Here is a 144179-nt window from a genome sequence, read left to right on the forward strand (position 1 = left end):
TCCGGTCAAATCCCACACTTTCTCTGTCACTGTTCCCTGTAATTCAACAGGTAAGTCAATCAATGTATGCATTGGGAACAAAGTAATCAAATGGTAGTCTTCATTTGTTCCTGCTTCTTCTTCTACAAATTGATTCTCATCTCCCTCGTCGTCACTGTTTGTCTGTACCTCAATTCCATCATTGGAACAGGTAATCGAACATTTTGTCTTACACAGTAAGTCCCTTCCCAGTAGGGATACTGGACTTGAATTGCATACAACAAATCTATGCAGCCCTTGGAAGTTGCCAATTTCAACTTGCACTGGATCAGTAATCGGGTTAGTCAGGTACTGATTTGCTACTCCAACCACTCGTATTGTTCGGCCTGAGAGAGGTAATCTTGAGACTTCTACACTTCGAACTGTAGAGCGTGTAGCTCCTGTGTCAACCAAAAATGAAACCTTATAGCCCATTACTTTTCCCTCTACATATGGGCCTCTCTGATCCACCTCTAGGGATGCTGCAAGCCTGCACTCTTCACTGTCTGAGCTATCATCTGACCAATCCTCATTCATGCCACTTTCACCTCATAATGGGAACTGTTGTACAGTGTAATTTTGATTTGTTACCTGACCTGTGACCTGCTGAGGAAGCATCACCTGTTGCTGTCCCATCGGAGCCATTGGTAATTGCATTTGCTGTCTAGGCACCATGTGAATCTGCTGTTGCACTGGTTGCATTTGTTTTGACTGAAAACGCGGCATTTGCATTTGCTGCATGGGCTGTACCCCTTGCATTTGTACCAAATTATTCTGAAAATTCTGGTTTTGATGTCTCATCTTTGGACCTCGTAAATTTTGTAATGTACCAACATTAGTGCTCTGCTGAAATGCACCATCCTGCACCACATTCGGGCACTCCTGTTTCCAGTGCCCCAAGCCCCCGCACGCGTGACATGGTGACAGCTTTTTCACTACTTGAACGTCATTTTGAATAACAACATTATTCATGTCCGAACCGCGGTTCACAAACCCTCGACCTCTGCCTCTTGGTTGTGTCTGAAACACACCATTCAATTGCGATTGTTGTTGTATCATCTGCTGAACTCCATTTCCCTGTATTCCGGCCTGTGCAGCCCTTATCTGCATCACCATCACCTTTTCCTTCAACTTTTTCTGCTTCAATTCGATCTCATCACTACAGTACTTTGCATACCGCAGTACCTCAACAATCGGTTTAGCTTGCCAACAAATCAAATGATTCTTAATCATTTGACTAACTTCCGGTCTCAATCCTTCGACAAATCTAAACACTAGGTGATTCATGTCCTTCGGTTCAATTGTCTCAGTACCACTGTAATGCTTGAATGCTTTCAACAATCTCTCATAATAAGCATGTATTGACTCTTTAACCTCTTGAGAGGTCCGGTCTATTTTCTGCCAATCAGTCACCTTCGGCAACACTTTTTGCTTAAAAAACTCAATCACTTTATGATAATATTTCATCACCTCTTCTGAAGGTGCTCCGGTCACCTTATCTCTCGCCGGCTCCTTTGTCAGCCAATCTACCCCTCTCTTGCACTCAAGCCACAAATCCGGCGGAACAATGATCTCAAAGTATTCAAGTCTTCCCAGAGACACTTTGCAAGCTTCACAAACCTGTCTGTTTGTTGATACCACTCGATCGGCTTCCGTCTCAATCTGGGATAATCATTCGTAAAGGATAAAGGGGGTGATTCTAACTTCAGCGGGCGGCGGAGGCCGCCCGCCGAAGTTCCCCCACCAAAATACCGCTCTGCGGTCGAAAGACCACTGAGGGTATTTTGGGATTTGCCCTGGGCTGGCGGGCGGCCACCAAAAGGCCGCCCGCCAGCCCAGGGCAAATCAGCCTTCCCACGAGGACGCCGGCTCAGAATTGAGCCGCCGTAGTGGGAAGGTGCGACGGGTGCAGTGGCACCCGTCGCGTATTTCAGTGTCTGCATAGCAGACACTGAAATACTTTGTGGGGCCCTCTTACGGGGGCCCCTGCAGTGCCCATGCCATTGGCATGGGCACTGCAGGGGCCCCCAGGGGCCCCGCGGCACCCCCTACCGCCATCCTGTTCCTGGCGGGAGTCACGCCAGGAACAGGATGGCGGTAGGGGGTGTCAGAATCCCCATGGCGGCGGAGCGCGCTCCGCCGCCATGGAGGATTTTGCAGGGCAGCGGGAAACCGGCGGGAGACCGCCGGTTTCCCGCATCTGACCACGGCCGAACCGCCGCGGTCAGAATGCCCTGCGGGGCACCGCCGGTCTGTCGGCGGTGCTCCCGCCGACCCTGGCCCCGGCGGTCTCAGACCACCGGGGTCAGAATGACCCCCAAAATGTCTCCCCTTGTCCATGGCACATGCACTAAAACACCACCAACTGTCTCTCTCATAGGCAGTATTTTTACTGAATCCAAATCAGGTGATGTCCTAACTTTATTAGACCCTGGGCTATCACTCTTTCCCTTATCTCTTTTCTTTGCCCATCGGCCTTCCCATTTCTCCAATGCACCCCAAATTTGTGCACTTTGCAGCAGTTCTCTCAAATGTGCTTTCATGCCTGCAGATCTCATGTGTTCAAAATCTTTTGAATCAAAATCTAATCTGTAACTCCTTTTCAAATGTTTAGTGTTTCCGATATCGATATTGTATTTGTCTGCTAAGTTCGCCAATCTCTGATGTACTTTGCCTACCTCCTTAGTAATTTTGGGACACAAGTATCTCAATTCTGCCTCTGTGTATGACTCCAATCTATTTAATCCCATTGTCCCTTCTACTAACTCGGCAGCTTCTGCCCCTAGTTGTACAAGGTTCAGGTATTCATCTTGTTTCTCTTTCTCACGTTCGACTGTGGCCACTGCAGTCTTTTGCGAAGTATATGTTTTCTCTAACCATTCGTTTAACTGTTGTACCGTAAATCCCTGCAGTGAAATGTTCCCTGCAAGTATCATTGGAGAATGCGAAGTATTCGTACTCATGGTTTGGGGAGTTAAAACTCCTAATCCTGCTTGACGCATTGCTTCGAGAGGTGCCCCCACTGGACTAAGGTCCATTAAGTGTCTCGGTGTCTCATTTACTTGCTCTCCAGGGGCCATTATCTGTGGAGTTCCCATAGGCGCTCCTCTTATCGCTTCCTGAGTCATCACTCCCTGATCACACACCCCTGTTTTACCTTATGCATACAACGGCACTGGGGGACCAACAGTAATAGGTAGCTATATAGCAGCAGGTGTCTGACCTGGACCCAGACCTCTTGGAGCTTCAACACCATAGGTCTGTTCCAACGTTCCCGGAACAGGTACTAATGGCGGTCCCGCTACAGGATTATACCCTGGTATCAACTGTGGGGATTGGGATATTAACTTCGGAGTTGATTCAATCTGTATTAACTTTGGCTTTGTGTATATCAGGTCTGGCGGCACTATCAAATTCATGGTAGTTTCAAGCACCGGGACATCAGGATAGATTCTCTTTATCTGTGGTGGCGGTTGCAACTGTATCGACATGTCGGGTGCAGTGGGTACACTGACACCATTCTGTGTCGAAGCTGTATCTCTAGTCTGTACCGTATCAGTAACTCCCTTTTCCTGCGTCTGGTTCCCAGGATCCAAGCTAGTGCTCGGAGCGCTGTCGCTCACCGCATACGGTGGCGGACGATCATGTAACAACCTTTCCATAAATTCCTCATCGTCTGAATCATCGTCCTCTTCCCAGGATCTTTTATTTTCTTTAGATTTGCCTGAGTCTTTGTCAGTTTTACAGGAGGCTTTCTTTCCCTGTGTTTCTTCTCCCTGAGTTATTGCTGGAAATAACTTCAGCCCATCTACAATTCCCCATCTCCACATTTTGCTCTCACTATCCCATCTAGCTTCTGCATAAGATTTTTCTGCCCTACTCAGTCTTCTCTGAAACCTTTCTTGTCTATGTTTAAGAGCCATTAAGTCCCAAATCGCTAAAGCCTCATATTGTGCCGGTCTTGGAGGTGGCTTTTGTGTACTTAACATCCACCTCAAATTTTCTAGTACCTTTGGATTGAACGTTCCATGTTCTGGGAACGCTAGGCACCCTTCTTTCTCTGTTAATTTGCGCCACTGTTTCATCCATAAACAAGGCGCAACACCTTTCTCTTCCATAACCGTATAAGCTGGCGTACCCTCAGGTGGTGTAGGTTCCCCATCAGTTGCTACAATATATACCTCTCCCTTTAGAGCGTTCTTAAATGCTTTGACAAAATTCATTTTTGCGATCTTTAGATTTATTTTTAATCAGAAATGGCTTAGTTCCCAGGACACTCTTCTCCCGCCCTTTCTCAACCTATTGCCTCTCACGGACGGCAGCCAATCCATGCGTGACTCCTCTCGACATCTGATCTATCTCAGCACGGCACCACTGACGTCACATTCACACACACTGCAGCTGACAAAGTCTTGCGGCTTGCCCGCTCCTCACTGACTCTTACAATTCACACAAACTAATGCAAATTATTGCGAGCACCTTAAAAACAACACAAATCTGTTGGTTTACTACAGGAAGGGTAACACATTCGCTTCAGAACTTTACAGAGATTTCACTTGAAGCCTCAGCCGCTACTCTCTCCTTATCAGTTCCCGCGTACGCAAGCAGAATTCGACCCGCAAATTCTACTCTCGACTTGTCAATGACTCCTTCTAGTGCACTTTAGAATTTGTCAAATCTCCATCGAAGGTTTCATACATGCATTATAACTCAAACTCAACTTGTCAACCACGCCCGATTGACCTATTAAACCGCACAGATTACAACATAAACCACATTTATTTTCATACTCCGGAGTCTTAGACCTCAACAGGTCCGTACACAACAACCAACTACGTGGATAATTTTGAGCAACAAGCGCTACATTCACATGAAGTACGCCGACTTCCCTACTCACATACTATGGAGTACACCTACTCCCGCTAAACAACACTTAATTTGGCCTAATTCACACAGATTTTCACAAACACCTGCAGATTGCATAAGCTTTAGGCAAGCGCAAAAGACCCTAACCACATATATTATGGTGCCGAGAACATTCCCAACTCATTTAGGCAGGCTCCAAGATCCCAGGAAAGCCATGGCGAGCTTAGAAACCCATCATACCTCCAAATTGCATTATCACAGAAAAACAAATTAAACAATGAATCTCTGTCTTAGGGCCCCCAAGGGCCAAACCGTCGCTCTGCTACCAGAACTGGTAACGCGTCCTTCTATGTCAATTTATACACATTAGGACTCGTTTTAGGCCGATGAATCTTTTGACCCAGTGGTGAGACACCGTAAGACGAGGTAACTGATCAATATGTCAAGCAATATATCAATAATATTATCAACATATATCACCACAATATAGTTCAGGGTAGACATTGGTTAAAACTGTCGACGCAACCATGACCTTTCAGTCATAATTAACCACACCTTTATTGAAGTTTTGTGAATTTTATTCCCTATTGATTACAATCTAAAAGCAAATGTATTAATCTCAAGACCAAAAGGCAAAAGAGCATAGTCACGATATGGCAATTGTGATAAGATTTTGACAATGCGAAGATGACAAACATTAAGCCACTAATATATGATATATACACAAATCAACTATGTAGAACAGCATATATGTTTCAGTTCAGCATAGCACAATGTCAGTCACGTTCCTTGCGTCAGTCAAGGTGAACCCTAGCCTAACCACTAATTAGCATCAGCATGTTGGACTTCATGCAAAACAATTTAGAACATCGATTTGGAAAACATCTAACTAAAGTCTCTAATCAAAAAATACAGCAGTTGGTACCTAGAAAGGAAAAGCAAATAGACGAATTACAAGAGCAACTGTCATAATTACCCTCCTCGGAATGAGTCAGCATACAGGTTCAGACTTCGTCTTCAGGACATCAGTTGAATCGCCGTCAGTCTATCTAGTCTAAGGGCAGGGGCACTTCCCTCATAAGGAAGAAAAGTGTAATGGGGCTGTCTATGGATGAGGATGGTTTATTAAGTCTCAAGTCACCAGACAGAGTGACAGAGTTTCTGGATGCAATCAATATCATTCCCTACCTAGCTCTCTCGAGTCTCCTGTGTCATGGGTTTTTATCCCCTTTTGACAATACCTTCCCCCAAAATTCTATTGGATAGTCATTTCACCCCACTATCTGTAACCTATCAAATTATACATTAAGTAATGCACTTGTCATTTCACGATAATTCATAACATTTTGATTGGTTTTCATAATTGACGTTTTTCGTAGGTGGCACATCCGGGGGTTACTTCATTCTCTGGCACATTCTTCGGGTCAAAAGTTCTCTTTTCCGTGGTTGAATGTCCTTGGATGTTTCAATAGTTGTTGCAAAATGTATAAGGCTTATACTAAAGCAGCTAGCATGCGGATGGGAGAAAACCTAAATTCGATACAAAGACAATGGAAGAATACATGCTGGGTCATGGCATTTTGCAAGTCAGCACACTGGAGAAACAGAAAAATATGCTTTAATATGGGAGCTACACAGCTAATTCTTCGGCTCACGCTAACTTAAGGCTTATGGATTCTAATAAAATGCAATCTTCGTAAATGTTAATGTATTCGATGAATTCCTAATATAAGCAATCATTTCTTATAGATGACATTAGTATATGCGTACAATAATTCTCCACGTGTAAAATACGTTTCAATGAATAATATTATTAATGCAGCATTAGTATAAGCATTTCACATCTAAAATAGGTAATGTTTAGATTACGCCCTCTCAGTAGTATTATTGAAGGAAAGCCATGGAATGTTAAAAGCATATTCCAGAGCTAGACAGTCCTGTATAATCACCCTTGTAAATTTAAGGGTGTCTGTTTTTTATTTATATCAGGCAGTGAACTACTACCACTCCCACACTACCTTGGCTCCTTCTCCCTAACTCCTCTCATTGTTGAGCACTTTGCACGTGAAGGGATTTTTTGGCCTATTTTAAAACACACACCTACATTAGAAAGAACGAATAGCTACAATGTTTTTAAACATGAACGTGAGAAAGCACTGCTAAATGCATAATGACCTAACATAGCCGCTTCCACTCGGTACTGTCATCACCTCACGTTGGCTCTCGTGTATAGTGGGACCTTCGTCGGTCAATGTGCACTAGGGGACTAGAGCAGGGATCAGTTGTCTACTCAGGTAGGCTTTTGACCCTACACACCTTTTCTCCAGAACTTCTCACCCTCCTTAACAGTGGGTGCATTTGACTGCTTAAGCGATCAAGTACCTGATCGAGCCACGCCCCTCCTGGGATGCACGAGCTTCTTCGCGTCTCCCATGTCTTTCCCCCTTTTGCGTGTGGGTCTCATCCCTCCCATTGTGGCTACTTGTTTCGTCCTCTTCATTGCGTCGTTTCTTGTCTTCGTCATCTGGTCTCTCTCGCCTCCTCTTCGGTCCTGCCTCTTCCTTCGTCTCCTCATCCATCCTTCCTTTTTCCTCCCTGACCTCAGCCCGATCACTGACACATGCCACTGTTGTTCCTTCACCCTTTCCTCTGGAGAACTGGAGAGTTGGATCGGGGCTCCTCCGCCCGTTTACCACCTGTACTCGAGGCAGCTCATTGTCACAGTGACTGACCTAGATTTAATGGGCATGAGGTGGGCGACTGTTTAATGAACTAAACATTGTGTTGCAGCGCACTGTCATTTAAATGTCCACCAGATTTGCACAGACATGAGCTGTATTGCGTCAGATTGGCTAAATACGGATCCCCCAACTTATTATCAATGGTTGGCCCGGATACTTGCAATGTATTTTTTGGAAAGTAGCTTGGATGCGAGCAATTACTTAATTACTTAAAACAAGCATTGGCATAGCCAATAGGTCTCGCTTTTGGGACATTATAAGTGTTTAGCCATGCAGCACATTATCCTGGGTGCTGTTTTGCCAGGGATTGAAGAGATGAACAAATTTCATGTTGCAAGGTAGAATATAAATAGCACACCATTTTTTTTTGTCCTCATAAAAGCCCGTTCTTCCAAATGAGGGTCATCAACCTGTGCCCCCTCACAAAGGAGGAGGCACACATATCCTCACCTCTCCCGGTCTTATCTACACCTTTACGCTTATAAATCAACGTATAATGTTATCCAAGCCAGCCAAATACATCACTTGACATACGAGGTTGGCCTGCTAGAAGGAGGGCAAATAATCATTGGACCAGAGAAAGAAAAAATTCACACTGTTTCAACATTTTCCCAAATTTCCCAACAATCCTCCCTTTTTCAGGGGGGCCAAGGGCATCCAAACGACAATATTAATTGACTGAAGTCAACCAATCGGATACAGAAGGAGGGGAAGAGGAGATCCATTGAAAACAAATTTGTCTCCTACCTAGTAAAATCAACAGAAACATCAGATCCCTCTGGGATTTAAGTAATTTAAGCCCCTCCAGAGCTACCTCAAAGATCACGAATGTGGGAGTTATCTCTTTATCAGGATTTATCATATACTTAAGGATAGCGCCTATATTAGACCAAAAACCTCCAGGTCTGCTACATTTCTAAAACATATGAATGTCATTCGCTTTAGGCTCCCCACAACGTAGACAGCTTTTAACTAACTTCCCCAGCCCTGATAGCCTCAGAGGAGACCAATAAGCTCTGTATAAGGTAAACAAATGATTTTTCTTTAGAGGGCTGGTCTAACAACCGACCAAAGCGTGGAACAAGATGTTTCCCATATCTTAGCCAAATCCAAGGAAGGGAAGACCTCACCCCATCTCCTCTCCACTAAAAGAAGACTTAAGTCAGAGGCTTCCCTCAATGCCTGATACCAAACCGCAATTTCCTTAGGAACCGAGACCTTAATTAATTTCTCTTCCCAGGCATTCCCCATAACTCCCTTATCCTTAAGATTTGCTGCCCAACTAGCTAGCTGCAGATACTTAAATTTCAAAGACCTATGTTCGGTTATTCCCTCAAACCTCTCGCAGACCACCAGGTTTGAATCCTCCATAAACTGTCCCTAGCAACCCACCCCCCTTAAGGGAAGTGATAATTTATCCAACAAACATTCTGGGGTGCCAGGGGAATCCCACACCGGAGACAAGGAACTATAGTACTTAATGCCTAATGCATTTCTAACCCGCCACCACACCCTGGCAGCATCCCTGGAGATCTTCAACCAGATCTTTTTAAAATATTTAGGGTGGCCAAACTTGTATAAAAAGTACCTGCCTGCCAGTCATTCCAGACCAAAAGACCGTATATTCCGATCTGTCACGTAGCAAAATCCGGACATTCTTCAGATGGAAGGCTAAATAATACTTATAAAAGTCTGAGGCTGCAATACCACCTTTCCCCTTTGTCCTGCATAGTTTCTGCCAGGCAATCCTAACCCCCTTGGAAGCCCACACAAATGAAATTAAATCTCCCTGCAGTTTTTTAAACCAACTTTTCATAAATTCCAAAGGAATTGCATTAAACACATAGGTAAACTTTGGGAGGATAATCATTTTAAGAATATTTACCCTCCCAAGAAAAGATAATGGGAGGCCCGCACATATTCTAAGCGATCTGCGAGTCTCCATATACACCAAATAAAAATTTGTCTTGCCGATTTCACAGAGTTTGGCAGTAACTTGTATCCCTAAATATCTGATTTGTTGTTTAACTAAGGGACTATTGAACATGGTATTCCAACACATAATTTGTGTTTTATCTGAGTTTACCAAATAGCCTGACACATAGCCAAAATCCTTAAAACATTGTATGATTCTAGGAAAAACCCTGGTCAGTTCACCTGTATAAATCATTAAATCGTCTGCATATAACGCAACCTTTTTCATCCAACCTTGACATTGAAACGGGGGGATCTGACTGTCAGTCCTAATTTTTGCAGCTAATGGTTCAATGTACAAATCAAAGAGAAGAGGGGACAGTGAGCAGCCCTGGCATGTTCCTCTTCCGATTTTAAATTTTTGGGACATTCTACCATTAAACAGAATTCTGGCAACCAGGGCTCTGTAGATAGCCTGAACTGCACTGATAAATCTTGAACCTGGTTTACCTTTTTCCATAACATTCAATAAAAAAAAACAATTTCTGCTATCAAATGCTTTAGCAGCATCAAAGGTTAGAACCGTCAGAGGAACTCTGCTTAAACCAGCCAAATCTATTGCGCCTAACAAGTCATGAGTCAACTCGTGCAGTTGTCGTCCCTTGATAAAGCCTTTTTGATCTTCATGGATCAACTTCCTAATTAACCCTTGGAGTCTCTTAGATAGAACATATGTATACAGTTTATAATCTGAGTTCAACAAGGAATTTAGTCTATATGAACTACACAATGCCTGATCTTTCTCGGGCTTTAAAAGAAGACTTATCACTGCATCATTCCAGGAGGTAGGCATGTCTACCCCTTTCTGCAAAAGAAGGTTAAACAACTCTACCAAGATAGGGGCGACCTCATCATGAAGTGCACAGTATAGCTCATTAGGGAGCCCACCAGGACCCGAGGCCTTCCCTTTTTTCAAGACTTGAATTGCTGCCCTGACCTCTCCAATATCTATACTCCTAGACAACTGTAGCCGTTCAACATCCGTTAACTGAGGGAGATACACCCCCTCTAGGTAACCCTTAACCAGTGCTTCGGAACAGGGCAGGTCTTCAGTGTAGAGGTCCTGAAAGAAAGCCACGAAAGCCTCTTCTATCCCAACAGCATCTGTACATAATGTACCAGTTACCTCTGATTTAATAGACATAATATAGTTTTTAGAGTGATCCGCATTGGTTTTCCAGGCTAAATGTTTACCACAGCCTTCCCCATATTTATAATGAGCAAACCGGCTGCTATCCCAACTCTTTCTGCTTTTCCCCCCCAGAAACAAAGCTAAATCTATTTTAGCCGAGTCTAATTGGGCGTCCAATTAATCTGACTGATTTCTCTCGCCTGTAAAATTAAAGAGAACTTCCTGCAAGGATGCCACCCGAGATTCAAGTTCCTCTAGCTGATTATTTTCTTCTCTATATTTGAAAGTAGCTAGACCCACCAACCTCCCTCTAATAAATTCTTTATATGCATCCCACAAAATCTGCAAGGTAGTGGAACCATATTTAAATTCAAAACATTCTTTTGTATCTTTCCTCAATCCCTCACCAATCGTATGGTCCAAAAAAAGGGTACAATTAAATGTCCATCTGTAGGGTAAGGGTTGAATTTGGAAAGAAATATGCATTCTTATTGCTGCATGGTCCGACAAATGAAACGAGGCATGCTCAACAAACCTCACTGAGTCCCTCAGGTTGTTCTGCACAAGGAAAAAATCTGTCCTAGATCGGTGGCCGTACTTTTTGCTGTTAAACGTAAATCTAGGGCCCTCTCTACCTTTCTGGTGCCAAGTGTCAATCAAGCTCAGATCCAACATCGCTTGTTTTATCCACATACGAGTTTTAGGGAGGTTGACCGTCAACCTTGATGTTGACTTATTCAACTGGGGATCTAATGAGATATTGAAATCCCCACCCATAATGATCGGATATTTTGCCTACAGCAAATTCTTATACAGTTCTTGAAAAGGGATAGGATCATCCACATTAGGCCCATAATAACCCACTACCGTGAACCACATACCTTTCAACTCTACCTCCAGAACCAGTCACCTACCCTTAGAATCTCTTCTAGTCTTTGCTGCTCTTGCCTTTAAAGATTTCTTTATAACAATTGCCACACCTTTCACTGTATAAGATTGATTTGTGCTTGCACTCAAGCCAGCCCAGCCCAAATGTTTAATACTTTCCTTCCACTCACTTTGGTTAGGTGTCTCTCTTGTAAAATAATCACTTCAGCATCCGCCCCTTCAAGTATTCGAAAACATTTCTCCTCCTCCCTTTAACCCTTAGACCATTAACATTCCATGAAACAAACTTCAAACAAACACCCTCCTATTAACCATTGTCCAAAAGAAAAAAACAAGACCAGGATACAAATAAACCCAAACCCATAACTGCCCCTTCCATAATATTCTTGAGGACCTTTACACATTTAATATTTACCCACTCCACCCCCACCCTCTTACCCCCCAAATAATGAAAAAAAGAACCCACCAACCAACCACAAACACGCCCTCCACAGACCCTCCCATGGGAACCCTCCCTACACCTTTAACGGGATAAATATTACAACCCATACGAGCTCAGTATGATACCGGTCAGCTAATATCCAAAAACAAAGTTACACAGTTATGGTAGCTTTTTCATCTTCTCAATCAAAGACTGAACCTCAGTGGGATCCCTAATATTTTACATTGTGTTATTCCACATAATTTTTAGAAATGCTGGAAATCTCATCTGTACTGTGGCACCCAGGGATCTGAGTCCTTGTATAAATTTTCCCAGTTCCCACTGCCTGTCAAGAGTCACTTTGGAGACATCTGTCCATATCCGAAAGGAACATTCTCCCATGGTAAAGCTACCTACCTTGAGAGACTCAGACAGAATCTTCTCCTTAATGTAATATGTACCAAAATTGATAAGGATCTTCCTAGGGACCTTTCTATAAGGCTTCCTTCTGAAAGGGTCTCGATGAACTCTCTGTATATCCTCCTCCAAGTTTATATGCGCCATTGATGGAAGAAACCTCCTAAGCAAACTTAACACATAGCCCCTGATATCCTCGCCCACCACACCTTCAGGAACATTCAGTACTCTGATGTTATTCCTCCGCAGATTATTCTCTAATGATGCCAACTTTTCCTGAAACACTTTTTCCTTACGAACCAATTGCGCAATACCCTGAGATTTGGCAGACACCCGTGTCTCCTGCTCCGCGACCACAGTCTCAATCCTTCTAATTCTCTCGGATAACATGTTCAATTTAATTTCCAGGGCTGCGCAGGACTCCCTGATTTTCTCTTGGTTATGCTCAGAAACCTCAAACGTTCCCCTAATCTCGTTTGTTAATGATACCAAGAGGTTTTGAAGCACTGCATCCTGTGATTGCGGTGCTGGCTCTGTCTCTAATACTACAGCTGACTGAGGGGTAGGTGTGTCTGCAGATTTAACTGAAACGGCCACTACATTACTGCCGTTTCTGTTTCTCCCCACCTCCGGTGGGGGGGGCCAGGGTAAGGGTTTGGGTTTGGGAGGGCAGCATGTCTGCCCCTCCCAGAAGGTTCCTCAAAAAAGGTGCTAAGGGGGAGGTTGTCCTACCACCCTCTAACAACGTGGCTTGAGCCCGAGTAGCCTTACGTAGAATGGGGTTAAAGCCTGATTTAATATTCTGCTTTTTCCGGAGTTTAATCTCTGGCTGCCTTTTTACGAAGTTGGCCCCTTTTTTTTCCATTCGCCATATGCTTTCCGTGACGTTTCCTACTGCTTCCCCTGACCCCCCCGTGGGGGGACCCGTGAACGATCCTAAAAAAGCCTCCTCGCTCCCCCTTATTATGTTGCTGCTGAAGTAATGCCAATGGAGGGCTTCTAAGAGTTGCCCAAGCCCTTCGCTTAACCGGCGTCATGCACCCACAGCTCTTACCATGGATAAGATGAAGTAGCCGGAATATAGCAGAATGAAGTCAGAATAGAGCCATCAAGAAAGCCATCGAGGAGAAAAAAAACATATATATGTCCTCTTGATCTCTGAACACCTCACAGGTTACTCTGAAAGTTTTGCTATCCGTTTTATCCTTTTTTTTCCTTCCTTCTCCTCTTCTCCCTCTTTTTTCCTTCAAAACAAAGCTGAGGGAACGAAATGCCCTCCGAAGACCAAAAAACGCACGTTGAGCTGCCAAAACAAGGTGGCAGCATCTCTTTCAGCCTTTGGTTGCTTCCGTATTGCCGGGTAATCGGAGCAGCACCCCGCGGTCCTAAGCTCCGGCCGCTTCGTTTACTCTCCCGCTTCTGTTTCACCTTGCCTAGCCGCGAGAGGAAAGGGGGAGAGAAGGAATGGGCGCAGCCCGGCAAATCCGCGATGCCGCCACCATTGTGCGCCGACCAGAATTCAGGTGAGCTCTCGGCCGCGGATTCACGCGGCCACCATGTTCCGACCAAGCCAATAGCACACCATTGAACAACTTTTTATTTACTGATTCGAGAGATCGGTTAAAAGAGAAACGTGTAGTAAGGCCTGTAGTTATCATTCTGCTTGACGCAGCCTTTCATTCATACAAGGCAGAATAAGGGAGTACCTAGAACCAATTATTCTTACAATTCTTTTATGCGATGCTCCCTTCCAGTAAGACCTGGGCATAAGTTTCGATATGTTGTGCTATCTGCACAAGCTGCAGGGCTAGAGCTTGTTACTAGAGCACCGTATGTCCGGGCACCAGCGCTGGGAGATCAAAAGTGCAGTACCACAGATAGTTGGAAGTTCCTTTAGAGCCAGCGTCAACGCAGAGTGAGCTATGGTGCACTACCACAGGCCATCACTAGAGGGTCCCGGATAGTAATATGCAGTGCTGGGCGAACTATGGCGCACTACCACAGGCCATCACTAGAGGTTCCTGAATAGGAATATACAGTGCTGGGCGAACTATGTGCACTACCACAGGCCGTCACTAGAGGTTCCTGGATAGGAATATACAGTGCTGGGTGAACTATGAAGGACTACCACAGGCCGTCACTAGAGGTTCCCACATAGGAATATACAGTGCTGGGCGAACTATGGTGCACTACAACAAGCTGTTACTAGATGTCCCAGGAGAGCCGGACTTCAGGTCTCAGAGTCAGTGGCTGAAAAACCATAGCTTGTTGCTAAAAAAAGAAGTCTGTATGCAGAGATTACTGCAGCAGGTCCTCAGCTCACATACGTATGTTAGCACTGCATTTTAGGTTATTTTAAACAGCTAACATTGTATTCATTTTTTGGGGAAAAACTTACAGGTTTTGCTAATGGACACCATTGCGCCACAGTCCTACTTTTTAAGTCTTTTCCCTAAGTATTACAGTCAATTAAAGAATTGATTAACTTTAACAAATAACTTTTTTTTGGCTACAAGAGCCACAAAAGCACAGCAAAAATAAATAATTACACAGAATTAAATAAAATATATACAGTACATGTGATTAGATAAAATAGTAAAATTAAATACAATTAAATACACTCCGGGAGTAAGTTTATACATTCTTGCTAAAACCATTATACAGATAGGTGTTTCCCTCTGACAATCCAACTTGCCCCAAGGAATTTGGCAACAGCAATCACTAACATAGGGCGAGTGTGTGATCTAAGAATTCGGAGAGCTAAGTTGGACCTGCAAACTTCCATCAGTCTACAAGCTGGGGCCAGCCATTTCCTGCATGAGGCAGTGTATGCAGGGCAGACAAATAGGACGTGAGGGAGGTTTTCAATGGGTGCTTTACAAGCTGGCCAGATCATTGTTTCGTCATGTGACCAGCGACTAGTAAATAGCCTTAATGGCAGGGTGCCAATACGGAACTGGAAGTACAACTTCCTTTCTCTTGGCACCATGATTATGTCCCAGAAAGCCTCATATTTGCTTGTCTCTTTTAGGTTGGTGAAGTCACATGACAGTGTAGAGTGTAGAGCAACCCTCATGTCTTCAGAGTCTACCATATGCCAGTACAATTTGTTAAGATCACTTTTTGAAGAGAAGGAAGTAGTGGTTGGGGAATCCCAAAGTTCTCAAATCCCAAGAGAGTAAAGCAGCCCCTTGATGTGTCTTAACCAGGGGATACTATGAGAGTGGTCAGCTTCTAAGGTGACCTGCTGGGCTATAGTAAAGCAGGCAAGATCCAGGGTGGTCCAAAGACGCCGCCAATACGAAGGGGATGTGGGTGGGCTTTGTGGTTAATGCGTTTCATGCTAGGTCTTGAGAAAGGGGAAACAGTGGAGTACTTGGCGGGAGGGCCACTACATTTTTAAAGAAATTATTTTCAGAAACCTTTCTTTCTTGGGCTTTGGCATAGCCCCAAAGTTCAGCCCCGTAGAGGGCTGAACTTACTGCCTTGGTTTCATATATCCGGATTGCGGGTGTATTGGTTTAGTATGTGAGAGGTTAACGTCCTTTATTAAGACCCCCGTTGTTTGCTTTAACTTCAGTGCTTGCTTTGCAATATGTGATTTCCAAGAAATTCTTTCAGTTAACATTATGCCCAGGTAACTAAAAGTGCCAACCTTTTCAAGTGGTGTTTCCTCAAGAGTGAACTTTCCTCTAAATGATCTGTGTGAATTAAGTGTCATCAATTTTGTTTTAGAGGCATTGATTTCAAGTCCCCGTGTGGAGCAAAATTCCTTAAAACACACGAGGAGTTTACGTAACCCACTTGGGGTCTTGGATATCAGGAGTGTATCGTCTGCAAAGAGCAGGACCAGAATTTTCTGTGTGCCTGGCGATGGTGCGTCAGCCTCCAGTCTGAGTAAAGAGGGGATAATATAATTTATGTACAGGGAGAACAGGGTGGAGGCAAGGACACACCCTTGCCGCACACTCCTTGACACCTGAATTCTGTCAGTTAGATGCCCCCATCGTCCCACCTGACACGTGCATAGTTACCCTCATGGAGCGGAGTTAGTAATACAAGATGTGCTCAGGGATTCCCATTCGGGAAAGAACTTCCCACAGCTTGTCACGGGATACTAAATCGAATGCGGATTTCAAGTCCACAAAAGCAACATACAGGTTCCCTTTACCAATAAAAATGTTTTTTTAGTATAAGAGCAGAAACCTAAGGGCTTGCTCAATTGTAGATATTTTTTTGCAAAAACTTGCCTGGAGGGGAATAAGGATGTTGCGTTTTGTCATCCAGTCTTGAATCTTGCCGAGAAGGCAATGACAAAACACTTTCTGCAAACAATCTATTAAGCTAATTGGCCTATAATTACTGGGGAGGCTTCTGTCGCCCTTTTTGAAAATTGGGACAACAATGGCTCCTTTCCAAGACTCAGGGATTGGTGCCCCAGATGCTATTGCATTCGCTACGATGGTGATATATCTTGACCAGATTGCTATATCGGTTAAAAATAGGTCTGCTGGAACACCATCCGCACCAGGTGCCCTACCACGCTTCAGAGAGACTAAAGAGTATGCTATGTCCCCTTTTGAAAATAGTTGCAACACTGGAGGGGTGGGTGTTAGGGTAATATTTGGGCAAGTGTCCTTATCTAGAGAGGTAGAACTACCATGGTTATAAGAATAAAACCCACTAAAGTGGTCTACCCAGTCCTTTGGTGCAATATTAGTTGTAATGTTCAATTCGCTGTTTTCAGGGCCGCACGCTGCCAGGGACCAAAATGTGTTGCAATTCCTCTCTTGTGCAGCGTCACTAAGTGCAGCCCACCACTTGATGTCTTGTTCACGTTTAGCTTTATCGATACCTGATTTGTAAGACTTTCTGGCTGAGCTAATTGCATTTACATCCTTAGATTTGATAGCTTGGATTAAATGCTTGCTTGAGGATCAGCGCTCATTGTTAAACCTGCAATGCCTACCCTTGATCCTCTTACTATCAGAGACTATGTCAGCCGAGAAGAGGGCGGCAATACCGATGAAACATGAGGTGTGAGTTAAGCTTATTTCTTCATTGGGGATTGTGGAGCCCACCTCTAAGCCTGTCAATGTGGTCTTCAAGGTGTTGTTAGCAGTGTCAATGAGTGTAGGTCGAGCCAGAACCTGGTTCCACTTTAGTTGGCATTTGTCATTAACCAGACTGATTCCCTTTGATGCTTTAACTGAGGTGATAAACATGGACAGGTGGTTGCTCAAAGCTGACAAGTTGACTGAGAGAGGATTATGGTCACTTTCAGATCTCTCAATAACCATCATGTCAATGCCTAAAGGATGTGGCATAAGCTCTCATTATTCAAATGAAACTACTGGATTTCGAGCAGCAAGATCGTCCACAGTGTGGGAGACTGAGTCCGACCCACGGTGGATGAAACTTGTCACTCCAAATCCAGGGTTTGCTCTGGCTAACTAGCAGTGCCTCATCTCTCCCAAATGGGAGAGACGATTGGGCAGTCGAGCGCATGACATATGTCTTCTTCTCAGGGAAGTCTTGGTCACACAGGTCACAACTGGTTCTCTCATGCACAGTGTGGTCTCATATATAAATGACAATAGAAGCAGTATAAGTTTTAAAGATTGGTTTAATAAAACAACTGCATTTTGGATAGCTAAGCGTGAGCTGCAATAACCAGAACTACACAACACAGCAATATTAAAATAGTGACGATCAGAGTGAAGCATAGGAATAATGCTGTCATAGTGCCACAAGGTTCAATGGATATTCCCTATCTAAATCATATTGTGAGCACAGTATGTTAAGCTCTAATCCTGCCTTTCATGTGCGCCGGGAGGAAATCAACCCTCATACCTGAGCAAAGGCCTGTAATCTGCGTCAGCATCTGCAACGGAGCATTCAGCATGCAGTTGTGGTTCCCTGGCTGGAATCTCCCTCCTGACATGTACTAGGATTAGAAAGTGTTTTTATAACTAACACAACAGATATTCCAAGAAAATGTCCTTACGTAAGGATATGTATTTTCTACGAATGTTGGAGACTAAACTTCTACCACATTTACCGGCAATGTACCAGACTGTAGCCTTGACTGAATCACAGGGCCTTTAAGAATGCATTGTTTGTGAACACAGTGCTGAACTAAGCTAAACCATTTGATAGAAGAAATTAAAAAAAGACTGTAAAACTGGTTATTGTAAAAATAACAGTGCGAAGCTGAATAAAATATATCTAGGTCAAGGTGCACAGCGGCCTAGTGTATTAAACTAACGTGCATGAAGCTATTCTTAAAATGGCTACACAACAAGGCCATAATCTTATGTTGACTAGACAATAATTAATTCTACTGGTGTGGTTAACTTGTAATACGTGTGACAACCCGTTACGTCTGATTTGGTCCTGCCATTGAGTGCCCTAAGTCCAAATTCCATAGTCAATGATTTTACTTGAACAGCAACTTGTGACCACCTTTTAATGGGTGGGATATCCAGGCCAGGGATAGACCATACCTGATCCTCCTCATGGGTGGACCCAAGATCGTCCCAGTCAAAAGGTTCAAATGTGACGTTAAAGTCACCTGCCACAATAATTTTGTAATTCCGGGGACAGTTTTCAAAAATGCCTCCAGAACGCAGAGGGTTTTGGAAACCTGACCCCCCCCAACCCCTCCGTTATAGATGTTAAAAATAATCACAACTGCATCAGCCCCAAATGATAGGCGAAGACCTAGCAGGTCGAGGGAATCAATGGATAGCTGTGATATACAGCAGTTTAGTGATGTTCTAGTCCAAATGGCTTGAACCCCAGAGGGCCTGCCTGGGCAGAGCAGGAATATAAATGTTGGAATAGCCAGTTCGAAAGAGTGGGTCGATCCACCATGTCTCTTGAAGAAGACATATGTCATGTTCCTCAATAAAGGAGGTCAAGGGCGTGAGGGGGAGGATAGATCTCAGACCTGCCACATTCCACTAGACAAGTCGTCCCCCAGTGGTTGAATGGACAGCCCTATCCACTGACATATTTGAGAGTTTGGTTACCAGAGGGTGGTTTAACAGGTGAGGTTGCTTGGGAGTGGAGGGGTCGTCATCACTATTGTCCAGCGAATCCTATGTCGAGTAATGATAGCCATCTAGGAGACCTGACCTGGTTCTAGGTGCGGTATTCTCATGCTTTGCAATCTGTAATAAGTGAGATTCACAGGGGAAAAAATGTAGCACGTTATCACGGCTATGCAATAGATCATAGGTGGTCTGGTGGGAAATGTAAGGAGAAGAAACGTAAGTGCTTGCTGAGGCAATATTGGGGGCTACAGCCACACCAGAGAAATCTGTTTCATGTAAGTCAGGGGGAAGTTAAACATGTATTTCAGATGATGCTTTAAGTCAATCATTCTCGCTAAGAGCAGATGGATTACCTGTTGGGCAGTGGATGGGAGAAGCCCTACAGTATACAGGTGGACTAGGATATTTGAACTGGATACAGGATTGCCCTGGAGTACTTGCGTCCAGGGCCACCAGGTTGTCCACCATACTCCTATCGCTAAATGTCAACTGTAGAATGTCAAAGTGTGTGCCTACGTCGGACCTTCTTACTGATCAATTATATCCTCACATATTACAGAGTAACAGCCTCTTACGTGGCGAATCCAATGAATTGCCTTATTTCTAATGGAATAACCCCCTTCTCTTTGTACCAGTGGGTGTAGCTTAGGAACATTGACCATTAGAACAGTCCTTGTAGATTGGAGTCGGTCAGTGATGGATTGTGCAGTGTATTTGGGACAGTATTGCTTGTGGATTTTATAGTTTGATAGCAGGCATCAAATGCCTTCCCTGTGCCTAAGCTATTGGGCGGGGGGGCTGATTGGATTTCTTGATCTTAGCATCAGCTAGAGATTGGTCAGCACAACTATTTGCTAGCGTTGTGGGCAATTTCGTCATGGTACCTGAATGGTTTGGCATTGGATTGCGGTAATGATTTATGGAAGTCGTTGTGTCTGGAGAAATTAGCTGCTTGACTGTTGCAATTAAGGAATCAACCATAGACTTAAGTTCTGAAACCTCCCTCTTTAAATCCTGTATGCATAACATATGCTGTGCATTTGACTAGGCTGAGTGCTGCTCATTTGCATCTACATCTACTGGCCAACCCACCCTGATGCATGGGTCAGGGTCGTCCTGTGAGTCTGAGATATTTATTAAAGATGTAAAGCGGTTGATGCACTGAATAGGGTCACTGGGATCAGTTGGAGGCTTATCCGCTGATAATGGGGGAGCGTGGGTGATGGCATCCCTACCCTCCCCCTGCCCTGTGGAGGCTATAGCCTGTTCGCCACGTTTTACAAATATATCAGCGATTTTCTTGTTACCAGCACCCTTCCTGACAGGGGAGCACTCTCCCCCAGTTCCGTTAGGGCCGCTGTCCGGGGAGGAAGTTAAGATTCCTTCACATTTGTCAAGAAGGTTGTCGACTCTGTCCATGACACAGTTATTGGCTACACGCTTATGTCTCTTCCCCTTAGTTTTAACACCGCCCCTGCCCCACCCTCTATTGCTTTCCTTTTGCCCATTTAACTATAATTGATGGATAAGTGTTCAATAAAAAATTAGTTCAATGATACACATACAAGAAGGTACAATAGTGGCTGCTTGCAAAAAATGTTAGGGGGGTAGCCCAGCCCAGCCTCCTCTGGGCTACGACGGGCGTGGACGGGCCCGCACTTGGCCTGGGCTTTGCCCGGATGTGTCCTGCACGCGAAGTGCCCCCACGTGCTATATAGCGCTCGTTGGTCTGGTCAAGTGGATGCAGGTGCTGGTAAGATGGCCGCCTCCTGGGGCCACAAAGCAGTCTGGGATATGTAGTCCCTTTCAAAGTTCCAGGCACGTCCTGCACCCCATAGTGCCCCCACGCGCTATAGGCGCTCGTTGGTCTGGTCAAGTGGATGCAGGTGCTGGTAAGACGGCCGTCTCCTGGGACCACAAAGCAGTCTGGAATATGTAGTCCCTTTCAAAGTTCCAGGTGCATCAAGAATGTTATCAAAAGACGGCGGCTTTGCTTTCATTTACAACAAGTAACAGAGCAGGAGATGCTGGAAGAATGGAAGCAACAATGTGAGAAGGAGGGGGCGGGAACGAAGGTGCAATAAAATTCAAGCAGAGACAGGCGTCAAAGCTGAACATCGCTTTGAAAATAAATGAATAAATAACAAAACTCGCCACTCCAAGCCAAACACAATGAAAGAATGTCTGAGATAATGTCCATGCCCAGCAACATTTGGAGAGAGGATGTGGTGTAAGATCAACATCTGCTGACTTTGAAACTGGGGAACTGGGTTTGAGTCTCGGCTCCAGATCTCTTGTGCCTAGAGCAAAAAAAAAAACCTGAGACATGCCAATATCAAAAATGTAAATACCACGTGTGCTGTAAAATGAAAATGACATTAGCTGAGCACGTATGTTTAAAAACAAAACATTCGGAAAAGACAAGCCAACACTAATGAAACAAGTTAGAGCTATTAGCGTTGTAAAGAAAAAAAACACAGCGTAATTGTGCTGCGTGGAAAATAATCAGATAAAGTAGTCAGGACACCAGGCTGAAAACATCGAGCCTCACATGTTTTTAGTAGTTTACCAGTGCTGTGCAGGTGGGCTAAACACCAGAAAAGGCATGATGTATGCATGCCTTTCACAAATGAAAGCAAGCGGATTTTAAAAGGCAAGCCCACAAACCAATGTAAGTGACTGACATGACTTGGGCGTGGTTTGAAGCCCAAAGAGAGATTACAGAATGGGACGGAGCGCTTTGCGCTCACCCATAAAAACCGTTAGTGTTACTGGTCAATGACTAGATCTTCCATATTGCATCATTATGGATCATTTTTATGCATGTTATGTTACACTTTCAACATACTACATGATGGACTGATAACAGATCTAGTCAACTGTGATAGTCATCTAAAAATCTATGTACCAACTTTACAATGTCTTCATGCTAATGCTGTGTTACTTTTGCCTGTTGTCTCTCACTTTCCATTGTAAATATTACTATGTGCTCTACCGAGCCTATTGAAGTCATGTTTGATGTTGTGCAGAAAGTAAATCAATATGATTTACTGTCCTATGACAAAATTGTAATGAAAGAGGTGGATTTCTAAGAATCTTTAACACTGCACTAAAACACAGCACTACCACTTTTTTTGTAAAAACTTACAAGTGTGATGTCATATCAACATTTTGAATTTAACTTGATGGTATGAATGTCATGTTGGCAGTTATGTACCTCATCTCAGTCACACTACACTACAGAAGTGTGTATGTAATGGATAAATGGTTATGTTGGTAACACCGCCCTATGAACACAGAAAGAGGCATTTTATTAACACTTACATTAAGAGATCATGCCTTGGAAGAAGCATTTAAAGGCAAAACACAGATATAGAAATATAATATAATATAGAATATAATATAACACATATGTGTTACTAATGATTATTGTTTTTTATATTGTAGGACCATCGACCAGAGCTGAAGTTTGAAAACCTTCAGAAAAATACCTCAATTTTAACCACCATTGGAGACACAACTCCAACTGGTCTGGATCCTGATAAGGAGCAGCCTTGCTCATCAAGTATTTCTCTTCAGCTACTAAGGTGAGCCTCACTCAGTCTAATAGTCTCACAATTTGTAATTGATATTTACCACTACCTCAGCAGTGTGCACCCCAATCCAATCCCACACCCATAACAACTACTGCTTAGACAGAATTTACTGTTATGGTGAACACTGTTCAAAGGCCACATGGTAGTGGTGGTAGGGATAGGGAAGCTTTAGGACAGCTGAGTGAAACCAATAATGCCCATAGTTTTTGTGAACCTAAATGCCACAACTTCAATGGGGCAGCCTGCAGACTGGAATACCAGACAAGTCATGTCATAGGACAACTCCTTAGGGACCAAACCCAGTTGCAGGGGGATCACAATGACCTTATGGACAGGCAGATATTTATCTTGTGCTCCCCATCTTGGGTGGTGAAGGATGGGTTTAAGGACACGTGTAAGGCAATTAGAGAGCCTCCTTCCCCTTTTTGTGGACCTTCCACATAAGTCAACACTCAGACTCTTCCACAGAAAGGGACACCCTACAAGACCTGGAGTCACCTGCCATCACCTCAGACTCTGCAACTGCTGATACATCAGTCCCCCTCTGGAGGGGTCATTCAGCTGGGCTAGTGGAAGAGCATTCCACCAAAACCACCACCAGGAAGTACAAACCTAATTTTCTTCTGTGAGGCGCTACCATTCACTATTGTGATAATTTCTTCTACACATTTACCTTGGGATGGAAATATATATTGGTGACACAGACTCCAAATAAATGTGCCGTTGCTCTCATAATTCATGTCCATCATACTCAATGGTTTGTATTCATTCAATTTGTAACTTTATTACCTTTTGTTCTTCTGTAGACTTATTTCATTATAACATGTTACGTGTATTATTTTTGAAAAAGAAAATCTATTGGTCAATTTATTCTTGTGTTATTTGTGAAGTTGTTAGTAGCAGATTGAACAAAGAAATTAATTGTGATAAATGTTAATAAGTAATCTACACATTACCAATACTGTAAGACAACACAGATATTGTGTTCTACAACTATGTAACCTACAATGCCTTATAATCGTCTGCCACTCGTAACATTTCAAAAAGACAATGAGTATGGCATTTTACATCCATAATATTTCAAACATCCTTTTGTAAACATAATGATGATACCATTGCATATATCTTTTCACAGAATAATTGTATTTCCTTCTATATTGATGGGTTCACCGCATAATAAACACCAAAAAAGTATTGATGTTATACAGTTGAAATACAGATTTAATAAATATACCAAACACATAATCTTGTGTTTATTATGGTTGACAACACATAATTGATACAAATACATGTAGGTACATACCATACTCACAATATTACACATGTACATTATTACTAGCCATTAATGAAAACCAATATTACGATGCTTTCACCAGTTAGTAAAAGTTTTATGGAAATAGAATAGAAAGTACTACAACAGGACACAAGTAGATTAGTTTCTACATCTGTAGATCACAAGTTATGTAACTTACCCAATCCAAGATTAATCAACAATTAATTTGTGCTTGAGAAGAAGACAGTGTGATGTGAACTATAACATACTCACATATAAAATCTTCAAACCACAGGACATCACTTTTCAAATATGAAAAGGGTCCTTTCCCATGTAATTTTAGTGAAAGATACATCTTGCATATAAAGGTTGGCCACTCTTCTATATGACAAACATACACAAATACACAAAAACATCAACACGTATAACAACCTTCATTGTACAGGATAGAAAACTGGCACCTTAATGATTACCTACCAATATTTTTCACTTGTAAAGAAATAGTATCTAAAATGTATTTTTGTACATTGACTATTTCTTACCCTCACAAGAAGAAATTGTCTATTGCATCTTGTTTCAAGTCACCTCCTTCTTCCTGACCACTGTCATCTTCATTTTGCAATTTATCAACATCATTCTGAGCCTCGTCATTGTAATTATCATCTGGGATGAAAGGGATGTTCTGCTGCAGGGCAATGTTGTGCAGCATGGAACATAACATTTGCATTTCTACACCCTATCCGGTGAGTAGAGGAGGGCTCCACCAGACCTATAGAGACAACACAATCTTGCTTTTCCTAGTCCAAAAGCCAGCTCCACTTGCCTCCTAGTACTACCATGTGCCTAATTAAAAAGGACTTCCCCTTGCATTGCTGGATTCTCAGAGGTAATAGCAACCACAGTACTTTTGGATAAGCAGAGTCTCCTTAATAACAAACAAATAACATTTACAATTTACATTATAATCTTTTGGCAAGATATTTTTTTAATTGTTTTTATACATATTAACATAGCACTAACCAACAATCCAGGCCCTCACATTTCCAAGTTGTGCCATTTGTTGTTGTGTGCAGCTATTACGTAGCACAAATGAATCATGGGTGGGTGGGTCAACGTTCACATTTATTGAACGGAAATTGTTCCTGTTGCTGTAAACATGTTCTCTTCTGTGTAATGGGACCAAAGCAATGTGTGTTCCATCACTGGAACCAATCAGATGTGATATGCCACCCAATGTATACAACTCTGCACACCACTAAAAGTTGTTTCTAACATCCTATTACAATCATCTCCAAATGTATAGTGAAAAGATGCAGTGGCTGCCAAAAAGAAGTACTGCCATAGTTTTGACAAGTGATATAATAGTCGCTGGATTTTGATTAAGAGGCAGAAGTTGTGGCTCCAGCTGATAACATAAATACAATATTGTTTGGTTGTTCAGTCTATATATTTTTAATGGTGTCTCTTTCTTGCATACAAGGTTTGAAAAGTGAAGGAATACTCTTGGCTGGTGTCTTCTCACTCCACCAGGATCCATCTATAACAGTTGGAGTATGTGCCTTAAAAAAATTATAAATGTAAATGTTTCATTTATGTACAGACATTTCTGCACAAATATCACAATATATACATTATATAAAATATACAACTAAATGTTATATCACCTCACATCTGTTAAAATATAAAGATGACTAGTTTCCCTGCTCCATCTATGATGCCCTTTTCATCTTCAGCCCTGCATCTGGCCCCCCTCATTCAGCCAACCCCATGCCACATGCAGCCTTTAGCCATGTGCAGTGGGGGTTTGGCCACAAGGCCTGAGCTGCAGCCAGGCTCTGTGGCCAAGCCCTGTGAAGGCTGTCAACCCCACACTGCACAGGGCCTTCGGTCGTGCACAGGGCCATGGCTATAGGACCTGGCCCTGGAGACACCATCACCCAGTGCTTTCTTTATTAAAAAAGAGGGGCCATGTATCCCCCCTCTCCCTAAGCCTCTTCAGTCTCTGGGATCTCATCCCCCATGTCTGTGCATATTTGTCAAAAAGAGATGGGGCCGCAAAAAATCCTCCTTCCCAAATCTTGTAAGGTCCTGGGGAGCACTTCCTCCAGGGCCATTTGTTTTTTTATTAAAGGGAAGGGGGGCCACCGGGACCTCCTCCGCAAGCCTTGTTAGGCCCTTGGGACCCCATCACTCAGGGACATTTCTCAAAATAAAGGGGAAGGGGCCCGCAGCCTCCCTTCCAGAGCCTTTATTTGCCCCAGGGACACATTCCCCCAGGGCCATTTATTTAAATTGAGGGGCAAAGGGGGTGCATGGTCCCCCTTCTCAAGTCTGTCTGGTTAGGCCCGAGGAGCCCATGCCTCAGGGCCATTATTTTAAATAAAGGAGAGGGGGGTGCATATGGCCTCACTCCCCAGAATGATTTTGGCCCTGGGGACCCCATCCACCGAAGCCCAGTGTGATTTTCATCAGGGGCACAAATTCCCTCTCCCCAGGCTGATTTCAGTCCTGGGGACCCCATCCCCATGTTCCAACTTGATTTTAAGGGGGAGGGGGCACAAAGCACTCCTCCTTGGGCTGATTTTGCCCCAGGGACCACATACCCAGGTGCCCTGCATTGTTAAAGGTGAGTGCCCTGATGCCCACTTAGGGCACCCACCATGCTCTCATTGGGGGACGAGGGGGAGCCCCATGGCCTTAGCTGGCTCCCCACATGGAGGGAAAGTCAGCATTGCTCCCACCAGCAGAGAGCAGACCCTAATGTTGCTCCCTTCAGGCAGGAGCAAACTTTTAATCTATTTCACTACCCACTGGGAGCGAACTTGTGTGGGAAATTCAAAAATGCCTCCGTCTAGCGAGAGCCAACATGTTTCCCTGCCCACACCGGTGCAAGCAGGGAAACCGCTATGTCTAGGATTTTGACACCCTGGAACATGGCTTGTGAGCTGGCCATGGAGGGTGGGGTCACCAAGGCCATTAGTGGCTCAGGAAGTAGAAACCGCTATGTCCAGGAGTTGGGCATCCCGCAACATGGCTTGTGAGCTGACCCCGGGGGATGGGGTCCACATGGCCCACTCCTCATTTTGCAAAGTTAATAAATACAGCACCAAATGTAAGGGAGAAAATTATGTGAATGTTCTCTAAACCTCATTCCCAGATAATTGAGTTAGCATCCAACTAACCATTAAAGTGGATATTAAATTACCAATCTGTTGGATATAGACATGATTTCCGTACCTGTTCCTTACCCTAACCTATTTTTTTTTGCATTTCTTATAGGTAACACAATGTTAGACAATGAGGGACATATGCGGTACAGTGTAAAAACAAATTTAGGAGTTTGTCTGAACATGGATATTTTAAATTTAAAAATACATGCCCAACTTTGTAATCAGCAATGATCAGTTTCTCAATGCCATGCAGTCTGGATTCAGACCCAACCACAGTACAGAAACAGCACTTATTGAAGCCATGGATGACATCCACTTGATCCTTGACAGATGAGCTACGGCAGCCCTCATCCTCCTGGACCTCTATGCAGCTTTTAACATGGTTTCACACCCTATTCTCATCAGGCGCCTGCACAAGATCTGCCTCCAAGGACCCGCTCTGCTGGTCTGGCTCCTTAACGGAGAGAACACAAGCTGTCAGCCTGGCACCTTACTCTTCGGAAGCCCACAGACTCATCTGCAGTGTCCCATAAGGTCACTCAGCCCCACCATCATCCAATCACACATGCTCCCTCTGGCAAATGCAATCTGTGCGCACAACATCAACATCCTCTCCTATGCAGATGACACAAAACTCACTCTGTCTCTCTCGGACAAGACCCCCTACACAAGAATCAAGTTCACTGCCTGCATGACCGAAGTCACTAACTGGATGAAATCCAAATGTCTCAAGCTCAAAACCGACAAGACAGATGTAGTGATCTTCAGTAAGAACACATTACCTCACCATAGGACTCCAAGTGGAGGCCGGCTGAACTCATATTCACACCCAAATCCCATACCGGGAACCTCATAATAATCATCTACAGCAAGCTGGACATGACTGCACATGTCACAGCCATCACTTCATACTGCTTCCATACCCTGAAGATGCTGAAGAAGATCTTCAAATGGCTCCTAAGCAACACAAGAAAAACTGTCTCTCACGCCCTGGTCACCAGCAAGTTGAGCTATGGGAATACCCTCTACGCCGGGATCACCAAGCAACTCACTAGAAGACTCCAGAACATCCAGAAATCAGCAGGCAGGCTCATCCTCAATGTTAAAAATTGGGTTTCTGATTGGTAGAAGAATGCATTATGTCCAAGCAGGACCCACAATTCTAGTCAGGGTAAGTAAGGTAGACACCTTAAATAAACCTGTGCTTACCCCTTGGTAGTTTTTGTGCAAGAGTAAAGCAGTGAAAACACCACACAAAAATAATCCACACCAATTTAGAAAAATAGATCTTAATTTAATGAACAAAACAAGACCAAAACAACAAAAATCCACTAAGTAGAAGTTGCAGTGAGACTCCACGGTGAGGTCAACTTTAATCAGTACAGGTTTCAGTGGAAACTTTGTAAGTATAGAACACCCTGAACCTTTCATTTTGCTAAGTTAAGACGTTAATTAGCCACTCTAGAATGTCCCAGTGGGAAACCCATGATGGGGCCAGCAGAAAGGAGACCGCACTGAGAATATCCTGACCTGCAGGAGTTCGGCAGGCGGCCTTTTCCGCCCACCAAACTCCTAATGAAGGCCTGAGTATGTTGACATATGTCAGGGAAAATGGATTAGAACTCAACCAGACAGTATTAGTGTACTCAAAACATTGCTGTCATATAACCCCTACCATTCTTGTGTTAATTTATTATCTTTTCTGTATTCATTGTTAGAATTCAAATTTGCTCTAAATAGAGCTGTCTTAATTTACAAGACCTGCAATCATGATTGGTTCTTTTTGATTACTAATTTAGGTTGCTGACATTGAATTGCATTCAGATGCTAGAAATTGGCATCATTAATTAACTTTAACTCATTGAATATTTTAATAACTAAATCTCTTGTTGGCATTCTTACCTATTTATATTGCAGTACCCAAGCCCACAAGAGTATATTGTGTTGCATTTTTTTATTTAACTTTCTAAAAGTGTCATTTTCAGACTTGCAACTTAAAATCCAACTTCACAATAAGTTGTGACAATACATTGTGAGTCCAGAGACACCATACTTGAAAAGTCTATCTGATCCCAATTGGTAAACTACACTTCTAAAATGTAATAAGCCAATCCTAATGTTAACTTATTGGGGAGATAGGCCTTGCAGTAATGAAAAAATAATTTAAGAGTTGTTCATTACCTGGACAGTTAAAACACATGTCCAACGTTTTAAATGCACTGCACTCTGCCCTAGGGGCTATCCAGGGCCTTCCTTAAGGGTGACAAGTGTATTAAAAAGGAAGGTTTGGACCTTGCACGTGGGTTAACTTGCCAAGTTGACATGGCAGTTTAAAACTGCACACACAAGCTCTGCAATTGCAGGCCTGAGAAACTGAAGTGGGTGCACAATCAAAGTTGCAGGCCCACTAGTAGCATTCAATTTACAGGCCCTTGCCACAGGTTGTGCACTTTTCTAGAGACTTAAAAGAAAATTGAATATGCCAATTTTGGATAAGCCATGTTTTAGGGAAAGAGCACATGCACTTTAGCACCGGTCAGCAGTAGTAAAGTGCTAAGAATCCAAAAGCCAGTAAAAATGAAGTCAGAAAAACAATAGGCCAGAAGTAAAAAAGCCAAGGGAAGCCACGTTAAGAATGTCAGGTCTAACACTCAAACGCTCACACAGAACTCACATTATACTACACCTCAGGAAACTTCTCTGGCTTCCAATACACAAACGTGCTCAATTCAAACTCCTCACATTCAAGGCATTCCTCAACTCAGGCCCCACCTACCTAAACAGCCACATTTCTTTCCACCAACCATCCAGGCACCTCCGCTTGCATGCTTCCTATTAGCCAACATCCCAAGAATACACATAACAAGATCAGGAGGATTTGCATTTGTTTACATTGTTCCTCTCCACCTCAGAGCCCCCTCTTCTTGAATTCCACAAGAAGATGAAGACCTGGCTTTTTCATTAACCAATCTACCATCAGTAGGGCACATACTATGGCATAACAAAGGGCCCTGCAGCCCTGCGGTGCGAGGGGGAGGCCCGAGCTCCAGGAATCCCCTCAGCACATTAAACTGTGCACGGGGGCAGACCTCTGACTGGATCCGGGGGGGGGCCCTCAAGGTACTTTGCAGAGAGGCCCCCTCAAGTTTGTTATGCCACTGCAAACATACTTACTCAGCACCAGGATACCCTCGCAGGTGATAGTGTGCTTTACAAATACATATAAAATAACACAACACAACATAACACAACAATGTATAGTAACTTAACACAACATAGCATACGTATACTGCAATCTGGCCTATGGGCTGTATATGTCCTGCCTAGGGGGTGACATGTGTATTAGAAAGGAAGGTTTAAATGTGGACAGAGGCACAAGAGTGTGACGCTCTCGGTGTATAGTGAATATTCAGGAGTCGGTTATTCGGGAGATATATGGGTTTTATTCTCAGATAGCTTTTTGGGTTACAGTCTCTCTCTTTCTCTGTTCTCTTTTCCTGAGCTTTGGTTCTGTTCCTGTCTTCTTCCTTCTGGTCTTTACTGGGTTGTTGATGGGTTTATCCTTCTCAGTCTTCTCTTTGGTTTACGTCGTCTCACAGGTTCCCCGGGAAAACGCATGCGGAGAGACAGAAAGATACCATGGTAAGTACTGTGTGGTATGTCCCTTTCGTCTAGCCCTTTCCCTGTCTTCCCTTGTCGTCCTGTCTTTTCTGTTTTCTGCCCTCTTTTTTCCACCTTCTCTTCTTCTGACCTGACTCCCCTTCTCTTTTCTTCCTTTGTCTGGGATTCGGTTGGCTCTGTTTTATCTGTCTCTGTCTCAAGTTCCTTTCGTTCCTTACTGCCTAGGAGGCCTCTTCTTCCTACTATCCTCCTTTGTCTCTGTTTCAGTACCCACAATTCTCCTGTCTTGTCCTATGTAGTTGTTCCTTAACAGTCTAAGTGTTCACTGTTTGGTCTCCTGTGTACTATCTCATTTATACGTTTTTGTGTAAAGGTTTTAAGGCGCAAAGGTGCAACGGTGCAAACCAAAAAATGCAAAAGGTGCCCAGTACCTTCCCCCCTCCCTCCTTTTCCCTTTCTCCCCTTCCCGCTTCCTCTACTCCACCGGTCCCATGCACCTGGTAGAGCCATGCTTCTCCAGAAGCGTGGCGGGAATGAGCGGTTCGCCTCCCCGGGGTTCGTTGTTGAGGCTTCCAGGTTTGTTGATGGGGCCCCGTCTGGATGTACACTTCCACGAGTCGGGCCACCGGCCTCTCTCTCTCTCTCTAGGTCAGCCTGCTTGTCTTCTTCTCGTCCTTGATTGTATTCGGACCTCTTCTGCTCGTCTTCTTCTCTTCCTCATTGTGAGTCGGCATCCTCCAGGTCTCCTCCTCCACCTCCCACGATCGCACCCTCAAGTGCTGGCGCTGCCGTATTTGTCCTCCCGTCGGCCCGCGATGGGAAGAAATTCAGCCAATCATGGGAAAGGAGGTCAGGAAGGTCAGGGATAGCAGGGGCAGAGACAGCACAAGTCCCGTTCCTGTGCGGGCGAGACGCACTCAGCCCGTCACAAAGGTAAGTGAATTTGTCATGAAAGTACACCACCCACGCTGGAATTGTAGGCCTGAGGTATGCTTTGAAATGCTACTTAAGTGGGTGGCCTTGCAAGTCCTCAAGGACCATAGAAGTATATAATTTACAGCATCTAGGTACATGTAGTTAGACTTTATTAGGGCCCCACTATAAAAATAAACATACCAATTTGGTGAAAGGTATTTTTGAGGTTTCAAGGAGCGTGCACATACACTTTAGCAATGATTAGTGGATGTAAAGCACACATACGTATTAAACCTACCCTAAATGAGTTATGTGAACTCAAGAGGTGAAGGCAACATGACTAGAATGATCTTTCATAGAGGGCAAAATCAAGCACTTGTGTAATGGAACATGCCTGATGGATGGCCTGGTGTATAGCTGTTTGGTGTGGCAGACATTCATAGACTTGGAAAGAAGAAGTGGCCAATGTGCAAGATTAAAGACACCCATAATGATACCATAACATGCTACTATCAAGAAGTAACCCATATCTAAAATGGCCTTCTACATACACACTTTAAATGTAATCAGTACATTACTATTCAAGTGCAAAACTATTGATCCTGAAACCCTGATTTGTACTGCTGTACATCATGTATGTTATGTCGAACATGTTTATTACATTTGAGTCACAATTGCTCAATATCCAAAATCAATATACATTTAAAATAATTCATGGTGTTGAAGACATTCCTACATCATTTTGATGCATGAAGTATATGCCTGATACTGTATGATAAGTGTAGTGATGCACATGCAAGATATGTGTACTTAATTGTGATATAACTATAGGAAGATGTCAACATAAATGGCAATGTGATAAATGCATAACAACATGCTAAGTGCCCTCCTGTGTTTCTGTGCTTACCATATGTGTTGCAGACACAAAAACACAGACATAAAGGCACAATATATGATGTTGGAATAGGTAGAAAAGTGCTTCCCATCCATCATTTTGTTGAAATATTGCTATAAACATGAAACCCTTCCATGGTGAGGACATAATAGTTACGTCCTCTGCACACGACAATCACATCCGAATTAGCTTTTTCTAAAAATAAAAAAGCCTAGGAAACTGGGAAAGAGCTTTCCCAGCTCCTGAGGCTATTTTTAGTTTTCACTGAAATGAAGAGCAGTGCACATGGCGCACTGATGTCATTTCAGTGAAAACAAAAGTGAAATGAGCAGATCTCCTCATTTCACTTTCTCTGCATGGTGCTCTGGGGGTTATCTCAGCCCCCAGCACTGAGGCAGATGGGAGAGTTATCATTAGAAAGGGGAGAATCTGGCCTTTCTAATGGTAGTCTTACCTACTGAATCCCGGCTTGGGGATTGCAGCAGAATGGTGATTACCAAGCAGGGATACACCCACTAGACACCAGGGAACCAGGGGCAGACCCTTGGGCAAAGGCTTTTGCTTCCCCCATTCATTTTGTGGGCATAATCTGTCTTTTTGCCCTCCTGGGAGGCAGATGGGGATAGCCGCTCATCTGCCCCATCGGGGGCATAAAGCCCACTAGGCACTGGGAGTTATTTTTCCTTTGTTTAGTAAAGGGTGGTGGTGTCCAGAATGGGCATAGCAATTCCCCCACCCCTCCCAGAAAATAGGCACAGGGTGAAGCAGAGAGCCACTAGACAGCAGGATTTATTTTTTTTGTTAAATAAAAGAGCGTTGGGGCTGCCCACCATGCCATGGCCATGGCCCCACCCCTTATAAATTGGGACCAAAGTCTTTTTGCCCCCCCCCTTGTGGCAGATAGAGTAATTACCCCTTATCTTATGCCCCGGGGGGGGGGGGGAGAAAGCCCACTAGAAACCAGGGATTATTATTATTTATTTTCTTAGAAACTTTTAGGGGTGGGGGCTGCCCAGAATGGCCATGACAATGTCCATACTAACCCAAAATATGCAGTCTTTCTGCACCCCCAGGTGGGAAATGGGTGTTATTATCCCTAATTTGCCCCCTGGGGGCAGAAAGTCCACTAGACACCAGGGTTTTTTTTAGAAAGGAGGGGCGGGGCTGCCCACCATGGGCTTGGCCATGCCCTTACCCCATATAAATGGGGACCAAAATATGGTAATTATGCCCCTCGGGGGGCAGAAAGCCCACCAGACACGAAGGATTAATATTTTTTCGTGAAAATTCAGTGGGTGGGTGCTGCCCAGAATGGGCATGGCAATGTCACGACTCCACCCAAAATAGGCACAGTTGGGTATTATTTCACCCAAACTGCCCCTGGGGGGGTGCAGGAAGCCCACTAGACACAAGTTTTATTTTTTTTAGAAACGATGGGTGGGATTGCCCACCTTGAGCATGGTCATAACCCCACCCCACGTAAATGGGGACCAAAGCCTTTCTGCTCCCCTTGGGGGCAGATAGGATAAATACCCCAACTCTGTCCCTCCAGAGGGCAGAAAACCACCTAGAGGTCAGGGAATATATTTATTTTTAAAGAGAGGGCGGGGGCTGCCCATCATGGGTATATCCATGCCCTTACCCCACAAAATAGGGACACAGGTGGTCATTACAACCCTGGCGGACGGTGTTAAAGCGGCGTTTAGACCGGCAACAGTCCGGCGGTAAAATAATTCGAATTACGACTGTGGTGGAAACCGCCAACAAAGACAGCCACTTTAACACTCCGACCGCCACGGCGGTACAGACAAACAGCTTGGCGGTCACCGCCAACAGACAGGCGGAAGACAAAGTACCGCCCACAGTATCACAACCTACCAATCCGCCACCTTTTCCGGGGCGGATTCACCGCTGACAAAAACACGGCGGAAACAGGACTTCGAAGGGAAAACGCTCACCTCTACACACCCCACGAGGAATCCGGACGCCATGGAACCCGAGCTGCACATCCTGCCAGCCCTCGTCTTCTTGCTCCTCTACCAGGAGCACGAACGCTGGCGGCGAAGACAACGGTGAGTACTGCACCTACGACACAGGGGAGGGGGAAGGGAAAAAACAGGGAAACACACACGCAACACCCCCACCCCCACCCTCACCCACTACAACACACACACTAATACATATTTATACATTATAGTTACACCCCCAACCCCCCCGGAAGAATGCAAAGACAAAAGGAAATGAGTGTAACCATTGTAATATATTGAAATCAAGTACACAAAAATATATATATACACCATAAACAAAATATACACCAAGCTTAGTAGTCCAGGTAGTGCTCCATTGAAGTCCGTGGAACACTGGGCCCACAAGGCATGGGTGAGCCCCACACTCAATCCCGAACATGACGGAGAGAACACCGCAGGGGCATCAGAGAGCAAGAAAACAGACACCTCAGGGGGAGGGAAAGGGGGGGCACCTCAGCCGGTTGAGTACACGACGCCAAATCCACGAGGGGGCCACATGCCCACTGTTCAGTCCTGGGAAGTGCAAAGCCACAGTCTCTCAAGTCTATACAGTGGGTGGGTTGCCCACTGTTCCATCCTGAGGAGTGCAAAGCCACAGTCTCTCAAGTCTATACAGTGGGTGGGTAGCCCACTGTTCCATCCTGGGGAGTGCAAAGCCACAGTCTCTCAAGTCTCTACAGTGGGTGGGTTGCCCACTGTTCCATCCTGGGAAGTGCAAAGCCACAGTCTCTCAAGTCTCTCCAGTGGGTGGGTTGCCCACTGCATTATCCTGAGGAGTGCAAAGCCACAGTCTCAAGTCTCTACAGTGGGTGGTTTGCCCACTGCTTTATCCTGGGGAGTGCAAAGCCACAGTCTCTCAAGTCTATACAGTGGGTGGTTTGCCCACTGCTTTATCCTGGGGAGTGCAAAGCCACAGTCTCTCAAGTCTCTACAGTGGGTGGTTTGCCCACTGTTCAATCCTGGGGAGTGCAAAGCCACAGTCTCTCAAGTCTATACAGTGGGTGGTTTGCCCACTGCTCAATCCTGGGAGTGCAAAGCCACAGTCACTAAAGTCTCTCCAGTGGGTGGGTTGCCCACTGTGCCATCCTGGGGAGTGCAAAGCCACAGTCTCTCAAGTGGACGCCTTTCTCCACTGGTTCTGGAGGGGGCCTTGTGTCCAGAGTGCTTCATCCTGCCAAGGACAGAGGTAGTGGATGTATCTCTCCACTGGCTCTGGAGGGGGCCTGGTGCCCAGAGTGCTTCATCGTGCTAAGGACAGAGGTAGTGGATGTATCAATCCACTGGTTCTGGAGGGGGCATGGTGCCCAGAGTGCTTCATCCTGCTAAGGACAGAGGTAGTGGATGTATCTCTCCACTGGTTCTGGAGGGGGCATGGTGCCCAGAGTGGTGCCCAGAGTGCGTCATCCTGCTAAGGACAGAGGTAGTGGATGTATCTCTCCACTGGTTCTGGAGGCGGCTCTGTGCCCGGAGTGCTTCATCCTGCTCATGACGGACTCAGTAGCATCAGTGCCCTTGGCGCTCATGGGCCAGCGGTGCTTGTGGCGGCGGTGCCATGTTCAGCGGTGCTTGGAGCGGTGGTGCCCTGTTCAGCGGTGCTTGAGGCGGCGGTGCCCTGTTCAGCAGTGCTTGTAGCATTCAGCGGTGCTTGTAACGGCGGTGCCCTGTTCAGCTGTGCTTGGAGCGGCGGTGCTCTGTTCAGCGGTGCTTGAGGCGGCGGTGCCCTATTCAGCGGTGCTTGAGGTGGTGGTGCCCTGTTCAGCTGCTGGCGATCCTCTCTGTCCCAGCAGGGCTTGTGCTGGCGGTCCTCTCTGTCCCAGCGGGGTTGTGCTTGCAGTCCTCTCTGTCCCAGCGGGGCTTGTGCTGGCGGTCCTCTCTGTTCCAGCCGGGCTTGTGCTGGCGGTCCTCTCTAGCACAGCAGGGCTTGTGCTGGCAGTGACCTCCTGGGCAGCAGGGCAGGTGCTGGCGGTGGCCTCCTGGGCAGCGGGGAGGATGGCAGTGGCCTCCTGGGCAGCGGGGATGATGACTGTGGCCTCCTGGGCAGTGGGGATGATGGCGGTGGCCTCCCTGGCAGCGGGGATGATGTCTGTCTCCTCCGCCGTGCTGCTCTTCCCAGACTTTCCGGGTTTCTTGTGGCCCTTCCCCACCTTGGAAGGTGTTGCAGCTGACTCCACACTCCCACCGGGACCCCTGGGAGCGGCTTTGGTGGCTGAAGTCTTCCCCTTCTCCCGCCGGGCACTGGCCAACTTTTGATGCTTGACAGGTGGGGGACTGTCCGTGCTGTGGCTCCGTGCCACACTGGCTGCCCTGGTGGCCGTGCACTCCAGATTCCGGTGACTACAGGCACCACTGGTCCCGGAGATGTTGTGGCTGAGGTGCTAGGTTGGGACCTGGAGAGTCGGGCCCTAGGAGATGGACGGGGAGGGGGAGGGGTGGGAAAGAGGTCAAGGTTGGACAGAAAAAGTTTCTGGAGACACTGGGACGGGTAGCTGGAGGGGGTTTGGGAGTGGAGGAAGAGGTTGTGGTTGTGGGAGGTGTTTGGTGACTTTGGGTGAAGGTGCATGTGCTGGAGGCTGTCGTGAGGTGGATGGCTGTTGGGTGGGTGTGTGCCTGCGTTTGTGTATGTTGGGAGGTGGCGTCACAGACACACTGGGAGAGGACACAGGGGACGTGTGAATGGTAGTGGGGTGGTGACTGCACGTGAGCGGGGTGTGGTGGTGGGTGTGCTGGTGATGGCAGTAGTGGCTGTAGATGTAGTGCATGCAGGTGTGAGTGTTGACGAGACTGGGAGGGTGGAGGGAGATGAGGAGGAGGGGGACACAGTGGAGGCAGTGGATGTTGGTGTGTCTGCATGTGTGTGATGCTTGCGTGAGTGCCTGTGGGATGTGTGGTGCTTATGTTTGCCTGAGCTTCCCTTGTCTGCTGACATATGTGCATGCTGGTCTGAAGGTGTACTTGGGATAGGCTGGGGTACAGGGGATTGGGTCTGGGTGGAGGAAGTTGGAGGAGGGAGGCTGGAGACAGGGACAATGGCTGCCATCAGTGCTGAGGCCAGAGTCTGAAAAGCTCGCTGAAGGGCCGCCTAACCAGAATGAATGCCCTCCAGGAATGCATTTGTTTGTTGCAACTGCCTTTCGACACCCTGGATGGCATTCAAAATGGTAGACTGCCCAACAGTGAGGGACCTGAGGAAGTCAATGGCCTCCTTACTGAGGGCAGCAGGGGTGACTGGGGCAGGGGCTGAGGTGCCTGAGGCGAAGGTGATGCCCACCCTCCTGGGCAAGCGGGCATGGGGCAAAGGCTGAGGGGCTGCTGGGAGGGCGGTGCTGGTAGGGGGGGTGGCAGCTGTACCTGTAGATGCGGGGGCACAGATGTTGCCGCCACCACAAGGGAGCTCCCATCAGAGGACGACTCTGTGTCGCTGGTGTCAGCTCCTGTCCCAGCCTTGGAGCTCCCCTCGCCCTCTGTCCCACTGGTGAACTCCGAGTCCATAGTGTCGCCCTCCAGGGCCATGTGGGATGCAGCTTCCTCATTCTCCGGTGCCACTGCTCCTCCACCTGATGATGCTAATGCACACAAGAAGGGGTGGGGGGGAACGACAGAAGAAATAAATATTCAGTGCATGCATTACCGCTACCGTTGGCGGACACGACAGACACAGAAGCCCCCTGCACTACGCCGCGCTCTTGAGCTCCACTGTTCAATCCCTGGGAAATGGCCTACTAGGCTATGGACGACATCTGCACACATAGATGACACAGGGGCATGACTAGGTGTACTTGGCACTCCACAGATGTGGGGTGGGGTGCCACATAGCCTGCTTTATGGAGGGACCTTGCCTACTAAACTCGCCCTGGCCTAGGAAAACCCACAGCCCACCTCCCTCACCCAGACACCTCCACTGCGCGCAAAATCAGCAGGATGAGAGTGTACTCACCCCCTTGTGGCTGCTGTGATGCCCTCAAGCGGCCATCCAACTCCGGGTAACCCACCGCCAGGATCCTGAACATCAGGGGGGTCATGGTGCGACGGGCACCTCTCCCACGTTGGGAGGCCATCCCCAGCTGAGCCTCCGCCGTCTTCTTGCACCAGCGGCGAATGACCTCCCATCTTTTCCGGCAGTAGGTGCTCCTTCTGTGGTAGACACCCAGGGTCCGGACGTCCTTGGCGATGGCACGCCAAATATCTTTTTTCTGGTGGGCGCTGACCTACATGAATTGTACAGGGGAAAGAGAAAGTTATTACCAACTGCACCGTGACAGTCATTGGCCCCCATCCCTACCCTTGCCATGTGAAACATGCACTCACCGTCGTTTCATGCACGCCGCAATCTCCCCCCCTTCTTACATCCACCCCACTCCACACAGGCATAGCCCATACCGCATGCTCCCAGTGTACTTACCTGTTTGTCTGGAGGACAGTAGAGTAGCTTGTACTGGGGAGGACCCCGTCCACGAGTTTCTCCAACTCCTCCGATGTGAAGGCAGGGGCCCTTTCCCCAGACACTCGAGCCATTGTCTCTTCCAGACCGAGGTCACAGCAGCACTTGCAGTGTAGGTCCTCTCCTGTTGAAGATCAGGTATCGAGTGATTGAACAGATAGAAAATGGCGGTCACGTCCGCGGCGGTGCGTACCGTCACCGCCGGCGTACATCGTCATTGGCTCCTGGGACCCATAGGGTCCAATGTTAACCAATGCAGCATTGCGCCGCAGTCTTCGACCGCCTACTGCGACGGTGTACAACACCAGCGCAGTTACCTCACATCCCATTGTCCCACTTTACAGGTCAGGCATCCGCCATTTCAGGGGCCCACATGGCTTCATTTTTAACTGCGTCATACATACCTAGGCCTAGACTCAACACACATACAGGCCACTTTTCGGATTATGATTTGTGTTCTGTGTAAGCTGTGGGTACGTACCTCTGAGTTGTTTGACTCTGTGCTCGCTGTTGTGCTTCATAGGCACCGTCTGCTGGGACATGTGAGGAGATGGCGGCATCCTCCAGTGTACAGACCGCTGGTGGACCTGTCGACAATGGAGGAAAGACATGTGATCATCACATACAGGTTTGACCGTGCCACAATCCAGGAACTGTGTACCCAGCTGGAGCCAGACCTGATGTCAGCTATCCGCCATCCCACAGGAATCCCCCCTCAAGTGCGGGTGCTGTCAGTGCTCCATTAACTTGCAAGTGGGTCATTTCAAACAACAGTGGCCACAGCATTAGGGATGTCCCAGCCTATGTTTTCAAACGTGTTGTCCAGAGTGTTGTCTGCCCTGCTGAAACACATGCAGAGCTACATTGTTTTCCCTCAGGTTGAGGATTTGCCTACAGTGAAAGGTGATTTCTATACCCTGGAACACATCCCCAACATCATAGGTGCCATTGATGGGACACATGTGGCTTTGGTTCCCCCCCGCAGGAGTGAACAGGTGTACAGAAACCGGAAGATTTATAATTCGATGAATGTGCAGATGGTATGTTTGGCAGACCAGTACATCTCCCATGTGAATGCCAAGTTCCCTGGCTCAGTGCATGACGCCTACATCCTGCGGAATAGCAGCATCCCTTATGTGATGGGTCAACTCCAGAGGCACCGTGTGTGGCTATTAGGTGAGCACCTGGAAGCAAGACAGTGGGAATGGTTGTCTGGGTCTGGGGTTATCCCTACAGGTTAGTGTGTGTCTAACAGTTGTCCCTCGCCAATTGCAGGTGACTCTGGTTACCCCAACCTGTCATGGCTACTGAGCCCAATGAGGAATCCCAGGACAAGGGCAGAGGAACGCTACAATGAGGCCCACTACAATGAGGCCCATGGGCGAACACAGCAGATAATCGAGCGGACCTTCGGCCTCCTGAAGGCCAGGTTCAGGTGCCTCCATATGACAGGTGGATCCCAATTCTACTCACCAAAGAAGGTGTGCCAGATCATCGTGGCCTGCTGTATGCTTCACAACTTACCTTTGCGACAACAGGTGCCTTTTCTGCAGGAGGATGGTCCAGATGGCGGTGTTGTTGCAGCTGTGGAGCCTTTGGACAGTGAAGATGAGGAAGCAGAAGAAGGGGATATGGACAACATTGACTCGGGGATCCTGCAATATTTCCAGTGAGACACAGGTAGGAATACAAACCTGCCTACTACATGTACTTTAACACTACTACCTCTCTACTGTCTGTCGTTTTCACCCAGTGTATGGTCACTGAGTTGTCACTTTCCCTTATGATTTCACAGATGTGGGTCCCAATGTGTGACATCTGCTTTGATTCCTCATGGACCAGAGCTGTGTGACATAGGTATGTTGACATTACAACTGAAAGAGCTTTTTGCCACAGTAATTGCTAATACACTATTCCCGAAATCACAGACTGACTCCAGATTGTTTTGTGCTTCCAGGGTGTTTATTTAAGTGCAAAATATTGGAGGGGGTTGCAAAATGGTTAGGGGTGATGGTGGAGGAATGTCCATGGCAGAGTCCAGTCTATTAGTCTCACAGGTGCATTGCCCAAATGGGCATAGGAAGTGGAGCTGGGGCAGTTTAAGGATGGACAGGGTGACAAAGTGGGACAGAAGGATGACATTCAGGGTGGTCTCATTTCTTGGTGGGGGTCTTGGCATCGTTCTCTGTCTTTGTCCTGGATCTCAGGGACCGTTTGCGGGGTGGTTCTCCCTCTGCAGGGAGTGGGGTGCTGGTGTGGTGGTCCTGTGGCAGTGCCTCCTGTCCACTAGCGCTGGCGGAGGTGGTGGGCAGTTCATCATCCATGCTAGTGTCATGGGCCCCTTGTTGTGCCACAGTGTCCCTCCTTGTTTTGAGCACTTCCTTCAGCACCCCTACGATGGTGCCCAGGGTGGAATTTATGGCTCTGAGTTCCTCCCTGAAGCCCAAATACTGTTCCTCCTGCAGGTGCTGGGTCTCCTGAAACTTGGCCAGTACCGTTGCCATCGTCTCCTGGGAGTGGTGGTAGGCTCCCATGATGGAGGAGAGGGCCTCGTGGAGAGTGGGTTCCCTTGGCCTGTCCTCCCCCTGTTGCACAGCAGCCCTCCCAGTTCCCCTGTGTTCCTGGGCCTCCGTCCCCTGGACCTTGTGCCCACTGCCACTGCCCCCAGGTCCCAGTTGTTGTTGGGGTGGTGGGTTAGCCTGGGTTCCCTGTAGTGGTGGACACACAGCTGATTGACGTGTCCTTAGGACAGAGGTATGGGCCCGCTGGGTAGGTGCTGTGCTGGTGTTTCCAGAGGGGGGAAGCTCTGTAGTGGCCTGTGACTGTGTGATGGGAACCGACTGTCCCGAGGTCCCCGATGGGCCGGGCTGGTCATCTAGATCCAGTTGAACAGAGCTGCTGTCATCAGTGTGGGCCTCTTCTGTTGGTGGTGTGGACATGTGTGGACACTCCTGTCCGGTGACGTTGGGTAGGGGTCCCGCAGGGGTATAAAAGGATGTTTATAACATCTGTGTGTGCCATGGTGTGCAATGGGTGGGTGACCGTGTACCTCAGTGCTTGCATTCCTGTGTGGGACCTTGTGTGATGATGGTTTAGGGGGGTGTATGGGTTTGTGCAGTGGGCATGCTTTGGTGATGGGTGTCCATGCTTTGGTGTTGCATGCAGGGCTTGGTGTTGGGATGTGTGGTTTGTGATGTTGGGACATTTGTGAGGAGTTGGAGTGATGGGGGTGAGGGCGAGGGTGGGGGTATGTGATGGCATGCAGGTAGGATGGGGGATGTAATAGTTAAGATTTGACTTACCAGAGTCCATTCCACCATCTACTCCTGCGAGGCCCTCAGGATGCAGAATCGCCAAGACCTGCTCCTCCCATGTTGTTAGTTGTGGGGGAGGAGGTGGGCGTCCGCCGCCAGTCCGCTGAACCAAAAGGTGGTGTCTTGAGACCACGGAACGCACCTTCCCCCATAGGTCGTTCCACCTCTTCCTAATGTCATCCCGATTTCTTGGGTGCTGTCCCACTGCGTTGACCCTGTCCACTATTCTTCGCCATAGCTCCATCTTCCTTGCAATGGAGGTGTGCTGCACCTGTGATCCGAATAGCTGTGGCTCTACCCGGACGATTTCCTCCACCATGACCCTGAGCTCCTCCTCCTAGAACCTGGGGTGTCTTTGCCGTGCCATGGGGTGGTGTGGGTGATGTGTGGGGTGGTGTGTGTGGTGATAAGTGTGCTGATATGTAGTGGGGTGTTGTGTGAGGTGCGTGGAAGTTATGTGGGTGATGGTCGGGTGTGCCTGTGGATGCTAGTATTGTTGATGGTGGTGTCTCTCTCTGTGCTTCTTTCTCAATTGTGGTCGTAGGGGTTTGTGGGTGATGTGGGTGTGTGTTTTATATTGTATTGGGTGTGTGGGAGTGGTGTGTGTATGTGTATCAGATGTGTGTATTTTAAATTGTCCAATGTGGCTGTGTTTTGTATGGGTGTGTATATTTTGAGCGCGGCGGTGTGTACCGCCAATGGAATACCGCGGTTGAAAGTCTACCGTGTGGATTCGTGTGTCGTGAGACTGTGGGCGTATTTCTGTTGGCGTGACGGTGGAGGTTTTGTTTTCGCCAGTTTAGCACTGACCTTTGGTGTGGCGGACTTGTGTGGGTGTCTGAATTTTGGCGGATTCCGTGCTGTGGGTCATAATAGCTGTGGCGGATTTCCGCGGCTGCGGAGGTGTGTTGGCTGTCTTCTGCGCGGTGGTAAGCGGCTTTTACCACCAATGTTGTAATGAGGGCCACAGTCTTTCTGGGGGGCAAATAGAGGTACTACCCTTGATTAGCACCCGAGAGGGCAGACAGCCAACTAAATGCCAGGGATTTTAAAAGAAAACTTGGAGGGGTGGTGGCTGCTCACCACCCACCTCAACTCAAGGGGGCATCAATCTTTCTGCCCCTTCCCCCGCAGACTAAAGCATCTCATCCCAATGGAAAGCAAGAGGACATTTGACTCTTTTGTTTTTTGATTTCACATGTGGGCCAAGAGAGCTTGGCTAGCTCCCAATATCATTCCACTTGCAATGGAAAGTGGCTGCTCTTGGTATACTCCCGCCTGGAAAAAGCACCCAGATCCAGACACTTCTGAAAACTGAACATCTGGGAGAGGCCAAGGTGGTATGCTTCACATGTACCCTACATCATTTTCAAACTCCCACAATGTTTGCAAACCTCAAAAACTTGCCTGAAATCACAAATGTTTCGCACAGTTTGGTGTTGGAAAGTTCCAGAATCCGGAGGAGTCCTTAAAATTCCTAACACACAGCATTGTCCTATCTGTACTCATGAAAACTCTGCCTCACTTATGTGGGTGCTCAAAGCAGAGTCAGCCTAAAAACATATGAATAAAATTGCCCTTTTGGACTCACTTTGGTTCCCCCTCAATTTCTACACATTTTAAGACCTTCCCTGTCACAGGAACTTGGCCCACCTGAACAAGTGAGGTATCATTTTTATAGGAAGATCAAGGAGAAAACTGGGTCGTAGAAAATGTGTGCCCGTGGAGTGATCCCATACAGAAATGAGAGGAAATTTTGATTTTTTTACCAAAGTTTGTAGTTTTCATGGGATTCTGTGTAAATGGTGGGAGATCCATGAAAGCTACTCCTCTCTAGTCTACCTAAAGTGTCTAGTTTTCAGAAATATCTGGGTTTGGTAGGTTTGCCTAGATGGCTGCCGAGCCCGGACCAAAAACGCAGTTTCCCCCCTTGCAAAAACAGATAATTGTGTTTGATGTGTCCACAATATGTTTGAGTCCTTCCCTGTTGCGAGCGCTTGGCCCACAGAAACGTGAGGAAAATGTGTTTTTTTAACACAATGTTTGAGGTTTCCAAGGGATACTGGGCAACAGAACCCAGTGAGAGCCACACAAGTCACCCCATCCTGGATTTCCCAGGGACTCTAGTTTTTAAAAATTTACAGGTTTACTAGATTTCCCTAGGTGCCGGCTAAGCTGGGGCCCAAAATCCACAGCTAGGCACAGGGAGAAAAAAGGGTCAGTTTTGAATAGAACAAAGTAATGTGTCCATGTTGCATTTTGGGCTATTTCCTGTTGCAGGAACTAGTCCTACCCACACAAGTGAGGTACAATTGTTATTTGGAGACTTGGGGAAATGCTAGGGTGAAGAAAGTTTGCGGCTCCCCTCAGATTCCAGAACTTTCCATCATAGAAATGAGAGTTAAATGTGTTTTTAGAGACACATTATGAGGTTTGTAAGGGATTCTGGGTAACACCACCTGGTGAAAGCTGCACAAGTCACCCCAGCCTGGATTTCCCTGGATGTCTATTTTTAAACAATTTGCAGATTTACTAGATTTCCCTAGGTGCCGGCTGAGCTAGAGCCCAAAATCTACAGTTAGGCACATTACAAAAAAATGGTCAGTTTTCAGTGGATACATTTAACGTGTCCACGGTGCATTTTGACCCGTTTCCTGTTGCGGGCACTAAGACTACCCACACAAGTGAGGTATCTTTTTCATTGGGAGCCTTAGAAAAACACAGAACAGTAGAACAAGTGTTATTGCCAATTGTCTTTCTCTGCATCTGCATCTTCCGAATTTAAGACAGTGTGTAATAAAGAAGTCATTTTGAGAAATGCCCTCTAATTCACATGCTAGTGTGGGTACTCACACTTTCAGAGATGTGCAAATAACCACTGCTTCTAAACTCCATATCATGTGCCCATTTTGCAAATACACAGGTTTCCTTGATACCTATTTTTCACTCTTTATATTTTACCAAATTAATTTTTGTCTACCCAGTACGCAATAAAAAGCCATTGCAAGATGGAGCTCAGTTATTGGCTCTGGATACCTAGGGTTCTTGGTTAACCTATAACTCCTAGATATCCTCACAACCAGAAGGGTTTAGCTGATGTAACAGTATATTGCTTTTGGAAATCTACCATAGTTAAAAGAAGTTACAGATGACAATGTAGGCACAAATGGCTGTTTCGTTCAACTAAATTTCAATATTTTGTTTATTTAAACTGTTACTCTCTATAAGAAAACTGTGAAGGATCTACACAAATTACCCCTTGCTGAATTTAGAATGTTGTCTACTTTCCAGAAATGTATAGCTTTTCAAAATCAGCCATTTGTTTTATACCCATTTCTACCTATAACTTGATGAAAGTTGCAAGCACAAAAACATAGAAAAACTGGGTTATCTCTCAGTAAAATGCCAAAACTGTGTTGAAAATATTGGTTTTGTGATTCAAGTCTGCATGTTCCCGAAAGCTGGGAAAATTTTGATTTTTGCACCTCAACCCTTTGTTGATGTTATTTGCAAGGAAAAAACAGGCGTTTTTTTCTGCAGAACCTTTTTCCCACATTTCACAAATTTAGCTGTATTTTGGCTAATTTCTAAGTTCCCTCAAGGGGAATCCACTGGGTACCTTTAGAGTCCCCAGAAAGTTGCAAAACATGTACACAAATTTGGTGGGAACACCTTATAAGGACAAAATGTTATAGGGGCCTAAGCACAAACTACCCCAAATAGCCAAAAAAGGGCTCAGCACTTGGGGGAAAAGGCCTAGCAGCAAAAGGGTTAATGTAAGTCCAGATGTTGATGCAGGCAGATGCCTTAGCCCATCAAAATAGTTATAGATATAATGTCAATGTCAATAAAAGTGGTTTATACCATATGGTAGTTGTTACATGGCAGACACCTTATCAGACACATATGTGACCGTATCAACCATCCACAACATAAACAAACAGCCATTATAATTTAACTCAAAATTCAGAATATAGAGTGATGATGACATTTTTTTTATTCATAAAGCTACATTATTTACTTTTAGGAATTGTGCTTATGAATTCTTTACATTCTCAAAATAATGCACTTATAAGTTCATACATTTCTCTTCTCTTTCTCCTATAGGCATGCTCCAGGGCTAACACGAGCAAAATCAATACCCTCCCCCATGCTCCCCCCAATGCTGGCCAACACGGAGCCACTCAAAAGACTAGGGGTTTCCTTAGCCTCAAGCACCTCATATCCTTCCCCTGTCCACCAGTAATGTCTAATGAAACTCTAGAATTGTTGAGAAACCTCTCTGTAGGTCTGACGTACTGTTTTGTGCAATGCAGGGGTTAGGTCACTAACTGACCCATTTATTGGCAAGCATACACAGTTCAATTTGTTTTATAGAGAAATGCATGGCCTACATCAGATCCCCCTCAGGCATCACTTCTTCCCACCCACAACACCTGTCACTACCTCTCTGGACCCTCCCTCTTCCCAAACCCATCCTCTACCACCATGCCCCACCAACCACCTCTGTCCTAACAACCCCAACACCAGAGCCCAGCTACACACCCACACACAAAATAACAAACACAAACAGAGAAACTCCAACTAAAAAAACATAAACTCACACACAAACATAAACATATACACTCAGACTAGCGCCAGATCCTCCACACCAGAGATATCTGACACACACAGAAACTCACATACACCCATGAATCCACCACTAATCATTAAAATCAGTCTGAAGCCCACAATCACAACCTCAACCAGTACCACACCCTCAAACACTTTCACACCTTCAAACACAACCACACCCTCACTTAACCACAACCACACCCTCCCCCAAACACACATTTTTAGCAAAACACACACCTTCATCTAAACCAACAATTCTGCACGCATCTTCACACTCAGCAAAACACACACCGTCATCCAGGCCACCAACTCCAAACAAACCAACAACTAAATCCACAAAATCAAACAAACACCATCACCCAAAACCAAACCCTCATCCACAGCACAACACACATCCAAAACAACAACCACACATGTTCCAACCACATCAAACACACACTCAACAGCATTCACACCTGCCAAGAACTTTACTATGTACCATAGACCTAAAAGGAAAGATATGTAGCTGTGATGCTACCTCTCACAACTGTGGTTTGAATTGTTTGTATTTTTTGTTTTGTTAGAAAAAATAATTAAAACTTTATGTTGAGAGAGGTCTCTCAGTTGCTAATAAAAAACGTTTTTGCACCATGTTATGTTTTGTGGTCTAACACATGTATAAGGTACAAATACATTCGTTTTTATTACAGTAATAGTTTGAACATACTGATTTTTTTGTACTTAACATGAATTGTTAGATATACCCTTTCACGTACATTGAAATCTAATAGCAATGTGATTTTTGATAAGACATCTAAAATGTACAGTAAATAAGGGTTACAAATCTTTGTTATAAATTGGGCTGTAGATTGGGGGGTTTCAACAACACTCAATAAACAACCACAATCCTTGTCATGGTAAACCACAAAAATAACTAAATGCTTTAGGTGTGGTATAATTCTCATTTTACCAAATGGAATTTGTAGTTTAAAACTGCACAGAGGCTGAAATGACAGGCCTGAGCCATGATTTAAAGGCCTACTTCAGCAATTGGCACAACAAGTGCTGCAGGTCCACTGGTAGTATTCAATGTGGATGCCCTGGGTGCAGGTAGTACCACTCTACTAGGGACTTATAAAAGCATAAAATGATACAGTTGGGTTTAACGCAATGTGAGCAAAGAAGTGAACAAAATCACTTTAGCACTGGTTAACTTCCGAAAAGGTCACAGAGTCCTAAAAACAAATATATTACTGTGTTGCTGGAGGAGTCTGCACTTAACAGAGGTGGAAGAGGTTTGGCAGATTTCGTCCATCATATCACCAACATATAAATCAGGTGGTGGAACAGTTCCAATGGCAGATGGATCAAACATCAATTTTCAATGGTCTGGATGCATCTGCCAACATATAAATTGGGCCCATAGTTAATTATCTATTTAATTACTATTTGTGGTCATTGTAAAATTATGGTTTTGAGGTTCTATTTAACCTTATGTCCCACTTGCTTGACACAGAGACCATTGATTTTTGGGTCCTGAGGAAGGTTTTTTGTTAGACCATTGTTGGTGCTAATGAAGATGTACCTCAGAAGAAATGCAGGTCCATAGGTGGTTTTCTTTGTTTATATTGCTTTATACATCCCCTGCCCCTCTGACCTTATAAAATATCAGAGCCCGCACCTTTATAGGCTTATATGTTCTCTCCTTTATCTTCCACAGACCCACCATCATTAGCAAATGAATCAGGGAATTTTTATTTTTTTGTTTTATAATGCAGTTTACTATGTTGTCCCTTGAGTAGACTGGGTTGGAAATGGAGGTAACCACAACAAACTAGTTTCTACAAAGCTGGTGGCAGTGTCTGCTTTTGGGTTCTAACATAACTCTGCCATTCAACTGCAATACCTCACCACGGTGTCGGTTTTACCAAGAAAGACTCTTACTGGGCAGGACTTGATGTTACACTTACCAGGGATAGAAGCCACTGCATTTTGTTCAATATCTAAGATCTTAAAGACAAGGTGTCCTCAGAATAAGCAGAGCTGCCGTGTGACCAGGGTTAGTACCTGTATCAATTCAATCCAAATACCTTATTTCCAAGGAATACTTTCTTACAGAAATATTGCATGTTACCCAGTTCATTAAGATAAACCATCACAAATATCATAAAATCAGTAGCGCATAGCACACTTTTACATCAGTGCAACCAACACAAGTCTTTGGTTTCTAAAAATATAACAGTATAACAATATGAACATATAACATTTCTCCGCATCAAGGCTCAGCAACCCAAAATCTAGCTCATGTTAAAACATTTTAGAAAAGGAAAGACTGACAATTAACCAACAGGATACAGCTCGTTTTGCTCAAGTAAAACATTTTAAAGTGCAATGTGCACAACTTATCGCAATCACATGGGACTCTCTTAATTAACTTTGCTCACAGGACTGAAGTTCCCATCACCTAACCTAACCTCATCATTACAAGTTAGCCAACAAAATACAACTCGTCTTGCCCAAGTAAATCATTTTAAGGCTCTGTGTGTCTAAAACTTATCACTGTCTCTGGGAACTCTCCTGTTCAGCCTTACTAACACAGTAAAATCTCCTGTCTCCAAAACCACCCTTGTCAGGGTATCCTCTTCATAAGCTCAATAGGTGCTTAGCAGTTAAAACCCCACACTCCCAACCTGAGGAGATAGCCAACCTGGACCTTAGAATCACTAAGAGAAGAAGAGCCTAACACATGATATTGTGATTTAATGCAAGTATTAACCAATAGCAAGGGCCTCATCCTGAAATCCAAGACCACAGATCAGTTTAGACCAATTTCTCTCTAACATATCCTGTACGTCTTAAAAATAGGCTGAATAATCCTTTTCCTTTCCTCAAGGAGGAATACATAATCCATCAATAGGTGGCTCGCTGAATAGTTCCTACCCTGCTTGAGGGGCAGTGACCATGTTTCTTGGCTATTTCGGTTTTTAACCCCTTTATTCCCCAACCACGGTCTATTAACTCCTTCAGCCGTAGAATTTAATTCTGTAGAAACTTATCTGGGATTTTATATAAATACAGGAAAAGGTCTACACTCTCCTGGCAAACTAGAACTGTGATACTGAAGGGCCTCCCTCCAGCTGGTTTCTGTGGCACATTGCCTAGTGGAACACTTTATTTTCCTAGCTTGGGCAGCTTCACCTTCTTAAAAATGCATCTCAGGGACTCCCAGGTGTTTTAACATTACTGTTATCGGGTTTCTCTTACTGGGAAAAGTTGACAATCTCTCAGGTAAAATTAAACCCAATATTTTATCACCAGGGACCCCATTTTTGATAGAAAAATAAAAACGTAAGGCTCTGGCATCAGCCAACACACTCCAGGCTGCAATTCTCAAATGCCACCTTACTGGCTGAACCATCAAGTTGTTAGGTAAATCATGGAGCAGTTTCAAGGAATTTCCTTCTAAACCTTCCTATTAGACCTATTTATCCATTGCCAACACCTCCGCTCCATAGGCGGTCTGGGGAATTATTTTGCCCTGTAGTAGTAACTTTTATTGCATAATTACTTAAAATCATTGCATAAAATACAGTACAAATACATTCCCATAAAATGCTTCTAGGCATATGCAATCTTCTCAGCCTCACTGCATACAATTGCAAGTGTCAGTGTGAAGGGAATCAGAAGCCTGTCCTTGTAATCCATTCTAGTGACATTAAGCAGATAAACGTTCTACCTATAATGTATGTCCATGTGGATGCTCTAGAAAAGGTGGTTATAACGTCTAATAAAATTAACAGTCGTGCTAAATCTAAAACTTAAAAAAGTGCCAGTGATAAAGTGCAATCTAAATATTAAGATATCCCCAGGTAAGACCAAGTAAAATAATGCACAATAATAAGAGCTGCAAGAAGAAACAGAGATTCCCTGTCTAGCCAATCTCTTTAAAGTATAGCTCGGAATCTCAAACGATCAAGGAGCTTTCCATGTGTGAAAAAGCTCAAGAAGCACAAAAATAATACACAATAATCTACTCTGAAGTTCAAACACGGATGCCCAGTCAGTCCTGTCAGTTCAATGTCTAGCTCAAAGACTAATGCTATTGTGTGCCTTTCCTGGGTGAGTAAGCCATTTTGTTAATGCTGTTTCTTTAGTGGCTGCCTCTCCCCTTTTCGTTTCTGCATGTGGGAGACTCCGGGCATTCTGTAGGGCCCGTCTCATAGTAGCAAAAAACTTCCCATAGCGAACAAGTTCCTTTGGGATGTCGCCTCTGAATATTAGCTTTATGGCATCAGTGCATGACCTCACTCCCTATTTCAGGAAAAGTGGTTTTAGCAGGAGGCGTCTCTCCAAGGCCAATTGCGGGCAGCAACATACTAGGTCCCATATTTATACTCTGTTTGCGACAGATTTGTGTCATTTTCTTTACGCAAATCCAGTGCAAACTTAACTCCATGCTTATATTTTGATGCTAGACCCGTCTAGCATCAAAAATATGGAGTTAAGATCATTTTAAGGATGCGTGAAACCACCTTGCATCCATGAGATGCAAGGTAGGCATTTCCGTTCAAAAAATGACTCAAACACCCTAGCACCATATTTATCCACCTGGGGAAAAATGACGCTAAACCCGATTTGCATCAAAATTTAACACCTGGGTGAGGGCAGGCGTTAAAATGAGGCAAACACACCACTACTTAAGGAAAACACACACAAGCAACATTACAGACCAAAAGGACAACATGGAGTTGCTACTGATGCAGCTTGCAAGACCACGGCGAGCACAGGACCAACGTCAGCAGCCACAACTACCCAATACAGCCACAAAGGCAACGCGAAAGGCAGGAGAGACTTTTTAGAAATAGGACAACCCTCCATGGCCTCAGGGAACAGGATATCATCCGGAGGTATTGACTCAACTGGCAAGCCATACAGCAGCTGCTGCGCCATCTTGAGCCACAACTAACAGCTAACCTGCAGACACCACACAACATACCACCAGTGACCAAGCTGCTAGCTGTCCTACAAATGTTGGCAAGTGGCTCCTTCCAGACAACGGGTGCCCTGGTCGCTGGGGCAGCTCTCATTCTTGGCTTTCCTGCCCAAGGTGTTAGATGCCATAATCTCCCTCACATCCTGCCACATCAGCTACCCGAGCACACAGCAGAAGCAGCAGGAGATAAAACAGGGCTTCTATCAAATCCATGGCTTCCTGCATGTGCTTGGTGCAATTGACTGCACCCATGTCTGTATCAACCCACCTGCAGCAACAGTGCACCTATTCAGGAACAGAAAGCACACCCATTCTATCAATGTGCAGGCCATAGTTGACCACCAGGGATTGTTCACAAACATCTTGGCCAAGGATCATGGGAGTGTCTGTGAGTCATTCATATTCCGCCACAGCAGGGTCAATGAGCACTTCCAGGACAGACAATATGGCAATGGCCTTCTTGTCGGTAAGTCAATAAACCTAGCAATATGCACACAGCACAACAACCCTGTAGGACACACAAAACATACACCACTACATTGACACGTGGGGAGGCTGACACTGAGGTGTGAAACTGGTAGCTATGTTGTACACCCTGACACAATGGGATACACACCTCTGGACAAATGAAGGCTGCCACAAACATTTGCTGCCACTCTAGAGCAACAAGGAACCAATGTCAAAGCCCACAGTGACAATGACATGGCCTGCACTGGAAGTACAACTTGGAAGATAAACGATTTACAATTATATTAGGCCACATAGTCAATCGGACACCCTCCCAAATAGTATGTAGCATGGACGGGGTATACAATGTGTGTTGCAGCAGGTCTAACACGATGAGACACTTGGCATGATGATGCTCTCTCAGATGTAGGTGACATGGAAATACTGAGGCAATCCCAACATCATACATCACTCCTGAGTTGCAGTTTCCTGGTTGCAATAAGGAAGTGGACTGTGCTATGAACACATATTGATGTGGCACTAATGCAAACTGCACACTGCTGCACACAATGAAAGAGCCAATTGTCCATCCAAATAGCACATGTACAGGGAGATGGCCCTTCCAGCACAGATACATCCAAATCCACAAGGCAGTTAGCCAGGTTCCCTGGAGCAAGTTAGGTAGTGTAGGTGCACGGCTGCACATGAGCTACTGGCAGAGGGAACAACAAAGGCTTGCATAGAAACAAGTCACACATGGGACAAATGTGCATTGTCAATACTGAACAGCTCAGTGCTGCCAACGTATGGAGATATGTTGTGCACTGTCACCTACCCAATTCAAAGGGCCTCAGTGTCGCACTTCATCTGCAATGACATATGTCTAAATGGATGGGATGTCCAGGCCATGTAGTGCAACCATGTTACCACCACATCTGAATCCATTGTGAGTGTGGATGTATCATGTCCCCTCCAGTGAAAGCACACTAAAACATGTTGGACAGTACATAATGCATGTTACATACATCCTGGCCATCAGTTTTGAAAAACAAAATCATACATCCAAGGTCAATAAGCCAAACACAAATTGTCATGTCAAAAAACCCAGTGCAGATAAAACCTCACAGAAGCCCAAGATCTCACACAATACCACAAACACATATGAGTTACAGACTACACAAGCTATCAACTGCCATGCTACATGACATTCCTGTTGCAGGCACTAACAAAATACTCACTCCTATTTTGTTTTGCAGCGGATCAGGGTTACGGGGTCAAGCCATGGATCAAGGCCCCATTCCCCAAACCCAAGCAGAGCAGCAGAGCATGCCTATAATGAGGCACATCAGAGGACATGCACCATTGTGGAAAGGACCTTTGGCATCCTGAAGTCCAGATTCAGGTGCCTGGACATCGCAGGAGGCAGCCTCCTATATACCCCACACATTGTGTATAAAATTATACTGAGCTGTGTTATCCTGCACAACAATTGTGTGAAGAGGAACGTCCCTTTATATGAGCCAGACCAAGAACTGCCTGAGGAGGAGGAGGATGGTGGCAGGGAAGATGAGGGGGAACAGGAGCACACAGCTGCAGGAATGTGCCACAGACAGCAAATTGTACACAATTTTTTCACTTAATAGTCACTCTACACACTTTGTTAAGATATGTAAATATACACCTTACTTGATCACACAATCCAGCTCTGGTTTCTTCATTCTCCATCACATGTTCCTTAGGAATCTGAGTATTATCTCAGGGAGCATGTTACAAAGACAAATCTGACTACTTCTGATGCAACATCACATGTGATGCGTATGATTGTACAGCAAACATTACACACATATAAATAATACTCATTTCTTGAATGTCACATATGAAGGACAAAATCAATAGACCACAGCACATGACTCACATCCACGTTGCCAACATGGTCTACTGTAGCACATGACAGACAACTATGACATCTCCAGTCATAAGGTAAATAAGCACCCCATACATGAGGTAGTAGATGTGAAATATCAGTGGAAACAGGAATGTATAAACAGACCCCTGACATTAGTAAGTGTGACACTTGTAATCTCTGCAAGGAGACAAGGTGTGACAAGGGGGCCATCATTTGTGAAAATGTATAGCATGAGTGTCCCTGGTATGACAAGCATTGTTCACAACACATGCCCTGCGCAGTCCCTCCCTGGAAATCAGTCCTGTCACTACCATGTGTTACATCTCTGCACTCCCATCTCTGGGGGGCGCTGTAAATGGACTATCTGTACACTGGGAATTATCATTAACACTCACCCAGAGTCCCTTTCTGACTCTTGTTTCCTTCCCTTTTCCATATGGCATGCTATAGAAGAACTACATTAGCTTCCATGGACTTCAGGTCCCATAATGCAGTGCCTGGTAGTCGGTAAGACCTGTAATCTTCTGTCCATTGCTTCCTATGGGAAAAGTCTGGTTGTCTTTTTTTTCTGGATTCTCTCATCCAGGACTTGTGATAGACTGAAGCTGCACACACCTGTGACTTCTCTTGTGCAGCCCAGCCATGTGACTCTGTCCTGACCTTGCTGCTGCCTGGAACTGCTTATAAGCTGCATTCCCAGAAGCTCCTCATCATGCATTGGAGTACAATTCCTTTGTGTTCCAAACCTCTTTTTACTTGTGTTGCAGTCCTGATTCAGCCTGAGCCTGTTCCCTGTTCCTGGCTTTGCTTCCTAGTTTGTTACTTCTGTTTCTATTTCCTCTTGGGTTATCAAGACTGGTAAGTGTATTATCAGTCCTCACCTGTGTAGAAGTGTTTTCCTTTGTACTTGGGTTGGCACCTGGGTTCCATGAGGTAAATCCAGACCCCATACTTTGTCTAGTGTTGCATGTAGTCTTTAGTGACTAACAGTGACAGTGTGCTATGGCTGTTTTCCAGGAATTGCCACAGTGGCTCCAGCTGGACCCTCAAGGGCTAGTCTCGTGTATGTAACTACAATCCTTGTTTGTGCCCTAAGGGTCCAGAGACAGAATTACTTCTGCTACCTCCTTTCTATGAGGCTTGCATGGTGACTATCATTAAGAATAATCTGCACAGAGGCATTGATGTTCCGTATTGCTGTGGGAAGTTCAGAGCCCAACTCTGTGCACAACCTTAGTGATAACCCCAGAGTTTTTGTCCATTACTGATCCATTCCATATTTGTTCATACTAAGGTTGCTCTGCCTTAACTTTCCTGTTTTCTCTGCCGTACCACAGCAGTCGTTTCCCAATGTATGCCATTAGCTGCTCTTCTGCTTTGGTACACTACCTCTTTGCAAGATACTCTGTGAACTCTAGTGGTGCCCCTAACAGAGTCCTGACTAGACCCGCCTGAAACTGTGAAACCATGGAGCCCAATCTTGACACAGGGTACACATGCCCACGCATGTGAACTGGACACTTCTGTGGAATGCACATCTGAAAATATGTGAACACATGCAGCCAGGGCATCAGGTCCACCACAGTAACACAAGTAACATAGGTAATTGTAAAGAGTCAAACTGACGTATACCAAACATTTTATGGGTGGAATTAAGGCAGAATGTCTCAAATACAGTACATACCAAACATGTACACATGTCAGACATTTGTCTAGTCCACACATAAGTCACTGTGAAGTCATAACCAAAAATTAATGACATATTTGTGAGTCGCAGTCTGATGTATGATTGTTTTGTGACCGCGAATGCAGTCACAACATTTTTTTAGTGACCACCAGTTTCAAGCTGGTGCTAACCCATTCGCGAAAGAGAGGAGATCCCCATGGGACCTCTTCCCCTTTGTGAATGCATGTAAAAACATTGTTTCAGAGAAGGCTGTGGTCCCACGGGCCACTATCTGCTTTAATGAAATAAAAATAAAGATTATAATATTTGTTTTTTACATGCTTTTGGTTTATCCTTAATGAAGTAAAAAAAGAAAATACAGCTTAATTTGAAAGCAGTCACAGACATGGTGATCTGCTGAGCCCAGCAGGCCACCATCCCTGTGAGTGCCACTATTCCCAAGGGGTTTGCAAAATAAGACCTACCTCATGAATGTTCATGAGGTAGGTCATTTGCAACCCCATTTGTGAATTGCAAACAGTGTTATTGACAGTGTTGTAGATCAGAATATCCTACTCGCAAATTGCGATTTTTTAAGTCTCGCAATGTGCAACTCACAAAACCGGATCTTCATACATGTGGGCCTTAGTCACACATTTAAGGTGAAATGGCAACACCTGTGCCCCTTCAATTTTGTTAATGATGATCATGTACGACACTTTCAGCATACCCCCATTTCACTGGATCCGGACAGCAAAGTGGGCAATCCATGTTTAGAGCTACATTGTCAGCACTACACACACACACATGATCCCTGCCATTATGTTGGCAAAGGGGGCATACCTGGCTTAGGGGACACCTCCAATGGGGCATTTGTTACCTACATACAACTGTGCCACATCTGTCATGGACCACTGAACGCATGATAATTGCAGACAGAAAATTGAGCCACATGTCCATCACATAGTAACTCAGTGTCCCTTGATGTAAGCCACAATACCTGAGTCACTTGTATTGCAGTTCCATTTAAATTTTCTTCCAAATACAAATCATGCCATTGAGTACCATCTGAAATGGTTTAGCCACATATGGTTGTAGTAGGGTTTAGCACCATATGATTGTTAGGTCTAGTGCATGTGTGCAGATGTGTGGTTGTCACTCACTGGAGTATCAGTGTCAATGTGAGTTTGCAGTGGTACATCTGTTGTACTGTCTACATGCAGGATCACCAGCTCACTCATGTAAAATGTTACACACTGTGATATGCTGTCCACACGTATGTACAGTGGACTCACATTGAGCATATATTTCCTTTCCATGTCTGACAGGTGGTCCTGCCCCCTATACCATCGGGGAAGTGGCAAGATTTCAGGACCCAGACATATCCAGTAAGTGTGATAATGTCTGTCCCATGTAGTGATTGCGGCTGTTGTGTGAGTGACTCTTATGTGTTGCACTCATTGCAAGATATGATGAGCTGGCACGTGATCTGATGTCTTACTAGGCTGGATGGTGACATAGTGTTCCATGGAAGGGTCACCAATTCACAAGCAGAGAGTCATATCTTGGGAGTCTTGTGCTGCGCAATAGGCAGCAGCATGTGAACAAGGTGATTAGTAGCCACATGTAGGCCCACATGTGACTTGGAAGTGCACCAGTGTCAGGTTATTGGCACTGGGTCATACCCTCATTCTCACAACACAGTGATGCATCAGTTTTCCACACAAAATTGTGCATCCCTGTATTGTAATGTACATGTAGGACTGTATGGGTAACTGTCCCAGAGCATCTAGCCCCATAAGTTGTACTCCATTTACGTGACACTTATGCGACACTTATGTGGTATGTGATAGGCGTGCATGCAGGTCAAGGCCAAACGTGTGCTGGAATCAATGTAGGTGTTTTGGGAATTGTGTTGGCAGATCAGGTGTTGATGGTTGTCCACAATTGGACACATGAATGTTTATGTGATTGCCCTATGGATACCTAATTCCTAGGTGGCAGACCTCCTCACATGTGTTCCACTCACTAAATTCATGTGTAAGTGGATATGCCTTCGTGGTTGTCCTCAACAGTTGTGATTATGTATTGCATGCCCATCACCCCTGAGGCACAGGGGTAGGGGAACAACATATATTTAGGTAGATGTGACGGTCACAATGTAGATGACAGTCATCTCATTCAAGCATGCATGTGTTCCAAACAACACTGACTCCTTATGATTAGCAACTGCATACCACTGTGCCAATTACATCTACCAGTCACTGGTTATGTGTGCTTTGAAGATGATGAAGATTAGTGGGCCTGGCCCATGTAAAATAGTTTCTGCCCTTACATTGTGACACTTGCACTAAATCAACGCACAGATTTGTTTTTTGAATCCACCTCTTGTTTTGCCTCACTTCAGTGTCAATGACATGATGGGTAGGCAGCGTTGCTCTTACATTCATCAGGGACATTGTATTATCTGGACTGCGATTAGGACTGCATGTGCAAATTGAGGCAGAGTGTTAGATTATCATCTGTACATGCATCACACAATGATAACACTGTCTCATTTTTACAGCTGCCAACATGGATTTTGCAGAAATCAGGGCTGTGCGATATCGCCACATCTTGGATGTAGAGTCTGGGTACCGGAAGATGGCACAACGCATTAAAAGAGAGCGAGCCACAGAGGAATGGCGGTCTTTCAGCCAAGGGGGACCCACATTGGCCACAAAGAATGTTGCCAGCACAACACCTTCACAGGGGACCACAGCTGCCACCGTCATATCTGCCCCACCTGCTGCACCATCAACTTCATCACCATAGCCCACCATGCCTGCTGCAATGGACATGTCGGCAATAGGGGAGCTCCAGAGGGATATGAAAAAGGTTCTCAAATAGCAGGACAGCATACAAAAAGATGTTGACATGAACACAAAGAGACTGAAGACCATCAAAAAGACACGGACGAGAGCCAGCCTCTGAACTGTTGCCTCCCCTCACCCGTAGTTCAATCCCCTCCCTCCTCATTCCTCATCCTGTTTGTAGTGGGTTTAAGGGGTTTAGTGGTAGGTTAGAGTAGAGTAGCTGTTTAGATAGGATAAGTAGGGTTGGGGGTGTTTTTTAAATATTGTTACATGTTAGTTTGTAGGTGGGTGGGGGTTAATGTTGGGGCTTTTGTGTATATTAAAAAAAAAAAAATTCTAAAAAATAATTCGATTTGTTTGTAAAAAAAATATATTTGTTTAGTATTAGGTAGTATATGTTTAGGTTCGTATATATTGTCCTGCATGTGTCTCGTCATATAAGGGGGGTAAGGGGCAAATGTTTAGAGTGTGTTGTTAAATGTGGTAAGTAAGATTAGCATAGGGTAGTTAGGGTCAGTTGTGGGTAATATATAGTTAGGATAGATTAGGTTAGTATAGGTGTGTTATATAGTTTTATGTTGAGTTCCATACATAGGTAATACAAATGTAGGTACTCCCTTACTGCTTGTGTCAAATGCTTGGGGATCAGGGTCTTTGCATGATTGTACAGTGCCAATTGTTTGTTGGCCTGTGGATTCCGTCCTGCATCCACATCCCTCTCTTGACATGTTAATTCCCACTTCCAACTGAGCTGTCACATTGGCAGCTACAGCAAATCTAAATCTCAATGCATCTGCCATCCATTGTACCCACCACTCAATGTGACTATGTATTGGACAGGTAGGTGTGCTTTTTAAGCTGTAATTGTTTGGATCCTGTGTCCTGATGTTGGGCACTGTGGAACGTCTGCCTGCAACCTGAAGTTCATGTCAACACTGCTAAACTGAGTAGTGCATATCAGATGAGGTCAAGTCTAAAAATTTCACACCAATGTGTTTTACTTGTACTCCCAGCTGATGTTATTGGCTGAGCACTATTACACTGCCATTCCTTCTGTATGTAATGGGTGAGGCACCTATGTTTTAAATCAAATGTCACATACACAGTTACTTGCTTGCCAGGGATGTGGCCAGCATTGATGTTCATCATGTGGATACCTTGTGCATAGATATCTGCCCACATTTCTGCACTCTTGTATTGACACTCTGTGATCCTAGACATGTTACACACATCACAAATCTCCAGCAAAGTAGATGTGTCACATTACACAGAGACAACGTGGTTGTGTAGGTGCTGTTTATTTGGAAGTGCTGTAGTACAATATTTACATAGTCCAGGTCTGTGACCCCATTAGTGCAAACCATTTTATTGTGACACAACACAAGTGCAAGGTTGAGGGACATGTCTTTGGACATGCTGAGGTGAAATGACATTCATTGCAGGGGAACATGAATTGCCAATGGAGTAGTGGAAGACAACTGCAGTCAATAGTGGAAAGGTTAACAGTGTGTCAGTGAAGAGTGCATGTCACCAACTGTAGCAACACTGGCATGTTGTCAAGCACAGGACAAGGGAAAATCACTGCCCATGTGGCATGAGCAGGTTCTACCGGGTACTCCTATGGGAGAATATGATCTGTTCCACATCTTCATCCTCTGATGTCTGTGTCGTCTCCTCTGCCCTTGATGGTGGTGGGATTGAGAGGGCCACACACACTTCAGTGGTTGGAGAATTGGACACCAAATTCCCGGCAGCTGCCATCTGTGGAACAACATATGGCATCACTTCAGCAAGGAGGAGCTGCTGATTATTGAGTATGGCAGCAACATCCCTGCAGTAGGCAGCCATGTCTGCCCTGAGGGAGGTCAGTTCCCTGTGCATGGAGTTGTGCTTGTTGTTATGCATGCAGCAGCAAAATTGGGAGGGCATGTGTTGTGGCAACTCCCTCACGGCAGAGGTTAGGTCCCTCACACTCTGTTGGACTCCATGCAGTAGGGATTGTGTGACTTGTTTGGATGCTGTCTATTCAGCGGACGTTATCATGCACATGTACATCCCCTCAAGGCTGGCTGCCATAGTTTGCATCCCCATTCGCACCTCCTTGGCCAGCTTCCGCTGTACTCTCACTACTGTCCTCTCAAAGGTGTGTCATCGGAGTCCTCAGCTGTGTTTGAGCTGGCAGGTCGTACTTTTGGGGTGGTGGGTGGGTCCTCTGGGATGTCTTCTACATGTGTGCTCCTCCTTGTGACTCCTTGCGACTGGAGGTGGTGTCTGGAGGGTTCCCAGGACATCTTGGAGGGTTTCCTGGCTGATGGTTGTCAGCAGTACATCCATGTCATCAGGGTAGTCCAGGACAGGCAGATCTACAGGAGAGCCATCTTCCTCTGCAATGAGATATTGTACAATTAGTGTGTCTGTGTTGTGACAGTTGTAATGTACTGTCACTGACTTCCTGTTGGTCGCACATTGTTGTCTTGGTTCCCATGCATTGTTCCTATCATTAATGTTTGCAGTCTCTTAGCCCTATGCCCCACCTGCATGTCACATGTAGTGAACGGCAATTTGAGCGATTGTCTGCGCCACATCTTCTAGGTGTGGGTTCTGTTCAAATTGTGGATTGCCACCTTCTTGTCCTCATAAACCCTCCCTCTGCTTCCATTTGCATGGTGAGGCCTTGCAATGATTGTTGTTGTGCTGATGCCACAGCACAACACATGACAATATGTCCCTGTCCTAGTCTTTCATTTTTCACATACACCTATGCAGTGGTGAGACCTTCGACTACACCATGCATGGCATTTCCATGAGACAATGCATGTGTTACCATTGGTAGTTTCTCATGTTGATGTTTGCGTATGTGTGCTACACGGCATTGCACTGGTGGACTTGGTATAGTTCTGTTTCTTCTTTGACTGTGTGGGTGTGTCTGCCTCCCTACACACATATGTCCTCTCCCTCAATGCAGTTGTCTTTGCACTATGATACCTCAGATGTTGCATGGTGGCATTGCAGCTATTGTGACACAGGGGTAAACCCAGGGATGGGCAGCATGGATATGAGATTATTGCTGTGTATATCATCATGTATGTGACAGTGCCTGATGGTTATTGAGTCTATGGATATCACCAGTTGACAGGAGTTGCACTTGGATGGGGATTGATGGGTATTACATAGTGAACCCTCATTTTGAGTTTGTTTGTTCCATGGGTACCTAATTGCCATTTCTTATTTGATCAGCGCACACAGCACAGGTAGTTGTGAGAAATGTTGTCAATGGGGAATGCCGCTTGAGTCAATGGCCTGAGACTGGGCATTGTCCTTTAGTTTACACTTTGACATTACCAGCTGTCCTGTGACACCACACCAGTTTTATGTTCTACCCTACCCTCCTGGTCTGCTTCAGCATTTCCACCAGCCTTGGCATGACGGTGCATCCCCACGCAAAGGTTGTTGGTGTTGCCCTGTGCTGTGCCCCTGGATGCCCCTGCACAGCCCATGCACCTGGCATGGGCAGTGCAGGGAATCCTATGTCCTGCTTCTTCGCCCCTTCCACTGCCTGATTTGCAGGGCTGACATGCATTATGTAGTAGGTATGTGCCTCCCCCTTCTTGCACTTGGCATTTTGATCCCCCATGCAACTTACCTTGCATATGTGTTGTTTCCTGGTAGTCTGCGCTGTCCTGTCCTGCAATACCTTTGACGATTTCCTCAGGGTAATGGTTGCAACCATCTGCTCCATCTCGTCCAGGTCCTCTTGTGGTGCTGGAGTCCCACCTCCGGTCTGCAGTGCTGCCTTCCTGTTCCTTGCCATTTTTTCCTTTGTCCTCCGCTTGCAGTCATTCCATTGTTTCTTACACTCAATGACAGTTCTCCTGAACTCTGCCACACTGTTAATCTTGTCCACAATCTGTTGCCAAATTGCCTCTCTCCTTCCAACTGGCAATTTAGAGGTGATGAAGAGTTGATGCTGGTGCTCCATCACCTCTCTCAGTATTTCATGCTCCTCTGTGCTGAAGCGACACCTCCTCTTCTTCTTGTCTCTCCTCTGGGTCTTGTCAGTGTCCTACTGGCTGGTTCCTGGTTGCCTGGGGTCTCCCTGGGGTCTTTCCTGGCTTTGTGGATCCATCTTGCCTCTCCTTTGCACAGTTTGCTCCGTTTGCGTCGCTTTTTGATGCTATCGCAAAGAAAAATGGGGCATTTCTGTTTTCTGACGTGTTTACATGTCATAACCCGGATTGGAGTCATTTTTCCTGTGTTAACGTCATTTTGCCTCACGACAAAGCATAATGGTTAGTGTCAGGAAAAATGACTCTAACCTCTTCTTAGCACCATCCAGCATCAAAGTATAAATATGATGCACGGGGAGCGTTATGAAATGGCGCTAGATAGCGCTAAACCTTTTGATGCAAAACTGCGTTAGCGCAGGTGTCCGCAGGTGTCTTATAGATTCATTATGGTATTTGCACATTTTCTAAAAATGCAATTATCCTGCAAGGGAATGCCAAATGTACGTGGGTGATAGCCAGGAGTAGTTTTGCTTTAATGACCCTCCCGATTGACTGGGGTGTTGGTAACCGTAGCTGAAGGCGGAGTTTTGTTAAGGCGTAGGAAGCTCTTTCTGCCTTAGTTCTTATTGCTGCTGGTGTGATGTTTTCCCTGCATTTGACAACCAGACTCCGAGGCAGTGATATTTGTCTTCCCTATCTATTGTTAGTGGACCAAGCTTCCACTCTCTTTGGTGTCTTTTGGCCTGATGCCCAAAGACCAACACCTTGGTTTTTGCCGCATTCGCCCTTAAATCATTCTTTTCATTATATCTGTGCAGTATCTCCAAACCCCTTTTCAAACCTATTCTGGTCTATGCAAGAAGCACACTGTTGTTCGCACATTGTATTATGGAAAGTGCTATATTCCCCATTTTAGGGGGGAGTGTATTTCCTTTTAACAATTCCCCTCCCAAGTCTGCCGTATACAAGTTGAAAAGGGTGGGTGCAATGACACAACCCTGTTTTAAACCTTTATTGGTGTAAATTCTTCTGGTCACCTGTGAGTTTATGATCTTGATTCTCACCCAGGTGTCGGAGTTTAATATGATTATGGAGGTGAGAAGTTTTCCTGGTATCCCCCATGCCGCTAACTTCTTCCAGAGAATATGGCGCACTATTCCATCAAAGGCTCCATTATAGTCTATCAAACAAGCCTACAGCGGCTGGGCCGATGATTTCAGTCCTTTCTGGCCTAAATAAGATGGCGAGCACGTTGTCTAAGGTGAAAGAGCTCGGTCTGAAGCCAGTTTGGTATATTGGTATAATCTTATTCTCTGATATCCATTTTTCCAGTTATTGTAAAAGCACCCTTGCATAGGTTTTGCCGTCCACATCCAGAAGGGATATTAGCCTACAGTTTTCTGGAAGATTCAAGTCTCCTTTTTTATAGATTGGGTGCAATATTGACCATTTCCAGGCCTCTGGGACCACCAAATGGGGTAAACAGTAGTTAAAGAGGGTTTTCAAAGGTTTAACCAATAATCTTGGTCATCTTTAAATATGCTCTCTGAAGGCCATTTGGTCCCGGAGCTCCATCCCTCCTGATGTTTCCGATCACTGTTTTCCCTGATTTGGTTGTGGTCTCTATTGCCTTATCTACAGGACCATCCAGATCACGTGACGACGCGCGGTGCACAGGGCTATAGAGTGTTCAGGGCCCGTGTAGAGATTGCCTACATGGGATTCCAACGCGCTGGCCGATATCGCATTATCCTTAAACCCAAAATTATTTACTTTTGCTTGGTGGTGATGATGTATGTAGATGGATCCAACACTCTTCAATCTCCTTCTGTTTCAACTCCCATATTAATTTTCTGTAATCTTTCCTCCCCAACCTCGTAGGAGCTTCCGCTTAGGGGGATTTATTCCTTCCGCAATCTGCTTCTGCCCGCCTACATTTCTAGTTATACTGTCTATATTCCCTAGTTGTTGTAAACCTGGCTATTTTTTGTCTTTTGCTTCCTGCAGTCCCTTGATACATAGATCTGCATAGTGACTCATGTAAATTCCCAATCATATTTACCCACTGGTCACTAATTCTGCCTGGCCTGCTCCCATAGATCATATTTTCTCTTGCACGGCTAGCTCCATTTGCATGATCACTCTCTGATCTTCCTATCACCCTGTGGCATATTCATCTGTGTAGTAAAGCTAGGCTTAAGAAGATGTGGTCCAGTGTGGATATATTTCAGAACGTAGGGATCAGTGAACCTGCGACTGTATTGCTGTAGTTGGATGTACTCAGGTCATGTTCCTTAAAAAAGGTTTCTAGGGTTGATCTTATGTCATCTCTGGGGAGCCCTACCTCCTGACCAAGGTGCTGAGTGTTAAAGTCTCCTGCGATTAGATGTTCATGGTCCAGGTATTCATTTAAGAACTCCTTTAATAAGTCCAGAATAGTTTTGTCCCTTGTCTTCTTGTTTTCCCGCTTAGGATTTATATACAGATTTATGATGGATACTGGAGTAATTTTTTTCGAGAGAGCTAGTCCGTATATGGTTATTGCATGCATGTCACAGGTTGATTTCCTCCAAGGCACCAATTTAACCTCTAGGTCTAGCTTGACATATGTTACAAGACCACCCATGTAGCTTCCAAACAGGTTTTTCTTTTGTACAGGGGATTGTGTTTTTAAGAAGCCTGATATGGGCTTGGGCTCCGGCATCCAAGTTTCCTGTCGTCATAGAGTATCTGCATTACTTAAAATGCCTACAATATTGGGACTAGCAGTGAGAGAGCCCAGGCCAGCCACATTCCACCTGAGTATTCCAATCATCTTATTGGCTACATTTGGGAGGGTTCCTCTCTTGCTAAACCTGTATTTCCCCTTTGATGACCAAGGCTTGAGGCAGCCAATCCCAGTCCCTACCTTCCCTCTTGTTAATAATATTGTTTGCATCATTCACTTGAGTTCCTCCTAGGTGCCTTGTCAATTGTAAGATAATTCTCTTGTCTACTTTTGAGGGTTTGATCATGGAGTTCCCTCACAGGGTGCTGACAGATTTAGTTGGGCGTGTTGATGTAAGATCCCTGGCCAGAACTCGAGGGTAGCATTGTGTCTCTGGCTTGCTGATTTTTATACCCCAGTTTTCCAATAAGCCCTCATATATCGTTAATGTAGACTCTCTCTGCGTGATCCATGTGTATGTATGAAAATTTACAGTTGAAAGATCCTCTGATGAGAAATATGCTGAAGCTGGAATGTGATGCAGCAGCTGAAGTATATTTGATCTGTTAAGTATATCCCAAGGTCCTTGTGTTGCATGTAAGGGGGAAAAGATAATTGACAGTTGTTCCTCTGATACCTGTGAAACACCAGGGTTTAATTTTGATATACCAGAATGTTCCCGTACATTCTCAGACCTATGTAACGCCATTGAATTTTCTCTAGTGACAACGCGAGTAGCTATGCGGTGGTTTAGTTCATTGCTCTATGGATGCTCCTGTAGCTGCTCCGTTGCTTCTAGGAGTGGATTCATTTTCAGTATCAATGTGTGAGCCTGATGGTCACTATTCTTGTGACTTGGTGCCCGTGGACTTGCCTCCTGTCTCCCTCTGGGATCTATTCTAATTGTTTGATAGTTTGTTCTTCAAGACCGTTCTTTCTGGTGTTGTTGCCAGGTGTCCGGGATCGCTTGTCTAGTTGCCGGAGGGTGTACATCCCACCCCCCTTTAAGATCTTCTCTATGTCCGATTATAACCCCCTTGTGTGCAATCTTCCTGGAGTCGTCGCCTGGTATCCAGCTTTACTTGTATCGATCCTGGGGGGCTTTCCTCCCTTCTGCCTTCCGATTCTATTCTAGTTGTTCGCCAAATTGATCTTTGCGAGACTTCTTCCTGTAATGCTTCCTGATTCCAGGCATCATCGTAGTCTCTCTATTAGGTTTGTTGTAGAAAAATTGTTCTTCATTCTTTGAGTCTTGGATTAGCCCTACTGTAGCACTTGTCCCATCCTTCACTAAAGGATTGTGATTCATAGGATTCTTCTTGGGAGGGTCCCCTCCCGGGGCATTGCTCCACCTGCCCCACCCACCCACTGTATGACTTTGCTAAGAGGATCTGATATATATCTGTCATATTTGCGATCAAACCTTTTTAGGCTATTCACTTCTGCTGATAGTACAAGTCTCCGGGAAGCCATATGATTTTCTGCCCTTCCATCATCTGGGAAGGTCATGCCCAGATACTTATGCTCTCTCATCTGCTCAAACCGCTCATTACGTAAGAGCCAAATAAATGTATTTTTCTTTCTTGCAAAAAACATAGTTTTTTTCTAATTTAGTTTCAAGACAATGACAATTATAGGCATTTAATTTCTCGTGGAACCCTATGGGTGTGAGATCCATCACCATCAGATCATCCGTGTACATAAGGCAGCTAATATGCCTACCTGCAATCTTTGGGGAGTATCCGTGTGTGCCACTTAGTGTCTGGAGAGGTCCGCAATGAACAGGCTAAACAGCAGAGGAGCTAAAACACACCCCTGCCGTAACTCGTTCTCTATCTGGATTTTCCTCAAGAGGCTACCTTACCCACTCAGGTCAACTTGGACCCACTTGTCACTGTGAAGCTTTATCAGAAGGCCTAGCAGGGCTGAGAATATATTCCGCTACAGGAGTTTTTTTCCAGAGCATACCTCTGTCCACCCTGTTGAAAGCCGCTTGGAAGTCAATGAAACAGAAACAAAGGCCACCAACTGACTCAGTTGACTTCCATGTGAATTCCCACAGCGTGAAACAGTGGTCCATTGTAGAATACTTTGGTCTAAAAGCCCCTTGCTCCATAGGGATAAATGTAGTATTAAAGGCCCAGACAGCTAGATGTTTTAATAGTGTTTGAGCAAAGAGTTCAGAAGGAATATCAAGGAGGAAAATCAGATGATAGCAGACTGATACATTTTGCATTTTTATGTATGAGCCTCATGAATGCTCCTTTCCATGAGTCTGGAAGGATACCCATTGAAAGAACCCACTCAAAATTATTTATTCCCCACTTCCTTGGGTCGTTCTTAAATATCACTGAATGAAGGCCATCTGGGTCACCAGCTCTAGAGGCTTTCATGTTACTAATCATTTCAGTCAGCATTACTACTGTCTGAGACTTTGCAATCACTTCTGCCTCTGCTTCAGAGCCATCCCGGGGCACCATCAGATTTCTAGAGTTTCCACCACTGTATAGAGAGTAAATAAAGGAATACTAATCTTCTTCACTTATTTGGGCCTCAAGGGACTATGGTGATAACAAAGTTACAGAATTCACAATACGCCAAAGCACTTAGGGCCATATTTATACTTTTTGACGCAAAACTGAGAACACTGCCATTTCACCAGAGGAGACCCAAAATGGATCCCAGATGCCACTACAGACCCCAGGAAGATGACAGCAGACCAGGAACCAGTCAGGATGACCCACACAAGAACCAGGACACTTTTAAGAAGAAAAGAAAGTGTCGCTTCAGTGCAGAGGAGCAGGAAATCCTGGTTAAAGAGGTGACGGAACACCAGCACCAACTGTTTGTCACCTCAAAGTTGCCAATCAGTAGGAGAGAGGCAATATGGCAACAAATTGTCGACAAGATTAACAGTGTGGCTGAAGTACGCAGAACAGTCATCGAGTGCAAGAAACGCTGGCATGACTGCAAGCGCAGGACCAAGGAAAAGATGGCCAGGAACAGGAAGGCAGCACTGCAGACTGGAGGTGGGAGTCCAGCACACCAGGAGGCCCTGGACCACATGGAGGAGACGGTTACAGCTGTCATCCCTGAGGAGATCGTCACAGGGATTCAAGGACAGGACAGCCCAGACTACCAGGAGACAACGCACATGCAGGGTAAGTCGCATGGGGAATTATAATGCAATAATGTCAACTTTGAGCAGGGGGGATACCGACCACAAAATGCATGGAAGTCATCTTATACATGGAGTGGCATGGGTAAAGGGGCACAGCAGGGGGGCATGGCCCGTTCTGAGAAGACCTGGGCAGACCATTACACAACACCAACAGCAGTCCCATGGGGGCATGCTGTCATGCCAACGATGGAGCAAAGGGAAAGCCACGCTAAGAGGGAGGGCCACAACGTCAAACTGACATCCCGGCACACGTCAGCCACCATACCCCCTACATTAACTAGGGCTCTATTAACAACCTCTAGCCATACCGACAACTGGAATGTAACAGTGACAACAGTTGTCACTACCACCTCCGCTCTGTGTGCAGCTCAAGTAGCCAATGGCAGTCACCTCCCAATGGATCATACACACCTAAATTAGGGGGTGAGGATGACAACTTCAACAATCCCCAGAAACAAGACAAAGGCCCCAGTACTGTCAAATGTCAATGCCCATAGTTGTCGCAAACATCAGCCAATGTAAACAGCAATAGGAGCTAAACAGCACTAAGGACACACCCATGCTGCATATGTCAGGGTCCATCCTGTGCCTGGGTAACAATGCAACATCCCAAATGTCATACTGCTCAGACAACAGCATTGAGGGGGACACACATGTAACTGGTCACAGAAATACACCTGCACAGTCAGAGGAGGTAATAGGACACTGATACGATTATCAGGGCAATCCAATGTAACACACATTCCCCAACATCAGCAGTACACATTACCAATGTCAACATCCATATCGGATCATAACATTGCTATGCATAGGATATGTCACATGTCAAATACATTTAAGTGGATGTGAAAGATCAGAGATTGGGGCAGGTCCAGATTGTTAAGTGTGCTGCCAGGGCCATCAGAACACCCACAGCCATTGAAAGGTCTCACCATGAGAATGGATGTAGACGGAGGCCTTAGTAGGACAAAAAGGTGGCAATTCTCTATTTGGCCTAAACCAACACCTAGAGGCGATGATGCTGACAAGTCTAATAACTCAATAACATACATGTGACATGCAGGTGGGCCATAGGCCTGGAAGAATGCCCATCTGAAGGACTGGAGCAATTAACACGAAACAAGATCACAAAGTGAATTCATCAAAAGGCAGGCATGTCACATCAAAATTGCCACAACACAGACACACTAATTGTTCCCTGTTTCATTGCAGAGGAAGATGGATCTCCTGCGGATATGCCTGTCCCAGGTCACCCTGATGACATGGATGATGAGCCGATAAACATTCCCCAGGAGACTATCCAAAATGTCCTTGAAACCCTCCAGACCCCACCTTCAGTCACAAGGAGGAGCACAGAACAAGCAGCCATCGCAGAGGATCCTCCCACCACCCCAATTGTAAGACCTGCCAGCTCCAACACAGCTGAGGACTCAGACGAAACTGGCACCAGCTTTGAGAGAACTGTAGTTGGAGTACAGCGGGAGCTGGCCAAGGAGGTGCGGGTGGGGATGCAAAATATGGCAGCCAGCCTTGAGGGGGTGCAATCGTGCATGATGTAATCTGCAGATCAGGCAGCAGCTATGCAAGCCCTAACATCTAACTTGCAGGAACTGCAGAAAACCCAGAAGGAAATCAGCACAGCTGTAATACATTTGACCCAACACCTACAACAGCAATCCTGTCAACGCGTGCACGAATGCAGCATTGAACCCCTCAGGGCCGACCTGGCTGCCTACCATCGTGATGTGGCTGCTATTCTCAAGAACCAGCAGATACTCCTTGCTGCAGTACTGCCCTTAAGACCTTCACAGGGAGCAGCGACCGGGATGTCTGACTCCACATCTTCTAACACTGAGGTGTGTGTTTCCCCTTCACAACCAACAACAACAAGGACAGAGGAGGCAACACACACATCAGAAGAAGAAGACATAGAACAGATCACATTCACAAGGAAAATGACCCGGAAGCACTAGTCACTGCCACATGACCAACAATTACCAAGGTCCTGCGCTTTGTAACTTGCCAGTCTTGCAACAACTGTACTCAAGAACTGTTATGCAAACCACTGTATATCTTGTTCCCCAGCCCAGTGATTGTCTCTCTCCTACTCATTGGCAAATTCTGTACCTCTGCACTGTCTGAAACATAAACCCCAGCATGTCAAAAGCATTTTGGTAAACCCTTGTGTTGGATCACAATGTAAGATGTCACTATAATGGACTCACAATCATGGACAATGCACAGATAGCACTACAGCACTTTTCAATAAATAGCACTTACACAACAAATCTGTCTCTGGGTAATGTGACATATCAACTGTGTAGTAGATAACTGAAATGTGCCTACTGTCAAATTATGTAGCTTGTCAATACAACTGTCCTGATATTATGTAGTCAGAGAAATCTGCACAGTGCCCATGATTGCATCATCCTCTGCCCATCCTGAGGGACATATCTGATGAAGTGAGAAACCATACACCATCATGCTGTGTTGGACAGAAGAATTCTTCCTCAGGGGATATCTAAGTCCTCAATTAGTGGCCGCAAAATGTTGTCAACATGCAATAATAACACAGATAACAGTGCACACTAATCTAAGCAAACACTACAAAAACTGCATGAATGAAGGTGTCTGAGTTTACATACAAATAGGTAATCATGCTGAACTGTGTCACAAATGATGTATGAGAGTCATGAAGACAAGAATACAAGAGTGCCAATGAGAACCCATCTTATAAGGGTGTCCTTGATCATCACACTGGAGTCAGACCTAAAACTGTTTCCTCAATACCAAGTCTGGAAGCACTGTTTGTGACTTTGAAAACACACTTATCAACAAATTGTCATCCATATTAACTGTGATTGGTGGTTGCAACGAAGGGTCAACACTTTGCGAAGTAGCTCTGGGCTAGCTGCCAATCGTACAGCTCAGTTGGGATTTGTTTGTAGCATAGGACACAAATGTAATAGTACAAAATGTATGTGCACTGAATCCAAACACACGATCAAGTACCATTCAACACATACTATTAAGGGTTAACCAAATATTTATTAAATGCTAATCACAGAAGAGTAAACTGGGGGAAAAATCTTACCTACCCTAATCTACCCTGACTACTCATTACCCACAACTGTCCCTAACTAACCTAAGCTACACTTACTTATCACATGTAACAAAACGTTCTAAACATCTACCCCCCTACCCCCCTTATGAGACGGGACACATGGAGGACAACACATACTAACCTAAACACATACTATACTTTCCTAAACAAATATATATTTTTTAGTATTTTTTTTAAACACACAAGAACCCCAACATACCCAGCCACCCACCCACCCAAACACTTAATAAGTAAAAATATAAAGAATCTGGACCCCCCCACCCACTAACACTAACTAAACTAACAGCCTATACTAACCTAACACTAAGCCCCCTAAGCCCACTAACTATAAGAACAAGGAAAGAGGAGGGAGGGGAGGGAATCATGTCCATCAAAAAATGTCTAGAGGTTGGCCCTCCGGAGGGTCCTCTTGATAGACTTAACACGCCGGTTAATGTGGCGCACATCCAGGCTCAGGTGGCTCAACTTGTGCAGCACACAGTCCATCTTCCTTTCCATGTTGTGGGAGGCTGCAGGGTCAACAGATGGAGCTGTGGAAGTCTGGGTACCGGTGGAGGAGGTCTGTGTGTGTGTGGTGCCAGGCCCAGTAGGCTGTCCTGCACCGGTAGCAATGCTGGGGTCTGGAAGTCCAGCAGATGTAGGCACAACAGTCCCAGAAGTGGGTGGGGCCACCTGGCTTGAATTGGTGGTTGTGCTGGTGGTGGCTGTGGTGGGCAAAGTAGGGCCACCCTGTGGGAAGGCTCTCCATGCCCCAGAGGCCCGTTCATGGCGATATCGCCGGGCCATCCTCCTGAACCCCGACTCCACCAGCAGGATGTGCTGGTATCTCATGGCCCGGCGCTGGAATTCACGGACCTGGTCTGGAGTCATGTTTGCAGCTGTGAAGACAAATGCAAATATTCTACAGTAGTAACTGCATTGTGTGAAATGGCACAAGAAGTTAATAAGACAATACATCTACTGTACTTGTAACAGCTCATATCACAATACAGATCATTGAATGTCCCTGAGGAAGTACATGGCAGGCCAGCCTACAAAGGTCACATCACACATAGCACATCCATAACCTACAAGATGGGTAACAACTGGCTTTGACTTGCAATCTGAGTTCTGCCAGTTATCAGCTAAGAATCATGCTGCATGTCCTCCACCAAGACCTGGGCTACAAATGTCAGTGTACGGAAAGCAAAACCAAAGCCACATGGTCTGCAAGTTGTAACTGGACTTGCCAGTATAGTACCAAGTGCCAAACCTGAGTGTGTATACTAGGTTCCAACCAAACAGTCACTTATTCACATGTATCTGTAACATACTGGTAGCATCAGTACTAGGTACTCCATTCACAAACCCATGCCTGTGTTTGAGGGTGGAGGGGTGGATAAACAACTATGAATTTCCAACAACATGTACACCGAGGAGTGTATAGAAAACTCCACACCTGTTTGGCTTTACACACACACCACAGGTAAGGTCTATCAACAATTAGGAGTCAGCAAACCCTAGAGCAATCATAGGGCCACACATGTCAGGAAATGCAGAACTTGGTACACAACATATACTTCCAGTAAGGCCTGACTTACATCAGACACAGAGTTGCAAGAACACCCATGATCATGAATTGCATGCACACCTAGGCCATTGCACTCAAGTTCCACATACTTGTAGCACTACATGTGGAAGTACATGCTGCTAGGAGGTTCTACCTACAGTTTCATAGTTACGTTGGTAAATAGGGAAGCAGAAGTCTATTGGAAAGCAATTTGCTGTCCCAATCTTGGAGAATGTGGGTCTGACAGGCTGACTAGATCGGAGCTGACTTCCAGTGCGACTCTTGTTGATACAAGGGTCATCCACATGACTAACCCCAGTACTCACAGTGGGGCCTACAGGAATGGCCTACAGTCCCTACATAATACCATTGGATACGCATTGGCTAACTCAAAACATGTGAGAAACTGAAATCCCACTCATGGAACAAGAGAAATGATTGCCCAATGCATCACACCTTGCTATGCGTTCAACGCACACGAGTCCATAACCAGCAAACACAACACATAACAGACACAACAACACTTACTGGAGTGGTCGAGGTCCTCAAATGTCGCCACCTCTCCCACAGTGTAGGGTGCTGGTCCACCTGTAAGGTATGGAAGGAAGAAATGTGCTCAAAATCTGTGCACAGCGCAACAATTTCATAAACATATACAATGTGTAGGCTGAATAAGGAAATGGCACCCATTCAGACATGATGGTACTGCATCTGATATATCACAGCCAACTTGAACATGGCATGGATCTCCTGTGACAGTTACACACACATATCTGCACACATACATTGGCCCTAACTATCATGTGGTTGCAAACATGCCCCGTAATTGGTGACCAGAAAAAAATATGGAGTGTAATCGTCTCATCATATGCATCCAAGAGAGACATCCAAAGCCTGGTTACTTGAGGACTGCATTACCAGTCAAACATGCCTTGTGGCCATGACACATTAATGACACATAGGTACAATGTACAGAGGGAGGGGCAGGGACTTTTGTAAGCCCTCCTGTTGTTATATTTGATTCAATTGATGTGGCCCAGCTATGGTGATTTGCACCAACCATGGAGATGTGAAGCCATGTGCATACCTTTGGACAGCAATCCATATTTGGACTGTGGCACAACTAACTCCAACAAACATTCTAAGATGGTAGCTGAGGGCACCTTACACCTTTTCACTGTGTTTTCAAATCCAGATATGACATGTATTCAAAAAGATCAAGGAACACAATAATCCCAAACATTCATAGTACTTCCGGGAACGCTTTCCTTCTACACTCACCAGACTCACATGAGACATATGTCTGAGCCACTTTGCTATTATCAATTGACGTGAAGGCAGCACTCATTTTCAGCATCATGTAGTGATTCTAAAGTCAGTCTAGCTACAGTCTTGGTACATCTTTACTTCTCTGTCAATAGTACCCTATATAGACCCGATTGGCTCCTATTTTGTTTGGTTGTCTGACAAAAAGGCTGCACCAATTTACTTCATGGAAAAGTATCCTGTAAGTTTGCTGAGCACGTGCTACCTGACAGCTAGCAATTGTGATCCTTACCATAGTGCATCAATTATCCCTGTATGTTTCCCCAGCATTACACACAGTCAGCAAGTTAGCTGGCAGACATAGTACAAATCCTCTCATGTCACTACAGAGCATTTAATCATGCACCTTTACATGATTAGTACTCACCAACAGTGCCATCAATCACAATTCCCAGGTGGTCCAAGAGATCCTGCTCCCTGGTGATGAGGTCAGCCCACCGGTGCTTCAGCTGGTGGTCACTCCTCTGGCTGGCATACACACACTGCAGGTGATGCAGCACCTTTCCCCACCGGATTCTGCACGCCTCTGTTGGATACCCCTGTATCACACTGCCCCCTGCCTGGATCATGAGTGGCAAGAAATGGCACACAAGCCATATGAACCCCCCCCCAACTCCTCTTCACCCATCCTGCCAAGAAGTGGCCTACCAGACATACTAGAAAAGTGAAAGGGAATAGGGGTAAAAGAAATAGAAAGGGGAAAACGGGGAAAGTAGGGGTACAAATACAGATGAAAAGTAAACTTAACCACTAAAAGAGCCCAACTATCCCCAAACTAACATTACCCACAACAGACTCCCACAAACAACAAAAACACAAGATAAATGGACAAATGTAGACAAAACACAGTAGTACAGTATACACTGACAATATTTATTTCACAAATGGACTTTACAGATAGCACACAGGACAAAAAAGCACAAAATCTCAGGACACCACTCTCGACACAGCCACACAGTCTAGAAGGATCATAGACGTGAAAGTGAAAGTACACCCACTGTACATGATCTGTAAACAGGATATCCTATTACATCACTTCCTGTATGAAATGTCCGCCCTTTTTCACGCTATGCGTCATTTTTTGTCTACCAAAATTGTATTTGCGTCATTTTTTTGACGCACGGGAGCAAAAAATAGCCCGCATCCACATAATAGTACATGGCCTGTACAAATATCTGGATGCGGGCTAATTTTCACTCCTGTGCGTCAAAATAAATGACGCAAATACAGTTTTGGTAGACAAAAAATGACGCATAATGCAAGGAACATCAAAATTTCAGTGCATTAACTGGTTTTGGGCAATTTTTTCAGTTTTTTTCTTATGTTACATTTGGGACACATCAGAGATGGGCTGATTGAAGACACTATGGTGTTGATGGTGTATGTTCACATGTGTGACATCATACTGCAGTAGACCATGATCTGCTACTCCCTTCACAGTATTTTTACGGTTGTCTGACGCAATAGTTGGTCATAAGTGTGTCCTACATATATGTGTTGCACAAATTGTGCATGTTTGGCATAAGGAGAGTATAGCAATGTGACGCACATATGTACAATACGTAAATGCCTTTGGCTTAAACTGTGTGCTTTGGCAACTAATGTTTTTGTTGACCAAGTGTGTGTGTATCACATGAAGCATAATTGCACATATGCTTGTATGAATGCGACGTCCATGTGTCCATTCCTTAGATGCGAGTCATTGTGGAAATGAGAGTGGGCATGTGTTAGTCATACATGTTGCAATATCCGTAATGTGGACTTCCAAGATTTAGGGTAACGTAGACACCACATGTGATATAGCATGCACCAGATAGATGGCAGACGCTTGTTCATGTCAATGGTCCACATTTTCAACATCCTATGTCCTAGAGTATTGGTAACAGCTTCCTAGGCACTAGTTGGTGAATCCCACAGTGAGTCATACACATGCATTGAGGAAGTGGGTACCATGTTGTTTGCACAGACAGACAAGGGTGAAACTCAAATGTATGATGACACCACAGTTGAGGCCATAGAAGTGAGCCCCAACTATCAAGTGGCTGTGGTGGACAAGCATACAAGACAGCACATGTCCACATATTTCCAGTGATCATTGCACATAGGTGTCTTGTTCATGTGTGTGGTCCAATTATGATCCTGTAGATTGTTTGGGGTGTAATTTGTCACAGTTCTTTCCAGGACTCATCATGAGTCAGTGGCAGCTATTCCTGTATCTACTGAGTATCCTTGGTTGATCAATGTGAGTAAAGTGGATGAGGACATGTGAACCTACATGGGGATGGTCCCACCCTGTCACTAAAGACGTGTAATGAGACAGTCAACAGGGCAACCTTGGTGTTCTGAGTGAGATAATGTCTCAGGTGTCATGTTCAGGCAGGTGTCATTACAACATTTGTACACAGGTTAGCCTCTGCAATTCCCACTGCATCTGGAACATCATAGCCTCTGTGCTGATTATTATCGCAGCTATTCACCACACACGGCCCATCAATATGTTGTGAGCACTGTGATTCTGTGTGTGAACTGTCATGGTCCTGACAAGTGTGTATTTTTCATGGACATTATCAGAGGTTGCTGGTTGTGCTGAAAGCCCCGTACCCAATCCCTGCCTACGGCCCTGGGACACTGTCACACTTTGTCATTCATGCATAAATGAGACCCAGACAAGGGATGGGCCATGAATTTTGCTTTTCCCAAAGGATTTTACTCAAATGGTACAGTTAAAAGGCAGATGATGCTATACCATGTATTTGTGTATGCATTGAAGAAGCCCATGCCCAATACCCCTTGATGAATGAGAGGCTTGCTAACGCAAGTGTGGTACATATGTAGACACAGGGATACTTTAGTGTGACGCACAGACAGATGCCAGTCAGGCTGACAGAATGCAGGGTGATTCAGGATCCAGCAATTTGACAAGTTACATAATCAGTAGTCTGACTCAGACTGTTTGGAGGACAAACTAGACAGTTGACATGTCAAACTGTGTATGTCCTGTGTTTTTGAAGGTGACGAATGAACCCAAGGGCTGTGTTACACAGCTTAATTAGTATCAATGCTTAACGGTGTAATTGACTAAATGGCAACTCCTATGCTGTTCCAGGCATCAGCAGGGGCAGTGCTTTTTGAAATGGGTGGTGTGCATGGAGGTGATCACAGGTGTGGGTTGCATCTGTTTCTCACCAGTCCTGTAGGTAAGATTTGCATTCTAAAGGCCAACAGACATTTTCACACGGGAAGCAATCTACAGGTGCTAACAGGGCTTTGAAACTAGAAGACAGTGTATAAATTAACCTGATGTCCATGCAGTCAGATGTTCTATGACAAAGGCATACCATAGGAAAGGGTGTAGCACACTGGATTGCTAATGTTGGTCTGTGTGTGTAGAGGAGGGAATATCAGGGTACACATCTTAGTATTCCAGGGACCTCTTCCGACAGGTGGGTTGTGACCAGGTGCATGGGTGTGTCAGGAGTTAGTAAATGGGCTGACATGTACATGGAATGTCATGTGTGCATTGCTGCTCATATGTGTAGCACTTGCGCTGCCTATGTTCTGCTTCTATAGAACTCTGGTCACAGATAGTCCTTGCAAATATTGGATGCAGTTGGACTTACTGCTGTCAAGGGTCTGGTCAGACATTCCTGTTACTGATGCAAAAGCACATCAACTGCCTCATGTATGAGGCTTGTTTTCCCCTTATTGAGTGATGGTGTCTTAGTTGTGTGCCATATGCTGCATTGGACCTTGATTTCAACATGTATGTGTGAAATAGGTGTGGTCCTCTGCTATTGGCCTTCAAAGGAGAAATGTACATGATATATGTCATTTACAGTGTGTGTGTATGTGACCATTGTATGTTGGGCATCACATTATGTCTGGGATGTTCAGTGTCCTAATCAGTATCTCAGCAATGCTCCATGAGGCAACACTCTTATTCTGATAAGTAGGGATGAAGGTGTGCAAAATTGAATAGCCAGACCATGATATGGTGATTATTATAGATGTTTATTTAAATTAGTTAACTAAAGTGGTGAAGGTGAATATATTTAAAAGAAATTGTTGACGATATGTTGCCGCCTGCGTATACCAGCGGCCGTGTTCTGTAGTTCCCCCTCATGTTGCAGGCCAGCATCCTCCTCTTCCTCCTCTTCAGGCATGTGTGGCTCTGGTTCCAGGAGGGGAATGTTCCTTTTGATACAAATGTTGTGCAAAATTGTACATGTTAGGATGATCTTACAGACCATCTCAGGGGAATATAGGAGGCTACCACCAGTGATGTCATGGCACCAGAACCTTCACTTGAGGATGCCGAAGGTCCTCTCAACTATGCTGCATGTCCTCCTATGTGCGTCGTTGTAGGCACGCTCTGCAGCAGTACTCGGGTTGCCAATAGGTGTCATAATCCATGGCTGGATGCCATACTCTTGATCAGCTGCAAGAGAAAATGAATGGGATCATATTGATGTATGGCCCAATTGAAATCACCTTTCATGGCAGTAGTTGTTTTGTGTTGTCTGTGACTCTTTTGTGTTATAATGTAGCATCCTAGGCTTGTAGGATGTACCATCTGCATTGTGTTGTTTCCTTGGCTGAACAAGTGTTTGCCTGCTAACCGGTTGTCAGCAGTATGTTTTGGGATTTGCAGTACAGTGTCCCCTCCTCAGCATTGTGACTTGTGATACAGGTGTTTGTGTGTCTTCACTGGGGGTGAGATGATAATTCCAATACACAGGTTAAAATTGACAGTGGTGATAACCCGTTCATATCAATGTACCCTGGACATCCCATACCTTTAGACTTATGCAATGGATTAATGTAAACGTCATTGGGACACTTACATTTTGCAAGGTGACATTTAGGCAACCCACTCCACACGTTGTGATCTTTGACGTCTTAACATTAGGCTGTACAGTAATTTCAGATGTGTGACAGGTTCAATGGTGACCTAAGAAACATGGCTAGAAATGTCACAACCTCAGTGTGTTCCTGTCCACATGTTGCTGTTGTCGAGTATGTGTTGTGTGTCCTAGAGGGTTACTGTGCAGTGTGTATATAAATAGGATTTTGCACTTACCAACAAGTAGTCCATTGCCTTACCGTCCATCCTGAAAGTGTTCATTGATGGTGCAGTGACGGAAGATGAATGAGTCATGTACACTCCCAGGATATTTAGCCACGATGTTGGTGATCAATCCCTGGTGATCGACAATGGCCTGCACGTTGATAGAATGTGTGTGCTTCCTGTTGCGGTAGAGGTGTTCAGTTGCAGCAGGTTGCACAAGGTGTACATGTGTGCAGTTGATTGCACCAAATACGTTTGGGAAGCCACTGATGAGGTAGAACCCCTGTTTTGTTTCCTGCTGCTTCTGCAGTGTGTTAGGGAAGCAGATGTGGCGGGGTGTCAGTCCAATGATGGCATCCAGTACTTTGGGCAAAAAGGCGGAGAATGATGGTTGTGATATTCCGGCAACCAGGGCACCAGTTGTTTGAAAAGAGCCACTTGCCAGCATATGAAGTACGGCAAGCAGCTTGGTTTCTGTTGGGATGGTGCGGGGTGTCAGCAAAGTGGGGGCCAACTGCAGTTCCATGTGGCGCAGCAGCTGCTGAATGGCCTGCCAGTTCAACCTGTACCTCTGGATGATGTTGTGTTCCCTGAGGCCCTGAAGGGTTGTTCTGGGGCGGAATATCCTCTCCTGCCTTCTGCGCTGCCTTTGGGGTCCCTGCTGGTGTTATTGTAGCTGCTGTTGTTGCTGCTGGGCTCTGCGTGCACGCTGGATTAGAATCACCTCCATGTCTCCCTGTTGCTTCTCTGCTGCTCAGCTGTTGCTTCTGTGTGTTCTGATTAAATACAGGTGTGTTTGCACCATTTTAATGCCTGCCCTGACCCAGGCGTTAATTTTTGACGCAAATCGGGCTGTGCGTCATTTTCCGGCTACGCCTCCCGGCCGTGCATAATTTTTGCCCGAAAGCATAAATATGACGCACAGCCGTTTAAGTCATTTTTTGGACGGGAACGCCTACCTTGCATATGATTAACGCAAGGTGGGTTGCTGCATCCCAAAAATGACGCACATGGCGGAATTTTGTCATCCGCGGGCTCAGGCGTCGAAATTTAAATACGGGGCAACGTTTGCGTTGAATGTGCGTCCAAATTTTTGACGCACATTCAGCGCAGACGGAGTATAAATATGCCCCTTACTGTTCTTATTCTGCTCACCCATGCCCACAAAGCACTGCACAACACTGGACCAGAATACCTCAACAGACGGCTCTCCTTCTACACCCGACCCGGCAACTCCGCTCCGCGGACCTCACCCTCACAACCATCCCACACATCTGCAGAACTACATCCGGCAGCAGATTATTCTTGCAGCTAAGATGTGGAACACTCTTCCCACCCACCTGTGTCAGACCAGAGACCTCCTTACCTTCAGGAGACTTCTCAAGACCTGGCTGTTTGAGCAGTAGAAGCATTCCCCCTCCATCCACCTCAGTGTCTTGAGACCCTCACGGGTGAGTTGTGCTCTTTACAAATTCCTTGATTGATTGATTGATTGATTATTGGTAATGGCAGCTAGCATTAACTCCAATTTACTCTATAAAACCCCTTCTTTTTGTGGGCAAATACATTTCGATAGACAATTTTCAAAGCTGCCGCTGTTTTTAAGCAAGCATCACTTGGGTTTTACCTAAAGCATTGGCAGATCCTAGTTACCACTCTTCTGTGCTCCAGACAGTCATTGTGGAACCAGCTATTTCCCTTACCTCTTGTATTGCTAGTAGAGTGGGCTTCCCTTTGCCAGTTGGAAATGGGCTAATAATTGCTTTGTTAGCCTATAGTACCAGTGCAATGCATCTTGACCTGCTTCCAGGTTTAGACGCTCAAATCCAATTGAGAAAAAAGAGCCTGAAGTGAGTCTTCAGTAATTAAAACTCAATTATCTTATGATAGTACTTGGTCAGGGTGATAGTGCATCTTTAAACTCCAGACTAAGTGCAAGATGGTCGCTATACCCTATTTCAAGAACTCTAAATCTTTTCACCTGATAGAACTGGTGTATTGAACCAACACGTAGTCAATGAGCAAATTACTGTTACCATATTTAAATGTTCTCACTGCAGGAATATCATCATCACACCGACCATTCAAATTAATCAGATTTGAGTGAGGCAGGGCCCTCCCCTCACCTTCCTTTGGACAATCCAAAAAGACAAGTTGGGAATATTCACATCAAACTCTTTGAAATCTGGCTTTTCATTCCAATTCCCCCCACCACCAACAAAGCATCTGGGTAACTCAATGTTTTCACATCATTGACCAGATTCAGCAGTTCACATCTTAGGCAGGGTGCGGATTGGAGGAACATACATATTAAGACAGATAATTTGCTTTAACCTCAAGATTGACAAACAAGTCAATTAGGCAAGCAAGGATCCATACACAGGTAGCTCAAAGCTTCATTACCTTCCTCCCACAGTGGACAGATGCCAATAAAGTAATCCAATCATTGCTCTTCCTCGTAATGAGGCCTTGACATTTTGAGCTATGACAACAAACACCTCCACTACAGGGCACTCCAACAACCAGGTGTCCTGGAGGAACAGTACTGGATAAATCGTTAAAACTCTGTAAATATTTCCATTTCTATAAACCATTTAAAACCATGTATGATCTATACAAGGACGTGTCCTAGAAGTAGATGCCCTGACTCCTACCAGTCGATTTCTTCAGCCCCACCATCACTCAAGGGAGGCATATAGTGATCATGGCAATCTTTAAAGGAGTGACTCTTCATTCTCCTGAAAATATACCCCTGCCAACCATGGCCACTTTCCTCCCTTGCCTCATCGATCTCTAGGTGGTGAGGCTTATTTTGATTCCTCCACTCTAGGGCTCTATTGATCTGGAACATTACAGTAACTATTCTTTCTTGTGACCCATTTCGTTCCCACCAACTCCTTCTATCACCTGTTCTCTGCCCTAAACCCGGCGGCCTAGCAAGTGAAACTTGAGTATGTTTCACCCTCCATGCTGACATAAAAATGGGGTTGCTTGGGTGTAATAACCCTCTCCTAGTTTGCAAATAGTTTCAGGCATTGCCTCACTACCCTCACATAGGCTAATGTCATTTGTCACCAAGGCTGGACCAGAGGCTTCTACTAGGTTCTTCATCTCCTCTGAAGCAAACAATACACTAGTTAGTTCTTCCCCTTCAACCTTTCTAAAACCAACCAGAACCAGATCCTTTGAGGAAATCTTACTTAATTTTTTAATGTTTGCAAAAACACTTAACAATCTGAATCTAATGAGGAGACAACTGGAAGAATGCCATGATTTCCTTTTAGAGTGCAGCTTTAAGAACACCTCTGGCAGAGCCAACAACTTGAGAGCACCCCCTTCATGGACTACAGTAATTTTATTTACGCCAGCCATGGGCTTACCTTTATCAGACTCATGACTGACATACATCATCGTGTGGCAGTGTCCCCTTAGAATATTTGTGGGCAAATGTATACTTTTTCACGCAAAAATGCGTTAGCGCAGTTTTGCATGAAAAATTATAGCACCGGCCGGGTGCTATATTCATGGAATGGCGCTAGCTGGCGCTAATGACCTGTCAGCATCCTTGGAAAGGACGCTCACAGGGCTGGGGAGGCATAGGGGAAACTGAGGCTTGTGCGCCAAAGTATGGAACTACACTCTTCAGAGGCAGAAAAATTGCCTCTAAGCAGTGTAATGCCATTTTCTGGCGCACAACCCCCATGGACATGGCTCCTGTCTTAGTAAAGACAGGGAAGGGCTCCTGTGGGCAGTTTCCATGGTCTCTGATATTGACGACCCAGGCGTTAAATAATGGCGCTAAGCAAGTTTAGAACCATTATTTAAGGCCCCCATCCCCCCATGCTGGATTTTAGGACAGGGATGAATAATGCACAAAGGCCATATCAGCCTTTTCTGGACGGGAATGCCCACCTTGCATCTCATTGATGCAAGGTAGGTGTTTACATCCAGAAAACAACGTTAACTCCATAACTTTGGCTCTAGACGTGTCTAGACATGGAGTTAGGTTTGCTCTGAATTAACGTGAGAAAATGATTCTAATTCAGCGCAAACCAAGTATAAATATGAGCCTTGGTGTTTTTACATCCAGCTGTCACTTTTACCACTGTTGGACCTTAGTTGGTTTCCTGTATCACTGTCCTTGGAAGTTTCATTGACCTCCCTATGTCTTTCTTTCCAGGCATCCCCTAGTGATCAGCACCTTACCTGTATTAGGGGACACTAGTGGAGTAAGGGACTTGGGTGGTTGCCTAAGGGGGACCACACCGCACTGCTTAAATCGACCCATGTGTTTTCTACCTCCCCTCCCTTTTTGCGCTCCATTTCTCATCCCTAATCTTGACAGCATGCTGATACTGAATTTGGACAGCACCCTTTTTTCCCCAAATTACTCCCCCTTTTCAGGACCAGATAGAGCATTTTAAAACAAATATTTCATCATTTATAGTACAGGCAGCTAGATGAGCCCACTCAAGGGTAGCGGGGGAGGACCAGAGTCACAAGTGACCCTTTTTGAGCCTTTTCTCACAATTGCCACCACGACCCATCCTTTAATTATTTAATAATGGATTCAGGCAGGTGGATAAGCTTAATGTTTTAGATGTTATACAGGACCAATGCCTTTGGCATTTCCTGAAATGATACTACCATTAGGGAAAGAAGGTTCAACATTGACAAATCTTGGACAAAGTCAGAGACATTTCCCAACGCATTAATCTAATGAGTGCATGCTTGTCATCAGCAGTCCCCTTCATTGAACCCACAACCAGTTCCTTGCAGTCTTCACACTCTGTAAAGGGTACATGTAGGTTGTGCACTGCATGGTGGTTCACTGCATGATGGTTCCGTCAGGGGTACACCAAACCCCAAACCCCTCATAGCTACTGGTGAAGAAGAAAATCATAGGGGCCTGGCTCCCAAGCCCCCCCCATTGGGTTTGGAGCCCCTCTATTAAATTTGAAATGCTTGACAGCTCCAACTCCACCAAGCCTTGTCTAGCACACTCCAGAGATAAATTGTGGCACTCTGCATCAAACTCCTCCTTTTCTTTGTTCTTTGGTAAGACAACAACGCCGCCTGCTCCAATATCACCCGTCAATCAGGCAACTTCTGAAGGTTGAATGTTGCAAGCTCGTCTAAGGCAGGAAGCACAACCAAAGGGACTTCATTCCCCGAAGTACCACGTCTATCCCACCTGAGGTACACAATGTTTTCATGCTGATGGATCTATTCTTAGAATCAACCTTGGTATTGCTGTTAGCCAACATTAAATTACTCTCCCCCTCGCTCCGATCAAACCTTGGACTTCTGACTTTAAAATGCTTTGTGACAAAATCCCATAAAGATGATGGAAGCCCCGCTACTGACCTGATTGACTTCCGCCCACACCATGGAGGCTAAGTTCTTTTTGTCCCAGGGGCAAAAACAGAGGTCATAGTAGTCATAGCGGTCATAGACGTCTTAGAAGTTGCAGAAGTCTTAATGGTGAGTATATTTGTCAGTGAATCCAAATCCGACCCCAACATTGATTCCACTGTAGGGACTGCGGACCCATCCAGGAGGGATTGGTGATCCTGATTTGACCGACAGGGAGAGTGGTCATAAGGCCACCCTTGAGAGGGTAGATGGGACACAGCAATCAAACCCTGAGTGGAATGGGGTGCCACACCCTCTTTGTGGCCCTCAACTACCCAACCTGTGATGACACTCCCTGACCTTCCATCACCTCTGTTTTTAGAATGCTGTAGAGGGTGAGGTCAAAAGCTATCAACTCCCCCAGTGGCTTCATCAAGACAGTCAGTAAGACAAAGCTTCCCTGTGTCAATGCACTATTGACTGTAAACCACATTGTCATCTGAAATTGGAGGTGCAGGGGTAAGTACAGCGATCAGGGCGGGGATGAAGACAGGGGCGGGAATAGATTTCAAAGCCCTAAACAGTGCATTATGTCCTACTCCAGGGAGCTCTTTAGTCACACTTTTTTCTCCCTTTCATTGGTTGTCAGCCCCTCTTCACCTTCCTCCTGGCCTTAGTATGTGTCAGCCATAATTAAAAATAGTATTAGAAAATAGTATTAAATATTAAATAATAATAAAAATATTAAAAATCACAAAGGTTTGCAATACAGCAATCTCAATCTCCAGCAGTTACTTTGAATGGCGATGGTAGGAGATGATGACGTCTGAAGCAAAGGTGCAAAGAAGGCACAACGTGTTATGGGCAAGTGGATAAAAAGAACAGCACCAATCCAACCAGCTGAGCTACAAGCATGTGGCAGTTAGGACAGTAGACAGCAGTTTCCACAGAACACAAGCCACACCTGCCCTCCAGTGAGGTCGCCTCTGCACCCTTGGCTACCATCACTGTGCACTCCTAACGCTCCCCTCCTCTCATTGTCAGTCTCTGTCCAATCTATGTTCAACTTTCGTGCTGCTGCTCTAAAAATAAAAAAGTCCACAAACTGGAACTGCTGAAGCAGCAACAAAATGCGAAGTGCAAAGAAAGCCCCCTCAATACGGAAGAAGATGCAAACGCCAGAGGAATGACAGAGGAACTACAAGGTACTCTAGGTCATACCCTGAGTAAATAAGTTCCTCCCCCATCTGCACCGCACCGCGCTATTGAGCTCTGGTACTCTGTGCTCTGTAAGTACCCTGCCACATATGCTGTCTTCACCACTGGCACAACACTGGCTGTGGCACTAGCTCTAGCTACCACTAGCTCTGGTACTAGAACTGGAACTTACTTGTGTGCACCCCGTGCAGACATAAGAAAAGCAAAGCACTGTTTGCAGTTCACAGGTTCACAGGGTTCACAGTCTTTCACAGTGGTTCACAGGGATTTACATGGACTAAACTAATACTGGCTCCACCTCGCTATAAGGGTAAGCGTATGCGCTTTGGATCCCCAGCACTAGAACTCTCTAGGGGACTTGCAGGACTCACTGTCTTACCAGCTTACTGGCATCCACATCAAGGTGGTGAATAGCAATGGTAGCAGCTGTAACAGTGATAATAAGGAGCACCATGATCACTGGATGAGCCACCTCGAATGGCACCATCCCCCTCAGGGCAATAACGAGGAGATGTGGCATCTTTGACACTCTTCATGTCTCCCTCACAGACCCCTGCAGTCCTTCAGACCATGGACCATGACTTGCGGCTGGCTCCACACTCCACACTTGTGTCTCGTATTCCTGCCTTGCATAGATTGTCCTCTTACAGTGTCCGCCCTGTGGTCCTCAATGGTGGTGAGTTCACCTCACATTGTCTCATAGCATGTCTCTGTCAGCATCTTCTCACAGCATGCGTCTCCCATCTCCCTCACTGTGTGTGTCTCCTATCTCCCTTACAGCATGTGTCTACCGTCTCCCTCACTGTGTGCGTCTCCCATCTCCCTGCATCTCCTGTCTGTTCTAACGCTAATCTTTCAGAGGTGCACTTATTGCTGAATGAGCTGATGGTCTGCCTAGCACCTAGAAGCTTGTCTGCCTTCTCAGAGTGCCTGACCCTGCAGTAGGAGAGACTGTCCAGGAAGAGAAGTCTAGCTTGTGAGGAACACGCAGAACATTCTAACTGCAGAGGGAGTGAAGCAATGAGTCAACCTGTGTTGTATCACAGTGTTTCTGTGTGGTTCATAATATATTCAACTGAAGACCAATAGCAGGAGTTCCAGAAACCCTGCTGCATACTGAGGGACTGATGAGAGACTGATGCTGTTGCTGCCGATGTTGGGGCTGTAATGGAAGAGGAAATATCACTGCTACTGATGCGGGAACTTTGAAGGCTCCATATCCCAAAGGTGAACACCCAGTGATGATCATGCTCAGAAGCTGCAAGAGCTGAGACCAAGTATGTATCAGCATGGGAGACTACAACTACTGTGCCCAGCAGCCTGTGTGCTGACTAAAACTGCTGCTGCGGTCATGCATCATTACAACCGCTGCTTGTAAGAGTGAGTGCATAGGATTCACCTCCTAACACAATAAAACCACATCTTAAGCAACCTGGTAAAATGGGGCGTAGCCATGAAAAGGCTGAGAGACTGATTGAGCAGAGGCAGTTCTGTGTTAAGCATCTCAGACTGCTTCTGTGAACTATTAATGGTGCAAATTGTTGAAATGATCTACGCATTAGCCATTAGGGCCATTGTTAGAAATGAGGTCTCTAGTTGGCAAAGGTATACAACCTAATTCAAATATGGACCACAATCCTAGTGAGGGTAAGTGTCACTCAATCCAAATTATCTTGTGCACACTCTCTGGTAGCTTGGCTCTGAGTAGTGAGGCTTAACTTAGAAGGCAATGTATAAAGTATCTGTGCAGTAAATCATTCAATAACACAGTAAAACACACTAAAAACACACCACACAGGTTTAGAAAAATATAGAATATTTATCTGAGAAGATTACGGTCAAAACGATCAAGATTTGATAAATACAAGTTGAAATATCACTTTTGTAATGATAAAATGAGTTTTAAGTTCTTAAAAGCAACAATTCTCTCTTGGATCGCATTAGAATCACATGCACAAAGACCGCAGAGGAGGAGATGTGTTGAAAAAGGTAGGTGTGCATTGGATTTTCGGGCACACACAGATGATGCATTGATTCTTTTCCACGTGACAAGGGCTTTGAGTAAAATTCCAGCACGCAGGGTTGAATCCTCTTTGCGATGCAGTGTCTTTTGATGGCCAGGGACCAAGCGTGGAAATCCTGGGTGTGCAGGATGAAGTCACAGGTGCTGCGTCGATCCAGTAGGTAATGTGTCTTAGTTTCGGTCGCACAGCAGGCACAGCGTCGATTCCTCTCATAGGAAGTTGGGCTGCATCGTTCCGGCTCGGAGATGCATTGATCCAGTGGGCTGTGCGTTGAAGTTCCAGTCTCACTGCTGGCACTGCATCGATCTCCACTCTGGAATCCGGGCTGCGTCATTCCGGTTCGTCGATGCGGGGATTCTTTCCCCACCAAGCCGGCTTGCATCGTTTTTGGAATAGATTTTTCACCTCACAAGAAGGTCTTTGCAGAGATTAAGGGGGTTATTACAACTTTGGAGGAGGTGTTAATCCATCCCAAAAGTGACGGATATACCACCAGCCTTATTACGAGTTCCATAGGATATAATGGACTTGTAATACGGCTGGTGGTATATCCGTCACTTTACCGTCACTTTTGGGACGGAATAACACCTCCTCCAAAGTTGTAATAACCCCCTAAGTCTTTTTGGCCCTGAGACTTCAGGAAACAGTAGGCAAGCTCAATCCAAGCCCTTGGAGAGCACTTCTCAGCAGATCCAGAGGCCAGCAAGGCACCAGGACAACAGCAAGGCAGCAGTCCTTTACAGCAAAGCAGTCCAGGTGAGCCCTTTGGGCAGCCAGGCAGCCAGGCAGCTTCTCTTGGCAGGTTGCAGGTTCTGGTTCAGAGTTTCTTTCCCAGGAAGTGTATGAATTGATAAGGTCAGGGACCCAGTTTATATACCCAAATGTGCCTTTGAAGTGGGGAAGACTTCAAGAGTGGCTTAGAAGTGCACAAGGTCCCCTTTCAGTACAATCCTGTCTGCCAGGGTCCCAGTAGGGGGGTTGGCAGTCCATTGTGTGAGGGCAGGCCACTGTCCTTTGAAATGTAAGTGTCAGGCCCTTCACCCTTCTAGCCCAGGAAGACCACTTCAATATGCAGATGTGTGCAGGTGTGACTGAGCATCTTGTCTTTGTGGTTGTCTGGGTGAAATGCACAAGGAAGCTATCAACCAACCCAGACCCGGATTGTAAGGCACAGAAGGATTTAAGTGCAGAGAAATGCTCACTTTCTAAAAATGTCATTTCTAAAATATTAATATAAACTCCAATTTCACCAGTCAGCAGGATTTTGTATTATCATTCTGGCCATGCTGAATATGGCATGTTTACCCCTTTCTAATCAGAATCTCCCACTCAAACAGTTTATGAGGGTATCCTTAGTGTTAACCTATGAAAAGAGCAGGCCTCCCAGCAGTGGAAAATGAATTTAGAAGTTTTCCACTACCAGGACATATAAAACACACAGGTATATGTCCTGCCTTTTACCCACACAGCACCCTGCACTCCGGGTTTCCTAGGGCCTACCCTAGGGGTGATTTATATGCAGAAAAAGGGGAGTTTAAGGCTTGTCAAGTACCTTTAAATGGCAAGTCAAAGTGGCTTTGAAACTGCACACACAGACCTTGAAATGGCAGGCCTCAGACATGGTTAAGGGGCCCCTTATGTGGGGGACACAACCACTGCTGCAGGCACACGAGTAGAATTCAATCTACAGCCTTTACTAGGGACTTGCCCGTAGATCAAATATGCCAATTGGGTATTAACCAATGTTACCATGATTTAAGGGAGAGAGCATGTGCACTTTAGCACTGGTTAGCAGTGGTAAAGTGCGCAGAGTCCTAAAACGAGCAAAAACTGTGTCAAAAGGTAGAGGGAGGCAGGCAAAAAGTTGGGGGTGACCACCCTAAGGCTGTCAGGTGTAACGTGTGTCCCCCCCCAGCTGAAAGTGGGGAGAACTACCCAACACCTTGGGAGCTCTCATCGCTAAGGCAGAAGTATCTAGAGAGACCATCTGCATTGTGGTGGTCAATCCCCAGGCGATGCTCCACCATAAAGTCCATCCCCTGTAGGAAAATGGACCACCTCAAGTGTTTAGGATTTCTCCCGTCATTTGCATGAGCCATCTGAGGGGCCTGTGGTCTGTCTAAACCCGGAAGTGAGTCCCAAACAGGTATTGTCTCAGCTTCTTCAGTGACCAGACCACAGCAAAGGCTTCTCTTTCAATAGCACTCCACCTCTGTTCCCGTGGTAATAGTCTTCTGCTGATAAAGCCTACTGGTTGGTCTAGGCCCTCCTCATTCAGCTGTGCTAGGACCACCCCCATGTCATGCTCTGAAGCGTCTGTCTGCACGATGAATTCTCTGGAGTCGTCAGGAGCCTTGAGCACGGGTGCCATGTACATGGCTTTTTCTTCAGGGAGTCAAAGGCTTTCTGACAAGCCTCTGTCCAATTCACCAACCTAGGTTGCTTATTGGATGTGAGTTCTGTTAAGAGGACCACTATAGATCCATAACCCTTAACAAATCTTCAGTAGTATTGGGTGAGACTTAAGTAGGCTCTCACCTACTGCCTGGGTTCTAGGTGGTTGCCAGGTCTTGATTGTTTCAATCTTGGCCTGGAGTGGTTGCACCTTGCCTCCACCTACTGGGTGTACCAAGTACACCACGGAACCCTGCCCAATCTGTCACTTACTGGACTTGATGGTCAGGCAGGGCCTGAAGCACCTCCTTGAGGTGGAGCAGGTGTTCCTCCCAGCTGGAAATGTAGACACCGATATCATCTAGATAGGCTGCACAGAACGAATCCTTGCCAGCTGGGACCCCGTTAACCAACTGTTGGAAGGTAGTGGGGCATTTTTCAGTATAAAGGGCATGACCGGACACTGGTAATGACCCTCAGGAGTAGAAAAGGCTGATCTCTCTTTTGGCGCTTCAGTCAAGGCGATCTGCCAGTACCCTGATGTGAGGTCAAAGGTACTGAGGAACTTGGCAGTGCCTAGCCTGTCTATGAGCTCATCAGCTCAGAGGATGGGGTGAGCATCTGTCTTTGTGACAGAGCCGAGACCACGGTAGTCCACGCAGAACCTAAGCTCTGGTTTGACACTGTGAGCAGCAGCCTTGGGAACCAATACCACTGGGCTGGACCGGGGACTGCTGGACTTCTCTATCACTCCAAGAGTCAGCATCTTGGCAAACTCTTCCTTGATGCTGGACCTCACCTTATCTGACACTCTGTAAATGTTATTCTTTACAGGGGGACTGTCTCCTGTGTCAATGTCGTGGACACAGAAGTGTGTGAGTCCAGGGGTGAGGGAGAACAAGGAAGAGAATTGCTCAAATAACTTGTAGCAGTCCCTTCTCTGATCTAGGGTCAGGGAGTCAGAGAGATTGACGCCCTTTACTGGCCCATCACCTTCTTTGGCAGAGAGGAGGTCAGGGAGAGGCTCACTTTCCTCTTCCATACCCTCATCTGTCACAAGATGCATGCTAACTTCAGACCTCTCAAAATGGGGCTTCAGTCTGTTTTGATGGAGCACCCTCAGGGGGTTTCAAGGGGACTTGAGATCCACTAAGTAAGCGGCCTCTCCCTTACGCTCCTCAATTTCAAATGGGCCAGTTCAGTGGTCCTGGAGAGCTCTAGGCTCTATTTGCTCCATTACCCAAATTTTGTCTCCAGGTGAGAATTCTACCAGGGTGGCCTTCTGGTTATACAATTGCTTCATCACCCTTTGACTGGCATCGAGGTAGCTCTTGGCCTGTTTCCAAAAGCATTGCATCTGGTTGCGGAGGGCCAGCATGTAACTGACCACATCCTGAGGAAGTTTCCTGGGAACTTTCTCCCACTCCTCTTTTACTATGCTTAGGGGTCCCCTGACAGGGTACCCATAGAGAAGTTCAAAGGCAGAACCCTACCCCTTTCGGGGACATCTCTCTATAAGCAAAGAGAAGGCATGGCAAGAGGACATCCCACTTACTCCTCATGGCCTCAGGCAGGCCTGTGATCATGTGTTCTAGGGTCTTGTTGAACCTTTCCACAAGCCCATTGGATTGAGGATGGTAAGAGATAGTGAACTGGTAGGTCACACCACATGCATCCCACATGGACTTCATGTACCCAGACATGAAGTTTGTGCCTCTATCATACACAACCTCCTTTGGGAATCCCCCATGGGTAAATATCCCCATTAGAGCGCTGTTCACCACCGGTGCAGTCACTGGCCTTAGAGGGATCGCATTGGATAGCAGGTGGCATGGTTCACCAAAGCCAGGATAAACCTGTTGCCTAGGGCGGTTTTGAGGTCCAAGGGATCAATTATGTTGATGCCCATCGATTCAAAGGGGGGGGCAATGACGGGAAGTGGGATCAGGGGGGCCTCAAGCCTTTTCCATGTCTTCCCACTAGCCTGGCAGGTTGGGCACTACCTACAGAAAGCATCTGATGTAATTCACATTCTGGGCCAATAAAAGTGAGTGACAAGCCTGGAAAAGGTCTTGTCTTGCCCCAAATGTCCTGCCAGGAGGATGTTGTGAGCCAACCCCAGTAGGAAGGCCCGGTAGCACTGGGAGACCACCTGCACATGTGCTTCCCCAGCTTCAGGTACCTTGGGCTCACTGTAAAGGAGATCATTCTCCCACTAGATATGATGATTGCCAGGGGCTTCACCTGCTGCCTGGGCTGCGGTCTGTTGCCTCAAACGCTCAAGAGTGGGGAACTCTTTCTGCTCTTTTCAGAACTCCTCCCTGGTTGGCCCACCCTCAACTGGCCAGCCAGCAAGCTCAGGTAGGTTACCCAGGGTGGAGATGTCCTCCCCAGTTTGCTATGGGGCCTCCTCCTCTGGGACCCCGTCAACCACCGCGGGAACATACGGGAACAGTTTCCTGCACAACCTGCCCTTCCTTTTTGCAGCTGTCTAGGCCATTGTCCCAGGCTCCCGACGCCCTTGACTCCCTTCCCGTGCAGCCATAGACTCTGAGGTCATGCAGACCCATTCAGGCAAACCTAACATCTCCAGGTGAGACCAGAGCTCCTCCTCCTTCCAAGTAGTATGCTCAAGTTCATTGTCTACCAGACAATCTGCAGGCATGGCAGGACTCACAGCTACTTTTAGAGTACCAGAGACCCCCCCCACACTCAAAGGGAATGAGAGCCACCGGTAGGTGACTCTCACGATTGTCAGCGACTATGACATATTGGGGATGACCTGCTCTGCTGTCACCAGCTGACCCCTGACAGTGGTCATGCTGGATCTTGTGTCACGCACAGCCTCCACCCTTTGCCCATAAATGGTGACCCACTGCCTATCCTTGGAAGTATTTGCAGGCATGTGGGCTTTTGGCACCATTTCCTCCTCTACTGGGGGTGTCAGGTGTGTGTAGTTTGAATTGTCCAAAGTCATTTTAAGTTTTGTAAGTGTGTGTGTATTTTGAGCGCGGCGGTGTGTAATGCCAATGGATTACCGCGGTTGAAAGACTGCATGTTGATTCGCGGGTGGTAATACTATGGGCGTATTCCTGTTGGCGTAACGGTGTGGGTTTTGTTATCGCCAGTTTATCACAGACCTTTGGTGTGGCGGACTTGTGTGGGTGTCTGTATAGTGGCAGAATTCTCAGGGTGGGTCATAATACCCGTTGCAGATTTGCTCCATGGACATGGTATGTTGGTGGCCATCGGCACAGCGGTCAGCGAGATTTACCGCAAGGGTTGTAATGAGGGCCCCCATTTCTAACATTGGTGATCAGTGGTCAGGATAGGACTTGTATTTGTGCAGTAACATGCAATAGCTATGTGTACACTACCTACCCACAGTTAAAGGTCAAATTGATCTTTCTCTTTTTTTCTGCAATTTCGTTTTTCTGCTTGACATTTTAACTTAATCCTCATACAAAGAGGGTCATTACAACCCTGGCGGTACAGGACCGCCAGGGCTGAAATGATGGAAGCACCGCCAACAGGCTGGCGGTGCTCCCCTGGTCATTACGACCGCAGCGGAAGTGCCCCGGTCGCAACACCGGGGCCGGCGGTTTACCCGCAACAATGGCCCCTGCGGTAGTAATCCGCCAGGGCAGCGCTGCTAGCAGCGCTGCCCAGGGGATTACGAGTCCCCCTACAGCCAGCCTTTTCCTGGCGGTTTGAACTGCCAGGAAAAGGCTGGCGGTACGGGGAGTCGCGGGCCCCTGGGGGCCCCTGCACTGCCCATGCCACTGGCATGGGCAGTGCAGGGGCCCCCTGACAGGGCCCCATGCGGCTTTTCACTGTCTGCTCTGCAGACAGTGAAAAGCGCGAAGGGTGCAACTGCACCCGTCGCACGGCTGCAACACCGCCGGCTCCATTTGGAGCTGGCTCCCATGTTGCAGCCCACATCCCCGCTGGGCTGGCGGGCAGAAACTCTGTTTCCACCTGCCGGCCCAGTGGGGATGTCATAATGGGCACCGCGGGAGTGCGGCCGCATTGGCGGCCGCACGGCGGTTACAACGCCAATGTTGTAATGACCCCCAAAATGTCTCTGGCTGGGTCTCAAGTAGGAGCTTGGGAGTTTGACCTAGCCAAGCTGGAGACATACACTGTCAGCCAGCTGACACAGCCACCCACACAGCCACACCACAATAAAACACACACCCACATTATCCACAACCCTTACACCGAAACATTTTGAAGAAGCAGAGAGAGAAAAGCAAAGACCACACCAGCATCCAGATGCGCATAACACCATCACTCATACACCATCCACGCACATCACACAACACACCCCAACACATCACCCCACACATCACATCACACATCACTCACACCACATCGTGGCACCTCAAAGACACCCCAGGTTTTCTGAGGAGGAGCTCAGGGTCATGGTGGAGGAAATCATCCGGGTAGAGCCACAGCTATTCGGAGCACAGGTGCAGCAGACATCCATTGCAAGGAAGATGGAGCTATGGCGGAGAATTGTTGACAGGGTCAACGCAGTTGGACAGCATCCAAGAACAAGGGAGGACATCAGGAAGAGGCGGAACGACCTACAGAGGAAGGTGCGTTCTGTGGTATCAAGATACCAGGTAGCAGTACAGAGGATTGGCGGTGGACTCCCACCTCCTCCCCCACGACTAACAACATGGGAGGAGCAAGTCTTGGCGATCATGCATCCTGAGGACTGGACTCTGGTAAGTCAAATCTTTACTACTATATCCCCCCACCCTACCTACAAGCCATCACAAATTCCTACCTCTAACCTCGCACCCATCACTCCAACACCTCACATATACCCCACTATCATAACCCATTCATGCCAAAACCAAGCCCTGCATGCAACAACAATGCATGAACACCCATCAACAAAGCATGTCCAATAGAGAGGCCCACCCAGGGCACACAATCACTACTCACACAAGGGCCAAGGTGATAGTACAAGCACAGTAATAGAGGAAAACACAGCCATTGCACAAGATGGCACACACAGATAAAATAACAATGCATTTACACCCCAACAGGACCCCTACCCAACATCACCGGACAGGAGGTGTCAGACATATCCATTTCCCCCACAGAAAAGGCCCACAGTGACGACAGCATCTCTGCACACCTGGATCAAGATGACCCACCTGGCCCATCAGGGACCTCTGGACAGTCGGTTCCCCTGACACAGTCCCAAGCCACCACAGAACATCTCCCTTCAGGAAACACCACCACAGCACCCACCCAGCAGGCCCATGCCACTGTCCCCAGGACACATCAATCAGCAGTGGTGTCAACCACTACAGGGACCCCAGGCAACCCCACTAACACAGGACGATCAGGGACCTGGTGTCAGTGGCAGTGGGCACACGGTTTAGGGGACAGAGGCACAGGACAACAGGGAAACCGGGAGGAGTGCTGTGCGACAGGGGGAGGACAGGCCCAGGGAATTGACCCTCCACAAGGCACTTGTCAACATCATGGGAGCATACCATCATTCCCAGGAGATCATGGGCACAGTACTGGCCAATTTCCAGGAGACCCAGCGGCTGCAGGAGGGACACTACATGGGGATCAGGGAGGATCTCACCAAAATCTACATCATCCTGGTCACCATAGCAGGGGTGCTGGCTGACATAGGCAAGACAATGAGGGAGGCAGTGGCACAACAGAGGGCCCCTGACACTAGCCAAATCGAGGAACAGCCCTCCACCTCTGCCGGCGCTAGTAGACAGGAGGCCCCTCCACAGGACCAACAGGCCACCAGCACCCCACCCCCTGCAGAAGGAGAACCACCCCGCAAGTGGTCCCTGCAATCCAGGCAGAAGACAGAGAACATTGCCAAGTCCCCGCCAGGAAATAGGACCCTCTTGATAGTCACCCTACTGTCCCACTCTGTTACCCTATCCACCTGGAACTGCCATTGCTCCATTTCCAAAGCCCCCTTGGACAATGCACCTGTGATGCCATGAGACTGGACTCTACAATGGACCATCCTCCACCATCACCCCAGCCCCTTGCACATACCCCTATACTTATTGGCACCTAAATAAACACCCTTGAAACAAATACCAATCTGGAGTCAGTCTCATGATTCACAAATGTATTGCTACAACATCACCAACAAATATCAATGTAAATGTTAATTTGCTCATACCAATGTATGACAGTTGTTGAGCAGCAGTACATATAGCAGAAGGCAGAATGAGGTACCCAGATCTAAAAATTTAAAGCCAAAGTGAACTGTCAGTGTCCATAGACAGAGGTGAAGAGGCTGACTTATACAATGTCCTACAGTATTCAGAAATGTGAGGAGCAGTTACAGTCTCTTACCTGTGTGTAACTGGAAGTACTGCATGATGATGTTAGTTTGGTTGTCAATATCTTCTTCCTCTGCCTCCTCTTCCTCACGGTCCACAGGCTCCACCGCTGCCACAAGACTATCATCAGGCCCATCCTCCTGCAGAAAAGACGCCTGGCATTGCAATGCCAAGTTGTGCAACATGCAGCATGCCATGATTATCTGGCACACCTTCTTCGTGAGTAGTATAGGGAGCCACCTGTTAGATGGAGGCACCAGAATCTGGCCTTCAGGAGGCCGAACGTCCTCTCAATAATCCGCCTAGTTTGCCGATGTGCCTCATTGTAGCGTTCCTCTGCCCTTGTCCTGGCATTCCTCACTGGGGTCAGTAGCCATGAGAGTTTGGGGTAACCAGAGTCACCTGCAAATGTCGAGCGATAACTGTTAGACACACACTAACCCTTAGGGACTACCCCATACCCAGACACCTACTCATACTGTGTGGGGACCTTGAGCTCACCTATTAGCCACACACGGTGCCCCTGGAGTTAGCCCATCACATAAGGGATACTGCTAGTCCTCAAAATTTAGGCATCATGCATAGAGCCAGGATACTTGGCATTCACATGAGAGATGTACTGGTCCACTAAACACACATCTGCACAATCACTGAATGGTAGCTTTTTTCGATTTCTGTACACTTGTACATTTCTGCAGGGGGGGACAAATGCCACATGTGTACTATCAATTGCACCAATGATGTTGGGGATATGTACCAGGGCATAAAAGTAAGCTTTTACTGTGAGCAAATCCTCCACCTGGGGAAACACGATGAAGCTGCACATGTGTTTCAGCAGGGCAGACAACACTCTGGTCAACACGTTAGAAAACATTGGCTGAGACATCCCAGATGCCACGGCCACTGTAGTTTGAAAGGAGCCACTTGCCAGGAAATGGAGCACTGACAGGACCTGCACTAGAGGGGGGATTCCTGTGGGATGGCGGATAGCTGACATCAGGTCTGGCTCCAATTGGGCACACAGGTCTTGCATTGTGGCACAATCAAGTCTGTAGGTGATAATGATGTGTCTGTCTTCCATTGTCGACAGGTCCACCAGGGGTCTGTACATCGGACGATGATGCCATCTCATCATCTGCCCCAGCGGATGTGCCCTATAGAGAAGAATGGTGAGCAGAGGGTCATGTACCACATAGGTTACACAAGTGTGTTTGCAGTAATGTGAGTAAATCCGTGTGTGGCGTAGTTTGTCCGTATATCTGCCAAATTGTGCTGTGACGCAGTTAGGTGCCATGCCATGTGCCCCCCTGAAATGGTGGCTGCCTGACTTGTGAGGAGGGACAAGGGGAAATGAGGTAACTGCGCTGGTGTTGTGCAGCGTTGCGGTAGGCGATCGAAGACCGCCCTGCAATTCAGCATTGGTTATCATCGGGCCCTATGGGTTCCAGGAGCCAATGACGATGTATGCCGGTGGTGATGGTACGCACCGCCGCAGACGTGACCGCCATTCTCTATAAGTTCACTCACTTGAAACCTGACCTTCAACAGGAGAGGACTGTAGGAAAGTACCATCTTGCCTGGCATGTTGCCCCCATTTTCACTGTATGTATGTTTGTTTTAGCCCTTGTGTCACTGGGATCCTGCTAGACAGGACCCCAGTGCTCATAATGTGTGCCCTGTATGTGTTCCCTGTGTGGTGCCTAGCTGTATCACTGAGGCTCTGCTAACCAGAACCTCAGTGGTTATGCTCTCTCTGCTTTCTAAATTTGTCACTGCAGGCTAGTGACAAAATTGACCAATTCTCATTGGCACACTGGTACACCCATATAATGCCCTTGTATATCGTATTTAGGTACCCAGGGTATTGGGGTTCCAGGAGATCCCTACGGGCTGCAGCATTTCTTTTGCCACCCATAGGGAGCTCAGGCAATTCTTACACAGGCCTCCCACTGCAGCCTGAGTGAAATAACGTCCACGTTATTTCACAGCCATTTTTCACTGCACATAAGTAACTTATAAGTCACCTATATGTCTAACCCTCACTTGATGAAGGTTGGGTGCCAAGTTACTTAGGGTGTGGGCACCCTGGCACTAGCCAAGGTGCCCCCAATCGTTCAGGGCAATTTCCCAGGGCTTTGTGAGTGCAGGGACACCATTACACACATGCACTATACATAGGTCACTACCTATGTATAGCTTCACAATGGTAACTCCGAACACAGCAATGTAACATGTCTAAAATCATGGAATTGTCACCCCAATACCATTGTGGTATTGGGGAGACAATTCCATGATCCCCCGGGTCTCTAGCACAGAACCGGGTACTTCCAAACTGCCTTTCCGGGTTTCCACTGCAGCTGCTGCTGCTGCCAACCCCTCAGACAGGATTCTGCCCTCCTGGGGTCTGGGCAGCCCCAGCCCAGGAAGGCAGAACAAAAGATTTTCTCTGAGAGAGGGTGTTATACCCTCTCCCTTTGGAAATAGGTGAGAAGGGCTGGGGAGGAGTAGCCTCCCCCAGCCTCTGGAAATGCTTTGATGGGCACAGATGGTGCCCATCTCTGCTTAAGCCAGTCTACACTGGTTCAGGGATCCCCAAGCCCTGCTCTGGCACGAAACTGGACAAAGGAAAGGGGAGTGACCACTCCCTTGACCAGTACCTCCCAGGGGAGGTGCCCAGAGCTCCTAGAGTGTGTCCCAGACCTCTGCCATCTTGGATTCAGAGGTGTTGGGGGCACACTGGACTGTTCTGAGTGGCAAGTGCCAGCAGGCGACGTCAGAGACCTCCTCTGATAGGCTCTTACCTCTCTTTGTAGCCAATCCTCCTTTCTTGGTAGCCAAACCTCCTTTTCTGGCTATTTAGGGCCTCTCCTCTGGGTTATTCTTCAGATAATGAATGCAAGAGCTCACCGTAGTTCCTCTGCACTTCCCTCTTCGACTTCTGCCAAGGATTGACCGCTGACTGCTCCAGGACGCCTGCAAAACCACAACAAAGTAGCAAGACGACTACCAGCAACATTGTAGTGCCTAATCCTGCTGGCTTTCTCGACTGCTTCCTGGTGGTGCATGCTCTGAAGGCTGTCTGCCTTCACCCTGCACTGGAAATCCCAAATAAATCTCCTGTGGGTTGACGGAGTCTTCCCCCTGCAAACGCAGGCCCCAAACTTCTGCATCACCAGTCCTCTGGGTCCCCTCTCATCTCGACGAGCATGGTCCCTGGAACACAGGAGCTAGATCCAAGTGACCCCCATAGTCCAGTGATCCTTCAGTCCAAGTTTGGTGGAGGTAAGTCCTTGCCTCCCCATGCTTGACTGCAAACCTGTGTGCTGGGTGTTTTGCAGCTGCTCCGGCGTCTGTGCACTTCTCCAATGATTCCCTTTTGCACAGCCTAACCTGGGTCCCCAGCACTCTGTCCTGCAGTGCTCAACCCTCTGAGTTGGACTCCGACATCATGGGACCCTCCTTTGTGACTCTGAGTTGACACTGGTTCACAAATCTTCTAAGTGCCTGCTCTGGTACTTCTACGGGTGCTGCCTGCTTCTGTGGGGGCTCTCTGAATTGCTGAGTGCCCCCTCTATCACCTCCCCCAAGGGGCGACATCCTAATCCTTCCTGGTCCCCAGCAACACCCACAAACCTTTATTGCAGCCCTTGCAGCTACCAAGGCTTGTTTGCGGTATTTCTGCTTGAAAACACTTCTTCAACATCCAGCATTAAGTGGGACATCTTCCATCCAAAGGAGAAGTTCCTAGCCCTTTTCGTTGTTGCAGAATCCTTGGCTTCTTCCACCCAGAGGCAGCCTCTTTGCACCTTCATCCAGGGTTTCTTGGGCTCCTGCCCCCCCTGGACACTTTCGCGACTCTTGGATGTGGTCCCCTTGCCTTGCAGGTCCTCAGGTCCATGAATCCGTCTTCAGTGCTTTGCTGGTGTTTGTGGTTCTTGCAGAATCCCCCTATCACGACTATTGTGTCCTATTGGGGTAGTAGGGGAACTTTACTCCTACTTTTCAGGGTCTTGGGGTGGGGTATCTTGGACACCCTGACTGTTTTCTTACAGTCCCAGCGACCCCTACAAGCTCACATAGGTCTAGGGTCCATTTGTGATTCGCATTCCACTTTTGGAGTATATGGTTTGTGTTGCCCCTAGACCTATGTTCACCTATTGCATCCTATTTTAATTCTACACTGTTTGCATTACTTTTCTTACTATTACTTACCTGTTTTGGGTTTTGAGTATTGTGTTTTCTTATGATATTGTGTTATATGATATAAGTGGTATAGTAGGAGCTTTGCATGTCTCCTAGTTCAGCCTAAGCTGCTTTGCCATAGCTACCTTCTATCAGCCTAAGCTGCTAGAAACACCTCTATTCTACTAATAAGGGATACCTGGACCTGGCACAGGGTGTAAGTACCACAAGGTACCCACTATGAGCCAGGCCAGCCTCCTACAAGGACCTACACTGCAAGTGCTGCTGTGACCTGAGTCTGGAAGCGACAATGGCTACAGTGTCTGGGGCTGGCCTCTCAACATGGAAGGGGTGCCCGTCTCACCCTGACCCCCCTGAAAAATAAAAATCCCTGGTGTCTATTGGTTTCTGTCCCCTTTGGGAAATTGGCCTAACAAAAATAGGCCGATCTGCCCCCAGGGGGGGGGCAAAAATGGCCTAAATACAATTTGCTTACCAGGGGAGTGACCCTTGCCTAAGGGGTTGCTCCCCATACATAAAAACATGAAGTAAATAAAAAAATATATATCCCTGGTGTCTAGGGGTTTCTGCCCCCCCGGGGGTAGATCGGCCTAATTATAATAGGCCGATTGGCTCCCGGGGGGGGCATAAAACGCTTTAAAAGATTTTGCCCCCCTGTGGAGCAGCCCTTGCCCAAGGGGCCACTCCCCATATGCGTAAGTATAAAAAAAACCTGGTGTCTGTGGTCCCTGCTACTCCAGTACAGTCTAAGGGGGCATCCGTCAGAGCTGCCAGTGTGCCACTGACAGAAAAGAAGGACTACCCTATTCCAGTGCCAAGGTCCCTGCAGTGACCCGTCAGAGCTGCCAGTGTGCCACTGACAGAAAAGAAGGACTACCCTATTCCAGTGCCAAGTTCCCGGCAGCGACTGTCAAGATGGGGAAGGGCCTCAAGCCAAAGGGCACATCACCTCTGGGCATGATGTCTCCTGGTGAGGGGCTGGTGACAACCATATCAACAGGGATGGCAGCCACATGCACCACAGTCACCACCGCCGCTCAGGACGCCACCTGCACCGCCACCTGCACTGCCGCTGCCACAACGTCAGTCTGCAGCATCCTCCCCAAGGACGGTATGGTGTCTCCATCCACCACAACAGTCACTTGCACCACAGCTAGCACTGGCAGCAGCTCCGCCGTAGACACCGCCACATGCACCACCATCAGCACCGCCATATGCACAGCTGATGCCACTCTGTTGGACGTCAGCCCCATCCCCAGTGCACAGCTGTCAGAGTCTGCAGGTGACGTCCTGGACCCTGGACATTCCACTTGAGATACCACCTCCAGCACTGACATGAACCAGCAATTAACAGCCTAATTCACCGCCGGATGGCATGTGTCTCTGCCTCCATGGAGTATCATGCTACCTGTTCCAGGTACATCGCGTGGCTAAGACACCCTGTTGAGACAAGTGAACTGCCACACACCAGGTGCTGCATCACTGGGCACAAAGGCCCCGCCAGAACCAGTGGAGAAAGACATCCACTCACCCAGTCCTTGGCAGGATGAGGCACTCTGGGCACAAAGCCCCCTCCAGAACCAGTGGAGATAGGCATCCACTCACCCAGTCCTTGGCAGGATGAAGCACTCTGGGCACAAAGCCCCCTCCAGAACCAGTGGAGAAAGGCATCCATTTGAGAGACTGTGGCTTTGCACTCCCCAGGACCAAGCAGTGGGCAGTGAACCTACTTGAGAGACTTGTGAGACTGTGGTTTTGCACTCCCCAGGACCAAGCAGTGGCCAGTGAACCCACTTGAGACACTTGTGAGACTGTGGCTTTGCACTCCCCAGGACCATGCAAAAAAACAGCAATTTTTCTCCACGTTTTACTCTGTAACTTTTTCCTGCGATGTCAGATTCTTGAAAGCAATATACCATTACATCTGCTGGACTCTTCTGGTTTCAGGGATATATAAGGCTTTTAGGTTCATCAAGAACCCTAGGTACCCAAATCCAATAAATGAGCTGCACCTTGCAATGGGTTTTCATTCTGTACCGGGCATACAGTAATTCATTTGCTGAAATATAAAGAGTGAAAAATAGGTATGAAGAAAACCTTTGTATTTCCAAAATGGGCACAAGATAAGCAGTGGTCATTTGCACATCTCTGAGTTCCTGGGTGCCCATACTAGCATGTGAATTACAGGGCATTTCTCAAATAGACGTCTTTTTTACACACTGTTTTACATCTGGAAGAAAACAAATGTAGAGAAAGACAAGGGGCAATAACATTTGTTTTGCTATTCTGTGTTCCCCCAAGTCTCCCGATAAAAATGGTACCTCACTTGTGTGAGTAGGGCTAATGCTCGCGACAGGAAACGCAACATGGACCCATCACATTTTTACATTGATATCGGACATGTTTTTTGCAAAGTGCCTAGCTGTGGATTTTGGCCACTAGCTCAGCCAGGACCTAGGGAAACCTACCAAACCTGTGCATTTTTTAAAACTAGACTCCTACTGGAATCCAAGACGTGGTGACTTGTGGGGCTCTCACCAGGTTCTGTTACCCAGAATCCTTTGCAAACATCAAAATCTGGCCAAAAAAAGTGTTCCTCACATTTTGATGACAGAAAGTTCTGGAATCTGAGAGGAGCTACAAATTTCCTTCCACCTAGCGTTCCCCAAATTCTCCTGATAAAAATAGTACCTCACTTGTGTGGGTAGGCCTACTGAAAGTAAATGCCCCAAAACATCATCTAGACACATCAAAATTATCAAATACAAAACTACCTGTTTTTGCAGGGGGCACCTGTGTTTTTTTGTCCTGGGCTCAGCAGCCATCTAGGGAAACCTACCAAACCCAGACATTTCTCAAAACTAGACACCCGAGGGAGTCCAAGGAGGAGTGATTTACATGGATCCCCCGATGTTTTCGCACCCAGAATCCTTAGCAAACCTCACATTTAGCTACAAAAATCACATTTTTCCCACATTTCTGTGTGGGATCACCGCACCGGGACAACTTTTCTACCACCCAACGTTCCCCTCAGTCTCCCAGTAAAAATTATATCTCACTTCTGTAGGTGGGCCACGTGCCTGTGACAGGGAAGAGACAAAAACACATCGAAATTGAGGGGGAACCAAAGTGGGTCAAAAAAGGGCAGTTTATGAAAAAAACATTTTTAGGCTGACAAGTGCAGCAGAATTTTGATCGGTATAGATGAGATAATGCTGGGTGGTAGGAATTTTGTGGATTCCTGCAGATTCCAGAAGGTTCCATCACAAAAATGTGGGAAAAATGTATGATTTCCTGCAAAGTTGGAGGCTTGCAGGGCATTGTGGGTAAGAAAATGTTGCGGGGTGCATGAGAAGCACACCACCCTGGAATCACCCAGATGTTTTAGTTTTCAGATGTGTCTAGGTCTTGTGGATTTTTCTACATGGCAGCATCCCAAAGTCCAAAAAGTGCAGCCCTCACCATTCCAAGTGGGACGATTTTGAGAGTTAGCCAAGCTCTCATGGCCCAAATGTAAAACCAAAACCCTAAATAATCAAATGTCCTCTTGCTTGCCGTGGGATAAGATGTTTTAGTGTGCGGGGAGAGCTAAGCTCAGTTAGAGTGGGAGCATAACCAGGCCCATACTGGTTGGTAGCCACCATATCACTATTTTTTTTTTTTTTATTCCCTGGCATCTAGTAGACTTTCTGCCCCCCCGGGGTGTGGATCGGGGGTAATTGCCCCATCTGCCCACTTTGGCACCATGTATTTAGGGTGGGGGTATGGTCATACCCCCACACTCTTATTTTGAAAAAAAATCTTCACTGGTCTCTGGTGAGCTTTGTGCCTTCCAAAAATAGGCCGATATGGCCAACAGTAATGTGCCCCCATGGGGAGCGACTCTTGCCCAAGGGGCTGCCCCCTTACACAAAACACACACATTCACACACACCAATCCATGGTGCCTAAGTGGTTCCTGCACCCCCACCCGGGCAGTTCAGCCTAATAGAAATAGGCTGATCTGCACCCAAGGGGAGCAAAAAAGGCCTAAAATAAATTCCCCCCCCCCAGGGGAGCGACCCTTGGCTAAGGGGTCGCTCCCCTTGCGTGAAACTGATGCCAAAAAATAAAAATCTCTGATGTCTATTGGTCTCTGTCCCCTTTGGGAGATTGGCCTAACAAAAATAGGCCGATCTGCCCCCAAGGGGGGCAGAAATGGCCTAAATACAATTTGCTTCCCAGGGGAGTGACCCTTGCCTAAGGGGTCGCTCTCCATACATAAAAACATGAAGTAAATAAACAAATATATATCCCCGGTGTCTAGGGGTTTCTGCCCTCCGGGAGTAGATCGGCCTAATTATAATAGGCCGATCTGCCCCCGGAGGCATACAAGGCTTAAAAACATTTTACCCCCCTGTGGAGCAGCCTTTGCCGAAGGGGGCACTCCCCTTATACGTAAGTATAAAAAATCCTGGTGTCTAGTGGTTTCTGCCCCCTCTGGGGGGGGCAGAAAAGGCTTAAACATAATTTGGCCCCCGGGGAGCGACCCTTGCCTACAAATAAAAAAAACAAATAAACCAAAAAAAAATGTTCCTGGTGTCTAGGGGGTTTCTGCCCCCAGATGGGGCAGAAATGGCCTAAAAATAATTTGGCCCCCTGGGGAGCGGCCCTTGCCCAAGGGACCTTTCTCCTTACGAGTAAGTATCAAAACAAAAAATTCTGTGGTGTCTAGTGGGCATTTCTGCTGCCCCATCGCATCTTTCATGCCTCTGCCTGCCCCCTCCTCACGAGCGGAAGAGAAATACTGATGGGAGGTGACCTCTGATGAGGTCAGCACGTGATCGCGTGCTGACGTAATCAGACATCACTGGTGGGGTCGCGGGGTCAGGGGTGGAAGGGGAAGCGATTCCCCTTCCAGCCCTGCCCTGGGAGAGTGGGGGGAGGCCCTCGGGGGGAGCGCCAGCGCTTCCCCTGAGGGTCTATACCAGGACGTAGTAGTTACGTCCGTGGTGCCTCAGTGACGCGCCTACAGAAGTAACCACTACGTCCTTGGCAGGGAAGGGGTTAAAAGGAACAATTCTCTTGCAAGCACAAAGTACCTAGTTTGTGTCAAAATTACATGCACGAAAACCACAGAGGAGGAGATGCGCTGAAAAAAGTAGGTGTGCGTCGGATTTCTTGGCACACCCAGATGATGCGTCGATTCTTTTCCATGCGGCAAGGGCTTTGCGTCGAATCCCAGTGCATAGGCTTGAATTCTCTTTATGATGCAGTGTCATTTTATGCCTAGGGGCGATGCCTGGAAATCCTGGGCATGCAGGACGAAGTCACAGGTGCTGCGTCGATCCAGTGGGTGACGCATAGGAGTTTTGGTCGCACTGCAGGCACTGCGTCGATTCCTCTCGCAGGAAGTCAGGCTGCATCGTTCCGGCTCGGTGATGCATCGATCGATTCGGCTGTGCGGCAAAGTTCCGGTTGCAACGCTGGCACTGCGTCGATCTCCACTCGGGGAGCCAGGCTGCATCATTCTGTTTCAGCGATGCGGGGATTCTTTCCCCGCTAAGCACGCTGTGCGTCATTACCGGCAGGCTGTGCATCGATTTTTCACCGGACAAGGCGTTCTTTGCAGTGATGATGTTTTTGTGGCCCTGAGACTTCAGAAAACAGGAGGCAAGCTCAATCCAAGCCCTTGGAGAGCACTTCTCAGCAGAGCCAGAGGCCAGTTAGGCAGCAGGACAACAGCGAGGCAGCAGTCCTTTACAGCAAAGCAGTCCAGGTGAGTCCTGTGGGCAGCCAGGCAGCTTCTCTTGGCAGGTTGCAGGTTTTGGTTCAGAGTTTTCTTCCAAGGAAGTTTCTGACTTGGTAGGGTCAGGGACCCAGTTTAGATACCCAAATGTGACTTTGAAGTGGGGGAGACTTAAAAGAGTGGCTTAGAAGGGCCCCATAGGGGGTTTGGCAGTCTATTGTGTGATGGCAGGCCACTGTCCTTTGAAATGTAAGTGTCAGGCCTTCCACCGTTCCAGCCCAGGAAGACCCATTCACTATGCAGATGTGTGCAGGTGTGACTGAGCATCCTGTGTTTGTGGTTGAAATGCACAAGGGAGCTGTCAACCAGCCCAGCCCAACACAGACGTGGATTGTAAGGCACAGAAGGATTTAAGTGCAGTGAAATGCTCACTTTCTAAAAGTGGCATTTCTAAAATATTAATATGAAATCCAACTTCACCAGTCAGCAGTATTTTGTATCACCATTATGGCCATGCTGAATATGACCTGTTTACCCCTTTCTAATTAGAATCTACTACTCAAAACGTTTATGAGGGTACCCTTACTGTTGGCCTATGAAAGGAGCAGGCCTCACAGCAGTGGAAAATTTATTTAGGGTTTTTACACTACCAGGACATATAAACTACACAGGTAGATGTGATCTATATGTAGAAAAAGGGGAGTTTATGGCTTGGCAAGTACTTTTAAATGCCAAGTCAAAGTGGCTGTGAAACTGCACATGCACGCCTCAGACATAGTCAAGGGGCTACTTATGTGGGTGGCACAACCAAAGCTTTAGGCCTACTAGTAGCATTCAATCTACAGGTCCTGGGGACATGTAGTGTGCTTTTCCTAGGGACGTACCAGTAGATCAAATATGCCATTTGGGTATGAACTAATGTTACCATGATTTAAGGGAGAGAGCATATGCACTTTAGCACTAGTTAGCAGTGGTAAAGTGTGCAGAGTCCTAAAACCAGCAAACACAGCGTCAAAAAGTGGAGGGAGGCAGCCAAAACGTTGGGGTGACCAGGTCTAACATGTGCCCCCCAGCTGAAAGTGGGGAGAGCTACCCAACCCCTTGGGAGCTTTCATTGCTAAGGCAGAACTATCTGGAGAGATAAAAAAAGTTGGGGGTGACCAACCTATGGCTGTTAGGTCTAACTGCCTTCAAGACTGAAATGCACTTGTACCCATTTAATACATACCCGCATACATTATAAGAAGGATTGTAGCCATTAGGAGAGCTACTATAATTGGGAGAGGAGTTGTAACATTTAATTGAGATTTGTAATCCAAACTAATCTGTAAAGTGTTTCATTTTGCTGTGAGATGGAAGTATGTTTTAAAAACTAAGATAAGCAGTGGGCTAAAAATTTGTTATTGTGTCTATTTGTTATGTTATTTGCTCTTGGCCACTGACAGTTTACTCTCAGACTACTAAGGGCCAATGTATATTGGCTATCAAAGTTAAATAAGGATTTGCATTTACATGTGAATATGTTAACTTTCTAATTCTATATGTTTCATTTATAATTACATTCAGGCCATAGTTGCAAGATGCATTTGCCAATGTGTTTACAGTAATAATAATCACAATGAAAGATTCATTCTTTAAAAAGTGTTGTTTTCTACTTTTGTAGATAATATATTTGGGAACTGGGGATTTTATAGCTGCATTTATGCAGGCCACATCAATTATGCTCATAGTTCCTAAGTTGCCCTTCGAGCATTCAAGTTGAATGTACAGCACAAATAGGATAATACTTGGAGAGTAGTCATTCATATATTAACATTTTTCAGAAAGTATTTTCGGTGATTTATTTTTAATATCTTTGTCATAATAAGGAATAATTAACTAGGAACCGGGGAAGCAATTGAGTCAATTAGAGACACACAGAAAATGTAACTGATTCAAGAACAAGCTACTTTCCCACTCATCTAATTTTTTGTATGTCTGTATTATGCATCTTCACACAACTGGAGCATTTCTCTGAACCTCCCACATGATACTTAATACTTTTCATACAGGCCAGAAAACAAGCCCACAAACTGCACACCAAACACAACCATAAAGCTCTTTGCTTCACCACATTCTTCACTTCATGCCTAAACAACAAGGTGATACAATTGCATTAATCTTAGCCACGATCATTCTGGCTGCATTCCAGACTACTGTGTTTTGCCCACTGGATTGGGAGTTTGCAGAGACTCAACTTCAGCACAATTAGATGGCTATACCTGTAGACTCTGTAATGTGTCTAATAGCTGTATGAAATCAGTGCTATGTTATTTGTTGGAAAAAACTATAAAGTGTTTAAGGCAATGATAATCAATACATACATTTGGAACATGAACTGTGTCAACAGGTCTATAAAGGCAATACCTAAAGGTTCTCTTTTAAGAATCAAATATTTGGAAATCAGAGTTTGCACAATATATCCTTTTTCCTCTGTCCCTGACTTTAGTTTTAGTTTGGACGGTATTGACTTGCCAAACATTGCTATTAAGGTATCTGACAAACAAATTGACTGATATTTGGCTACTAGTACATAGATGATATATTTTTAAAGATATGTAATTGATGTTCCTGTCATGAGATTACAATTACAACTCTCAAGGTTACTGAGTAGGTGACTTGGATAAGGGGGAGCTATACAACTGTTTTCTTAAAGAAGACCTCCTGATCATATGTGGGTAGAGTTATTCGAGGGCACCTTGTCACTGGGTTACAACTTTTGCAATACTGGTGTTTGCTTTTAAAAATCATTGTTTTTCTGTGTTCTAGTCACATTTATTTAATTGAACTGAACCAGAATTATGCATTTCAGAATGCACTTGTTTGGTACATAAATTTTTGGGGAAGAAAAAGAGCTTTCCTGATAACATGGAACCTTTTGTTAAACTGTATATTGCTCTGGTGCATTCCCATGACTTTGTGAGTAACAGCAAGCACACCTCTAGAAGAGATAATATCTTCATCTAGTCTTGTGAAGGACCCTATCATCTTTATCATTAGCCACATCTTCGGATAAACCTAAAGGAACAGAAACACTTGTCCAGTCTGTAATAGCTCCATAGTAGAACTCCCAGATTGACAGCATTCTCTTTGATGGGTATTGGGACTTTTAGACATATAGGTTAGTGTTAATCAGGTGCAAATTGCACTTAAGGCAGCCTTAGCATTAGCTTGCTTAAGGATATAGATGTAAATTTGGGTTAATTCCATGTTTACAGTTCTGCCTGGTGCTAAGTACCCATTGTAATCTGTGCTAGGCACAGTAATATAGACTTTAGCTACTGAAAGAGCAGCCTGGTGAGTAAAGAAATTGTTTTGCTATTTGCATGGCTACTGGTCAAACAGGGCATAATCTCAACTACTTAGTCAGCATGCAAGTAAACCTTAAAAGTCCTCTCTGCAAATTGCAAGGCTGACGGACACAAAGTAAATAATCTCTACTATTTAGACACTGGTAGTGTAAATAGTAGTTTCCTTGACATTTGACAATTCAGCTCTACTATTTAGCCAGTGAAGTTTCTCCGTCATTTGCAAGACCACTGGCCAAATAGTAAATAATGTGTAATTTAGATAGCTGCCAAGTAAACAGCAGAGAAAATTTACTATTTTCCTGGTGACCAGCTAAATAGCTACCACTTCTAGAAAACTCTTCCTTTGCAGTAGCTGGTGAGTTCACTGTAAGTTTGCCTTGTAATACCGAAGTTGTCAAGACTGTGAAAAGAGGGGGGCAATGAAGGAAGACACTGAATTCTGAATACACCATTCGAATTCATAAAGTTTAGAGAACTCTTCTAGTGAAGATTGGAGATTTAATGGTTAAAGTATAGACTTTAGCCAATATACTTGTAAATGGAAATGTGGCAAATGTCGCAAATATCTAAAGGGACTAGCTGTGTTTAATGTCCACAGCTTCTCTATGTACGGTACGTCCAGAACAACAGTACATGATTGTAGTGTTTTTAAAGAATGAAAAAGAAGAAAGATGTGACAGTAGCGAGTTATCCTGCATCTTCTCAGAGTGCATGCTCATGAGTGATTTGCTGGACCACATGGAAGATAACTCTGGAACAAGACACAGCATGACTCTCTATATTCAACAATTCCTTGTGCATTTTTTAGTGGAGTCCCACCAGTCCTGGGGCAAAACATGGGCCCCTACAGCATCTGTGGCACAGGGGTATCCAAACTCCTTATGGTCCATGCAATGCAAGCTTTTTTTTCTTGAAGCTTATGGTTTTAAAGCAGGCAGTTGAACAATCTTTTTTTTTCATTTTTGCTAAAGTTTGTTCTTCTTTGTCACCCCAATTTTTTTTATCCTCTCCCTGCTTGTAAGAAAAGAAATCATCATACAAATAAGGATAGCCTCATATACTATTTCTGCTGGGTGTGAAGCATCAGTTAATAATTTAATAAGAACAGGTTAGATACCGTCAGATGTTAACTAATGTCCCAAGTATTTATACTAATTAGATAAAAGTCTACAATTGTCCCTTCAAACTGTTGTTCCCCCTATCCCAAAATATGCACAATACGTTTCTGAGTGGTTTGCTGTGGTCCCCTCTTCTTTTGCCGTAATCAGGATATTATTTTGAAATGTATTCAATGCAGGAACCACACACACATGGCTTTTGGAAAAAGTGTGATTGCAGTAGTAGAACGGAAAAGGCAAACACGTGTTAAGAACACTGGAGTCATGGCTCATTTCAGATTAATCATGTTTTGCACATAAAACGATGATGGAAAATATTGGGGGTCATTACAACCCTGGCGGTCTTTGACCGCCAGTGCTGTTTTGACGGAAGCACCGCCAAGAGGCTGGCGGTGCTTCCTGAGGAATTACGACCGTGGCAGAACCGCCGCGGTCACAGTGCTGGGACCGGCGGTTTCCCGCCCCTTTAGTCCCAGCGGTTTCCCGCCACTTTAGTACCAGTGGTTTCCCGCCACTTTAGTCCCGGTGGTTTAAATCCCCCAGGGCAGCGCTGCTTGCAGCGCTGCCCAGGGGATTACGAGTACTCCTCCCGCCAGCCCTTTCATGGTGGTTTGAACCGCCATGAAAAGGCTGGCGGAAAGGCGAGTCGCGGGGCCACTGGGGGCCTCTGCACTGCCCATGCCACTGGCAGGGGCAGTGCAGGTGCCCCCTGCCATGGCCCCATGCAGCTTTTCACTGTCTGCATAGCAGACAGTGAAAGTGCGACGGGTGCAACTGCACCCGTCGCACAGCCGCAACACCGCCGGCTCCATTTGGAGCCAGCTCCTGTGTTGCGGCCGAGATCCCTGCTTGGCCGGCGGGCAGAAACCAGGTTTCCGCTCTCCGGCCCAGCGGGGATCTCCAAATAGGCCCCACGGGAGTGCGTCCGCCCAACGGTTCCACCCGCCCGCCAAGGTTGAAATGAGGGCCATTGTGTCTTATCATCTCCAGAATTTTAGGTAACGAATGCCAGTAATCTTATACATGCCTTTTGAGGGACCACAATATAGAGATGATTAATTATTTCTATCACAATTTCCTTGCACATTTGCTTAAAATGTTTTTTTAATCATTCCATGTGAGCAGCTACATATTGCACATGTTTTGTAAACTCATGTACTCTATTAAGAACTCTCCTTTCTGAAAATCTTTAACATAACCCAAACCCTCATTGAAAATATTTTTAGATTTGTTTATATTATTTGATTTTGATTTTGATTTTGCAATATAAAAGCAGCACAATAGTACACCAATCAATAATAAGCTTTCTTAAAACAATATATCAACAAATCGGAGACTCTTACAGCAATAATAGTAGAGCCATATGTTGCCATGCATTCAAACTGCAGCAAAATACCCGAGGAGGCTAAAGCCACTGTTACCAGTGAGCGCTCAATACATCTCTGAAAAGCCACTCTAAATTAAAATGTATTGGCCTCATCCGATTTTATATGAGACTCCCATTGTTTTCCAGTAAACACTGCTTCAATCAGTTCTAAGCTTCTCCCGGCCAATGCATGAAGTGTAGCTCTAGAATAGTATTAGACAACAGACAAAAATGCCTCAACTAATGTGTACCTGATGGTGAGTAACATATTGAAAACAAGCATTTGCAATGCAATAGGTCTCGCATTTACTTGCATTCGAGATATTGGCATTGTAAATGCATAGCTGGACTTTTTTGCCACATTAATTGGTTCACCCTGCTGCATCTTTTGGTCCTTTCTGACACATAATTCTAGTGGCCCTGCATATAACTAAAGAGCTAGTTGGCCTACTCGAATATTTTTTAAACAAGGCCCTTAAAAAGCAAAGTACTCCCAGGTGCAAAATATATTTACTTGACAGTTGGTACATTGTCCGCGGAGCAATGAAAAAAAGATTGCACTCCAAGAATGTGTGCTTACTGGATCACTGTCACTTTACTGCAGTTTGGCGAGTCGAACTCACATGATATTATTGATCCTCAGTTAGTCTTGAACTGAAATATTAGTTATAGGATATTGACCATTGCACAACATAAGCAACTATAAGTTGTCCTCGAGGTTGGTTTTATAAATACGCTCACACACAGCTCAAGTTTCACAGACTCATATGTGTGTAGTTCATCTAGTTCGGTTTCTGCTATGTATTCGCAGCATGTATCACGTTAAAAAAATAAAACTAGAAGTCCCAGAATCCATAGCAGAAACATGAACTAAATGATCGAATCACGCATCGAACTAGGGAGCTGGACAACTCTACGAATAGTATTGCAACGGCTGGTTTATAACTTATATCACATTATAAAAAATAAAGCTACAAGTCTCAGAATGCAAAACTAAATGAGCAAATCACATTTTGAACTAAGGAGCTGGACAACCGAGCCATGCACGGCCTTCAGCCCTCTGTGACGGAGTTGGCTGCAGGGTGTGGCCTGCAGCCAAGCCCCTATAATCACCCAACCCTGTGCCATGCACAGCCTTCAGCCTTCAGCCCTGCATAGTTTGGGCTGGCCACAGGCCAGGCCCTGGAGCCAACCCCCTATAATTACCCATGTCTGCACCATACACAGCCTTTGGCTGTGCGCAGCAGGGTTTGGCCACAGGGCCAGGCCACAAGTCAGGCTCTCCGACTAACCCCCTATAATCACCCAACCATGCATCATACACGACCAAAGACAGGGGTTGGACACAGGACCTGGCACAGAGTGCTCCACTGTCTAAATGATTTTGTAAGAAAGGATAGCAAGATGACCCAAGATATTATATTCCTATCTCCCTTATTGGTTCTACAGTCAAGGTTTTAGGTAGAGTAGTCTTATCCAGACTGCTTGATTGGGTGAATCAACATAATATAATCTCAAACCATCAATTGTGGTTTCTGGCCGAGGAAAAGTATGATCGACCAATGTCTTAATCTGCACCTATTAATAGGAAAGTGCGCAGTAGCTAAGAGAGGAACACTGTATCTGGCTTTCATGGACTTAACACCTGCTTTTGATCGTGTAAACAGGTCAAAATTGTGGCCTCTCCTGCTTTCTATGGGAATGGATCATAACATAGTAAACTTCCTGCACGATCTCCAGCTAAATCTTTGTGCGGTTGTAAGATACAACCACAGTGGGTGCCTTTCCTCAGATTTTAGTGTACATTGGGGTGTGAGACAAGGTTGTATTTTAGATCCTCTATTATTTACCTTATATATTATGAATTTGGACTCTGCCCTTAGTGCTGCTCAATGTGATGTCCCCACAGGTGGGAAATACGTTTATAATGATGCTACTCTATGCAGACAATGCTGTGCTGCTGGCCAGGACAGCAGTCAGTCTGCAATGGTGAATTGAATGGCTACTTAGAATTGATGAATATGTTGGATGTGAGCACATATTTTACCAAGTCCCATACAATAGTTATAGGACCAAAAAGTAGAACATTGAAACAGTTATGTGGTGGAAATAATAAGATATCAAGAGTCTCTAGATTCTCTTATTTGGGTGTTTTGTTTGATGAGATGGTCTCTTGGGTCCCACTCCGCAAAGTGAAGCAAAACACTCTAGCAAGAGCTGTGGGTGCTGTCATTGACTTTGCAAAGAAATTGGGGACCAGACCAATGCAGACATTGTTGAAGGCTTATAAAGCAAAATGTGTGTTGGTAGCCTGCTATGGGAGTGAAATTTCGGGTTATAGGGATTGTGGAGTTTTACAATCTGTGAAAAACACACTTTTGCGCAGTCTACTCTTGGTGCCCCAATCAGTAGCCTCTTATGTCACTCACAAAGAACCGGAGATGGGGGATTTCTCAGACCAGGTGATCTTATCTCCACTTCTACTTTGGATCAGGATCTTGACGAATCATGTGCTGGATTTAAATCAGAAAATTGTTAAAGATGGCCTGGTCCTAGAGAGAGCCAACAGTGTTCCCTGGTTTCAGCACATTAAATCTTTGACCCAGAAGCTAGGACAACCCTGAGTTGTTTGAATCCCCATCAGAGCTCACACAAATGGCACCTGACTTGGGTAAAAGGCTCTTTTTGCATGCTGCGTCTTCAGAGCTGTAAGCAACAGAGCTTACTAAACCATCTGTGCGGTCCTAGGTTCTGTTAAAAACCTGTCCCAGCATCGATCTCTACCTACTTAGGAATATGATACATTATCATAGATTTCTGCTGACTAGGTTTAGATTAAGGTTCTCATTATGACATTGGTGGTAAATGCCGCTTACCGCCATGCTGACTGCTGCCAACAACCTGCCACCGCAGCAGATTACCGCTATCCATATTATGACACACACATAGCAATCCATCACTATACAGCCACACACACAAGTCTGCCAGTCCTAAGTTCAGTGATAAACTGGTGGTAGCAAAACCCACACCGTTACACCAACAGAACTATGCCCACAGCATTATGACCCACGAATCACCGCAGCGGACATTCAATGGCACTAAACCATTGGCGGTACATACCGCTGCGCTCAAAATACACACACACATACAAAACAACACTACATTGGACAATTTGAATAACACACACCTGACACCCATACACCCCCACACCACCATAAAACACACAACCACATTACCCACAACCCTTTACGACCAAAAACAATTGCCACAAGAGAGATAGCAAGACCACAGGCAAGACCACAGCCACACACCACCATCACCTATACACCATCCATGCACCTTACATCACACACCCCAACACATCACCCCACACACCCTCACCCACACCCCTCACACTGCACCCATGGCATCACAACGACACCACAGGTTCTCAGAGGAGGAGCTAAGGGTCATGGTGGAGGAAATCATCGTGGTAGAGCCACAGCTTTTTGGATCACAGGTGCAGCAGACATCCATTGCAAGGAAGATGGAGCTATGGCAGAGAATCGTGGACAGGGTCAATGCGTGGGACAGCACACCAGAACAAGGGATGACATCAGGAAGAGGTGGAATGACCTATGGGGGAAGGTGAGCTCCACAGCAGCAAGACACCAACTAGCTGTACAGAGGCCTGGCGGTGGACCCTCACCTCCTCCCCCGCAACTAACAACATGGGAGGAACAAGTCTTGGCAGTCATGCATCCTGAGGGCCTGGCAGGAGTAGGAGGAGGACTGGACTCTGGTAAGTCAAATCTCTATTACTATCACCCCCCCTACCTGCATGCCATCACAAACCCCCACCCTTACTCTCACTCCCATCACTCCACCACCTCAAACACACCCCACCATCACAACCCACCCCTCCCAATAGCAAGCCCTGCATGTAACACCAATGCATGGACCCCCATCACAGACCTGCATGGACACCCATCACTTTAGCATGCACACTAGAGAGAATCACCTAGTCCACCAAATAACTACTCACACAAGGCAAAGCTGCCAGGGCAATAACAACCATAGAGGGCAACACACCCATGCACAAGATGTCACACACAGAAACAATAACATTGCATTTACATCCCCACAGGTCCCCCACACCACGTCACCGGAGAGGAGGTGCCAGCAACGTCCAGTCCACCCCCAGAAGAGGCCCACAGTGATGACTGCAGCTCTGGACGCCTAGATCTGGATGATCAACCTGGCCCATCAGGGATCTCCGGACAGTCGGTTACCCAGGCACAGTCCCATACCATAACAGAGCCTGCCCCCTCAGGAAACACCAGCACAGAACCCACCCAGCGGGCCCATACCTCTGTCCTCAGGACACGTCAATCAGCAGTGTGTCCATCACCACAGGGACCCCAGGCCACCCCACAAACACAGGACGATCAGGGACCTGGGGTCAGTGGCAGTGGGCATACGGTTCAGGGGACAGAGGAACAGGACAACAGGGAAACTGGGAGGACTGCTGTGTGACAGGGGGAGGACAGGCCAAGGGAAATTACCCGCCACAAGGCACTTGCAGGGATCCTGGGAGCATACCACCATTCCCAGGAGATGATGGGCCAGATACTGGTCAAGTTGCAAGAGACCCAGCGGCTGCAGGAGGGACAGTACCTGGGGATCAGGGAGGACCTGAAGGACATCCACACCACCCTGGTCACCATTGCAGGAGTGCTGGCAGCCATGGCCAACACCATGAGGGAGGCGGTGGCACACCAGTGGGCCCCTGACACTAGCCACACCGATGAACAGCCCTCCACCTCCGCCAACGCTAGTGGACAGGAGGCCCCGCCACAGGAACAGCAGGCCTCCAGCACCCCACACCCTGCAGAAGGAGAACCATCCCGCAAATGGTCCCTGAGATCCAGGAAGAAGCCAGAGAACATTGTCAATACCCTCGCCAGGAAATAAGACTCTCCTGATTGTCACCCTTCTGTCCCACACTGTCACTCTGTCCACCCTGAACTGCCATTGCTCCACTTCCTATGCCCCCTTGGACAATGCACCTGTGATACCAATAGACTGTACTCTATCATGGACTCTCCTCCACCATCACCCAAGCCCATTGCACATCCCCATTTACTTCTCAGCACTGAAATAAACACCCTTGGAATAAACACGTATGGAGTATGCAAAATTATTTAAGGATGTAGTTGTTTAACAATCTGTAGACATTGCAAATAGACAGTACAGTGATGTAAACATAGTTATGACCTGTAATGTGCTTCAGGCAATACACCAGAAGCCACTGGAGGGCACAAATATCTCCAAATAGGCATGTTAAAGGGTACAATAAGTGGTTGTGTGGAGGGAACAGAAGCCAGCCAGAAAAAAATCACTTCACAAAACAGCAATGGAAGGGGAGCTTACAGTGTCTTACCTGTGTGTCACTGGAAGTATTGTTGTATTTTGGTTGTTCTGTTGTCCACATCCTCTTCCTCTGTCTCCTTTTCGTCACTGTCCACATGCTCCACCGCTGCCACATGATCAACTCCAGCCTCATCCTCCTGCAGAAAAGGCACCTGGCGTCTCAAGGCCAGGTTATGCAACATGCAACATGCAATGACGATCTGGCAGACCTTCTTGGGTGAGTAGCACAGGGATCCACCAGTCAGATGGAGGCACCTGAACCTGGCCTTCTGGAGGCCAAAGGCGCGCTCAATGATCCTCCTTGTTCACGCATGTGCCTCATTGTAACGTTCCTCTGCCCTTGTCTTGGCATTCCTCACTTGTATTGTAAATACTGTTTTGTGCTTTGAGAAGATATTTCTCGCACTTTATATTATTACACTGACTTTACTCACTTCCTTTTGTCCTAGCATTATTCCTGAGGGTCACGGGGTGGATATGTAATGTTGTTGCATCTGTTTTTGTGTATGGTGTTGGGGGTAGGGAGGGGGGTGTTGCGTGTTGAGTGTGTGTGTCACTCTTTTTTTCCTCCCCCCATCACTTGTGTGCTAGGTGCGGTACTCACCGTGGTCATCTTCGCCGCCATTCGTATTCCTGGTGAAGGAGGAAGTATACAATCATGGGAAAGATGTGCAACTCGGGCTCCATGGCGTTGTGGTTCTCCCTTAAGTCTCCAGAGGTGAGTCGTTTCCCTTCTGTGTACTGTTTCCGCCGTGCTTTTGATGGCGTTGGTACCACCCTGCAAAAGCTGGCGGATTGGCTTGTTGTAATAGGGTGGGGCGGTACATTGTCTTCCACCTGGCTGTTAGCGCTTACCGCTGCGGTGCTTGTTCCTACCGCCGTGGCGGTCAGAGTGTTAAAGTGGTTGTCTGTGTTGGCTGTTTCTGCCGTGGTCATAATTCAATTTTTTTTACCTTCGGCCTGTTGGCGGTATTACCGCTGCTTTATCACCAACCGCCAGGATTGTAATGAGGGCTTAAGTACTCTGGAGGCCTCAGCAGCTATGAAGAGCTCTGTGTGCACATTGGTTGAGCTTCCCTTCTGTCTCTTGTTGTAAGATTTTCTTCTACAAATGGTTTACTGGTAATTATTTAGATGTGTGCATAACAACAATCCTTGATGCAAATATTTCTCTCTTTTTTTATTTCCTGTCTTATGTTCCTAACTGTGCTCCATGGTGGGGCCTGTATGTGGGGCCAACTGTTTGTCGTAGGCCACTTGGCTAGTAACGTTTCTTTACTTTTTTAGTTAAATTTAAATTATTCAATTTTTTTTTCTTTTTTCTTTTTCCATGGAGAATTTATTTTTATCTTTAATTGAAAAATGTGTTAACTGAATCTATATCATGGAAAGGCAGCAGGTTATCCACTTGGCATAGGATGTTTTGTCTTTAATTACGAAGAATAAACATACTGTGGAAAAAGTTACTTTATTTTTTGTTTGGACCAATTGAATTCAATTAGTAGTTTTGTCACCCTGTCCTTGTGTGCATTGGCATCCACTGGCAAAGGAGCAGAGGCACAGGCGACGGAGGGATCTGCATCCCACATGGCCTATGAGGCCGAATCCACCGACGGTGAGGGCACCAGTGGGACGAAGGGCGAGGGGAGCACCACAGCAGAGACTGGAGGGGACAGTTCTGACTGTGACACCTCCTCCGATGGAAGCTCCCTGGTGGTGGCAGACACCTCTGTGGCCACCCCAACTACAGGTACAGCCGCCTCCCCGTACATGCACCGCTCTCCCAGCAGCCCCTCAGCGTGTTTCCCATGACTGCTCACCCAGGAAGGTGGGCATCTCCTTCGCCCCAGGCACCTCAGCCACTGGTCCAGTCAGCTCTGCTGCCCTCAGTGAGAAGGCTATTGACCATCTCTGTTGGCCAGTCAACATAATGAATGCCATCCAGGGTCTGGCAGGGCATTTGCAACAAACAAATGCATTCCTAGAGGACATTCACTCTGGCGTAGCGGCCCAACATAGATCATTCCAGGCTCTGGTTAATTCCCTGATGGCAGCCATTGTCCCTGTCTCTAGCCTCCCCCCTCCAACTACCTCTACCCAGTCCCATTCCCCTCAACCCCAGCCTATCCCAAGCACACCTTCAGACCAGCATGCACCCAAATAAACACACAGACGTGCCTCAAGCAAACACAAGCACCACACTTCATCCAACAGGCACTCACACAAGCACCATCCAGATGCAGACACACCAACATCCACTGCCTCCACTGTGTCCCCCTCCTCGTCGTCCACCTCCCTTCCAGTAGCGTCTCCACTCACACCTGCATGCACTGCATCCTCATCCACAACCCCCATCACCATCACGCCTATCACTACAAGCCCCTCACTGGCAGTCACCACCTCCACATCCATGCACACATCCCCTGTGTCCTCTCCCACTTTGCCTGTGCCCCCTCCTCCCAGGGAACACAAATGCAAGCACTCAGACACCAAACAGCCATCCACCTCACATAAGTGCATATGCTCTCTCCCTTTAAACATGGTAACTTTGGATCATACCCAATTGGACTATTTAATGTACTTATAAGTCCTTATTAATGTGCACTATATGTGTCCAGGGCCTGTAAATTAAAGGCTACTAGTGGGCCTGCAGCACTGGTTGTGCCACCCACTTTAGTGGCCCCTTTACCTTGTCTCAGGCCTGCCATTGCAAGGCCTGTGTGTGCAGTTTCACTGCCACTTCGACTTGGCATTTAAAAGTACTTGCCAAGCCTAAACCTCCCCTTTCTCTACATATAAGTCACCGCTAATGTATGCCCTGGGTAACCCCTAGAGCAGGGTGCTGTTTGGGTAAAAGGAAGGACATGTACTTGTGTAGTTTGCATGTCCTGGTAGTGTAAAACTCCTAAATTCGTTTTTACACTACTGTGAGGCCTGCTTCCTTCATAGGCTAACATTGGGGCTGCTCTCTTACATTATTGAAGTGGTAGCTGCTGATCTGAAAGGAGTAGGAAGGTCATATTTAGTATGGCCAGAATGGTAATACAAAGTCCTGCTGACTGGTGAAGTTGGATTTAATATTACTATTCTAGAAATGCCACTTTTAGAAAGTGAGCATTTCTTTGCACTTAAATCTTTCTGTGCCTTACAATACACGTCTGGCTGGGCTTAGTTGACAGCTCCTTGTGCATTCACTCAGACACACCCCAAACACAGGGTACTCAGCCTCACTTGCATACATCTGCATTTTGAATGGGTCTTGCTGGGCTAGGAGGGTGGAGGGCCTGCCCTCACACAAAGGACTGCCACACCCCCTACAGGATTGAACTGGAAGGGGACCTGGTGCACTTCTAAGCCACTCTTTGAAGTCTCCCCCACTTCAAAGGCACATTTGGGAATAAAACAGGGCCCCTGCCCTACCACCTCAGACACTTGCTGGAGAAGAAACCTGAACCAGAACCTGCATCCTGCCAAGAAGAACTGCCTGGCTGCCCAAAGGACTCACCTGACTGCTTTCTACAAAGGACTGCTGCCTTGCTGTTGGCCTGCTGCCTTGCTGAACTCTTGCCTTGCTGCAGAAGTGCTCTCCAAGGGCTTGGATAGAGCTTGCCTCCTGTTTCCTGAAGTCTCAGGACCAAAAAGACTTATTTTTTTCAACTGGACTCCTTGTGCGCTGAAAAATTAGATGCACAGCTTACTCTGCAGTGAAAAATTCACTGCACGCCGATCCGGAAAGACGCCGCTTGACCCCGCAAGGAAAAGATCGACGCGACACCTGCCGTGCGATCGGAACTTTGACGCACGGCCCGCATGGACAATGTTGCCCGACTTCCAGAGAGGAAATCGGCGTGACGCCTGCCGTGAGGGAGAAACTTCCACGCACAGCCCACCGGAATGACACGCAGCCGGACAACAAGCCCAGGAATCCACGCACATACCCCGGGGCGTCTGAAAACCCGCGACCCACAGAGGAGACTGTTCGTGCGCCGGAAATCGACGCAACGTCTTCCCCGCGTGAAAAATAACGACGCAAGTCCGTGTGTGAAGGGGCGAAACCGACGCGCACACCATTTTTCCACGCATCTCCTCCTCTGCGTCCCTTCGTGGAGATTTTTCACTCCAAACCAGGTATTTTGTGCTTGAAAGAGACTTTGTTTGCTTTTTAAAGACTTAAGACACTTCATATAACTTTTCAGTGATACCTCTACAATTTCTTATTGCATCTCTTATCATTTTTGACCTGCAAATACTCAGATAAATATTATATATTTTTCTAAACACTGTGTGGTGTATTTTTGTGGTGCTATATTGTGTTATTGTATGATTTATTGCACAAATACTTTACACATTGCCTTCTAAGTTAAGCCTGACTGCTCAGTGCCAAGCTACCAGAGGGTGGGCACAGGATAATTTGGATTGTGTGTGACTTACCCTGACTAGAGTGAGGGTCCTTGCTTGGACAGGGGGTAACCTGACTGCCAACCAAAGACCCCATTTCCAACACCCACATATCCCTCACATTGTTCCATTAACTCTATTTGATCGTGATTCTCTCTGGATAAAATTTAGGGCTCGCCAGGGGTCACAGCTGCGACCCCTGGCTTGCCCCTTGTGACCCCTTGTACTGGCTTTGGGACCTCTGGCATCAGGTTTCCTTGTTTTAAGTCAGTTTTTTATTACACTAATAGTGAATAATGATAGTGTTTTCCATTAGTGTAATAAAAAATGTATTACAGTTAGCTGGATTGTGACCCTATCTGGCAAATGAGGTCAGTAAAAAATGCTTTTAAATATATGCTGTGTGCGTGCTTGCCTGTGAGAGTACGCTTATGTAAGAGAGAGTGTGTATGAGTGAATGTGTGTGTGAGAGAAAGTAAAGGTGAAATGGCGTGTAATGTCACTTTCTCAACCACTAACATTTTAGTGGATTGATGTCCATGGAGCTTCTGATAGTAATCTGATTTGACGGATTTTCCTCTGATAGCGTGCATTGAATTTTATGCATCTTGGCCCCGGTATGTGCTAGGGTGACCACCCGTCCGTAAATTTCACGGACTGCTCGTAATTTCGCCCTGCCGTCCCTTGTCCGTGATGAGAGGATTAACGGACAGCATTTGTTCGTAATTTTAGCGTTTCGCCAAAAGGACAAAACGTAATTAGAACAGATAAGTTTCCCCAGCTGGATTGAAAGGCAGGGAGTCTCTTGTACTCTGAGGGAGGGAGATGCAGGTAGATAAGAAAGGGCCTTCTTGCCGGGGTGTCTCTTTCCGTAAAGAAATGCAAATGTGCGCAACTGGTAAATCTGCAAATGCAAAGGGGCTTGAAAACCTGCATTGACTTAATCAAAGCAGTCACTTGAACCTTTCTGATGTCAAAGATATTTTCTTTTAGAAAGGTACTATAAGGGTGTTCCAAGGTGAACTATGGAGTGTGTAGTTTTAATGGAGTTATAAAAAATGTTAGTACTAGGCATAAACTGTATATTATTCAAATCTGTATTTGAGAAGCACTTTTTTTTATTTAACCAAAATGTATTTGCACATTTTGTAGTAGCCTATATTATGATGTAATTGCATTTATATAGCGCTTACTACCCCTGACGAGCCGTCACATGCATGTTTAAAATAAGGACTTACACATTCACAGTTCTTTCAGGGCCCTCAGTACCTCATAGTGCTAACAAACATTGGCAAAGCCAATAAGTCTCGTCTACGCAAGAGTTATTGGCTTTGCCAATGTGTTTTAGCCATGTTATACACCAGAGTGGCTGCTGTTCAGCATGGCTAAAAGTTAGTGACATAGTGGTGTAGAGTGGCATAGGAGCAGTGGCGTAGAGCCTAGTGGTACAGAGCACAGTGCAGTGGGGTACAGTGCAGTTGTTTAGAGTGCATTGGCGTAGAGTGCAGTGGTTTAGAGTGCAGTGGCAGGGAGTGGTGTGGGGTAGAGTGGCAAAGAGTGCTGTGGGGTATAGTGGCATACAATAGAGTGGCAGAGAGTGCAGTAGTGTAGAGTGGTGCAGTGACATAGACTGCAGAGTAGACTTGCGTGGCAGAGTGCAGTGGCATCAAGTGGAGTAGTGTGGAGTGGTGCAGAGTAGAGTATAGTGCTGTAGAGAGGAGTGATGCAGAGTAGAGTGGCATACAGTGCAGTGGCATAGAATGCAGTAATACAGAGTAGATTAGTGTAGAGTACAGTGGCGGAGAGTGCAGTGTTGTAGTGTAGAATGTCAGTGCAGTGGTGTAGGGTGGTACAGAGAACAGTGGCATAGAGTACTGTAGTGCAGAGTAAAGGGCAGTGGCATACAGTGCAGTTGTTTAGAGTGCCACTGGCATAGAGTGGCATGGGGCAGAGATCAGTGGCATACTGTAGAGTGCAGTGGAATAGTGTATTGGTGCAGAATGTAGTAGTACAGAGTAGAGTGGTGTAGAGTATAGTGGCGGCCAGTGCAGTGTTGCAGAGTTGAGTGTCAGCGTTGTAGGAGGCTGGCCTGGCTTGTAGTTGGTACCAGAGGTACTTACACCTTGTGCCAGGTCCAGTTATCCCTTATTAGTGTAGAAGAGGTGTTTCTAGCAGCTTAGGCTGAACTAAGAGACATGCAAAGCTCCTACTATACCACTGGTGTCATATGCACAATATCAGAAGAAATCACAATACACAGATATACTAAAAATAAAGGTACTTTATTTTTATGACAATATGCCAAAAGTATCTCAGTGAGTACCCTCAATATGAGGATGCCAAATATACACAAGATATATGTACACAAACCAAAATTATGCAGTAAATAGCAAAAGGAAGTAATGCAAGCAATGTAAAGTTACAGTAGATTGCAATAGGAGCACATAGGTATAGGGGCAACACAAACCATATACTCCAAAAGTGGAATGCGAACCACGAGTGGACCCCAAACCTATGTGAGCTTGTAGAGGGCTGTTGGGTCTGTAAGAAAACAGTGAGGGTTAGAAAAATAGCCCACCCCAAGACCCTGTAAGATAGGTGTAAAGTGCACCTACAACCCCCAGAGAGCACAGAAGTCTTGATAGGGGGATTCTGCAAGGAAAACCAACACCAGCAATGCAACAACAGTGGATTTCCGGACCTGAGTACCTGTAAGACAAGGGGACCAAGTCCAAGAGTCGCGACAGTGTCGAGAGTGGGCAGGAGCCCAGGAAATGCCAGCTGAGGGTTCAAGTAAGCTGCCACCGGATGGAAGAAGCTTGGTGTTTTGCAAGAACGAAGAGGACTAGGAACTTCCCCTTTGGAGGATGGATGTCCCACATCGCGAAGAAGCTTGCAGAGGTGTTCCCATGCAGAAAGACTAAAAACAAGCCTTGCTAGCTGCAAGGGTTGCGGTTAGGGTTTTTGGATGCTGCTGTGGCCCAGGAGGGACCAGGATGTCGCCACTTGGATGAGGAGACAGAAGAGGTGCCCTGCAAGTCAGGGAGCCCTCACAGAAGCAGGCAGCACCCGCAGAAGTACTGGAACAGGCACTTAGAAGAGGAGTGAACCAGAGTCCACCCGAAGTCAGAAAAGGGAGTCCCACGACGCCGGAGGACAACTCAGAAGGTTGTGCACTGCAGGTTAGAGTGTCGGGGACCCAGGCTTGGCTGTGCATGAAGGAAATCCTGGAAGAGTGCACAGGAGCCGGAGCAGCTGCAAATCATATGGTTCCCAGCAATGCAGTCTAGCGTGGGGAGGCAAGGACTTACCTCCACCACACTTGGACTGAAGAGTCACTGGACTGTGGGAGTCACTTGGACAGAGTTGCTGAGTTCCAGGGACCACGCTCGTCGTGCTGAGTGGGGACCCAGAGGACCGGTGATGCAGTCTTTTGTCGCCTGCGGTTGCAGGGGGAAGATTCCGTCGACCCACTGGAGATTTCTTCAGAGCTCCTGGTGCAGAAAGGAGGCAGGCTACCCCCAGAGCATCCACCACCAGGAAACAGTCGAGAAAGCCGGCAGGATGAAGCGATACAAGGTTGCAGACGTCATCTTTGCTACTTTGTTGCGGCTTTGCAGGCGTCCTGAGCAGTCAGCGGTCGATCCTTTGGCAGAAGGTGAAGAGGGAGATGCAGAGGAACTCTGGTGAGCTCTTGCATTCGGTATCTGAAGAATTCCCCAAAGCAGAGACCCTAAATAGCCAGAAAAGGAGGTTTGGCTACCTAGGAAGGAGGATAGGCTAGTAAGAAAGGTAAGAGCCTATCAGGAGGAGTCTCTGACATCACCTGCTGGCACTGGCCACTCAGAGCAGTCCACTGTGCCAGCAACACCACTGTTTCCAAGATGGCAGAGGTCTGGGGCACACTGGAGGAGCTCTGGGCACCTCCCCTGGGAGGTGCAGGTCAGGGGAGTGGTCACTCCCCTTTCCTTTGTCCAGTTTCGCACCAGAGCAGGGCTGGGGGATCCCTAAACCAGTGTAGACTGGCTTATGCAGAGATGGGCAGCATCTGTGCCCATCAAAGCATTTCCAGAGGCTGGGGGAGGCTACTCCTCCCCAGCCATCACACCTATTTCCAAAGGGAGAGGGTGTCACACCCTCTCTCAGAGGAAATCCTTTGTTCTGCCTTCCTGGGCCAGGGCTGCCTGGACCCCAGGAGGGCAGAAACCTGTCTGAGGGGTTGGCAGCAGCTGCAGTGGAGACCCCGGAAAGGCAGTTTGGCAGTACCCGGGTTCTGTGCTAGAGACCCGGGGGATCATGGAATTGTCTCGCCAATGCCAGAATGGCATTGGGGTGACAATTCCATGATCTTAGACATGTTACATGGCCATGTTCGGAGTTACCATTGTGACGCTATACATAGGTAGTGACCTATGTATAGTGCACATGTGAAATGGTGTCCCCGCACTCACAAAGTCCGGGGAATTTGCCCTGAACAATGTGGGGGCAACTTGGCTAGTGCCAGGGTGCCCACGCAGTAAGTAACTTTGCACCCAACCTTCACCAGGTGAAGGTTAGACATATAGGTGACTTATAAGTTACTTAAGTGCAGTGGTAAATGGCTGTGAAATAACGTGGACGTTATTTCACTCAGGCTGCACTGGCAGGCCTGTGTAAGAATAGTCAGATCTCCCTATTGGTGGCAAAAGAAATGCTGCAGCCCATAGGGATCTCCTGGAACCCCAATACTCTGGGTACCTCAGTACCATATACTAGGGAATTATAAGGGTGTTCCAGTATGCCAATGTGAATTGGTGAAATTGGTCACTAGCCTGTAAGTGACAATTTGGAAAGCAGAGAGAGCATAACCACTGAGGTTCTGGTTAGCAGAGCCTCAGTGAGACAGTTAGTCATCACACAGGGAACACATACAGGGCACACACTTATGAGCACTGGGGCCCTGCCTTGCAGGGTCCCAGTGACACATAGACTAAAACAACATATATACACCATGAAATATGGGGGTAACATGCCAGGCAAGATGGTACTTTCCTACAAGCGTGCAGTGGCGTAGAGGGCATTGAAGTAGAGTTCAGTGGGGCAGAGTGGAGTAGAGTGGAGGGGTGTACAATAGATAGTTTCAGAGTAGAGTGCAGTGGCATAAAGTAGATTGTTTCACAGTAGAGTGAAGTGGCTTAGAGTGGAGCGATGCAGGGTAGAGTTGAGTTGTATAGAGTGGCATAGAGTGTGATGGCATAGAGTAAAGTGGTGTTGAGTGCCATGACATAGAGTGCAGAGGTGCTGAGTAGATTAGAGTGACGTACAGTGTATTGATGTAGAGTGCAGGGGCATAGAGTTGAGTGTTACAGAGTAAAGTGAACTAGCATAGAGTGTATTAGCATAGAGTGCAGTGGCGTACAATGCAGTGTTGTAGAGTGGCACAGAGTAGAGTTGTGGAGACTAGATTGGTGTTGCAAATCAGTGTGAGAATGGTAGATATTAATCCCTAGTTATCCAAAGGTAACTGGTTCCCATTTCAATCTGAGATCTAATTGTATGTAAAGGGGAAAACAGTGCCATATGTTAAAGAAACACTAATTACATTTTAAAAATCTTACATTTTGTTTGTGCAATTTACATCCCAAATATTTTTAAGATTCTATGTGTACTTGACACTTAGGGATAACCCAGATCACTAGTTTGGCTTTTGCTCAATTTCTAAACCATCTTAAGACATGGACAAAGCGGGCAAATGCCTTGCACAACCTTGAAAGGGGTCTGGCCCCTGCTCACCCTTCACAAGCACGAACAGCAGACCACTGCACCCAGAAGGGTTTGCCGAGGTGGGTGGGTATTGCTTGTTTAACCACTTGACACTGCCTTTTCTGTTTCTCTCCTTTGTGCAGAGCCAACTCCCCAGGTACCGAATACCTTCCGATAGCCTTTGTACACTTATCTTGTCTGATTTTAGGAATTGTCCCACCTTGTTCTTCTCTTCTTTATTTATCCAGTTCTTAGCAACAACCCTTTGAATCACTTGCCGTGGATCTCCCATTTGATCTCAATTTCATCCTCCTCTTTTATTATCTTTGATTGGTAGTCCGGGCTCCCATTTCTGAGATAAATGTAGAGTCCCAGACACACACTCTAGTGCTGTGAGACTACAGACAAGTTGTGGGTACCTGACATCCTGACATTAGATGTGAGACTATCACCCACACCATCTGCCCTGCCTCATTAAAAAAAATTTTTTATTGAAAGTCCATGGGCGGTTGGGGTGAGCCAGATGTTTTTGTTCAATTTGTTTAAACTAGCATAAGGTTAATTACCTTAATGTTTCCCAAACTGTTTGCCAGTGGTTTTAAAATGTTCAGAAACATAACCAAAATGTTGCTGTTACTTTCTCTTTAAGAAAGATTGGGTAGATTTGGGTAGGGGTGATGGCCTTGACACAGAGCTGAACGACATTAATTTACTACTGAACAAGGACGTAATGTGACACCTGAATGCAGCATACCAGGAGGCAATCCCAAAAAGACCACCCTGAATAAATAGTGCTATCTTAAAAAAGAGTAAATAAATGCACTGACAACACAGTGAGGCATGGCCTCTCTTTGGGTGTGTATTTAAAACCGACGTTTGTTCTTGAATTTATGTCCTGAATTTTGACCCTTTGTCCTGAATTTTTGTCCTGAATTTTGAACCTTTGTCCTGAATTTTTTACAGTCCTGCCAGAATTTGCCTCTATGCCAGGTGGTCATCCTAGTATGCGCTGCAATAAGACCGTGGCCCATATTTATACTTTTTGATGCAAAACTGCGCCAACGCAGTTTTGCGTCAAAAAAATTAGCGCCGGCTAACGCCATTCTGAAGCACCATGCGGGCGCCGTATTTATTGAACGACGTTAGCCGGCGGCGCCGTCTGGTGTGCGTTAAAAAAAACGACTTACACCAGGCAGCGTCGGCGTAGGGGGATATGGGGCTTGGGCGTCAAGAAATGGGCCAAGTCGGGTTGAGGCAATTTTTTCGCCTCAACCCGATTTGCGCCATTTTTTACGACTCCCAACCCCCATAGAAATGACTCCTGTCTTAGCAAAGACAGGAGTCATGCCCCCTTGCCCAATGGCCATGCCCAGGGGACTTCTGTCCCCTGGGCATGGTCATTGGGAATAGTGGCATGTAGGGGGGCACAAATCAGGCCCCCCTATGCCACAAAAAAAAAAAAAAAAAAAACACTTACCTGAACTTACCTTAATGTCCCTGGGATGGGTCCCTCCAGCCTTGGGCGTCCTCCTGGGGTGGGCAAGGGTGACAGGGGGTGTCCCTGGGGGCATGGGAGGGCACCTCTGGGCTCCTTCAGAGGCCACAGGTCCCTTAACGCCTGCCTTTTGCAGGCGCTAAAAAACGGCGCAAAAGCGGCCGTACGTCATTTTTTTTGACCCGCCCACTCCTGGGCGTGATTTTTGCCCGGGAGTATAAATCCGACACACATGCCTCGGAGTCGATTTTTTAGACGGGAACGCCTACCTTGCATATAATTAACACAAAGTAGGTGTCCACGCAAAAAAATGACGCTAACTCCATGGACTTTGGCGCTAGACGCGTCTAACGCCAAAGTATAAATATGGAGTTAGTTTTGCATCGAAATTGCGTTAAAAAAAACGACGCAATTCCGGCGCAAACGGAGTATAAATATGCCCCCGTGTGTTTTGAGAGACTAGCAATGGTTAAAAATGTGCAGGTGGTGGACACTGACACTCAGATTTTAACCCAGAGCAAGAGAGAGAAAAAGTCAGAAAAGAAGGGGTTAGGGGAAAACCAGAAAACAGTACAAAGTGAGAAAGTCGGTAGAGAAAGACAGTGAGACAAGAACAGAGGAGAGGATGGTGGAAGAACGTGCCCGAGATGGAATCCAGAGCAAAGAGCAATGATCGCTGTCTCAAAAGTAAAAAAAAAAAAGGAAGAAAAAAAAACGTTTTCGCATCTCATAAATTCTCCTCAATCAACACTGCAGCAAACAACTCGGCCACAGACCTCTTCTGCTTATTCACAGAGAAAACATGCCTCAAAAGCAGAGCTCGACAAGTAGAATAAATCGGAAAATAGCGAAAGGTTATACCTCAACCTTTCTGGTTAGCAGAAAAACAAAGATTAATTGGTTATAAATAATGTATGTTCTTCACTCTTCAGGCAGTCTGGCCCTCGAAAGTGTTTATTTCTCCTGTGACACGGCACTTTCTGCTAATGGCTGTTTATCACCAGTGGCGCTGCTAGTACCGAGCGAATTGAACACCGTTCTCTTAATGCGACGGTGCCAGAGGCATGATTTTATAATTTTCTCCAGCTGCCCTGTTAACTTTCCTCTCCCATGCTGGCTGTTGAGATCAATTATCAAGAGTGGAACAATTAAATGACGCCGCCAGGGCTTGTTTCCGGGGAGCCTGAAACAGAGATTCGAAAATGAAAAGAGAGGTGGGAGAGGTCAAAACTATTGCTTTTACCTGAATATGTCTCTTTCCATTGGTTACCCTTTGAGGTGCAAAATATTTAGAATCGGTTGTTTGAGATTTGATATTGAAGATTAGGATTTGGCAGGTTACGTGTAAATGGTTTACTTAAACGGGCCTATGGTGCCGGGTGAGTTTAGGGCCAGAGAGTAAATGACTTAAAGAACGCTTAAACGTCCCAATTAAACAGACATATTGGTATAGGAATGGAGACAAATCAAAGCGCTCCTGGACCTTCATGTGCATCGCCCTGTGTGAATCATCCTGAATTGTCAGACCTGACCTGTCTAGGGTTAGCAGAAAGTAAGACCTGGATGCCACGAGGCGTTTGATGTTGTGGACCGCTCCCCTAAAGATTTTTAAATATGATGACTATATGCGTCAGCTTACTTTTTATCGATTATATGGTTTAAAATAACACACGCCTTAAATTAATAGGGAAATGGGCGACTAAATAGAAACTAATTAAGAACGAGACATAAAGGGTTTCTGACACTGTTTGCAGTCTTGTTCGGGTGCCCCATGGGTGAGGGAGACTTTGACTGCTCGTCCACAGCTACCATTGAGAGTCAAGTGCAGAAGGGATACTTGGCAAGGTTTCACAGGATACATAGTAGGTCAGGCCCCGGAGCAATAGGAGTAAAATCCTCTATGACCACAGTTGGGCCCACTAGACCATGCGCGCCTAGTGGCCATTGATGACGCAGAAAAAGAAGGTCCGACATATATTCATACATATCGAGTAATCAAAATATAATGAAGTGTGATTTTAGTAAAGAAAATAATGTACGAGGAAAATTGTGCCCTCGGGGTAGTTCGCCATCATTGTAAACGAGCTTTATTAATCATGAAGTATTGAAAATGTAGTAATCCGTCATAATTGCAAATGTATGCCATGATTCTTGTTTGAAAACTGTTTTGCTTAGCTTAAATTTTGTACAGGCTTTGGCCTAGTTGCCTGGTCTCAAATTCTAACTGCGTGGCTTTTCCTTGAACTAATTAAATATATATTCTTGATTGAAGTTGTATTTTTCCAAGTAGAGCTGACTGATACACTTATCTCCAAGGTTTCTTACTAGGCCGGTTTCATCCCCTTTGATACAAGGTCAGTCTCTGCAGGTGCAGACAATGAAGGTACAGATAGTAAAATAATTGGCAAACCATGTTACAATTTGTGTTCCAAGGCTCCAAGGACAGTGTATGCATAAATGAGCGCTAGTAAAAGACAATTTTCATTGGACAATTTGAAGCCAACCTATGAACCCTCCAATGGAAGACCCTGCAGAATTTGGAATGTTTCTTACTTAAACCCACTGGACAAAGAGAAGTCAGCCATTTTCCTCGATGCCAGTTTGAAGCCTGATGCCAGACTCCATTTTGGACAACACCCTGATGCCCTTTTCTCTATCTGAGAGAAAGAGACTTTAAGAATTCTCATCCTAGAGACTTTAACTTTGATTTGCCCCGTCTTGCCCATGCAGTAACTTTGCCCCATTCTCCTTGCCGCTGCAAGGAAATTTGCCCTTAACTTTGCCCCTTTGAAACTTGCCCCTTGCTGATCAATCCGGTACCTGAAGGACGAAGACTTTTCTTGAATGCTGATTGTATTTGGTAAATATGAAAGGATAAATGTATTATGCATTGTGTTTTTCCTTTTAGGTACCAACTGCTATTTTGATAGGGTCCTAGCTAGAAGTTTTCCAAATTTGTGTTGACTAAATTCCTTTCGCATGAAGTCCCACATGCCAATGCTAATTAGAGGTTAGTCGAGGTACTCATTCGATGTATCGTGCTAATTTGAAATCTTGTTATGCTGACCTATGTATGCAATTAGTCAAATACAGTTAGTCATATTGGTGATTTGCATTGCGATAACAGAGTGTATCATTATTCAGATTTTGCTTGGATTACGTTTCTTCCGCCGTTATGGACAGCTAGTAATGTTCATATACATATATCAATTGGTTTTGAGACATATATATATATCGTGCTAGCTTTGTTAATATAGGGAAATAAATTCACTAACTTTTAATAAACTGGTGTGGTTATTCATGACTGAAAGGTCATGGTGCGCCGAAATACCAACTGTTATTGATTTCTGATGTGCTATATTGATCTATTAATTGAGTATTGATTACCGATTGCAATAGTTATTGATTATTGATCTAAGTGACTCGACTATTTTAGGATGAGGAGAGCCCGACTCGGTTAAAAGATTCACCGACCTCTAACGTGTCCAGGTACAGGAAATTTCTAAGGGCTGGACGCGTTATCACCATCTGAAAGGGGTTCTGACAATACCTGTTACCACCCCAAGAATTATTGGGGCTCCTAACAATAATGATTCTGGAGAGAAGAAATCATAGGTAAGATATCAGGCCACTGCTAAGGAAGGTCAATGTCAGAGGAGTTTGCCCCACTAGTAGAGCATTCTTTTGCTGCACCATGAGGTCTGTTATGTGATAGTACCACCTAGAATGATGGCAGGCAGCCCACGCAATCTACTGAGACATATCTTACACTACCGTGAATACTTGCGCAGGTGGTTTTATTAAAAAACAGAATTCAAATGCAACACTTTGGGACTAAAAACCCAGGGCATTAGAGGGACTTGTAGGATACTGCAATGTATGGCAGTTTTACAGACACATTTTCAGTGTTCATATTTGTTGGTTGAAATTTCACCATGCAACATGGGAATTACAGAAATTGCTGTATGGAATTTTCCATAGAGTACCTTTAGACTTGCACTTCAAGGGACTTCAGAGAACCTTCTAGTTCCATTGTGGCAAAGGTGGTACCACCGACACACAAGTGGATGCAACCATTGTTATTGAAAAACCTTCTAGGGATTCATGTAGTGGTTCACCGTTTGGAAGGGATACACTGTTTTACACAGCGAGTTACATTGTGCAATACTATAAACAATGAAGGTCTGTCTACAGCACTACATGTAGGATTGCACTTGATCCCCCATGGTACATCAACTGCTTAAAAAAATCAAAGCTCTTTATGTAACTTCTTAACAAGATCAAAAAAAATTATTGCGTAGGTCGTCCTGCTCAAAGCTTCAGTAAGATCAGGTGGGATGCAATATGATACCATCACTGATGGTTAGACAGTGGCTGATGTTTGGGAGCACTTTCCAGGAGATATGCAAGGGGTATGAGAGGAGATCCCATTCCTAGTGGATCGTAAACATTGACATTTATAATCATAGGGAGAGGAGAAGCAAACATAGAGCATGTTGGGTATTATATTCAGAAATCACAATTTAATCCTCTTCTGAATTGACCATTCCAATAAAGAAAATCCATTCTCATCTGTACAATTTTGTCATCCCTGCTATTCCTCACTTGTAGCTTAAAATCATCATGTATTTCTTCTTTAGGCAACAATTTGTGGGACCTGTTATCCTGAGTTGTGGCTCAATCTGCAGCTATGGTGCGGTCCAAGATGAGGAGAATCTACATTGTTCTCTCTGCCATGCAATACTAAGGAGGAATCCCACCTACACCACATCTACACATGCCCTGGCAGGTGACAGCACTTTCTGGGTGCAGTAGCAGCACCCCAGGCTAAGGGATATTGTCCTGACATGTAATTTAATTCCAGAAGCTTTGGTGCAGATAGAGAGCCATTTATGTTTTTTGTTGAATTGGGAATTTTGGAAAGATTCTGTCCATAGAAGTGGGATACCTTTGACCATCTGACAACTCATGTGCTAGTCTGTATATCTTCTAACAGCGTGGTACAATATTGCATGCAGGCAAGGTAACACCTGAGAAGCATGTACTTCTAATTCAGTTCCCATGTTCAGTCACATGGTGTTAGGTGCTTGGTCCAGTGTTAGAAATGGGGTTTCTGGTTGGCTAGGGTATGCACCTCAGCCAGGCAGAACCTACCTCCTCTAGTTACACGGCCAAGATAATCCCTGCTCACCCCCTTGGTAGCTTGGCACGAGCAATCAGGCTTAACCTGGAGGCAATGTGTAAAGCGTTTGCACAACACACAACACACGTGACGCAAAATACACACCACAAAGTAAACACAACACTGAGCTATGTAAAAATAATCTGTATTGCACAAAACATAATCAGACCAACATTACATGTAAGTAATACCCTGCTACCTTAGCAGTTGTCAGAGAGTTACACAAGTTACTAATACTCTGCAAGAGTATGCAGTAGTCACATTAGAACACGCAAGTACTCAGGATTCTGCAACATAAGCAGTAGTCAGGAATTATAGTAAAAGGTATATGCACTTGTCATGAACAATTCCTAAATAAAAGAACCATTAGCGAATATATCACAAGTCATATAAATACATATCAGCTAGACATGCCCATAAAACGAACATTTAGCACATATATGCATAATCAGTAAACAGGTGGGAAATAGAAACAGCTGTGAGTCTGTACTAGGCTCCTAGAGCCTAGATTCCCTAGAAAGTATCTGTTTTCTGGCTGAAGAGGCACTTCCAGTGCCTAAAGGTGAGTGTTGGGGGCCCCCGGCGCTCCGGCGTGCAAAACGGGGGCCACACAATGTTTTTTGGGGAGAGGGGCGGTCTACAACCTCTCTACCGTGAACGGGCCCTCCGGGGGCCTCGGTTCTGGGGGGGTGCGGCCTTGGCCTCCTCACACCCTGTCTGTGGGGTGGGGGCCGGGCGCGGCCCAACAAGCAATGCTGCCAAAAAAGGTTGGAAGGGACCTCCGTCGAGGTCTCCCTTCCCGATTTCAGCTCGGTCCTAAGATGCCCAATAACAGGAGCGTCCCGCTCCTTACGCAGCGACCGGGGAAGGGGGCCGCTCCCCGCGCTTTCCCCGGGTCCTGCCTCAATGGGAAAAGAAAGCTCGGACCCGTCCGGGGGCCCGAGGGAAAACACTCGACCGCACCCGATGTGGTGCGCGAGTGAAGGAAGCTGCTCCCAAACCGCCGGGAGGCTTCCTGTTGACCGAAGGCGGCTGGTGCCCCAGGGGCGCTCCCAGAAGTGGGAGGTGCCTCGGGGCGCCGAGAGGAGCACGCTGGCTCCGGTTCCTTTGTTACAGTGCCCCGGGGGCACTGAGAGGAGCTTGATCTCCGCGCTCCGAGTGAATTAACCAACCTGGCTGCGGCGGTGATCCGGGCTCCCACTAAAGCGCTTTACACAGCGCTATGTCAAATCTGCAGCCTGGGCTTCGGCAGTGATTTTTCTTTGGCAACAAAGAGAGCGCCCTTTGGAAAGCGCTTTGGGCAAGGTTTGTAGAAGGGTTGGCAGAGGTGAGGGGCCACCGCACCCTGCCCCTGGGAGCAACCAAAACAAGAAGGAGCACAGGGCTGGTGACCCAGCTACAGGCCAGCACAAGGGGTGCAGATGGTGGCAGTTCCTCCTAGTGACCAGGCAGGTCACAGGTCAGCACAACAGCAGCAGTCCAAGGTGGTTTCCTGGTGAGTCCATTCATCAGCGTTCTGTGTCCAGTTTCAAGTTCCAAGAATGTTCAAATTGTGGGGAAAATTCCCCTGTACATCGGTGGGGGGTTAACGACCCTATTGTGTGAGGGCAGGGTACAGTCTTTAAAAATGCAGGTGTGCCCCGCCTCTCCCTTCTCTCAGCCCAGGAAGGCTTTACCGTATGTAGATGCACCTCTGTGCCACCTCCACCCTCCCTGTGTTCAGGCTGTCTGAGAAGTATGCACAAAGCCCGAACTCTCAGTCTGCCCAGACGTTGATTGGAGACAAGCTGCAAAACACCAAACTTATAAGCACAGATAAATGTGCACTTTCTAGAAGTGGCATTTCTCTGATAGTAATAAAAAATACACCTACACCAGTAAGCAGCATTTCTTACCACTGTCACAACCATACCAAACATGCCTACGCTACCCCTCATAAATCAGACAATACCCCTTACACCTAAGGCAGGGCATTTCCAATGCAATCCTATGAGCGGGTAGCACTCACAGCAGTGAGACACCAGGTTAGGCTGTTTGTCACTATCAGGACAGGCCACGCAACATGGCACATGTCCTGCCTTCTACAGACATGGCACCCTGCCCAAAGGGCTAGCTAGGCCATACCTTAGGGGTGACTTACATGTAGTAAAAGGGGAGTTCTGGGCCTGGCAAGTAAATTTAGATGCCAGGTCCCTGTGGCAGGAAACTGCGCACACAGGCTTTGCTCTAGCAGGCCTTAGATAGGTTTGACAGGCTACTTCAGTGGGTGGCGCAAGCAGCGCTGCAAGCCCACTAGTAGCATTTAATTTACAGGCCCTGGGTATAGGGATACCACTTTGCAAGGGACTTATAGGTAAATTAAATATGCCAATCTGGTAGAATCCAATCATACCAAATTTGTAAGAGAGAGCACATGCACGTTAGCACTGGTTAGCAGTGAAAAAGTGCTCAGAGTCAAAATGTCAGCCAACAAAGGTCAGAAAAATAAGGAGGTAAAAGCATAAAATGGGGACTGACCCTGTAAAAGGGCCAGGACCAACAGGAATAGAGTGAACCAACCTGAACTTAAGGGCAGAAGTACTAACAATTATTTGAAAGGGAAGTTCGGACGCTATAGATTTCCAAAGGAAAGGTATTCGAGAATGACCGGAGGGAGAATTGTATGTCAAAAGAAACACAAACATAAGAGCACAAAAGATCTCCAACACAAGGGAAAATATTAATTAGCTAATGCATTCTAGGTTTGCAAACTATGTCTGAAGTGGCTAGTGATCAGTGTTCTTAAAGATTCAGCTTGAAATGATAAAGTAATATCAATAATAAGCAACTGGAAATAAAGGTTCCAGCTGTGAAATCTATTTTGGTCGATGACTGGTCTTATTCAATTAAGCATATCAGTTATAAAGACACTGAAAGGATGTTTGCGTCATGTTGAAAGGCAAATTACTAGGGGATCCAGGGACGGAGAGGGCATTTTGGAGCAGGTGACAAAGAGATAGTCACAAGAAAATGGGATAAGGAATGTAACTTTGGCCTAGGAACCAAAAGCAAACTCGAGGATGTGAGAAAGAGGAACTGCATCACCTTATTTCCCAATATGAGAATGAACCCAACACATAGCTTTAATCAGAGGAAGATGAGCACTTTGCGTCACCTACTCCCCTAGCCCTCCCATGCCCCACACACACAGTGCCAAAGCCTTCTTATAAATGGACTACACTCCCACACCTATATTCTGATTATTAATCTGGCTTAATTAATGTGATTCGAGTCCACCCTTCCATTGTTTATCCTTCCAGGGTCACTTTGAGTGTATTTCCAATTTCCTTATCTTTCTCCTTCCTTATGTATTCCCTTTCCTTCTTAACTACTCTCAAGTGGCCATAAGACAACGTGAAAGAACCATATAAATCTGCTTATATAAATAAATAAATACATCAATATATAAATGAATGCATTAACTAAGCGAAGCTTATATAAAAACAGATAAATGTGATAACATGGAAGAAGAATGGATTCCTTATGCCACTCTGTGTTCTATTCTCAGCTTGATCATAGTTTTGTAATTTTGGGCCCAATTTAGAAATAATTCTACCTGCTACAGTCAGCAGAAGATCGTGCTGGATCTTGAAGGGCTTTTGTGGGGCGAGTTAAAGAGGAGCTCTGGCTATATTTATTACCACCCATTGCAAAAATGCTGACACTACCCTCCAAGTCTCCCAATGATGTGGGTAATGCTATTACCTGTGCAGTATGCCTGGCAGCCTCCCAGAACGTAGCATGAATAACATCAAGGCATATTACTGCCCCGAATTCTGATCGAATGTAGAGTCATTCAGGATCGTAATGGTAGACATTAAGAAGTGTGAATATTTTACACAATCGCTCCGAAAATTTTGAAAAAATGACGCAATTTTTTTGGGGGGGTGTTTCACATGAAAAAACAGAGGGGCATATTTAAACTCTGTCTGCGCCGAATGTGCGTCAAAAATGTTGGCGCACATTCAGCGCAAACCTTGCCCCTTATTTAAACTTTGACGTCTGAGCCCACGGACGACAAAATTCCACCGTGTGCGTCATTTTTTGGATGCGGCAACCCGCCTTGCATTAATCATATGCAAGGTAGGCGTTCCCGTCCAAAAAATGACTTAAACGGCTGTGCGTCGTATTTATGCTTTCGGGCAAAAATTACGTACGGCAAGGAGGCGGAGCCGGAAAATAACGCACAGCCCGATTTGCGGCAAAATGTAACACCTGGGTTAGTGCAGGGGTTAAAATGGGGCAAACACACCTGTATTTGATCAGAACACACAGAAGCAACAGCAGAGCAGCAGAGCTGCAAAAGGGAGACATGGAGGTGCTTCTCATCCAGCGTGCCCGCAGACGCAGAGCCCAGGAGCAACAACAGCAGCTACCACAACACCAGCAGGGACCCCAAAGGCAGCGCAGAAGGCAGGAGAGGATATTCCGCCCCAGAATAACCCTTCATGGCCTCAGGGAACATGACATCATCCAGAGGTACAGGTTGAACTGGCAGGCCATTCAGCAGCTGCTGCGAAACATAGAGCCACAGTTGGCACCCACCTTCCTGACACCCCGCACCATCCCAACAGAAACCAAGCTGCTTGCCGTACTTCACATGCTGGCCAGTGGCTCTTTTCAAACAACTCGTGCCCTGGTTGCCGGAATATCACAGCCGTCATTCTCTGCCTTTTTGCCCAAAGTACTGGATGCCATCATTGGACTCACACCCCGCCACTTCTGCTTCCCTAGCACACTGCAGAAGCAGCAGGAAACAAAACAGGGGTTCTACCTCATTAGTGGCTTCCCATACATCCTTGGTGCAATCGACTGCACACATGTACGCCTTGTGCCACCTGCTGCAACTGAACACCTCTACCGCAACAGGAAGCACACACATTCCATCAATGTGCAGGCCATTGTCGATCACCAAGAATTGATCACCAACATCGTGGCAAAATATCCTGGGAGTGTCCGTGACTCATTCATCTTCCGTCACAGCACCATCAATCAACACTTCCAGGATGGATGGTATGGCAATGGACTACTTGTTGGTAAGTACAAAAGCCTAGTTATATACACACAGCACAGCAACCCTGTAGGACACACAACACATACTGTACACCACAACAGCAACATGTCGAAAGGATCACACTGAGGTTGTGACATCGATAGCCATGTTTCTTAGGTCACCATTGAACCTGTCACACATCTGAAATTAGTGTACAGTCTAATGTTAAGACGTGAATGATCCCAACGTTTGGAGTGTGTTGCCTAAATGTCACCTTGCAAATTGTAAGCGGCTCAATTATGTTTACATAAATCCATTGTACAAGTTTAAAGGTATGTGATGTCCAGGCTACATTGATATGAACGTGTTAACAACACTGTCAATTTTAACCTTTGTATGGAACTATCATCTCACCCCCCGTGAAGACACAGGGACACCTGTATCACAAGTCACATTGCTAGGGAGGGCACACTGTACTGCAAATCCTAAAACATACTGCTGACAACTGGTCAGCAGCCAAACACTTGCCCAGCCAAGGAAACAATGCAATGTAGATGGTACATCCTACAAGCCTAGGATGCGACACAATAACACAAAAGAGTCACAGACAACACATGACAACTACTGCCATGCAAGGTGATTTCAATGGGGCTAGCTACATCAACATGATCCCATTCATTTTCTCTTGCAGCTGATCAGGGGTATGGCTTCCAGCCATGGATAATGACACCTATTGGCAACCTGAGTACTGCAGCAGAGCGTGCCTACAATGACGCACATAGGAGGACACACACCATAGTCGAGAGGACCTTCGGCATCCTCAAGTCGAGATTCCGGTGCCTCAACATCACTGGTGGTAGCCTCCTATATTCCCCGGAAATGGTCTGTAAGATCATTCTAACATGTGCCATTCTGCACAACATTTACATAAGAAGGAACATTCCCCTCCTGGAACCAGAGCCACACATGCCTGAAAAGGAGGAAGAGGAGGATGGTGGCCTGCAACATGAGAGGGGAACAACAAAACACGGCCGCTGGTTTGCGTAGGTGGCAACATATCATGTACAATTTCTTTTAAATATAATCACCATCACCACTTTATGAACTAATTTAAATAAACACCTATAATAATCACCATATCATGGTTTGGCTATTCTTTTTTGCACACCTTTATCTCTAACTATCAGAATAAGAGTGTTGCCTCATGGAGCATTGCTGATATACTGATTAGGGCACTGAAAATCCCAGAGCAAATGTTATGCGTACCATACAACGGTCACAAACAAACAAACTGTAAATGACATACATCCTGTACATTTCACCTTTGAAGGAAAATAGCAGAGGACCACACCTATCTCATACATACGTACATGTTGGAATCATGGTTCATCGCAGCATATGGCACACAACTAAGACACCATCACTCAATAAGGGGAAAACACGCCTCATACATGAGGCAGTTGATGTGCTTTTGCATCAGTAACAGGAATGTATGACCAGACCCTTGACAGCAGTAAGTCCAACTGCATCCAATATTTGCAAGGACTATCTGTGACTAGAGTTCCCTAGAATCAGAACATACACGGCACAAGTGCCACACATATGAGCAGCATTGCGCACATGACATTCCATGTACATGTCAGCCCATTTCCTAACTCCTGACACACCCATGCACCTGGTCACAACCCACCTGTCTAAAGAAGTCCCTGGAATAGTAATATGTGTACCTCGATATTCCCTCCTCTACACACACGGACTAACGATAGTAATCCAGTGTGCTACTCCCTTTCCTATGGTATACCATTGTCATAGTACATCTTACTGCATGGACGTCAGGTCAATTAATACACTGGCTTGTAGTTTCTAAGCCCTGTTATCACCTGTAGATTGCTTCCCATGTGAAAACGTCTGTTGGCCATTAGAATGCAATACTCACCTACAGGACTTGTGAGAAACTCATGCTGCCCACACCTGTGATCACCTCCATGCACACCACCCATTTCAACATGCAATGCCCCTGCTGTTGCCTGGAACAGCATAGGAGTTGCCATGTTGTCAAATACACCGTTAAGCATTGCTACTAATTAAGCCGTGTAACACAGCCCTTGGGTTCATGTGTCACCTTCAAAAACACAGGACATACACAGTTTTACATGTCAACTGTCTAGTTCGTCCTCCAAACAGTCTGAGTCAGACCACTGATTATGCAACTTGTGAAATTGCTGGATCCTGATTCATCCTGCGTCCTGTCAGCCTGACTGGCATCTGTCTGTGCGTCACCCTAACATATCCCTGTGGCTACATATGTACCACATTTGCTTTACCAAACCTCTCATTCCTCAGAGGGTATTTGGTCATGTGCTTCATCAATGCATACCCAAATACATTGTATAGCAACATCTGCCTTTTAATTGTACCATATGAGTTAAATGCTCTGTGAATACCAAAATTCATGGCCCATCCCTTGTCTGGGTCTCATTTATGCATGAATGACAAAGTGTGACAGTGTCCCAGGGCCGTATACAGGGATTGGGTACGGGCCTTCAGCAGAACCAGCAACCTCTGATAATGTCCATGAAAAGTCCACACATGTCAGGACCCTGACAGTTCACTCACATAATTACATTGCTCACAACATATTGATGGGCCGTGTGTGGTGATTAGCTGCGAGAATAATCAGCACAGAGGCTATGATGTCCCCAGATGCAGTGGGAATTGCAGAGGCCAACCTGTGCACAAATGCTGTAACAACACCTGCCGGAACATGACACCTGAGACATTATCTCACTCAGCACACCAAGGTTGCCCTGTTGGCAGTCTCATTACACGTCTTCAGTGACAGGGTGTTACCATCCCCATGTAGGTTCTCATGTCCTCATCCACTTTACTCACATTGATCAACAAAGGATACTCAGTAGATACAGGAATAGCTGCCACTGACTCATGATGAGACCTGGACCTAACTGTGACAACATACACCCCTAAAATATACAGGATCAACATTGGACTACACACATGAACAAGACACCTCTGTGCAATTGATCACTGGAAATATGTGGACACGTGCTGCCTCGTCTGCTGGTCCACCACAGCCACTGGAGAGTTGTGGCTCAGTTATATGACCTCAACTGTGGCGTCATCATACATTTGTGGTTCACCTTTGGCTGTCTGGGCCAAATTACATGGTACCCACTTCCTCAATGCATGTGTCTGACTCACTGTGGGATTCACCAACAAGTGCCTAGGAAGCTGTTACCAAAAATCTAGGACATAGGATGGTGAAATTGTGGACCATTGACATGAATAAGCGTCAGCCATCTATCTGGTGCATGCTTTGTCATTTGTGGTGTCTACCTTACCCAATATCTTGGAAGTGCACATAACGGATGTTGCTACATGTATGACTAACACATGTCCTTTCTCATTTCCATAATGACTTGCATGTAAGGTATGGACACATTGACATCACATTTATACAAGCATATGTTCAATAATGCATCTTGTGATGCACACACACTCGGTCAACAACTACATTAGTAGCCAATGCACACACATTGAGCCACAGGCATTGAGGTATTGTACTTATGTGCGACACCTTGCTATTCTCTCCTGACGCCAAGCATGCCCAAATT

This window comes from Pleurodeles waltl, chromosome 6, assembly GCF_031143425.1.
Source record: "Pleurodeles waltl isolate 20211129_DDA chromosome 6, aPleWal1.hap1.20221129, whole genome shotgun sequence".
NCBI lineage: Eukaryota > Metazoa > Chordata > Amphibia > Caudata > Salamandridae > Pleurodeles > Pleurodeles waltl.